This window comes from Callospermophilus lateralis, chromosome 4 (assembly GCF_048772815.1).
Source record: "Callospermophilus lateralis isolate mCalLat2 chromosome 4, mCalLat2.hap1, whole genome shotgun sequence".
NCBI lineage: Eukaryota > Metazoa > Chordata > Mammalia > Rodentia > Sciuridae > Callospermophilus > Callospermophilus lateralis.
In genome coordinates, this window is record NC_135308.1 from 116,486,041 (window position 1) to 116,597,963 (window position 111,923).

The following is a 111,923-nucleotide window of genomic DNA, read 5'->3' on the forward strand; positions in this document are numbered from 1 at the left end:
CTCCAGTTCCACACCTTTGCCATATAACTTTGTAGTATCCTTCTTCATGGGCAAGGTTATTCTTAACTCTAGACTTGGCCTTTTGAGTTGCTTTTGGCATTGGGATATTAGTAGATTTGAGGCAAGCAGAGTTTAGAAATGGACTTGCCTGTTGGGTTTGCTCTTTCATGCTGCCATTTACCATGAGAACAACCTGCCCAAGGCAGCCCACTGGCCCCAGGTGGAGGATAAAAAACAAACAGAACACATCGACCCCCAGTCAAGGTGTCCATCAAGCTCAGGAGAGAATAGAGTCCCTCACTGACCTGCAGATGCCCCCATAAGCCCAGGTAAAACCAGCAAAATGACTGGGCTGATCCTAGCCCAGATCCCTTGATTGCCACATAGGTGTAAGAAATAAATACCTGTTGCTACATGCCACTGGGCTTTGTGGTTCTTTTTTTATCAAACAAAACTTATGAATAAACATGGTCTACAAAAATACCTTTGGCAAATATCAGCTTATGTATGCCTAAAATTAATGGTGAAACTTGAAAAGCTTCCCTCTGAGAATGGAAACTTGCTAAGTCTGGCTGCTATCCCCTCTTCTATTTAACTTTGTATAGACACCCTAATGAATACAATAAAAGATAGAAGGATGAGAATAAAGACATAGCCATAATTTGCAGATGACATGTCTGTGTGCATAAAAAATCCTTAATAATCTTCAGGGCAATTATACTATAATTAATATATAAATTTATACAGATAACTAGATTCAAAGTCAATATAAAAATATCAAGTGTATTTCTGTATGTGAGCAACAAAAAAAGTATAAAATGAACTTTTAAAAATGTAATACCTATAATGGCACCGAAAGGAATCAAGCCAGGCTTGGTGGCATGCACCCGCAATCCCAACAACCTAGGAAACTGAGGCAGGAGGATTGCAAGTTCAAGGCCAGCCTCAGCAACTAATTGAGGTCACAGTAGAATGAATGAAATGAGGACAGTAGAATAAATTGGACATAATTTTCCTGTGTTCATATATGAATGCAAGAACAGTATAACTCCAGTGTTACTGATCCAGTGGATCAATGTACAAACACAAAAATGGGAAGTTATACTCCATGTCTGTATGATATGTCAAAATACATTCTACTGTCATGTGTAACTAAAAAAAAAATTAAAAACAAAACAAAATTGATATTAAAGGTTTGAACATGGTTTCCTTTGGGGAAAGGGAAGACATAGTAATTGAGAAAGGATATGAATGATTTTATTCTGGCCACTTTTTTGTTTGTTTGTTTTTAATCTAGGCATCTACACAGGTGTATTCATTTTGTGATGATTCATTGAGCTGTATGCCTAAAATTAACCACTTTTTTTTTTTTTTTTTTTGGTGGAGGAGCTGGAGAATGAACCCAGGACCTTGCAAATGAAGGACAGTGTGGCATTCTACCACTAAGCTGTGCCTTAAGTCATGCACTTTTATATAAGTTATACTTCAACTAAAAGTCTACAGTTTTACTGGGCATGGTGGCACATACCTATTATCCCAGTGACTTGGGAAGCTGAATTAGGAGGATCACAAGTTCAAGGCCAGCCTCAGAAATTTAGTAAGGCCCTAAGCAACTTAGCAAGACCCTGCCTCAAAATAAATAAATAAATAAATAAAGGACTAGGGGATGTGACTCAGTGGTAAAGTGTCCCCTGGTTTCAATCCCCAGTACCAAAACAACAACAAAGTCTTCAGTTTTGAGTTGGTGGCACTATGTGCCAGGGAATATCAAAATCTGGCTCACTGAAGATCACACACCTCAACCAGTCATGATGGTAAGAGGGGTGAGAAAATCTTTGCAAGTATTATAGACAAGTACTTTTTAATTGGGTTCTGTTGGCATTTTGAGATGATAGAACCTCCACGTGCAGACTGTCCCTCAACATCCCTGGCTCCCAAAGCACTACATGCTAGTAGATACCTTTCCTCACATTTCCTAGTGCCTTTGTTGGAAACAATCCCTTTAGATTAATCAGGACCATAAACATAGCTGGGGCAATACCATGTAAGCCACAAATCTGCTCCAGAGTAAGGGAAGGTGGAATGGCTCTGGGGAGAAAAACCAAAAAAGGCTGAGTGGACCTAGGAAAGATTGGCACCAAAAAAAAAGAGCAATCAATCATTCCTTTTATCTGTGTTCACTGCCTTTCATTAGGAGAAATTCAATCCTCTAAATAATGTAGTATGTTTAGTTAGTGAAAATACTGATTTTAATCACTCTGATTGTGAGAATTGAGTAGATAAGAAATAATTGGTGAGCTGGGCACACTTTGGCACGTGCCTGTAATCCCAGCAACTTGGCAGGCTGAGGCAGGAGGATTGCAAGTTCAAAACCAGCCTCAGCAACTTGGCAAGTCCCCAGGTAATTTGGTGAGATCCTCTGTCAAAGTAAAAAATAGGGCTGGGGATGTGACTCAGGGTTAAGCATCCCTTGATTCAATCCCTGGTTAAAAAATAAAAATAAAAATTGATGAGCTGATAAGCTTTTCCTTTTTTGCAAGTTATTCTGTTGTCTTAAATGTCCTTATAGTTGCTTCTGCCCACACAAAAAAGGAGCTCATATGACATTTCTTTTGTTAAAACACAAAGAACTCCTGGCAACTAATGTAAATGGTAAACAATGGGGCCCACAGTTTAGAAGATGGTAGCCCACTAACATAGTGGTCTAAGATGTAAACATTGCAAATGATTTTTTTTTTCCTTTCTCTTGGTACCAGGGATTGAATCCAGGGACACTCCACCACTGAGGTATATCACCAGCCCTATTTTATTACTGAAGTATATCACCTGCCCTTTTATATTTTCCATTTTGAGATAGATTCTTGCTAAATTGCTGAGGCTGGGCTCGAACTTGCAATCTTCCTGCCTCACCCTCCTAAATCATTGGGATTATAGGTGTGCACCATTATGCCAAATTTAGAAATGATCTTGATGACGACGTGTAGAAATGTGGAAGATCATCTATGATATTATGCAAAGTAAAGGACAGAATGCACAGAGGCATGTACACTATAAGTAACTATGAAAAGTATAAGTGCATCTAAAGACTGAAAGGTGTTTCGCAAAAAAAAAAAAATAGTTGACTGGGTGGTGGTTTTTCTTTTCTCTAATTGATCGCTAAAATTATTACATGATCTTTCCTTGGATGATAAACCAAAAATGAAGTGAAAGGCTTTCTTCCCTTTGAGAAATCCAGCTTCCCCCAGAATTGTAGTATAAATTATTAATCTCTACTCTGATGAGGTTCTTTAAAAGAAACTAGCTCATCCCATAAGAGTTACAATGTCAGGAATTCTAGCTTCTATTTCTAGCCCTGTTGACAGACTAATGATGGACCTCACGTGTGTGCTTTAAGCTTCTCCTCTTTGAAGCTGGGAGGAATCCCACTTGCTGCTGCCATTTAGCCCCATAACATGGTAAAGGCACATTCTGTCCATAATGTTTGTGGGAATTTCAGGTGATCGTTTCTTTGAGAAATCAGTGTTGTTTGTATAGGAGGAAAAAGAGTAGGAGTGTTGTTATATTGCTATAAATTGGGTTCCTTCAACTGACATTCCTTACTGAGTACCTACTGTGCTCAAGGAATGATGTTTACAGTTATGAGTATATGCAAATATGTTCAAATCATGAGTTTTGCCTTTAAGGAACTTACAATCAGATAATGATAAAATATCTAAATTTTACCAGCCAGGTGCGGTGGCGCACACCTGTAATCCATGTGGATTGAGAGGCTAAGGCAGGAGGATCGCTAGTTCAAAACTAGCCTCAGCAATAGCGAGGAGCTAAGCAATTCAGTGAGCCCCTATGTCTAAATAAAAATACAAAATAGGGTTGGGGATGTGGCTCAAGTGGTCGAGTGCCCCTGAGTTTAATCTCCAGTACAAAAAAAAAAGTCTAAATTTTTCCAATAGGCTAAGGCACTAAGTCATGTGCCTCTGTCAGCCCCCTTCGGTCAATACATCTTATAAATTAAAGCCTTTTAAAAAACAATTTTTTATTTGTTCTTTTTAGATATACATGACGGTATTTTGACATATTATACATACATGGAGTATAACTTCCCATTTTTGTGGTGGTGCATGATGTGGAGTTACACTGGTTGTGTTAAGTGCGATTAATTCTACTCTTTCCCATTCCCTGCTTCCCTTCATTCCCCTTTGTCTAATCCAATAAACTTCTATTCTACCCTTCCCACCCTCCCTTGTAAAATAAAGCCTTTTTTGGGAGGAGGGGTATTGGAGATTGAACTTAGGGGTCCTGGACCACTGAGCCACATCCCCAGCCTTATATTGTATTTTATTTAGAGACAGGGTCTCACTGAGTTGCTTAGTACCTTGCTTTTGCTGAGGCTGCCTTTGAACACTTGATCCTCCTGCCTCAGCCTCCTGAGCCACTGGGATGACAGGTGTGCACCACCACGCCCAGCTAAATACTGCTTTTTGATGAGGGACAAATTGAGCTTACCATCCAAAAACCATGTTGGGAAGTTTGTACCTCTATTCAGCCTCCCAAGAGTTTCTACTCAGGCTGGCCTTGTCAGTTAATCTTAATCATTAGCTATAGAAATCACATTTAGGTTATATGTGTTTTAATTCCTCTTTTTTGTGGGGGAAGAAAATACTAACAATAGCCAAATATTTTCCCCCTAGTACTGGAGATTGAGCCACAGGCCTCACTCATGCTAGGCAAGCACTCTACTACTTAGCTGCATTCCCCAACTCTTTTTAAAATTTAATTTTTTATTTTATTTTTTTTAGTTGTAGTTGGACAAAATACCTTTTTTATGTGGTGCTGAGGATCGAACCCAGTGCCTCACCCATGCTAGGGAAGCGCTCTATGGCTGAGCCACAACCCCAGCCCTAAATTTCATTTTTGAGATAGGGTCTTCCTAAGTTGCAAAGGCTGATCTTGAACTTGTGATCCTCCTACCTCAGCCTCCCAAGATAGCTGGGATTACATGTGTGTGCCACCATGTGAGCTGCCAAATGTTTTTAATAAACAATCTTTTCTCATATATATATATGAGAAATATATATATATATATATATTAGTTCTAGGTAGACAAAATATCTTTTATTTTTATGTGGGGCTGAGGATTGAACCCAGCGCCTCACACATGCGAGGCAAGTACTTTCCCTCTAAGCCACGATCCAAGCCCCACAATCTTTTTTTTTTTTTTAATGTTATAACTTTGTGTTGTCTAATATTAAAATATTTGTCTTTTTCCAGAATCTATAAGAGATTATAGAGGATTGTCTATGCTGAAAACAGGGAACAAAACTAAGTTTGATGTGTTCTGGATTTAAAGCCCATAAAGTCATAGACTCTCAAGTTTAGAAAGAACTTTCAAGGATATTTCTGGCTCAGTTTTTTTTTTTTTTTTTTTTTTTTTTTTTTTTTGCTGTGGAGTATAACCCATCTGTTGATTGTGAAATTAATGGACTGAGTTATGACAAGAATTTTTTAATAAAACAAAACAATAAAATTGCACATGGTAAAAAATGTAAGGGTCATTTATCAAAACCTTCATTTTAATTGTCATGTCCATTTCCTAGGGCTGCCATAACAAGGTGCCACAAATAGAGTGATTCAAAACAGCAAAAATTTATTCCCTCACAGTTCTAGAGGCTACAAAAGCCCCAAAGTAAGTGTTAGCAGTCCTTTAATAATAAAAAGGCCAGCCCTGGGCCAGGGTTGTGGCTCAGTGGTAGGGCACTTGCCTAGCATGCATGAACCACTGGGTTCGATCCCCAGCACCACATAAAAATAAATAAAATAAAGATATTGTGTCCATCCAAAAAAAAAAAAAAACTTTTAAAAAAGGCCAGTCCTTTTTTTTTTAATATTTATTTTTTAGTTTTTGGCGGACACAACATCTTTGTTTGTATGTGGTGCTGAGGATCTAACCCCGGCAGCACGCATGCCAGGCGAGCGCGCTACCGCTTGAGCCACGTCGCCAGCCCCAGTCTTTTCTATTATTATTATTATTTTTATTTTGATATAGGGTCTTGCTACATTTCCCAGGCTGGCTTCCAACTTGCGATCCTCTTGCCTCAGCCTCCAGAGTCACCAGGATAACAGGTGGGCACCACTGTGCCAATCTGGAAATGAGGATTAAAAAAAAAAAAAAGTTACAGGCAAAATGTAAGTGTTGGGTATAATAAAGTCCTCATTGCCAAAGTCCAGAGAAGGCTGTATAGTGTCTCTCCCTGTTTCCTTCTTATTTTTTCTCATCTGAAAGTCTTTTAAAAGAAATCAAGGGCTGGGTTTGTGGCTCAGCGATTGAGTGCTCACCTAGTATGTGTGAGGCCCTGGGTTCCATCATCGGCACCACATATAAATAAAGCTATATATAAAAAAAAAAAAAAAAGACATTTTTAATTGTAAAGCACAGGAAGCTAGGTCAAAGGTCCCCCAACCAATAGACCTGGGTAGCCTATAAAATCATGACACCTTGCCTTTGAGGTATCTCAACGTGTGGCCACCACCGCGTCCAGTTCTCTGAAATTTGCCAAGTTTTCCTCCTCTACTCACTTTGCTGCTAGCACCAGCCTGCTCATGGGAGTGAAAAAGTTTCCCCACAAAAGATTAATTAGATTTTTATTTCTTTAGAAATTTTCTAAATAAATCACTGCGCCTATTTTTGCATGGTCAAACTGTACTATTTTCATCATAGAAGATAATTTAGAACCCAACAGACTCTTTGGCTAACTGCATCTTTTCCTATCTCTAAGACATTCAGAGAGGAAACAAAGTCCTGTTAATCCCACCCATTAATCTGCAGAGGTTCTTAGAAGTGGGACTTTGGGGACCAAGGAAGAGATATATCTTACAATGGAAAGAAAGATGTGGAGTTATCAGAAGGTTTCATTCTGAAGCCACCTCCCTCTTGATATCCACACCTTTGAGCTGGCTTGAGAATCGATACCATTAATGTGTCTCTCCAAGAGAGGAATCAGACCTGAAGTCTCACATGGGAAGGTTGAAAGTATAGAAGGAGCTTCAAAATACCACTCATTTTGGTTTTGGGGATTTTGCTTTTTGTTTTTGGTGCTGGGGATTTGAGCCCAGGGTCTTGCTAACCATGTACTTGACTGCTGAGCTACACACCTGGAGCCCCTAGCCCCAGACATCACTAGCCTTGAAGAATTTGATCAATCCTTGTTCATAGCAGCATATATCCTCAGATTCAAAGCACATATCTCAAAAGAGCCCTTTACATTTTGTTTACTTGCAGAACAAGAAGTTCTTTTCCCTGGAGAGATGTCCTATACCCCACCTCAATCCCCCTTTGTACACAAGGCAATGGCAGGAACAAATCTAAAAGGATTAAATATTTGCCCCAAGGTAGGAACAAAAGGATCTCTATCTTTTGATAGAGATCAAAAGGATCTTCTATCTGTCTATCTTTTGACAGAGTTATTTGCCCTTGCTTTATTTGGGTTCTTGTTGAAATTAAAAACAAAACAAACAAAAAAACCCTCTTTTATTATTCACTGTTAATAGGGTGAAAAGCTCAAGTGTTCTGTAGCATGTACAAGAAATTAGATGTGTATTTTATACTAAGATTTCACCCAGAGGTTCAGGAAGCTGAGGTAGGAGAATTGCCAGTTCAAAGCCAGCTTCCGTAACTTAGCAAGGCCCTAAGGAACTTCGTAAGACCCTGTCTCAAAATGAATTTTTAAAAAGTCGGGGGACTGGAGTTGTGGCTTAATGGTAGAGTACTTGCCTGGCATGTGTGAGACCCTGGGTTTGATCCTCAGCACCACATATAAATAAATAAACAAACAAATAAATAATCCATTGACAACTAAAAAAAAAGAAAGAAAATTAAAAAGTCAGGGTTGGGGATGTGGCTCAGTAATTAAGTGCCCCTGGGTTCAGTCCCTGGTTTAAAAAACAAAACCAAAAATCACCAAACACCAAACACCAAGATTTCAAGCAACCAAATGATTTTTGCTGGTCCCAAGCACACACTGCAACCTCTCTATCTTCCTTTATCTCTAGCAAATCCATTCTGCCAACTGTCGCCTTATTAACCTACAAGAAACTAGGGGGGCCTGGCAGTAGAGTTGATTTGACTTTCTGTCACCCAATCACATCCACTTCCTGTTCTTTTAAATCTCACTGGCAGCGTCTTCTTTTACATGACATATGTGGTGAGTTTGGCTATGCTATCAATTTCTGATAAATTTGTGTTTTTATCTCTGATGGTCAGTGTTGCAGGCACTAATGTTATTTAAAAGTAGCCACATAGTTCTAACCCAGAAGTGGTTTTCCAGCTAAGATCATATATTCAGGCAGCTGATTATAGACACTGACCTTGAGCTAGGTTCCTGTGCGGTAATCCAAACCATCTGTACTCGACAACAATTAAAACCTTCAGATCTCTCAGGCATTTCCTTCCTCTGATTATAACTTATGGGTTGCAGCAAAACTCAGAGGAACAGTTAGATGGAGCAGGCTTTGGTGCCAGCTTGATTTCTGCGGGGCATTTCTAAACAGAGAAATCCCATTTATATAACAGCTCTTTCTTCAGCTGAAATGCATGTCCTCAAACAAGGTTCTAACAAACCTTGAACATTTCATTATTCTGATTCCCTCTTTTGTCCAGAGGGGAAAAAGTATCTTTCATCGATGGAGCCAGAGTCGGGCTTTTTACTTCTCCTGCCCAATTTCCGTACCCTCAGACATCTTGCTGCCATCTACTGCAGAGATTCAGAAAAAAGGAAAAGAAAGTCAATGTTCCATTTTTTTCTTCCCCCTCCCCTTCTCCTTTCCCTCTCCCTCTCCTCCCCCTCCCCCTTCCCTCTCTCCTCCTGCTCCTCCCACTCCTCCTTCTGCTGCTGTTGCTTCGTGGATGATTGAATCCAGCACATGCTAGGCGAGTGTTCAGTACCTCCGTGTTTCATTTCTTACTGTCATTCTCCCCTCCTTTATGACCTCACATCCTCACAACTGTGACCCTCCCATGAATTCCAAAGGAAAGGCACAGAATGAATGCATCTAAGTATCTGTTTTAGTCTATTTTCTGTTGCTATAATAAAATATTCGAATTGCAGCAATTTGTGAAGAATAGAAATTTATTTGGCTCATGGTTCTAGAGACTGGGAAGTACAAGAGATGGGAGATCAGCATGTGCTTGACATCTTGTGAGGTTCATCTTGTGTGTGGTGGAGGGCATCACAGGCAAGACAGAGCAAGCATGCTAGCTCAGGTCTCTCTTCCTCTACTTACAAAGCCACAAATGCAGGCCCCGCATCCAATACCATTAACATAAAAATTTTGAAATTTAGTTTCCAACACTGGACTTTTATGGCATACATTCAAACCATAGCAGGGTCCATGGGGGATATAACTGTCACCCTTGAGAGTTGAAGCTGTAAGAGAAAGCCCTTAGAAACAACAAGTTTTTAATGGAAAGCATCAAAGCCTTAGCAAATTCCTAGGGGAGTCTGAACTTTGGTTGGCTGGAGCATGGCAAATCACACTATTCCTATTTCAGTATTATCCTCTAGGAATGCTCTGGAAAAGCATAGAATTATTTGAACCAGGCTCTTCAGCAGGCTGGAGGCTGGTAACCTCAGCTTAGGGACACCAGTGGGGATTTCTTGGGCCACTACGGAAAAATCCAATACTGGCTGGGTATGCAGGGGTGCACATGTAATCCCAGCTACTTGGAAGGCTGAGGCAAGAGCATGGAAAGTTCAAGGCTAGCCTGTGCAACTTAGCGAGAACTTGTCTCCAAATAAAACATTAAAAGATCTGGGGATAAGGCTCAGTGGTAGAGCATCCCTGGATTCCATCCCTGGTACTACCACCACCAACAACAAAACAGAGAGAGAGAGAGAGAGAGAGAGAGGAGAGGAGAGGAGAGGAGAGGAGAGGAGAGGAGAGGAGAGGAGAGGAGAGGAGGAGGAGGAGGAGGAGGAGGAGGAGGAGGAGGAGGAGGAGGAGGAAGGGAAGAGGGAAGAGGGGAGAGCATAAAGAATGAAAGATAAAAGACCATAAAGAGTTCTTTCTCTGACTGGGTACCAGGTTGGGGAGAGAACTTGGGGATATACAGCTTTTTCTTAAGCACTAGATTCAATAGAATGGCTCCTAATTCAGATGCTGAAAAGTGAAGAGGAGGTGGGGGGGAGAGAAGTTTCCTTCTCCAGTGCTTCATCAGCACTCCTGCTCCATCTCACTAGACATGTCTTCAGCAATTGTCATGGTAGAGCAGTGGTGTCTGCAGAATCTTTCACATTCATTGTCTCACTTGATGCTCTTTAGACTTATTATCTAAGCATTTTCATTCTTTAAAAAAAATTAGAAAGTAAAATCCCCTCTAAACTCACTCTTCAGAGAGAACTTATATTATGTCTGATTTATATTATGCATAGAATTATTGTCCTCATTTTGCAGGTGAGAAAGCTAAGATTCAAGAAACGTAAAATACTTTACCCAAGGTCACATAGCTAGTCAGCCAAGTGCTCTATTTCCAAATTCAGAGGCTCTTTTAAGTTTATTTTCCATGTTCCACCCCCTCCCCTGCCACACACAGTTTTTTCTTGTAGAGTGGCAAAGATTTGTGTGTGTGTGGTTTTTACTTTTTTTTTTTTTTCCTTGCTTTTTCCCCAAGGGGGAAATGGGCAATAGTTTGAGAACAACGTAGGGTGGCTGTTTTATCTACAAAATGTCATGCTACCTGGCCAGAGTATTCTCAAATGAAGGGGGCAATACATCATTTGATTTAAGAAATTGGTTTTGATAGTGGGTCACCATCCACAGAATTAATGAGACTGAGCCTAGTGGTGTCATGTCTCCCTCTTGTTTCATTTGCAGAGTAAAGGACAGATGCATCTAGTACAGCAGAGGGGATTTTGTTGATAGGCTGATGAACTTTCCCAGTTGTGGCTTCTATACTAGGACTCTAGGTCCTGGCTCTTGTTTGGGATTCCACCCACTTTTACCAAGTAACTGTTTGAAGAAAATAGAAACAGTAGCAATTTTATTTTTGTTCCAGTTAAAAATACTTCAACATAGACAATGATATCTCAACCCACTATTTATTTCAAGATCATGATACTTAATGGTTTCATGGTATTAACTAAATGAATACCACCCCTGTAGCTTCATTTGTAGGTTTCTATACTTATCAAAATACAATTACTAAATTAATACATCAGGAAAGAGCAAGTTACTCCAAGTTTTGCTCTCATGGTTACTGGGAATAAAGAGAGGGAATAGAGGCATAAATATAATAGGAGAGTATTTTTTTTTTTCAATGCTGAAGCTCAAACCCTATGGTAGGCAAGTGTTCTACCATAGAGCTACATTCCCAGCCCAGTTATAGTATATATTTTTAATGTATACCTTTTAATTCCTAGAAATTTTTACATGACTTCTTTTTCATTTCTTATTTACAAAAAGTTGGTTTGACTCAAATTGTTAGAAAACATGAAGCAATAATAAGAAATCATCACACTGCTTTTTGAAATATAGTAAAACAAAGTATTCAACTAACACCAAGTGTGTTACACAGATAAAGAACAAAAGAACTTAAGTTGAAAGCTAGTTCTCTTTTTCACAATATAAATGCCAGAGTAATCAAATATTTAAAGATGGCATTCTACAATTAAAGACTAAATATAGCATTTCCATGTAAAGGCTTTCCCATCTGCCAGTATTGCTTCAACAAACATAGCTTTAAAACATTTAAGTATGCTATTTAAAAATGATAGCTTCTCCCCTCCCCCACACACACAAAGATAAAGTGTTTAGGTCTTGAGTTGAGGCTGGATGTATAGCTCAGTGGTAGAATGTTTGCCTACCAAAGCCCTGGGTTCAATCCCCAGTACTGTAAAGGAAAAAAAAAAAAAAAAAAAAGATTTGGGCTAGCCTTATAACAAAACACTCTGTGATTATTTGATGAACATTAATATATTAGCTCAGTTCTTCCCTATAGGAAGAAATGAGGCCAAGATGGTACAAACACTATATTTACTTTGTAGACACAAGCCCACAAAACTAGGCTTCAAGAGTAAAGAGATACCCTTTGTTTCATTGACAAGGAAGAAGGTGGCTATGCACATACACACAGATGTTTTTAACTAGTTCTAGACATTCTAGACTATCCATTACATAGGATATTCAGGGTTTTAAGGTTATCTTTCTAATTTGGGTACCACCTAAAATGGAGCAAAACTTGACATGAATTTTAATCTCATCTCTCAATGTTACTTTCCTTTGTAGTCTGTATGCTAACTACCAACTATCAACTACCAAATGCCAGCTAGTGGGCTGTTGGGGAGCCTGAGTCTCAGTATCAGTCCAGCAGTGAACACGGAGATACCACTTAACTTCTCAGATACTCAGTTTCCCATCTGTAAAGAAGCAGTAATTACAGACCCTTTAGGTGAAGCTAAGATAACTACATGAGAAAGTGCTGTGAGCATTTTTAAAAGCATGGCCCGAGACACATCAAGCTGTTATTATTATACTCTGTTATTTAATTTCTTCATGTAGACATGAAGCCATTAACTGAAATACCTCTCAATAACATGGTAAACTCTATCTTTAAGATTTCTAAAGGTCTTTGAAGATGAAAGGATGCTAAGAGGTTTCTTGATATGAGTTCTGGTCTCATGTGCACTAAATGGCCTGAGGGGGGGGTGTGATTGTGTTCTGGTGGAGTTAATAAAAATTTAGAGCTTATGCTTGTTTTAAGAATTTTATTATAAATATTAACACAAGAAAGAAAAGTATAATAAACCCCTAATGCCCATAACTCAGGTTCAACTATTGTCAAGATTTTGCTACACTTTTTTTTTTTTTTTTTTTTGAATTGGGTCTCACTATGTTGCCTAGGCTGGCCTTGAACTCCTGGCTCCAGCAATTCTGCCTTAGCCTCCCCAGTTCCTATGACTACAGGCATGTGTCTCTGCATCCAGTACCATTCTTGTCTTATCCATTCCTTTTTCGTTTTGCTCCAACAAATCCCAGATTTTATGTTGTTTCAATACATAATTGAAGGTGTATTTCTTTTTTAACTCCCCCGGCCCACTTCTACTAGGGATTAAACTCTACCACCGTGCTACAACTCTAACCTAGTTTCCATTATATTGTTGTTACAAATAATGGTACAGTCATAACCTTGACCAGGAGGTACTTTCTATTTTTGCTAGTGTGTTTTCGAGACTGAGGAATGCCTATATAATTTGCCAGATGCTACTGAATTATCCTTTCTGGGAGTTGAACCATTTTACATTCCAAATAATCATATGTGATAATGTCTGTTTCCCTGCAACATCAGTAACAAAGTTGTCAATTTGATGGAAAAGAAATGGTACTTCTCAGTAATTTTACTTTGTATTTTTCATTGTTTGTGAACTTGAGCATCTTTTTGTAGGTTTAAAGGCTATTTTCATTTTCTGTTCTGTGAAATTACAGATCTTTTTTTGCCCATTCTTCTGTTGGGTTACTGCTTTTCTACTTGTTTGGAAATGCTTTATGGATCATGGATATTTGTTCTTTATGACAAAACTTGCAAATATATTTCCTGGTTTGTAAATTACCTTTCCCCCTATTAAAAAATGTATAATTTATATAAATAGAATTTACCCTTTTAAAAGGTATAGTTCAACAAGTTCTGACAAACATACAATTGCATAAACTTCTATGATCACAATTGAGATTTATTTTCTTATTTTGAATACGGGGGATTGAATCCAGGGCCTTGATCATGCTAGGTAAGAACTCTACCACTGATGCAGACCCCCAGCACCACGGCCAACATTTAAAACAGTTCTTGTCATTTACCTTTGTTTTTTTTTTTTTTTTTTTTTCCCTAGTGCTGAGGATTGAATTCTGGGCCTTGCATATGTTAGACAAGTACTGTACCATAGGGCTACATGCCCAGTCCCTTGTCATTTACCTTATGACTCTTTCTATTATGTTCTATTTTGCCATGATGTGCTTTTTTCTCTTTTAAGCTATTACAACAAATTATTTATGTAAACAGATTCTTTAAACAAATAGCTCATAATTCTCTTCAGAGTGTTAAATAGATTATATAGCCTAAATGTACAGTGTACCTGGGGACATGAGGACACATTGTTATAACTAATATAAATGTTTATTTTTTTTTCTACTAAAGCAATTTATAAACTTAAAACTTAAAAATTCCTGTAGTCAATCTGAATATGATTGCTCCTCTTTACTTGAAGGATTGTGGTAGGCTTAGGAAGCAAAAAGAAATGGGCAACTTCTAAAAGAGTTTAGTAGTTTTGCTATTTCCAATATACTCCTGAAAGGAATGAAGTATGCAACTCCAAAATATGCCACTTTGGTATGACAATTATTTTGAGTTGAAAGCAATTGAAGAACAGCACACTCAGGAAAAGCTCTAAAAATAAAAGAGCATAAATATCTCTTTTGTGGGGACTGGGGATGGAGCTTAGTTGTAGAGCACTTGTTTAGCTCCTATAGACTCTGGGGATTGGATTCCAATCCCCAACCCTATTCCCACCCCCATCCCCCCCCAAATTTCCTTTTGTGAAGGAAATTTCCTTTGTAAAGATCTTTCTCTCAGGAAAAAGAAAATGATTCCCCCACCCCACCCCAACCCTGCCTTGTTAGCTGAGGAAATTAACAAATGGGGGGGTAAAGTATTTGCAAATTTTGTCACAAAGTGCAAATATTCATGACCCATAGATAATAAAGCTGATCACCTGAGATGACTGGACTCTGCCTGATACATCTTATTCAACATCTTTTGTTTATCATAGATTTCCTAGTCTCCTTCCCTCAACCTGCCCCCTGCCCAAGCCCAAAACTTCTCCACACTTTGCTAAAATGGTATACAAGCCCTAGGGAATACCTACCTCTGGGCTTTCATTCTTTGTCTGTAAAGCTCCCATATGTATGTGCAATAGTCTTTTTTTTCCTCTTGTCTATCTTTTGTCAGTCAGTGGGGCTCCAGGCACTGCAGCTGAGAGAGGGTGGCTACAAGAAGAAATTTCTTTCCTACCCTGCTCATATCACATGAGCCTTGTGAGTTTAGTGGGAGATTGTTTTGTTTGTTTTTGAGAACAGGCCGTCACTGATTAGCAAAGTTCAAGGACCTGGAGGTATATTTCCCAATGCCCAACAACCTCTGCACTGCAGGAGTCCTTTCTGAACCACAGGAAGTTTCATAAGCCATGGTCAGAGCATTTTGCTCCTCTACATTGGAGTTACAATACAGACCACCACCCACTCTATTTCCCAAACTCTGTTCTTCATATGGTGCCCTGTCTGGCACTTTCCAAATTCACAACAAATAGTCTTATCTCCTTGGTATATCTTTCAAGAATTGGGTCTTCACCTATCTGGTCAGCTTTTCAGATTCTTTTTTTTTTTTTTCTCTCCCTTCTTCTCCTTATCTTTTCTTCCCTCTGTTCCCCTTCTTTCCTACCACTGGAAATTGAATTCAGAGCCTCATGAATACTAAGCATAACCACTACCATTGTGCTGTAACCCCAGCACCCCCAAATCTTCTAATTCCCCTCAATTTTATGTTAATAGTTTGTACCTAAGTTTTAGCAAATGACCTTTCTAATATTCTCTTCCTCTCATCTATCTCCCTCCTTTAAGATTCAAACTAAGTCCCACCTCTTTGAAGACTTCCCAGATGAAATAATGTTCTTCTGATGTTCTGATCACATTCTTCATAGATTTATTGACAGGCTAATCACAGACTCTCATTATTATGTAATTGTTCCATGGAGTACCTTTTCCTCATCAACTGAATTATAAACATTTGGAGGGCAGGAAAGTATTTTAACACTTCTTTTATGTCCTGCCCAGTTTCTAGGGTGCTATGGATCTAGGGAGGGCTCAGTAGTTACATAGTGAAAGAATGGATGTTCCTTGAGCATGGATGCAGCCCAGCGGGGAACAAGAGAGACCAGTGCAGAAAGCCTACGTCAGCAACTCAGGCCTTCTTTGGTATGGATAATGTATGCAGCCTAGTTTACGCTGCCCAGAAGCCTCCTTCACCAATATTTTGCAGCCAATGTAAATTTGTAAAGAAGGACCTTATTTTGTCCTTATTTGTAAAGAAGGACCAGTATAGTCCTGGAATGCCTTTCTTGAAGAAACAAAAAAGCATTTCTGTTTACCTAAAGCTATAAAACAGATTTCAAAGTCAGGTATGGTGGGCTCTGGGTAGAGGTACCATGTATTGGAAAGCAGCCATCAGATCTCTGCTATGTTAGAGATAAACATTCCATATTTAGCCACAGAACATTCCCCATTTCTCCCTCCATCTCTCAGCCCCTTGACATTACATCTCAAGCAAACTTTCCAGAAAATGTCCTTTTATTCTTCCCATGTTACAAAATGAATGTGAATTCAATGAGACCGCCATATGACAAGGGTTGACTCTTCTATTTGTGGACAGCATTAGTCTCCCAGCCATACCTTTGAATTTAAAGGCCCTGACTGAGAGAATGCTGCTGTGGATGGGCCACAGTTTTGGTAAATACTCCATGGCAAAAAGAGTTCAGGGGCTGGGGTTGCGGCTCCGTGGCAGAGCGTTTGCCTCACACTTATGAGGCACTGGGGTTCCATCCTCAGCACGTGTAAAATAAATAAATAAAATAAAGGTACTGTGTCCATCAAAGGTAAAAAAGAAAAAGAAAAAAAAAATTTTTAAAAAGAGTTCAGATTCTCTTTACTTACATACAAAATAAGGAATGGAGAGTTGGCAGATGTCAGTGGAAAAGGTTACAATCAGTTGGAACAACTGATTAAAATAAATATTGGGAAGTTCAATGTCCTGGTCAATTGAATAAAAACAATTGTTTTTTTTTTTTTTTTAAACCTTCAATAGCAAATATCTCTCATACTAATGCAAGCTCCTACAACACATTTCAAATCAATTCACTGAAAATCATTTCTGACAGGCAGAAACCTTCTGGATTTTCTCTAAGGCAGATTGACTGTACTCTTGTCCTCAGCTGGTTGAGCCCCAAAGGCAGTGTCTCAAAGTGTTTGGAAGGGGGAACCTAGGGGCTACCACTGCTTTGCCATTTGTATCTGTAACAGCCACTCTGCGCTGTCCTTTTATTAGGGGTCACTGAGGGGTGTAATGAAGATTAAGTGAACTTCTATTGACAGAACACTCAGAAGAGTGCCTGGTACCCTGTAAGAGCTTAAAAATATTCAAGGAAATTTTCTTTTCTCCTATCAGACAGGCCTTCTTTAGGAATAATATCTAAATTGGAAAACATAACATGTCAACTGCTTCAGGGGTTGTTTTGTTTCTCTCTATAGAATTTCTTTCATTGATGGGGGCTGGGTTTGTGGCTCAGAGGTGAGGCGCTCGCCTAGCACGTGTGAGGCACTAGGTTTGATCCTCAGCACCACATAAAAATAAATAAATAGGGGGGAGGGTTGTGGCTCAGTGGCAGAGCACTTGCCTAGCATGTGTGAGGCACTGGGTTCTATTCTTAGCACCACATATAAATAAATGAATAAAATAAATGTCCATCAATATCTAAAAACATATTAAAAAGAAAGAAAGAAAGAAAATAAAGGTACTGTGTCCAGCTACAACTAAAAAAAAAATTTTTTTTAAAGAATTTCTTTCATTGAAAATGAACTTTTTATTTTCACAATAACTTCATTTTGTTTGTTTATGTGGTGTTGAGGATCGAACCCACTGCCTCACACGTGCTAGGCAAGCATTGTACCACTGATCTACAACCTCAGCCCCTGAACTTAAACTTTAATGAGGACAAACAATTGTTTGTCCCACTATTTGAGGAACAATTAAGTTTTACTTTCAAATGGCCTTTATCTTTGCCAAAAATGACCCAGATGTTAATGCTTTTTTAAATTTTTCCTCATCTCAGGAAAGGTAGAATTCTCTCTTTCTTTTTATTGACCATATAAGCATCCATTCTTTTTAGATTCAATTAAATCATAAGAATTTTCAACAGTGATCTATAGAAATAGTAAGTGGAAATTACCAGCAAACACCTTAGACCCAGTGGTTTTGTGCAATGTTGGACTTTTTTTTTTAATCTCAAAGCTATATATTTTTTATTTTTTGATGCCAATGATTGAACCCAGACTCTCTTAAATGAGTGCCAGGCAGGTACTGTAACAGTGAGTTGCACCACTAGACCCAAACAAAAGTTGGTGTTTTTTTTTCTTTTCCTTCTCTTTTCATGGTGCCAGATATGGAATCCAAACAAAAGTTTTAGAACTATTCTTACTGAAGTTGATTCCCAATCTTTTTTTTTTTTTTTTTTAAGGTGCTTAACTACCCAGCCACATCCCCAGCCCTTTTTTATATTTTATTAGAGAGAGGGTCTTGTTGAGTTGCTCAAGGCCTCACTAAGTTGCTGAAGCTGGGTTTGAACTCATAGTCCTCCTGTCTTTGCCTCCCGACACTCGCTACTGTGCTGGGCTGATTCCTAATCTAACTGGCTTTTGTTCTGGAATATTTTTGCTCCTTTTCTGTTTAGATTTCCATATAATATAAATAAACATATTTATTTATATATATGTATATATATACATGTATACATATATATATATATATATTTTTTTTTCACTACTAGGAATTGAACCCAGTGGCACTTTTTTTTTTTTTTTTTTTTTTTTTAAAGAGAGAATGGAGAGAGAGAGAGAGAGAGAGAGAGAGAGAGAGAGAGAGAATTTTTTAATATTTATTTTTTAGTTTTTCGGCAGACACAACATCTTTGTTTGTATGTGGTGCTGAGGATCGAACCCGGGCCGCACGCATGCCAGGCGAGCGCGCTACCGCTTGAGCCAGTGGCACTTTTTAACTGACTTACATCCTCAGCCCTTTTTATTTTTTTATTTTGAGACAGGGTATTACTAAATTGCAGAAGTTGGCCTCAAAATTGCAGTGGCTGTCCTGGAACCTGTGATCCTCCCACCTCAACCTCCCAAGTAGCTGGATTACAGGTGGAAAGTAAAATTTTAAACATAGAAATGTGAACATTTTTCTTCCCTTCTTCATAATCTTTTCTGCACACCATTACAACTCCTAGATTGCCCAGACCAGGATCATTTTTCATTTTTGATACTAGGGATTAAAACTAGAGATACTCTACCACTGAGCTACATCCCCAGTCCTTTTTATTTTTTATTATAAATCAGAGTCTTACTAAGCTGCTTAGGGCCTCACTAAATTGCTGAGGCTGGCCTCAAATTTGTGATTGTCCTGCCTCAGCCTCCCAAGCCACTGGGATTACAGGCATGCATCACCACACCTGGCTCATTTTTCTTTTTTATTAATCTAGGTCTTATTAAAACAATTCTTATGGTTATTGGCATTTAAAAATATTTTTCACAAAATTGTTAGTCAGAGTCTGCTTCATTATCAGGACTTAAGTTTTCAAAAGTTTTCCATCTGAGATCTCCTACTTAATCTCTAGATCCAGTTAGTTCTTTGTATTATTAAAATGTAATGATGGGCTGGAGATACAGCTCAGTTGGTAGAGTGCTTGCCTCTCATGCACAAGGCGCTGGCTTCAGTCCCAACACCATTAAAAAAAAAAAAAAAAAAAGTAGGGCTAGGGATAGAGTGCTTGCCTTGCATGCATAAGGCCCTGGGTTCAATCCCAACACCACCAAAAAAAAAAAAAAAAGAAAAAGAAAAGTAATGGCTTTTAAAAATTACAATTATAATCTGTCTTTTAGTTTTTTTATTATAAAATTAAAAAATCTTTTAGGAGCTGGGGTTATGGCTCAGTGGTAGAGTGCTTGCCTTGCTCGTGCAAGGCCTTGGGTTCGATCCTCAGCACCACATATAAATAAAATAAAAATAAAGTTATTGTGTCCAACTACAGCTACAAAAATAAATTTTAAAAAATATTCTAGGCATACAAAAAATGTAGACAAAATTACTTAAAAATCTGTGTCCAGTATCCATTTAAGATATACATTAACATTTTGTCATATTGCTTTAGCTTTTTTATTTTTAAATAAATAAAATACCACAACTAAATGAAGACTGCTGGGCTGGGGATGTAGCTCAGTGGTAGAACACATAGCTGATGTGTATGACACCCTGGGTTTAATCCCCAGCACCGCCAAAAAAAAAAAAAAAAAAAAAAAAAAGATTGCTCCCTATTTTTCTTGCTTTCACTCTCCCAATTTTGGAATATAACCCTCCCACCTATCTGTTTTGTCTTCCTCTCTTTTTCTTTCTTGGTCCTAGGAGTTGAACCCAGGGCCTCCTGAATATTAAGGACAAATTCTACCACTGTGGGACACTCCCAACCCCCTGTTTCCTTAACCTCTAAAGGAGACGAGTAATTATCACTTGATATGAGGGTTAATATTAACATCAAGGGCTTAGAGGTCTGAGAAGATAATGTGACAAAATATCATAATGATTGAGGACTTTTTCATCAGATATGTGCTTTCCTTGGCCAGTTCTTATCACAGTAATGAGGAAATATGGAGCCTATGATGAAATCTGCTGGGACACAGACACTCCAAACTGTGGGGTTCATTTGAGAGTGCTTGCACCAGGTAGTACCCTGGCATGAAATACTTCAGCTCATTCTAATAGGCCCAAGGGAGGCAGGATTGGCAAGTCTAGTGATGGAAAAAATCATTTGTTTTCCTCCTTCATCTTGTCCCAGAAACCTGCATCTCCAGGTTCACAAAGAGCATATGACTCTCTGGGACACCAACAACATGCCCAAACAAACACGGAAATGCTTTCCCTCTGTGTAATCATCTTTGCTGGCATTAATTGAACTTTTATTATGCGTCGGGCACTGTGCTTTACATGCTTCATTTTATTTAATCCCCATAGGAATCCTACAAAGCAAGTAATATCATCCCCCCCATGTTGTACACGTAGTACAAGGCGTAGGCAGGTTAGATAAGTTACCATGGGTCACACTATCTCAGCCCACATTTGGACACAGTCAGTCTGACTTCCGAGCCCAGATACTTAGCCACGGAATATATTATCTTTCAAATATATTGTTTATTTTTGTCACTGTCATGAACAAAATGGAAGTTACTATGGTAATAGTCAAAGCCATAGAAACTGACCAAACAGAAGAGAAACTGACTATATCAGTGCAGCTACCCCAGTGCCTATTTTTTTATTTTTTATTATAATTCTTGTTAGCTATACATGACAGTAAATGGATTTTGGTATACATGAGTATACCTTGTCATTCTTGTGGTTGTACACACTATGAAGTCACACTGGTGTGTATTCATATTTAGGAAGGTTATGTCCCCGTTCATTCTACTGTCTTTCCTATTTCCACCCTCCCCCTTCTCTCCATTTCCCATTGTTTAATCCAATGAACTTCTATTCTCCTCCCACCCACTTATTGTGTGTTAGCATCTGCATATCAGAGGGAACATTCCTGCCTATCTTCTTTTAAAAAAGTTTTTTGACACTGGGGATTGAACCCAGGGGCACTTTGCACAGCCCTTTTTATTTATTTATTTATTTTTAAATTAGTTGTTGATAGCATAGCCCTTTTTTATTATTTATTTTTATGTGGTGTTGAGACTCAAACCCAGTGCCTCACACATGCTAGGCAAGTGCTCTACCACTGAGCCATGACCCCAGCTCCCAATCCTTTTTATTTTTATTTTGTGACTGGGTCCTGTTGAGTTGCTGAGGCTGGCCTTGAATTTGTGATTCTCCTGCTTCAGCCTCCATAGTTGCTGGGATTACAGGCCTGCCCGCAGTGACTGGTTTACTAAAGCCTATTTTCTATCAGCCTTGAAGCAACAGACTTCCATTATCTTTAAGTTTGAATGTCATAGAATTTTTGAGAGAAATTTTAGCACTACTTCCTCCCTCCCTTCCTTCCTTTTCTCCCTTCCTTTCCTTTCCCCTACCTTTTTTCCTTCCTCTCCCCTATCTTCTTTTGTGTGTGTGTGTGTGTGTGTGTGTGTGTGTGTGTGTTGTGTGTGTATGAGGAGCACAGGGATTGAATTCAGGGGCACTTGACAACTGAGTCATATCCCCAGCCCTACTTTGTATTTTATTAGAGACACCGTCTCACTGAAGTGCTTAGTGCCTTGCTTTTGCTGAGGCTGGCTTTGAACTCTTGATCCTCCCTCAGCCTCCCGAGCTGCTAGGATTATAGTTGTGTGTCTTTATTTTTGACATGGGGTTTTGACATGTGGTGCTTGGGCTGGCCTCAAGTGATGTTATCTCCTCATTCTCCAGTAGCTGGGACTGTAGGCATGTGCCACCATGCCAGACTAGCAAAATATATTGTTTCACATAACAAGAAGTCCTACTCAGGGGAGCTTCAAAGTTGGTAAATTCAAAGACCAATGAAGGTTCCTTGAATCTACCATCTTTGCCGATGTCAGGGTGTAAATTTCATCCACAGTATGGCTGCAGAATTCCCAGGTGCCACATTCAGGCAGGGGAAATCCTATGGAAGAAGGGATGGGTCTTTTTGAGGTCTTTTTTTCAAGGTGAGAAAACTTTTCTTGAAAACCACTCAGAGGACTTTCCTTCCTGTCTTCAGTATCTCTGAGGTTGGTTATGTGAGACCTGCCCATACCTGAAGCCACCCTGGTACTGGGAAATGTAATCATCACATCCACAAACCACTGGGAACATCAGGCCTTGCCCTGAGCTGGAATTGGGCCTCTTACCAAGGAGAAGATTCTTGAACTAAAGTCTTTATTTAGTTAACAAGGAAGAAATGGATAATGGATGTTGAATGTGCACCAAAATCTAATATTTGGGGTAAGAAAGACCAATATTTATTTGGCCCTATTCTTTGACAAAGGCTTTACATGATTTCTTTCACTTAATCTTTACAATAAACTCAAAAAAGTAAAATGAAGACATTGTTATTTCTGTTTTGCTGATGATAACCTGAGTTACAAAGGAGCTACTTAAATCCCTAGGGCCACATGAGAGCAACAGTGTTATCATTCAAACTGGCTGGTCTGCCTGACCCACAGGGTCAGGCTTTTTCTATGTCGCCTATATATCAAGATAATAGTTGTCTGTTAATGTGGCCTTTATGATAAATCTCCCTGATAATTTAACTTAGTTTTTAGCACATTTTAAGAATATTACCTATACTGGGCTGGGGATGTGGCTCAAGTGGTAGCGCGCTCGCCAGGCATGCGTGCGGCCCGGGTTCGATCCTTAGCACCACATACAAAGATGTTGTGTTCGCCAAAAACTAAAAAATAAATATTAAAAAATTCTCTCTCTCTCTCTCTCTCTCTCTCTCTCTCTCTCTCTCTCTCTTCTCTCTCTATTTTTTTTTTTTTAAAAGAATATTACCCATACTGGGTGCAGTGGCACATGTCTATAATTCCAGCTATTGGGGAGGCTGAGGGAGGAGGATCACAAGTTCGAAACTAGCCTCAGCAATTTAGGGAGATCTTGTCTCAAAAAACAAAACAAAACAAAAAAAAAACATAAAAAGGGCTGGGGATGTAGCTCCATGACAAAGTACCCTGGGCTAAATCCCCAGTACTGAAGGAAAAAAAAAAAAAAAAGGAAACATATAAGATTACCTACAATCTTAGTTAAATAAATATAGTTCTATTATGCTCATTGTTTTATGACCTACTTTAAAAAATATGCTAATATCCTCATCAGTGAAAAATGAAACCCGTTGTTTCATTTGCTTGAGTTTTCATAAGTTTTAACAGTTTATTCTCTGCTTGCAAACCAAGGGGGTTCTTTACAAAGGTGAATCAGGACTGGTGTGGTGGTGCACGCCTGTAATCCCAGTTACTTGGGAGCTTGAGGCAGGAGGATCACAAGTCTGAGCCCAGGCTGGACAACTTAGGGAGACCCTGACTCAAACAAACAAGGCGGGGAATGTAGCTCAGTATTAGAGCACACCTGGGTTCAATTCCCAGTACCGATCAATAAATAAACACGTAAGTAAATAAATAAAATAAAAGGTGAATCAGTGGTTGTGGACAAGGCTCATCGATACAGCACTTGCCTAGCATGTAGGAGGCCTTGAGTTCAAGCTCCAGCACATACATACAAAAAGTGTGTCAAATATTGTCATTCCTCTGTTCAAAATCTCCGGTGATTTTTTATCTTAGAGTAAGAACCCAAAGCAAGGTCTATACTTTTACTTTCAAGGCATTGTCCCTGTTACCTTTAAAAATTCCTACTGCTGGGCTGGAGTTGTGGCTCAGTGGTAGAGCACTCACCTAGCATCTGCGAGGCCCTAGGTTTGATCCTCAGCACCACATAAAAATAAATAAATAAAATAAAGGTATTGTGTCCACCTACAACTGAAAAAAAAAAAAAATTCCTACTACTCCCTCCACTTGCCCACTTAAGAAACACTGGCTTTCTTTCTTTTATTTTGAGTATGCCAAAGCACATTTCTGCCTCAGGACCTTTATACTTTCTGTTTTCTCTGCCTGAAATGCATTTGCTAAAAATAGGAAATGACCAGCTCCCTCCCTTCCTCTTTTCTTGAACTGACCTCCTCAGTGAGACCTTTAGTGTTCAGTCTATGTAAAACATTCATCTACATTCATCTTTTCTTCATGATTTCTATTAAAGTTATACTTCCTAACATACTATATAATTACTTTGTTCTTTGCCTGCCTCTCTCCAACCCCATTAGAACAAGATTTTTTTTTTTTTTGGTAGTGCTGAGGATTGAACCCAAGGTCTTGTACATGTGAGACAAACACTCTACCAACTGAGCGACATCCCCAGCTCCTGAGTGAATGTTTTAATATATAAATGATTGATGAGCTGTTTATGTATGTGCCTATATATTTATTTATGCACTTTTTTAAAAAATTGAGATAGGATCTTGTTATGTTGCTCAAGTAGCTGGGATTATAGATGTGTACCACTACTGGGCTTTATATTTTTCTTTCTTTATATATATATATATAAAGTGTAGAGCACTTGCCTCACGTGTGTGTATATATATATATATGTATTTTAGTTGTAGATGGAAAAAAATACCTTTGTTTATTTATTTTTATGTGGTGCTGAGGATGGAACCCAGTGTCTCACACACGTGAGGCAAGTGCTCTACACTGAGCCACAATCCCAGCCCTATTTTTTCTTTTTATCAACAACTTGTCCTATCCTTTGCTTTATTCATTAAGGATGTTCAATATTTTTATTGCGTTATCTAATTTCTTTATTTATAATTTTTTTTTAGTTGTCAATATACATTTATTTATTTATATGGGGTGCTGAGAATCAAACCTAGTGCCTCACACTAGGTTTAGTGGTAGGCAAGTGCTGTACCACTAAACTACAACCCCAGCCATAAGTTCTTTATTTTTAAAAATATATCACACCTGTTTTTTATGTTACAAACACTTCCTCCAGTTTTTTCCTTACTTTTTAATATTGTATGTATGTGTATGTTAACAATATTTAATTTTTTTGTATCTGTGTGTGTTAACAATATTTAATTTTGGGGAGGGTACCAGGGACTGAACTTGGGCATTCAACCACTGAGACACATTCCCAGCCCTATTTTATATTTTATTTACAGACAGGGTCTCACTGAGTTGCTTAGAGCCTTGCTTTTGCAAGGCTGGCTATGAGCTTGAGATTCTCTTGCCTCAGCCTCCTAAGCCACTGGGATTATAGGTATGTGTCACTGCACCCAGCTGTAATGTTTGACTTTTTTTACATGGTAGAATATAAAAATCCTTTCCTTTATGATGTTGTATTATCTTTATTAGGACAAATTGACAGAAGAAAAATTTTACTTCTAAATATGTGTAGCTAAATGATGAGGTGTTATTAATTTTTTTCTATATTTATCATTTGTGTTCCTTTAAAAATTTGTTTAAAATTGTAGATGGATACAAAATCTTTGTTTTATTTATTTTTATGTGATGCTGAGGATTGAACCCAGTGCTTCACACATGCTAAACAAGCACTCTACCACTGAGCTACAACCCCAGCCCCTTGTGGACTTATATAATAATACTTAAGGAATCTTAATGTGATTGAAGCTTTTTGGTTGATAGCCATATGTATAGAATTATTTTTTTTTTCTCATGATGGTTTAACTGATGAGAAAGAAGGGTCAAAGCTTTTAGCTCAGTGGTCCTATGCTTGCCTAGCCTGTGCTAGGCTCTGCTTTTGATTCTCAGCATGCTACTCCACCCTTCCCCCCTCACCAAAACACCACCACCAACAACAAAACTTTTAGTAAGTCTTCCCTTTTACAATAATTTAAAGGAAATTATTTGATGTGTGGGATAATTAAAATGATAAAACATTTGTGTTTATAATGTTTGTATACATTCAGTAAGCTTTAAATATATTCCCTGATTTTCATAGAAATAAAATATTATGAGGCTATAAATCTAAATCAATAGACTCTTGTATTGCTGGGAAATTTATGGTGATAGAGTCCATTTTCAAATTCAATTCTGTGTCTGACAATAAGTCCTTTCAAAACTGACTTGACTGCATACATTTTATTTATTCCATCCTTTCCCTCAACTTTAAATGTTAAAAATGTCTGGTTGCTTCATATGACATTTTGAATTTTTACAAATATAATTTTCATAAGCCAAAATTTATTTTAAAGAGTATATTCTTTTTACATATATATATATATATATATATATATATATATGTATATATACATTTATTTTGTTTATTTTTATGTGGTGCTGAGGATCAAACCCAGGGCCTCACACATGCAAGGCGAGTGCTCTACCGCTGAGCCACAACCTCAGCCCCTCACAAGCCAAATTTTAAACCATAATTTTATTAAAAAATTCTATCAGAGAAATTTAGAAATATTATTATGCTCCACTTAGGAAACAGCATGCCAATTCTTCCTTCCTTCCTTCCTTTATTTTTTTTTTGCCTTCTGTTGCTTAAATGCAGTGCTTCTGCTTATTCAGTCATACCTCACCATCCAACTCAGTGCCTCATGCCGTCAGGAGCTCTACCACTGAGTTTCATTCCCTGCCCCCAATCATACCTTTTTATTAAAACTGGTTCTAATGGATGCTGACAAATATAAAAATTAATTCAGTCCTTTGGAGCTTAAAAGTAGCATCAAGAAATCGTGTTTGTGATGTGGTGGATCACAAAGCATTTTAAATGAATTTTTCTTCAAAGTATTCAGAGACTTTAAATAATTTGTTCTGGATAAGATTATTTCCCCCTTTGTATCTACAATAAGACAAGTTATTTAACTTCTTTAACCTACACAGTATACTCTTAAATTGGAGTATTTAAGAAGGACTGTGTTGATGTGACATAATATTTGAAAAATGAAATAATGAAGTCAAGTAAGAAAAAATCTTTCATAAATTGTCCTATTCCCTTATAATGGGTTAATGTGCATGGCACACACAGGAACCAGCTGAGTTTCACTCAGTAGCTGTGTGGCTGGGAAAAAGCCTTTAATGCAAGACCTATAAAATGGGTTGTTCCTTCTGGAGTTGTGAATCACTCGGAGTAACAGGAGTGTTTTGCAAGCTGGAGGTGTGAGTAAGCCTCAAGGAAGGCAGAGCAGGTTTGCAAGCCCATTTCTGCCTCGGGGTAGAAGGATGAGCCAATTCTTCTCCCCTTCCGGTCATCTCGGGGCTATCTCTCTCTCACCAGATCACAAAAGAGCATGGCTGACCACGGACCAAGCGCAAAAATCATAAGGGTTATGTTAAAGCCTTCGAAGCAGTAGAAGCCACAGCAGAATGGTCCCAGCCTTGCTACCTCCTGTACAACTGCTGCTGTAGGTGGAAAACTGGCATAAAGTAGTTCTAACTCATTTTCAGTTGTTTTGAAGATTAGGGGAGATCATGCAAAAATGTTTAGTTACAACGGGTGAAAACTTCATCTTTCTAAACCCTTTTCTTCCCCTTTTAAGCGTACCATATAGCAGGGTTGAAGCTTCAAAACAACTTCCTTGCAGTCAAGGTCTCTGCAAGCAAATTACTATGAATTATATCAATCCTGTAACAGCAAGGTGCAAAAGACGGGTCCTCTCAGGTGGCTTGAATAAAAAAATTGACTGGAGGGATCTTAGAAAAATGAAAATTTTAAATTTATTTTAAATTTTTTGCATGTGGGTGTAAAGTTCCCTGTTTGCCTTACCTTCACTATTTCACCCTGCCTTGTGACCTAGGCTGGTTGTGAAAGTGGGTATTCACAAAGTACGTTTAATTATTACTCGATTGTTTAGTAACTATGGAACTATTCATCTTCCTCTACACCAAGTGGCCTCTAAAATCATAACGATTTGGCCACCTTCACTTGTGAAAGAGCCTTCGCTGGGGGTGGGGGGAGGGTAAGATCGAAGTTCAAATTAAAGACCAGAAAGGATGTTTTCCTTCGAATAACCTCAACCCAGCTGCTATCTTCCCACCCATCTCTGCTAACTTTTAACCCTCCAGGAGCGGCGGGCTGCAGGAGGCCGGCGCTCTGGGGCACCCTCCGCTGCCGCTCACAGGACCCCGCGAAGGGGTAAGCCGGGCGGAAAAAGTTCTCCGCTCGGCTCCCGCCCTCTCAAGAGCTCCAGCTAGCGTAGCGGGGGGCGGGCGGATTGATCACAGAGGAATTTGCAATTTCCGGGAGGTTGGGGAAGCGACCCCTAACACAGCCCGGCCGAAGCAGCCCTCGAGCCCGGCTTTCTGGGTTCCGTGAAGCTGCAGGGCGCGCCTGGAAGGGGCGTGCTCCTCGCCCCCACCTGCGGCCGCGGGGTGCGTCCGGGCTCGCCAGGAGGGGCTCGGCCGCAGCAGGCCGGCCGGGGCGGGGCCCGGGAGGCGGGGTCTCCGGCGCACCGGGGCCGGGCGGCGTCTGGAGCAGGCGGGAGGGGCCCAGACGGCCGGTTGAACGGCGGCCGCAGCTGCAGCAGTACGGCCCGCCGGCGGCTCGGGGCCGCGCGCCGGGAACCTCGCGGGGCGGGCGGGCGCCGCACCCCCTGCCTGGCCGCCTGCGCCCCGGGGAGGCCGCCCGTGCGCGACGGGACCAGCAGCATGAGCAGCGGCTACAGCAGCCTGGAGGAGGACGCCGAGGACTTCTTCTTCACCGCCAGGACCTCCTTCTTCAGGAGAGCGCCCCAGGGCAAGCCCCGCGCCGGCCAGCAAGTGAGTGGAGTGCGCGGCGGGCGCTGCTGCTGTTTTCTCTCCGCCCCGGCGTGGCGGGACCCCAACTCCACGTGTCTCTGCGGGGATGCTTGCTGGGGAGGAGCAGGAGGCCGAAGAGTGGCTTCTGACTTTTTTCGGTCCCGGGAACTTGCCTTGAACCTCTGCCGGTTGGCGTGGGGTGCCCTGGGCTAGGGAAGCAGGAGGAAGGGCGGGGAGGCGAAGGGCCCGATCCTGCCTTCCGCGCCAGATGGCCTCTGCGGCCCCGCCTGGGGGCCGCCGGCTGTGGGGGAGCAGTTTTGAGAACGTGGAGGCTTCCCCAGGTCACTCCCGGCGTCTCCCCTTCGCGTCCCTGCCGGGTCAGCCATCGGGTCCCCGAGCCGTCCCTCCTTGTTAGTACGCCCTGTGACCCGTGGCCCCGGCGTGGCTTGGGGGAGTGTGTAATAGCCTTGAGTGACCGCGGTGACCTGTCCCCCGCCCCCGCCGGGCTTCGGGAGCACTGGTGGGGGAGGGGAGCCGAGCGGACCCGACAATAGTAGGCGCTCACTAAATCTGGGTTGCTGGACTTGCAGGACTTAAGGTCAAGTTTATGGGTGCTCCGAATAAGTTTTGCAAGCAAGCTCCGGTGCTAGATAGAAACTAGCCGGCGAGAGCTGAGCTTTAGGCCGGTTTCTTCCTTTTTTGGAGGAAGCATGCCGTGGGAAGCATGGCTTGGGAAAAGATGGGAAGGGAACTTGTGCCAGTTTTGCCGATCGTGACTGTTTTTTAGGGAGGCTTTCCAGACCGGGCGCTTGAACCCGCGGCCTGCTGCCCCTGGGAGCCGGGCCAACCCGGCCACGCTCACATCAGATTAGAGAAGGCTGTAACGGGACAGACTTGTTGCTTTTCAAAAACAACAGGCGCGCTTCGGACCTTTCTTTCAGGCAGTCCTAAAGACTAGAAGCAAGAGAAATCGGTCAGGAACTGGGTGATGGGTGTTTTTTTTTCTTTTTCTTTTTTTTGAGGTGATGGGGTGGCAGGGAGGGAATTTGTTCAAAGTGTCCTTGCCAGGTTCTCTCTTAAATTTATTGAACCCCTTTCTAAGGTCAAGTTTCTTAACAAGATTCGTAAGTTCTAGTCTTTTCAGCCTCTTAACCAAACCAGAAGAAGGGGGAGTGGACGATGAAGGGCCAGAGTGGAGTCAAGTGCCCTTATTCAGTTAACAGCGATTAATCGGGTTAATGGTGAATGAAGTGCCCGGTGATAGTCCGGGTCTTTATTGTTTCACAGGCTTAAGGGCGCACTACTTACCAGGGTGATCTCTTATTTTCAGTAGAGAGTGTGCTAACTGCCTGAATTTGGAAGTCAGAAGTTACTCTTCATCACTTATGAAAAGTGGATTTTTCTTTTTCTTTTTTTAACCTTGCATTTTTCTTTCTTTTCTTGGCCTATCCTTTCTTTACCTTATTCACTTTGTCTTCTTCACTTAACGTTGTTGTTGTTGTCATTTGACACATGGAAACTGCTTGTTGTGCTAGTTTGAAATCTATTCCAGAGGTGGCTAGTAATCTCCAGAAAACTAGTCAGCTCTTGGATTCTCCACGTGTGTGACATTCTCCTTTACAAGGGACAGAATCTCCAGATTGGAATTGAGAATTCTTTGGTGCTTTAACAAGTAAGGAGCATTTCTGTCTAGCTTTATGTCCATATAGTGGTTTTATGTTTTAATGCATTAATTTATGTAATAGTCACCTAGCATGTATATTATGCTCATCTAATATTATTTATTGAGCATCTAGAATTAACCTAACATTAATAGTGTTTTGAAGGATTGTGTTGAATCAGAACAGTAAGGCTTAGTTCCTGCCTTGAAAAGTCTCATATGTATATTCTGAAACTCTATAGCCTGTACATTTCCCCTTCTAGCATAATGCATGCAAGGTGCTGCGTTGTAAGAGGAGTTATTTGCCAGGGAGATAAAGGGTCCTAAATTGAATTTTAGTGGGCATTTTGTTTTACTTAAAGAAGGTACTGTGTTTCAAGTTTCTGCTAATTTTGTAAATAAAGAAGTGAAATAAGGCACTCTTGTGGAACATTTTTTTTTAAGATCAGATAAGTCATCACTTTATTAACTTATGATTATAAAAATAAGTTTTTCTATTATTAAGAGTAGTGATTATTTTTTAGCTGTTGACCATCTAGTGGAAAAGCTGGAAAATTTGGTTTCCAAAGCCCTTGAAAATATCTGGAAAATGCAAGATATCTGTGGTGAATGCATGGTCCGGAGGAAGGGGTGAGGGTAATGTGAAATTTCTTTCTTTTGCCAAGAGAGGGACTGTAACCCAGCTTCTTTTCGTCTCCAACAAGGACAAAATCCTTAAAGACAATGAACATGCCATCATTTTTTTCCCCCTCATTTTCTTTTGTATCCTGTTCTCTTAAAAAATAAAATGAAATAAAAAAGAGGGAAACAAGGGTTAAAAATCTGTCTGAAGGATATAAAGAAAATGCCTTTTTGTGGCATTTCCAATGTCATATATTATAGCTGTATCCTCAGGACCTGAACCAGTACCTGACATAGAGTAGTTCAATGAATACTAGTTGAATGAATGAAAGCTTTCCTGACTTGATAATAATTGGATCTTTTCATTCATTCAACTAGTATTTGAACTAGTATTCAAATGTACTCTATCTTATGATTCTCCCAATAATCCTTTGAAGCATTAACCTAATGGAAGAGAAGTTATTGTACAGAGTTAGGTGGTGCACACCTGTAATCCCAGCTCCTCGAGGCTGAGGCAGGAGGATTGCAAGTTCAAGGCCAGCCTGGGCAACTTAGCAAGACCTTGTCTCAAAATCAAAAATAAGAAGGGATAGGGGATGTAACTCTTGGTAACTCGTCCCTGGATTCAATCCCTAATACCTGAAGGGCAGTGGGGAGGGGCAAGAGGAAGTATTGGTATGAGATTGTCTAAGGGTCCATACTTAGAAGACTGGAATTTGGGTTTTCTAACTCAAATTTCACTTTTCTTTTTGTTACTTTTTAGCACAAAAAAATTAAATTTTCCCTTTGCATATATGGATGTATGCAAATTAGGAGTGTTTTTAAAATTCAGCTTTGTCGTGTACATATTGTCATCACAGTGTTTATAATTCATGTTTGTAGATTCACTTAATTTCTAGGAATCTACCTAATCATAGTTTTAAGCAGATCCCAAAATGTTGATGATTCTGTAGTTTATGATTTGCCTTTTCTGGTTTTGTGACAAAATCAAACTACCTTTAAAAAAACAGGAGACATTCAGATTTCTGAAGAGTAGAGGTGGCCCAAAACTATTAAGATAAACTGTTGAAACGTGTCTTACCTCTGGCTGAGGTGTTTGCCTTTCTTCTTGAGCCTTTGGTAGTGAATAGGAGTAAGAAAATGGGACGCTGTTGTTGCTTTACAAGTAGAATAGTGCAGACATAGTGAGAAACTTGAATTGTCTTTTGACAATTGTAAAAAGCAATACTGAGGAACTTTTGAATAAGTCAAACCTGTGGTTCATAACAAGCCTTAAATTCACTCTTTAGGTTTTCTTATTGTTTCAGTAGTTTCGTGGGTCTTTATTTGGCCATGTCTTATTGTGAGAATCAACAATAATGAGTTGCACTCTCCTCCCATTAATGTTTCCACTGGAAGTTTTGAAGGTAACTCATTGGGGCAAAAGAACAGTAGTTTACAGCATCAAAGGTGTTTTGGTTCTATTTCTTTCTTTTTTCTTTTTTTTTTTTTTTTTTGTGGTTGTGTATGTGTTTGAACCCAGGGGTGCTCTGCCACTGAGCCTCATCCCCAGCCCTTTTTATTTTGAGATAGGGTCTCACTAAGTTGCTGAGGCTGGCTGCCAATTTGTAGTCCTCCTGCCTCAGCCTCCTGAGTTTTGTGCTGCCACGCTTGCCTGGCTATACTAATGTTTAATCCCTGGGCTACTGGATATAAACATTCCTACCAGCCATTTTGCCTTGTGCAAAGTGATTTGCACATTTTGTCTGCATATCTGATCTATTCTGTTCTTACATAGTCTTAATCCATTGGAATTTTGTGTTTGTATGAGCAGGACTCACAAAAGCATATTGCTTTAACTGGATTTCAAAAGAAAATTATTTCCCAATCTTTTATAATTTCACGTATGACCAATTCACTCCTTATTCTGTTTCTTCTTCCGGCTGACTTGCAATATTTGGAATTATTTGGAAAGCAGTGACACAAAACATTTATCAAAGAAAGGCTAAAAATATCTAATAATGTCATTATTCTTTTTAGACTTCCTTTGACAGTCAATGCCTGCTATGCTGTGAACATTCTCTTTATGGGAGAAAAAAATGAGGCTGACCCAATACTTTCTAGTGTGGTCTGATCACCAGCTCTTAGCCCCGAGCCTCAGCACTTGCCTTCCCCCACTTCACTAACATAACTCACTGCTCTTTGATGAAGGCCCTAGATTGAGGCTTGCTTTTGATTCCTAATTTGGCCCTAGGTCATTAGCTAGCCATGACAACCTTCTTCATAAGGGATGGTGAAAAGACTGTAGAGTATATGGTAGCTGCAGGCAAAGGAGCTTCTAAATGAAGTATCTGGGCTAATGTGGCCTGTTTGTACCTTTATCTGAACAAAGAGTTAAATATATTGTATAGTAGGAAGTTTTGATTCTCACAGCTGAACAAGCATTACCTATGTCACAAGACCCAGCTGATTGTTCACCCTCTAATGTTATTTATTTTTGAGACAGTGTCTTGCTATGTTGCCCAGTCTGGCCTCGAACTCCTGGGCTCAACAATCTTCTTGCCTCAGCCTCTTGAGTAGCTGGGATTGCAGGTGTATGTCACTGAGCCTGGCTTGTACTAACTGTTATAGTTGCATATCACTAGAACTGTAATCATGTTAGCTTTCTTTTAGTTCCTTTCAGGATCCAAGTTATTCTCCTTTCAGGAGCTTGGCCTGGTGTTTGCTTCCCCCCATTATCCTTCTTGTGTCAACTTAAATGTCACCTCAGAGAAGTGTTCCTGAACCTCATATCTAAAATAGGCACTGTCCCCTCTGTTACAGTTCTCTTGTCTTTCCCTTCATAGCAATAATATTTTTTTAAAAAATGAAGATGGAGACTAGTATGTTTACTTAGCACATAAAAGAAAGGTTCAGCTGAGAATGAATTAAAATCTGCTTTTTTTTTTTTTTTTTTTTGTAGTACTAGGGGTTGAACCCAGGAGTGGCATTATGAGTTATGAGAGGCATTATCTGAGTTATGCCTGAGCCCTTTTATTTAGAGACAGGGCTTCCCTAAGTTGCCCAGACTGGCCTCAAACTTGTGAGTCTCCTGCCTTAACCTCCTCAGTACCTGTGATTATAGGCATGTATCACCATGTCCAGTAAACCTGCTTATTTTGGATGAATGTTCCAGTATTTGGTACTATTATCTTTTCTTTATATACAAGTGCACATAATTCCCCATGCCTCCTCTCCAAACTAGATCATAAAACGTCACAGTATCTTAAAGGTGGTAGTCATTTAAAATTGAATGATATTGGTGATATGTAATTCCTAGCTATATATTTTCTATTACTAGTTACACTAATAATGTATATTAGTTAAGCTAATAATATATACTAGTTATTACTAATACTATATATTACTAGCTATATATTTCCCCCTTTTTGTAAGAAAGCTTGTCATTCATTCTTTTTTTTTAAAATTTATTTAATATTTATTTTTTTAGTTTTTCGGCAGGCACAACATCTTTGTTTGTATGTGGTGCTGAGGATCGAACCCGGGCCGCACGCATGCCAGGCGAGCGCGCTACCGCTTGAGCCACATCCCCAGCCCTTGTCATTCATTCTTTTAGTGAACAATTTATGAGTGCCTTACTATGTGCTAGGCTCTGGGGATAGAGTGGTGAACAAAACCAAGTCCCTAGCCTCATTTAGTAATATTTTTTAAAAGATATGCCAAATAGACAAAATTCTCTCAAACTTTTCTTTCAAAAGCTTGCTCCTTTAATGTATTCAAGGAAACTTAGAACTTTTTTATAGTTTGCCAGGAACATAACTATTTTATTGTCAAGCTGTATATCCATTTAGATGGAAATGTCAACATGGAGGGGTATCCCTGTCAAACACTCTTTCCATATTTACTTCTGTGCTAAAATGTAGCACATTTAATCATTTAATAGATGCTGTCTTTCAACAGAAACAGTCGTCTTCAAGAATAGAAAATGCATCATGCTTTTTAGTTAATTAGAGTTAATTGAACCTCTGGTTAATTAACCAAAATATGACCAAAATTAACAAAAAAAAAATTAACCAAATTTGGTTTATTTCCAATGTTTGTCTTCATAGTTCTGGTTTGGCTACCACTGACTAGTCAAATGGCTTTTGTTTCCATGTTAATTATTTTTATTTTTTTCTTATGCTGGGGATGGAACCTAGGACCTCACATGTGCACGTACTTTACATCCCCAGCCCTTGACAAATCTTTTTAATGGAGAAGGTGAGCTATGCTCTAGGAAGGATGTCAGAAACCATAATAAATAACATATGAAATACATGTAAAAAATATTGCAGTTGGCTCTGAGTTAGAAGTGAAGATGCTAAAGCTGTGCCGTCCAATACAGTAGTCACTGGCCACATGTAGTTACCAAGTCCTTGAAATGTAACTAGTCGGAATTAAAATGTGCTGTAAGTATAAAATATCAGATTTTAAAGACCTAACTGTGGTAGAAAGAATGTAAACTATATCACAGTAATTTAAAAATACTGATTGCATGTTTAAATGATATTATTTTGGGCAAACTGGCTTAAATAAAATTAATTTTACATGTTTATTTTTTAACATGCTTATTGGAATATTTAAAATATACAGGTGTTTTGAATTATATTTCTTTTGGACAGTGCTGAATGGTGAAGTAGAGCTGATAGCCCTTGCCATAGGTTTGAATCTCCATCATCTGGGTGGCTATCGGTGGATGGGGTACCCTCCCAGTGTGCTGTAAAGATTGCTCTTTGTGAAGGGGGAACTTTCTCCTTACTGTTGGGAATGGTTTCTTCTTGGGACTATCATGGGTCATACATACAGCATTTTGTGGTTGTGAAACTTTTGTGTGGGGAACTTCTTTTTTTTTTTTTTTTTTTTAAATGTGAGCTAATAGGGTAAAACTGTCCTGCTGGCATTCTAAATGCAAATCTGCCTTCAGTTTACAGAGAGAATAGAGCTCATTATTTCATAGAGTATTAAAACAGCAAACTTAATATGCATTTTATGGACTGTAATTGCTAACTGCTGCTACATGATTCATTCAGCTAAGAATAATTTACTAATTATATATTGCAGCATCGGCTCTTTTTCCAGATGTTAAACAAAGTGAGATTATTAGAGGAGGAAAAAGGATAAATTTGGGTATTGGAGACTAGAATAATAGATTTTTTTTTTAGAAGATCTTAAATTTAACAGAGTTGGAATGAATGTAATCAGCAGAGTGTTCCCCTGAAGTTAATGCTGTGTGTGTGTGTGTGTGTGTGTGTGTGTGTGTATGTAAGATTGGTCGGGGTTCTTTTCTAAATTTATTTCCTAGTGTTTATTGAATATTCACAATGTGCTGGATAGGTGCTAGAGATTCAGTAGTGAGCAAAACCATTTGGTAATTATATTTCTTATTTTTTTTGGATTGAACTCAAGGGCATTCGACCACTGAGCCACATCCCCAGCCCTATTTTGTATTTTATTAGAGACAGGGTCTCACTGAGAGTTGCTTATCACCTTGTTTTTGCTGAGACTGACTTTGAACTCACAATCCTCCTGCCTCAACCTTCCAGTTCCTTGGGATTACAGGTGTGTGCCATCCCACCTGGCCTGTTTCTAATTTTTTGATAAACACTGTAGTGACAATTTTGAATCCTACTTTACCACTGAGCTATATCCCCAGTCCTTTCATATTTTTTATTATGAGATTGGGTCTCCCTTTGTTGCCCAGGCTGTTCTTGAATTTGTGAGCTTCCTGCTTTGGCCTTCTGTGTACCTGGGATTATAGGGTCAATATATTATGCCTGGTCAAATTATGAGATATTTTTGTGCCATCACACCTGGTCGAATTATGAGATGTTACTGGATGATTTCAGTTTTCATTTTGATGTCTACATTGTATTTTATTAAATAGGCATTATTCCCAAATATTGGAAAATTTGGTGTTGCTAATTTTTACTACTATAATATTGTTGTGAACATCTTGAGCATGAAACTTTTCCATTATGAATTAATATTGTAGGATAGATATATAAAAATGGAATTTTGCTGAGTATGAGGGTAGTCATTTTTATGGCTGTTGTTATGTATTGTCAGTTTATGGCTGTATTCTTCTTCAGTTACATTACTCTCTTAGCTCTAAAAAAAACTCCAGTGAATAAAGGCACCTTTCATTATTTTTCTGTGTTTCTAAGAGCTCTTCCTTTGTGTGAGCATTGTCATGCATGGCCTTTGGCCACTTGTTTCTTAGGTAGGCGGAAGTCTTGAGAGGGCCCTGTTGAGTCCTGTGCAGAGTTAGCTGGGTAATGTTCCCCTTTTTGTGGTCAGCTGAACTTCAGGTTATTTTTCTGACTTACACTGTTTATACCAAAGGGGCATTACATATTTTGGTATTTGAAATACTTCAGAATGTGTTTCAGGTTGACATAACTGAAACTCGCTCACTGAAACTGAGCGAAATACTTACTACTTGTGTAGTTACCACGCAGGACAGGCATTGTGAAGAAAGCAGTGCTGTGAGTAGAGGGTGGGGAGTTGGCTGGTGTGCCTTCACTAGCCTTGTAAGAAAGGGGAACTGTAAGTCTTGTTTATCTTTGAATTTCAGTACATTCAGGGCTAGTTTACAGCCATTCTAGTGAGATTCAGAGGAATCTAAGTTATAAGTAGTCTAGGTATTGAAAAATAGAATGGAAAACTGAAAATCCCTCCCAGCAAAGAGAACTGTTTACTTATGGGCTTATCGTCTTGTTGAAAAATTGCAAGTAGAAAGGAATCTGGAGTTGCCATCTGGAGTTGCCAGATACTTAAATGCTTGTTGGTGCCTCTGCAGAAAATTGTTGCTTCATCTCATGGTGTAACTTCTTGTTTGCCCTGATTTTTTTTTTTTTTTTTTAAATATAAGTACTAGGTATTCACCCAGAGTCACTTTACCACTAATTTACATCCCAGCTCTATTTATTTATTTATTTTAGTTGTGGTTGGATACAATACCTTTATTTTATTTTTTATTTTTATGTGGTACTGAGGATTGAACCCAGTAGGAGAACCACATCCCCAGCCCTTAAAAAAATTTTTTTAAAATTCTTTTTAGTTACACATATGGACAGTAGAATGTATTTTGACATATACATAAATGAATTATAATGTCCCGTTCTTGTGGTTTTACGTAATGTGGAGTTACACTAGTCATGTATTCATAGACAAACATAGGAAATTTATTTCTGATTCATTCTACTGTCTTTCCTATTCCCATTTTCCTTCCCTTCCCTTCATTCCCCTTTGTCTAATCCAAAGTACTTCTATTCTTCCCTAACCACTTCCTCTGGTATATGTTAGCCTATGTTAGCATCTGCCTTTGGTTTTTGGGATTATCTTATATCCCCAGCCTTTTATCTTTTATTTTGAATCAGGGGCTCCCTGAGTTGCTTAAGGCCTTGTTTAGTTGCTGAGACTGGCCTCAAACATGTGATCCTCCTGCCTTAGCCTCCCGAGTTGCTGGGAGTACAGGCGAGTACCATCACGCCCAGCTAAGATTTTTTTAAAAAATATTTTTATTAGTTGTTGATGGATCTTTATTTTATTTACTTATTTGTATGTGGTGCTGAGAATTGAACCTAGTGCCTCACATATACTAGACAAGCACACTGTCACTAAGCTAGTCACAACCCCAGACCTAGGATTTTTGTTTTTTAATCAAGTGAACTTTTTTGCTTTTTGCAGTGCTGGTGATAAAATCCAGATCTTCATACTCTATCACTGAGCATACCTCCCCACTCTTTCTATCCCCATTTTTCTTAGACAAATTAAACAAGTTTACTTTGAAAACTTCCAACAAATGCTTGCTTTGGGGAATTTTCAAAAATATTTTGCCAGACTGGGCACTGTGGCACACATCTGTAATCGCAGCAACTCAGGAGACTGAGGCAGGAAAATTTTCAAGTTTGAAGACAGCCATGCAACTGAGTGAGACCTAGTCTCAAAATAAAGGCTGGAGCCAGGCACAGTGGTTCCTGGGGAGTCTGAGGCAGGAGGATTGCAAGTTCAAAGCCAGCCTCAGCAACTGGCAAGGGGCTAAGCAACTCAGTGAGACCCTGTCTCTAAATAAAATACAAAATAGGGCTGGGGATGTGGCTCAGTGGGAGTCCCCCTGAGTTCAATCCCCTGTACTAAAACAAAAACAAAAAAAAAAAAAAAAAAAAAGAAAAAGAAATAAGGACTGGAGATGTAGCTCAGTGGTAAAGCACCCCAGGCTCTGGATTCAGTTCTCAATACTAAAAAAAAAAAAAAAAAGGTCAGCATGATCATAGAAATTTTCATGTATATGATGTAGTTCTTAAAATAGCAAAAAATTATGAAATTAGAAAACAACATAGCTAAATGTATTATATAGAAAAATACCAATAAGTGAAATTTAGCATTCTATACCATTTTACAATTAGCAGAGCATCTCAGGAAAATTAAAATTCACTTGATCCTATCACCTTAATTCAGTGGAACTTTTTGACAAATTAACCACAGAAGTTTTAATCAGTCAAACCTTAAACAGATACAGGTTTCATGGCATGCGAGAGGTGAGTTTTTAGGGATACTTGACTACATTGAGTAATTTCCCAGCTATGGGAAAATGTAAATATTATGTAGATGGTTAAAGAAACAATAATATCACTTTTGTCCATTTCAGGTCTTTCTCTGTTTGTTTAAACAGGCTTGTGGGTTGCTTTTTTCTTGCCAGTGTTCCTGTAGGAGGAAGGTACTGCCCTTTCAGATCTTTCTGAAGTTTGAAAATTGCTTTCTTGCTTTTCCTGTGACCATCATAGGTCATGCAGCACAGTCACCACAAAATGCTATGCTTAGTTTGATCCTTGGTGTCCTGTTGGTCTCTGTTAGAGGAAATCTGTTCTGTGAATTATATGCAAATAATTATTCTTGCCACTTGGTGAGAAGACTTTGGAGGTTATGTAGGGGAAAGAAATATTGTTCAAAAAGGCAAACCTAGCACCAATATCAAAAAATCAACTTCAGATCCATTCTGAAGAGGGAGTTCTGTTACAGTTTTGAAGTTGGCATTCCAGTAAGTAGATCTGCACTATTGGAGGTGGGGGCTTAAAACTCAGTATTGAGTCAGGCATAGTGGCACACGCCTGTAATCCCAGCAATTTTGGAGCCTGATTCAAGAGTTTTGCAAGCTTGAGGCCACTTTCATCAACTTAGCGTGACCCTGCCTTAAACTAAAATGTAGCTCAGTGGTAGAGAGCTATTTTAGCATGCTCAAGGCCCTGGGTTCAATGCCTGATGCCATGAAAACCGAAAATGAAAACTCAATATTGGTGAGGGAGGGAACTGGATTTGTTATGGGCTAAAAATACGTGTTCTTAATTGATGAATTGATTGATGGCAAGCAGTGATGTAGGACAGGCAGCCTGAGGTGGAATCGGTGCAGGCTGTGTTGTCTTGGGCCAGTTGTTGTGAAGCCAGATTTTAAAATTAGGCAGTCATTGTAGTTAGGTAAATCGGGTCTAATATTGAGTGAAATCTAAAATGGCCATGTTGAGAATGAATTCACGGAAAAGTTGAGCAACTCTCGAAATGTTAATGAAGTCCAGGAAACAGCCCCCAACAGATTTGAAGATAGCCCATCCCAAAGAAATGTTAATGAACAGGAAATTTGAAGACGCTGACTCGGAAGTGCCCAGATTACTTCTTTGGTCCACCGGTGTCCCACCCCTCGGGCCTTCCCACCTACATTCCATCACTGAAAGAACTATAAAAAGGGGAAACAATTGCACTTCCACGGATTCCACCTCTTGGGGCCCCTTCTTCCTCCGGGAGAAGTCTTTTCTGCTGTCCTTTAATAAACTTCTAATTTCTACTCTGACCTTGCCTCTGTGTGCTTCTCTGGTGTTATTCTTCAACATTGGGGAAGCAAGGACTCGTCACTGGTCAACAGTGGTAACAGTTGTACATCATTAAGCCTCAATTTCTTTCATCTGTAAACTAGGGGCCAATGTGGCAGATAATAAGCACTAATAAATATTGGCAGTTGTATATGATCACTTACAAACTCTTTGACAGTGGTTGAGAGATTTAAAGTAAACTACCTACTTAAGTCAAAGAGCCAGAGAGGGAGGAAACTATAGGTGTCTCTTGGCTTTGTTAACTAAAATGAATTGGAAGTCCCAATGTAATTGATAAGAAGGAGCTTCAGTGTTCCTGGCCGTGGTTATTTTTGTTTTCTAACTGCCTGCCCCATCACGGGTAAGGGAGCTGTTTCCTCCTGACCACCTCAAGTCTTCGCTGACTTCTTTCTCCTTTCAAGTGGGGCCACCCTGACTTGAAAGAGCAAAATGTGGTTCTTTTGCCCAAGCGTTTATATGTGAGTTAACACACATTATATGCACTTTTTAAATTGAAACTTCCTCTTTTCTGCCTCTGACTGTTGGATTCTGACTGCAGAGTCTTGCCTAGGGCTGCTCACTTGACTGAGTGACAAATTCCGCTACATCCTGGGGGCTTTCCTTTTTCCTCCAGTAGGTCTTGTGCTCATTGTTTAGGGACTTAGTCACTGTCCTGTTTCTGTTTTCATGAGATCAAATCAAATGAGGTAATCTATGCAAACTGCATGATGTGCTGCAAAGGGAGCCCACCCACTTCCCCACTGTGGCTGCCTTTCCAGCCCCGGGTCTCCCACCCACAGAGTCCATCTCAGCGCAGGGATTTCAGCTTTGCTGGCTTTCACAGTTTGAAAACAAGCTTGCTTCTGCTTGAATGCAGGTGTTGAAGAAGCTCAGTGAGTCATGTGATCTGTCTGGCCAACTCTTCAGAGTTCATTTATACTCTGAAACTGGATGAGTTGTGGAATTTGGTGGGATCCTTCTGGAATTGGTTGTTTATTCTCTACCCCCCAATATCTCCTTCCTTTGGTTATGTGTTTCTTACAAAAAAATTGGTGTCTGAAACTGCCTTTATATAATTCCAAATACCATTATAAGCATTTTTAATTGCCTTTAAATTTTCAATTTGATTAAGCTATAGTGTAAGTAAATTATTATTAACTAGTTAATTCATATAAAAAGACTGAAAGTAGCTGGCATTTAGGATATATTCAATAAAAGTCAACTTTTTTTTGTAGTGCTATTAGCATTACTAATATAAAACAATTTGGTAGGAGCTTTTACTGAGGCAGTGTTGTTCAATAGGGAGGTCTGTGGACCTAGAATTGGTAGACTCTTTGTTCTGGATCATACGAACATCAGGGTGTACTTACACCAACCTAGAAGGTACAGTTCTAGGAACTTGAGCAAGGTTCTTAATTAGCTTCCTTGAGTATTTTAGAGGGACTAAATAAAATAATGTATGTGGAAATCATTCCTAGAGTATAAATTGTTACACAATTGCCAATATGACAGCATCATAGTGTGTTTAGAGACTACTCTTAAAATTTTTTTTTCTGCTTTTAATCTTGTCTCATGTAAGAGTTCTCAAGCCTACCAGGAGGTGACATTTGATAAATAGTTGTTGAAAATGTCCCCTGTTTCTTCTATGTGTCCGCAAAGTAGTGATTTAAGGAGCTGAACAATTGATATCCAGGTTTAAATTACATTCTAAAGTGATTTTGGTATTTATGAAGCTTTCTGATGCTTTGGAGAAAGATGCCATTCCAGCTCATTGTTGGATCAAGGGAATCGAACAAATTTAGTTTTAATTCTTTCTGATTATCCTATGAGCTTCACAAAGGCAGGTCACATTTCTGGTTCACCACTGCATAGTCACAAGTTGATCAATCATGGGGCTGCTTTTTGAGAAATGAGTTGTTAGGCAGTTTAATCATACGAACATCAGAGTGTACTCACACCAACCTAGAAGGTACAGGTCAGTCACTCAGCATGGCCTCTTGATGCGGACAAGAGGTACAGTAAACACAAGATGTATGAGGCTGCTGCCAGAGTAGCATGGCATTCTGTTTTACAGTACACTTTTTACAAATAAGTAGAAGGTGTACAATCCGAATAATGATTAAAAGTATAGTATGATAAATACATAATCCAGTAACGTAGTAACAGTTGGTTATTATCATTAGCAGGTATTATATAGTGGGCATAACTGAATGTGCTATACTTGAATACTCCTGGCAGTGCAGTAGGTTTGTTTATGCCAACATCACCATAAACTGGAGCACAGAGCTGTGCTACAGTGTTACCAAGCCTGCCACTTTACTAGGCCATAGAAATTTTCCTGCTGAATTAGAGTCATGGGACCACTGTTATAGGTTTCAGTCCATAGTTGACTGAAACATCATCATGCAGTGTTGAACTGGTGCTGTATTTTCAATGTATGCGTGATGTCTGGCACTGGGGACTGAAATGGACCTGTTGGCTTTACTTTTCAGTGCTGGGGATGGAACTTGGGGCCTCATGCATGCTAAGGATGCACTCTGCTGCCAAGCTCTCCACCCCCAGAAACTTGACCATCTGGCTTTCACCCAATCAGACTTGTCAGAACTGTAATCAAGAAAAAAGAAGTTGGAGCTGGGGACATAGCTCAGTTGGTAGAGTGCTTGCCTTGCATGCACAAGGCCCTGGGTTCAATCCCCAGCATCATTAAAAAACAGGGTTGCTTATTTGTTTCAGGGGGAGTAATAAGACAGTGGTAATAGAGTCTGCATTTATGTGCAAGTGAGTGAGACAGACATTCAGGTAAAGTAACTTGGGAAGAGTTACTTAACCATTTGGAGCTACCGTTTCTTCCTCAAAGGTCCTGGCCAGATCTATGATAAGTGGTTAATTTATTCTGGAGTTGAATTATGATGGACCAAAGAGAAGGAAACAATGCGATTTCATTCATGAATGTTTTGAGATGTTAATTAATTAGTTTGGAAACAACTGTCTTAGGCCTTATCTGCTTGGGTGGGGTAAACCTGAGTTGATTCGTCATTGGTGTTTGAGAAATGAGTGGACTATGTAGAATTATTTCTTTTTCATAAAGGGTAATGACTTGGGAATGAGATCCCCAGGGGTTCATGGTGGTGTTTAATTCATTCATCTATAGTGCCAACAAGAGTGAGTTTCATGCAAGATAAAGAGAACACTTAATTGTATACTGCAGCAATTATGAATACAGTGTGGAGAACTATTTAAGAAAGCCCCCCAGCAGGGCCACATTCCTCAGCCCTAGGGCAGGATGAATGTGCCAGCATCCTCTGCTTATCAGAGTGTCTGGACTTGGAGGGTGGGTTAGTCATTATTGTGCTTCCTGAAAGGGTGACACTTGGAGGTAGTGCCTCATTTGGGAGTGAGGAAGTATGTTCATTTCCTTTGGTGGAAGATTTACCATTTTTTTTTTTTTTTTTTTTTTGTGGTCCTGGGGCTGGAACCCTGGGCCTCATACATGTAAGATAACTATATTCCCAGCCCCTGGAAGATTTACTTTTTTCATCTGCTTCTTAAAAAAAAAAAAGACTTTATTTATTTACTTGTTTGTTTATATGTGGTACTGAGGATCAAACCCAGTGCCTCATATGTGCTAGACAAGAGCTCTATCACTGAGCCACAACCCTAGCCCCTTTCATTTGCTTCTAAGATCACTTTTATTCCAACTGGTCTGCACTTACCCTTGCCAGGTAAAATGTCCCTAGAAATCTTTTAGCATATTTAACCCGATTATGAAATGGCAGTGTTCCTTGCCAAGTACAATCTAATACAACTTGTCCAAACATGAGGCTTCCAGAGACTCTTTATCCCTTGCCTACACTGTCTGTAGTGCCCTTTTTAGCTTTTCCACTCACTGTTTCTGGAATACCCAGTTCGAGATTCATTTCTTTCTGTTTTGCAGTTTTGGGTATTGAACACAGGGCCTCACACATGCTGGGCAAGGGCTCTATCACTCAGCTACCTCCTCAGCCCTTGTTATTTTACCTTGAGACAGGTTTTCACTAAGTTTCCCAGGTTGGTCTCAGATTTGTGATCCTCTTGCTTCCTGAGTAGCTGGGATTACTGGCCTGGGCCACCACACCCAGCTCAAGGTCCATTTCTTACAATATCTTGTCCTGATTGCTAAAGTGTATTTAAGGTTTGACATCTTGAAGATTGGAGATCTTTGCCTTATAGGGTATGCCAAGAGAGTGAGTGTGATGATTAACTTGATTCTTTTTCTTTTTTCTTTTAGTGCTGGGGATTGAACCCCAGGCCTCCTGTGCTCTGCAGGTGCCCTACCACTGAACCACACTCCCAGCCCCCACTTGATTCATTCTTGAGATATCACCTTTCAAGAGAAAAATTACATATTTGTCCAAATAATTCTTTTAAAAAACTTTCATTCGGGGCTGGGGATTTGGCTCAAGCGGTAGTGCGCTCGCCTGGCATGTGCACCACATGAAAATAAAATAAAGATGTTGTGTCCACCGAAAATTAAAAAATAAATATTAAAAAATCCCCCCCTCTTTAAAAAAAACTTTCATTCTGTTTTTAACTTGACGTATACTTTAGGGAATATTTCATCAACATCCTATGGGGAAAGGTAATACTTCAGAATTGGGTTTTTAAACATTCAAGAGATCATTGATCATTTGGAATGTCATAATTATAACTCCAAAAGAATGGAGCATATAGACTCATTTCTTTTGACCTGAATAGTCTGAGGTTCCCTGCTGTTCTTCTAGTGAGAATGAATATTCTTTTTTTTTTTTTTTTAAAGAGAGAGTGTGAGAGAGAGAGAATTTTAATATTTATTTTTTAGTTATTGGACACAACATCTTTGTTTTTATGTGGTGCTGAGGATTGAACCCGGGCCGCAGGCATGCCAGGCGAGCGCGCTACCGCTTGAGCCACATCCCCAGCCCCGAGAATGAATATTCTTACATACGTTATCGTATAAAGTTTTGTTTTTAGCCACAAGAGCCATAAGAAATTATTTTTTCTAGCATCTCCTATTCTTTTCATTAAACACATCCTAGTTAGTGCCTCTGAAATTGTGTGGTGCATTTTGGATGACTGATGTGATAATATGAAGAGGTGGCTGACTTAGGGTGGCTGCTCACATTTTGTGTTTCTTTTAATTTGAAAACCTGGCCTATGAAAATGGTTTATTTGTACTAAAATCTTATTAGTGTTTTGTGGCAAGCACAGCACCAAGTTCCCAGACCCTAAATGTTATTGTTATTAAACATTTGAAGTATCTCTGAATTAACATACAAGCATTCCATTCATTTAGGCATTCATCGATTTTAACAATTTTCATGATCAAAGGGAAAATGTGGACTGAACTATAGAAATTATAGATTCCCCCATGTGTATAGTTTATGTTACCAGAAAAGATAGAGATCTAAAGTTAAAAAGCTGCTTGGAAATCCTGAGCTCTTTCTTGCACTCTTGGGACATGTGCACTCCACCTATATGTCTATTTCAAGAGTGAGTTTCACAGTCCTCAGTTGCCCTTTAGTTATTAAGTTGGAATGAAGGCAATGAAAGTAGGGGAAAATGAAGGTAGGGCCAGGCTGGTGGTACTGGAGAATTGGAGGAGTTGGTAACATTGAGTGTGTGTTGGGACATGCTTGCTAAAATGATGGGTATCGAGATATGTTGTATGCATAGAGCTAGGGTTAGAGTGGGCTCAGAGTGGTGGGGAGTGAGGGTTGTGTCATGGGTTCTGGCTTGGGTACAGGCAGTCTTCACCGAGAGAGGGAACAGAGCAGAAAGGACAGATTTCAAAGGGAGGATACATGCAGGCCTTGTGTGGAGCACACCAGGCAGCCAGTACATTCTGAATTAGGAAATCTGGGATGTGCATTTTGAGATATCTGTGGGATATCAAATTTTACTGGGCATCTTGTCTAGAAGGTAGACCTGGTCTGCAGAGCTTTAGGATATGGGCTTGGACACAGTCACCTGACAGGTGTGTGTAAAAGTGAGAAGAGGTCTTTGGACAGAAGTATGGAGGATGCCACAGAAGCATGGGGACATCTATATGTAAGAGCTAGGTAAAGAAGGGTATGTCACGGAGGTACCAGAGGAGCAGTTGGAGAGGCTGGAGGAAAAGTGGCAGAGAGTGGTATCCTGGAGCTGAGATGCGGACTACCTCAAGAACACAAGCTTAGTTATTGGGACAGGTGTTTCAGAAAAGCCCAAGGATGGGGTGGGAGTGTGGGGGGTGGAACCTTTATTTAGGAGGTTGCTGGAGGCCTTGAGGGGAGCGTGCCTTGCTCTTCAGTGAGCTGGAGGGGCGAAGCCCGACTATAGTGGGTAGAGGGGTAAGTAGTGGGAGGACATGAGAACAGGAGTGGAGGCCACTCCTTCATGAGCCTTGGCTGGCAAGGAAAAGACTGTAATTTAAAGGAGGAGGTCCTACAGTCAGTGTAGTTTTGTGCATGGGGTCTTGTCATCATTTCTGTTTCTTTTCAGGTGAGATGACCCCGAGGGGAAAGAAAGGTGAGGAATCAGGGGAGTGAGGGTCCAGGTGATGGGGGAGTGCTGAAGGAGATGTCTGCCTCCTCTGTGCTGAGAAGGAAGATGTTGGGACTCCAGGTGGGAGGGAACTGCTCATCCATGGTCAGCAGGGGGAGAGCCAAATCTGGTCATGGGCATTAGGAATTTGAGTTGGTGGTGGATAGGCCTCGATGTCAGAGGTGGGCTTGTATGTAGAGGGGCCTGGGAAGAAACTCCACAAAGGCACTCAGGCAGAAGAAGGTTGTGCTGGGGTGTGTGGGGAACTAGTTGGTGTTATGGCTGGAGCAAAGGGTATCACCCATGGGTGTGGTAAGAAACTGGGCTGGAAAGGGAGGCTGGCAGGGCCCTCCCTGCCAGTCCAGCCACTTTGGATTTTATTTTCTGAGTAAGGAGGAGCTGTCTATGGAGAAGTGATATGGCCAGACCCATGATTTTGAAACCAACAGCAGTTTATGGCAGTGTAGAGTAAGAGAGGCAGGGATATTGCTTGGGAGGCTACTGTGGTAACACTAAGGAACGAAATTGGGGCTAGAGATAGGGGAGTTGCAATGGGAGAGATGAGGATTCCAGAAGTTGAGTTGGTATATGGCACCTGATGGGCCAGTCTTAGGAGGGGAAGGAGGTTGGAGGGAGGAGGAGGTGTGGAGGAGGAATGTGCTGTCATGGAAATAAAACAGGAGGAAGAGAAGCAGGTTTAGTGAGGTGTTGGCAGTTCAGTATTTGGCCATGCATAGAACATTTGTGTAGTATTAGTTGCAACCAGAATTAGGAATCTGAAGCTCAGGACAGAGGTTGTACTAGAGGCAAAGATAGGAGCATGAGATCATTATTTCTTTTCTTTTCTTTTCTTTTCTTTTTCTTTTCTTTTCTTTCTCTCTCTTCCCTCCCCCCTCTCTCTTCCTCCCTCCGTCCCTCCCTCTCTCTCCCCCTCTCCCCCTCTCCCCCTCTCCCTCTCTCCCTCTCTCTGTCTCCCTCCCTCCCTCTCAAGGGTGTTCTACCACTGAGCTACATTCCCAGTCCTTTTTCTAAAATTTGAGTCAAAATCTTGTGAGTTCATCCTAGGCTGGCCTCAAACTTGTGATCCTCTTGCCTTGGCTTCCTGAGGCTCTGGGATTACAGACATGTGCCCCCATGCCTGGCAAGATCATCTTTCTTACATTGGAAGTGTTTGAGGTTTCTTTGAAAGAGCAAGAGGGAAATAAGTATCAATGTGGATATGAACTGCGAGAGTAGACTTTATATAACATTTGAGTATATTTTAAATTTTCTAAGGGGCTGGGATTGTGGCTCAGCGGTAGAGTGCTTGCCTAGCATCAGCGGGACCCGGGTTCGATCCTCAGCACCACATAAAAATAAAGGCATTGTGTTGAGTCCATCTACACCTAAGAAATAAATATTAAAAATTTTTTTTTTCTTAGAAAAAGATCATTAATGTAATCTACCAATTACATTATAAATCTACCCCCTACCTCCAAATAGCTCAAAATAAGTTTGAAAAATTTCAATAAAAATGCTGTTATTGTACTAGGGCTGTTTTTTTTTTTTTTTCCTATCAGATTATAATCTATTTCTTAAATCCATTTGTTTCATTTTGGGAAGAGTCTTCAGAATGCTGGTAGGGAGTAGTTGGTTGTAGTTTTTGAGAACTCTTCGAATGTGGGGAGAAAAAAAAAAACCCACCCCCCAGCACTGGAGATTGAACCCAGGGCTTGGCCCGTGTTAGCCAAGTGCTCTGTCATTGAGCTACAGTCTCAGCCTATGAAATTTTGAGTGTGGTATCATTGTATTTTATTCTTTTTTTGGTGCTGGGGATGTTACCCAGGACCTTGTGCTGATAGACAAACAGTGGACCACTGATCTACACCCCCTGACTCGTACTCAGCAGGTTTTTGAGACCAATGGGTACTTACTAGTATTCTAAAGCAGTTTTTCAGAAGGATTAAAAATATAACTAAACTGGTTTTCTCTCTTTTGGGGGGAAATAAGCTGGCTATAATTTATATTTAGCCAATTTTGTGAGGCATTTCTTTTAATCAACTACAAAATCTGCTTTTCTTTTCAAAATGTATAGGTAATAACTGTACATAACTGTTCTGTCAAAATGTTAATTAAACAAAGTAAATTATTTAAATTCTCTGGAACTTCTAGCAAATGGGTTGGACATTCTGGAATTTGTGTACCGATGCAAGTGATTTGGTTTTTTTCTCCCCAACTCTTGCTGCTGTCTGTACAACTTCCACTTGGATTGAATGCTGTGGAAGAGAGATTATTACTCCTGCTTTTATGGTATCAACAAACATTTATTGAGTGCCTGCTTTATATCCTGCATTGAGCTTGACTGAGGATTCCAGGAGGAATACTCATGTGTCCTTGCCTCAGGAGTGTGCACCTAGTAGAAAGTCATGAAGAGCCACAAGGAGCTGCTGTCAGTGGCGGTAGAAGAGCAGCAGAGTACACTGGCTCCTGATGACAAGGATGGCTCACTGCACACATTTTGTACCTGTTACCTGTACTGATTGATTTCTTTGTACACCAGTTCAGTGGAATGGAAAGGTGTCCTCTTGGCATAGAAGAGGCTGAGAGGTTAAGTAGTAGCTGGTAAATAGAGGAATTGGGATTGGAAATTGGGCAGTGTGGGGCAGAGTAGGTGAGGCAACAGTCTGGTCAGGGAGACTCTCGTGAACTGAGATGGCAATGAGCCCTCAATGCTGTGTGCATGGAGCTTGGGTGGGATGGAGGGGCAAGGGCAGGAAAAAATCGGGTAATGATTACATTAAGTTTGGATGGACTAATCTGAAGTCCAGTGGTAGAGGGTGAGGATGGAGGGAAGGGGGGATGGTCAGAGATTGGAAATAGGCAGATTGTCTCCTGTTTTATCAAAGGTAACAATGAAAATTTTAAAGTTATATTCATAGTTTTGTATATATTGCACATGTACTGTGGACACTCAGTGGAAGCCCAAGATCTTTCCTTCACCCTCCCCACTTCGCTTCTCAGTACTGGGGACTGGGTGCCTGTGCATGCTAGACAAGTGCTGTATCACCGAGCTACATCTCCAGTCCTTTTCATTTTAATTTTTTGTTTTGAGAAAGGATCTTGCTTACATTTTGAGGCTGGCTTTGAACTTGTGATCCTCTTGCCTCAGACTCCTGAGTAGCTGGTATTACAGATTCGCGACATCAGGTCTGGATGACTGAGACCCTTTGAGTTTTTGGCATTCTTATTCCCATAATGATTACATTCATTGTCATCCAGAAAATATACATGTAAAACGTGGGTGAAAATTATAATGATTATAATGAGAGTCACAACTCTAAAGAAGTTGGGGAGCTCAGTGTACTTTATTGTAATTTAAAGAGCAGTCTATAATTAGCAGACCGGAAATTTGTTTCAAATTTGTTCAGTTTGGAAATGAAGGCATTCTAGAGACTAGTTGTATATTGTATATTGCTGTACATTTCTATTCCTCTCAGATTGGAAAGGGAATTCAAAGGACCTGGGTGTATTCCAAAAATTAAAGTAAGTCACACACACCCTTATTGGCACACTGGGATTGCTCAAATGTTTGCATTATTACTAAGCATGGACAATGCACTGAGCTTTGTTATACAACTGCGTTGTTACAGGATTCCTGCTTCCTCCTTGTAAGGAGCTCTCAAGTTTACATGAGGAGACCAACACACTATGATGTAGCTTGCCAGTGGTAGCAACTTGTGTATAAATGAACAAAGAGCAAGCCAGAGGAAGTAAAATAAATACATTTAAGGAGATCATAGTATTCTCTTGATTTATTCATTTTTGCAGTTGGTTTTGAGTGGTAGGCACCTGGGGGTGGAGTGAATAGACAAGGCCTGCCCTAAATAGGAATACCCTAAATAAGAGAAGCTTGGATTTGGGTTTTGGAAGGATAAAGACTCAGTGACTGAAAAGGTATTGATTATTTTTTCTGTGAACTCAGGGGCGCTTTACCACTAAGCTATATCCCCAGTCTTTCTTAGTTTTTAAGAGAGGGCCCTGCTGAGTTGCTGAGTCTGTCCTGGAATTTGCGATTCTTCTGCCTCAGCCTTCTAAGTTGCTAGGATTATAGGCGTATGCACGACATTTTTTTCTGTTGAAAAAGTATGATATGTTTTGAATCAGATTGGCTCAGAAGCATAATAAGTTTTGTAAAGACTTAATAAATTCAGAAATGCCATGTGTCTCTCTGGTAGGAATACCTTCAGGGACTAGAATTGCTATGAATAGTTACTCTCTAAAAACACTGCAAAGCATCACAGTAAAATTTTAGAGACAGATAACTCTAAAATTAGGATGTCCCTCCCTAATTACTCATTTTCTGTATTAACAAATCTCATATTTCTATTAGAGAATTCATGGTTGTAATAAAAATGAAATTATTTTTGGACTATTATATTTTCAAGGTAAATATTTCTTAGAGAAGATCAAAAATGCTAAGAAAGAGGGTTTTTTTCATTTTTCTATTATAGAGTAATTCAGGCATAAATTAATCATATAAAAGTAGCATGACAAATATTTCAGGACAGGAAGAGATCCAACATGGCGGGGGGCACGGAGACATCAAGTCTCTGACCTCTTCAGCTGTGCGGGCATAGGGAGTCGTAAACTGTCTAAATGCTGTTTGCTCAGGATCACTAGGCAATGCTGAGCTGACGTGGATCTGGGGCGAACAGTCTGGGCCTCTCATAACACACACCGAGCCCGGATCGGCTGAATTCAAGCTCCCATTCGCCTGCGTATTGCAGACAAACTGCTGTGACTCAGCACTAAACGATCCCACTGAAACAACTGGTCGGCCCTTCTGAACCTGGGGAGGTTAATACCAACCGAGCCTTCATAGGCAGTGGCCACAGGATTGAGACGGGGCTTGGGAGAGCCAGTCAGGACCCACCCGTTGCATCAGTCCACCCAGCAAAGGGAACGAACTGTTGCCATTTGCATGGGATACCACCATGGCAGAGAACTGACGTCACCAGAATGCGGCGGAGAAGATAACTTCATTGAAACTGGTGGCGGCAGGTGTGTTACTCCCTAGCCCTCCCTTTCCACACAGCGGGGAAACCTTAAGGGCCCCTCCCAGCTCTCCCGTGAGCACGATAGTCAGACCGAGGGAATCAGGAGTGGCCCGGGACCCGCGGTGCAGAACCCCCAGCTACCGCTCCCACCAGTGCTGACAACTGAGGTCTCTTGCGCCGGCTACCGGGGGCGTGGCTACCGGAGGGCAAGCAAAATTTGCTGAGGGTTCTCAGCCCCAAGCTCCACAAACTTAGGGTCTGAGGGAATGGCAAACAGGGAGAGTGTGCCCAGTCGTTCAAGAAAATAGGGCTCCCGGGAGCAGCAGACCTGGCGTGTAGCCAGTATTGTGGTGAGCGTCACCGATGAGTGGGGCCTGGCTTGAGGAAAAGTGGGGAAGTGACTAGACACAAGAGAAGGCCCTAGGTACTCAGGATTGGAGACCCGTTCAGTCTGGGAGGAGGAGCTGCTGCACAGTGATTGGTTCCCGCGTATTGAGAGGAGAAGCTTGGCCCGGTGGGCACAGCTCCACCTACTGGAAGAGAAGTTAATCAAACTCTAAGACTGCATTTATTAATTTTTTTTTATTATTTGTTTTTTTTTATTTTCAAATTTTTAAAAAATATTTATTATTTTTTAATTTTAATTTTAATTTTTTAAAAAAATTTTTTTCTTTTTTTCTTTTCTATTTTTTTCTTTTGTCTTTTCATTTCTTTTCAATGTCCTTATTCCCCCTTCCTTAAATTTTACCTGCTTACTTTCATTCTCTTTAGTGACTTCTTCCCTTCCCTTCTAATACCTTTCCTCCCAAGCATCAAATAAACAGTAACTCAGCAGTCAAACAGAACAAGAAGTAACATGAGCAGCATGAAAAAGCAAGGAAGAAAAGGAGTACAAACAATGCAGGACAGCCTAAATATTCAGGAGGACCTAGAGGCATCAGAAAAATGGTCAAATAAAGAACTCAAGGAATACCTTAGACAGATGGAATGGAACCTTAAAGAGGATATGAGACATCAAATTCAAACAGTGAAAGAACACATTGAAAATGAATTACATAAACAGATAAAAGAAGCAAATAAGCATCTTTATCAGGAGATAGAGATTATAAAAAAAATCAAACAATAATTATAGAAATGAAGGAAACTATAAACCAAATTAAAAACTCAAATGAGAGTATCACTAACAGAGTGGAGCAAGTAGAAGCCAGAACGTCAGATAATGAAGACAAAATATATCATCTTGAAAAGAGTCTAGCCAACTCAGAAAGGCTGGTAAAAAAATCACGAGGAAAACATCCAAGAGATATGGGATAACATAAAAAAGCCAAACTTAAGAGTCATCGGGATAGAGGAAGGTATAGAGGTTCAAACCAAGGGAATGAGCAACCTGCTGAATGAAATAATTATAGAAAAGTTTCCAGAAATAAAAAAGGAAACGGATATACAAATTGTCGATGCATACAGGACACCGAGCATACAAAATCATAGTAGACTAACGCCAAGACACATTATTGTGAAGATATCCAACATACAGAACAAAGAGAAAATTTTAAAAGCTACAAGAGAAAGGAGGCAGATTACATTCAGGGGTAAACCAATAAGGTTAACAACGGATTTTTCATCACAGACACTGAAAGTGAGAAGATCCTGGAACAACGTATTTCAAACACTGAAAGACAATGGATGCCAAACAAGAATTCTGTATCCAGCAAAATTAAGCTTCAGGTACGACAACGAAATAAAAATCTTTCATGATAAACAAAAGTTAAAAGAATTTGCAGCCAGAAAACCAGCATTACAAAGCATCTTGAGCAAAACACTACACGAGGAAGAAATGAAAAACAATAACCAAAACCAAAAGTGGGAAGTGCCTCAGTAAAGACAGAGGGCGGGGGAAAAGCTAATCATGGAGAAACAAACTAAATTAAAAAAAAAAAAAGAAATGAAGGAAAAGAAATTAATCAAACATGGCTGGAAGTACAAATCATATATCAATAGTAACTCTAAACGTTAATGGCTTAAACTCTCCAATAAAGCAACATAGGATGGTAACATGGATTAAAAAAAACAAATCCAACAATATGCTGCCTCCAGGAGACACATCTGATTGGAAAAGACATACACAGGCTGAAGGTGAAAGGTTGGGAAAAAATATACCATGCACATGGTCCTCGTAAGCAAGCAGGGATGGCCATCCTCATATCGAATAAAATCGACTTCAAGACTAAATTAATCAAAAGGGATAAGGAAGGACATTATATACTGTTAAAAGGAACCATTCACCAACAAGACAAAACAATTATCAATATTTATGCACCAAATAATGGTGCTGTGACGTTCATAAAACAAACTCTCCTCAAGTTCAAGAATCAAATAGACCACAACACAATAATTATGGGTGACTTCAACACACCTCTCTCACCATTGGACAGATCCTCCAAACAAAAGTTGGATAAAGAAACTATAGAACTCAATATCACAATCAATAACCTAGACTTAACTGACATATATAGAATATATCAACCATCATCAAGTTGATAGACTTTTTTCTCAGCAGCACATGGATCCTTCTCAAAAATAGTCCATATATTATGCCATAGGGCAACCCTCAGTAAATATAAAGGGGTGGAGATAATACCATGCATTTTATCTGATCATAATGGAATGAAACTGGAAATCAATGATAAAAGAAGGAAGGAAAAATCCTACATCACATGGAAAACGAACAATATGTTACTGAATGATCAATGGGTTACAGAAGACATAAAGGAGGAAATCAAAAAATTCTTAGAGATAAATGAAAATACAGACACAACATATCGGAATCTATGGGACACAATGAAAGCAGTTTTAAGAGGGAAATTCATCGCCTGGAGGTCATTCCTCAAAAAAAGAAAAAAACCAACAAATAAATGAGCTCACACTTCATCTCAACGCCCTAGAAAAGGAAGAGCAAAACAACAGCAAATGTAGCAGAAGGCAAGAAATAATTAAAATCAGAGCGGAAATCAACGAAATTGAAACAAAAGAAACTATTGAAAAAATTGACAAAACTAAAAGTTGGTTCTTTGAAAAAATAAATAAGATTGACAGACCCTTAGCCATGCTAATGAAGAGAAGAAGAGAGAGAACTCAAATTACTAACATACGGGATGAAAAAGGCAACATCACAACAGATACTACAGAAATACAGAAGATAATTAGGAATTATTTTGAAAACCTATATTCCAATAAAATAGAAGATAGTGAAGACATCGATAAATTTCTTAAGTCATATGATTTGCCCAGACTGAGTCAGGAGGATACACACAATTTGAACAGACCAATATCAATGGATGAAATAGAAGAAGCAATCAAAAGACTACCAACCAAGAAAAGCCCAGGACCAGGTGGGTATACAGCGGAGTTTTACAAAACCTTCAAAGAAGAATTAATACTAATACTTTTCAAGTTATTTCAGGAAATAGAAAAAGAAAAAGAGGGAGCTCTTCCAAATTCATTCTATGAGGCCAACATCACCCTGATTCCGAAACCAGACAAAGACACCTCAAAGAAAGAAAACTACAGACCAATATCCCTAATGAACCTAGATGCAAAAATCCTCAATAAAATTCTGGCAAATCGGATACAAAAACACATCAAAAAAATTGTGCACCATGATCAAGTAGGATTCATCCCTGGGATGCAAGGATGGAAAAGGTTAACATTAAACAGAGACATGAGGTGGGAGGGAAGGGGAGAGAAAAGGGAAATTGCATGGAAATGGAAGGAGACCTCATTGTTATACAAAATTACATATAAGAGGTTGTGAGGGGAATGGGAAAAAAAACAAGGAGAGAAATGAATTACAGTAGATGGGGTAGAGAGAGAAGATGGGAGGGGAGGGGAGGGGGGATAGTAGGGGATAGGAAAGGTAGCAGAATACAGCAGTTACTAATATGGCATCATGTAAAAATGTGGATGTGTAACTGATGTGATTCTGCAATCTGTATTTGGGGTAAAAATGGGAGTTCATAACCCACTTGAATCTAACGTATGAAATATGATATGTCAAGAGCTTTGTAATGTTTTGAACAACCAATAGAAAAAAAAAGTAGCATGAATACCAGCTACTGTCGAGCTTAGAAGATAAAACATTGCAGATTGTTGAAGTCCTGGGTTTTGCTTCCTGGTTCCACTTCCTCTTTTCCTCTCCTTTCCTCAGTTGGTGTTCCCCATTGACATCCATGTGTTTTATACTTTGTGTGTGTTTTCAAAGTGTTCAATTCAGTGTTTCTTCCTTTTTTTTTTTTTAGTTATACATGGGCACAATATTTTTATTTTGTTTGTTTATTTTTATGTGGTGCTGAGGATCGAACCCAGGGTTTCACACGTGAGAGGCAAATGCTCTACTGCTGAGCCACAACCCCAGTCCCTTTTTTAAAAAAATTTTTTTGTAGTTGTAGATGGACAGAGTGCCTTTATTTTATTTATTTTTATGTGGTGCTAAGGATTGAACCCAGTGCCTCACAAATGCTAGGCAAGTGCTCTGCCGCTGAGCTGCAGCTCCAGCCCCATCATTCAGTGTTTCTATGCTTTTAAAACTTATGGACATGGTGTTGTACTGCCTGCATCAGTCTGTAGGTTGCTTTTATTGTTCTACTTTGTTTTCCAGACTAGTTCTTGTTGTTCTAGCTAATTCTTTTGGGCTGCTAAACATACCACGGTATATTCATTTTTCCTGTTGATGACTTCTTAATTTTTACTTCCTCCCATTTTCTCTATTATAAATGGTAATGCACTATATTTCTGTAAATATCTTTTCTTGCCTTTTTAGCGTCTCTTTCTGTGTGTGTGTGAGACTTTATAATCTAAGGAGTGGGATTGCTTCATCATAAGGAAGGGAATGTATCCTCATGTTCTGGGCTAATTGTTTTAGGTAGGTTCTTCAGTTCTGGCTTTGACATAGGAAGTTTGGGGGTTAAGATATTACTTCTTTTTAACTTGAATTTTTTTGAAGCTGTAATAGAACTATGAATGTTGGTGTTTATTGTGTCTGTGGGGGAACCTATATAGAGTAGGTAATGTTGTGTTAATTGTTGTGATGTGTAAAGTTCCTTTTAATTTAAATAATATATGGTTCATTTAAAAAAAATTTTTTTTTAGTTGTAGTTGGACACAACACCTTTATTTTATTTATTTATTTTTATGTGTGGTGCTGAGGATCTAACCCTGTGCCTTGCACATGCTAGGCGAGTGTTCTACTGCTGAGCCACGACCCCAGCCCCATATTTTCTAATAGGAACCTCAGTAAGAGACTTTAAAGAGGAAATTCCTAAACTTTTTCTTTTGTATCTTAGTGCCCACTTGAAATTTGACTGAACAATGAGTGTGGCAACGGGTGTGATGTTGTACACCTGTAATCCCAGCAGCTCAAGAGGCTGAGGCAGGAGGATCATGAGTTCAAAGCCAGCCTCAACAATTTAGCAAGGTTCTCAGCAACTTACTGAGGCTCTTTGCTCAAAATAAAACATAAAAAGAGCTGTTTTTAAATATTTTTTTAGTTGTATAAAATAAATGCCTTTATTTTTATTTATTTAATGAATATTTAATTTTTAGTTTTAGGTGGACACAATATCTTTATTTTACATTTATGTACTACTGAGGATCGAACCCAGTGTCTCATGCATAGTAGGCGAGCATTCTACCACTGAGCCACAATCCTAGCCTCTTTATTTATTTTTATGTGGTGCTGAGGATCGAACCCAGTGCCTCACCTGTGCTAGGTGAGCTCTCTGCCACTGAGCCACAACCCCAGCCCCGGTCTTCCAAGTTTTCTCAAATTTATTTTAAAATCTCTTTCTGAATTCCTGTCTTAAAGTGCTCAAATACAGGGAACGTGTACCTGAATTATGAGGAGTGGTATAAATCACGAGAGGGCCTTTTTGAAGTCACCTGGCAGGATCCCTTTGGGTGAAAGAAGGATCTGTTTTCTTAGTGAGTTCTTCCTGCTCAGGTTGCCCAGGTGTAGCTTGTGGTTTCCAAGTACCTGCTGGACTGGCTTTAAGCTGATGTATCAGTTCCTTCATATTTTCTCCACTGTTTCCAGATAAGGCCCTAAAACAATTTTGCTATTATGGTGTAGTTGCTTCTCCAAGTGTTTATTACCTACTGGTAGAATCAGCTTGAGGCACTTCTGTAGGTCTTGGCTACAGCTTCTGTGATGTGCCATTACTGGCAGAGATGAGGGACTTCTCCTTGAAAGATCTGCTTGCCATCCTGTGATGAAAAGATGGAGGGGTAAATATTTGTGCTATCAAAGCTATGCAATTTATGTAGGTAGATCACTGACCGTTTGGTTCACCTCAGGCTTCTGATGATCTTTTGATTTCCTCTACTTTCTAGTTTGACTAAGAACACTTCTTTTTAAAATAAGTATATTTTTTACAGCTTTATTGAGATGTAATTGATGTACAAAAACCTGGACATACTTAGACTATACAATTTGATGAGTTTGGACCCGTAGATGGACCTGTGGTGCTATCACCATCAGCAAGATGCCAAACATTTCCATCACCTCTGAAAGTTTCCTGTCACTCTTGTGTGTGGTAAGAACACTTAACATGACCTCTATCCTCTTATCAGATTTTCACTGTACAATACCCTATTGTTAACGCCCCGTATTATATAGTTGTCCTGTAGAAATGTAACTCCATACCCATTGATCAACTCTCTGTTTTCCCCTCCACCATATTCCTTAGATTTACTTTTCTTTTTTCTGCTTCTATAAAGTTGGCTGTTTTAGATACTACCTTGTATTAGTGGAATCATGCACTATTTGTTTCCTGTGACTCATTTTGCTTAGCACAATGTCCTAAGGTTTGACCATGCTGCTGCAAGTGGTAGGCTCCCCCCACCAACCCCCACCCCCACTCCTGGGAATTGAATGGTGGGGGGGTTACCACTGAACTACGTCCTCAGCACCTCCCTTTTTTAAAAATTATTTTTTATTTTGAGACAGGGTCTTGTTTTTTGTTTTTTTTTTTTTAAAGAGAGAGAATTTTTTCTAATATTTATTTTTCAGTTTTCGGCAGACACAGCATCTTTGTTTGTATGTGGTGCTGAGGATCGAACCCGGGCCTCATGCATGCCAGGCGAGCGCGCTACCGCTTGAGCCACATCCCCAGCCCTGAGACAGGGTCTTGTGAAGTTGCTTAAGGCCTCCGTAAATTGCAGAGGCTGGCCTCAAACTTGGGATCCTCCTGCTTTGGCCTCCCGAGTCTTTGGAATTACAGGGATATGCCACTGTACCCAGAAAGGCTTTCCTTTTCAAAGGCCAAACAATATTCCATTGTGTGTTTATACAACATTTTCATTTTTGGTACCAGCGATTGAACCTATCGGTGGTTAATCATTGAGCCAGTCACATCCCCGCACCTTTTATTCTTTTTATAAATTTTTGAGACAGGGTCTCACTAGGTTGCTGACTCTGGCTTTGAACTTGTGATCCTTCTATCTTAGCCTCTCAAGCCACTGGGATTACAGGCATGCCTGACTGTAGCTCAATTATAAACTGATTAAAATGTGCTCTTAGTTGAGGGATTATCTGGTTGAGTTACAGCTTTGCTTTATCTTCTGGCCTAGCCATTCTACTTCTAAACATTCCTCCTTGGGGAAAAAAAGGTCAAGGATATATGAAAAGATCTCTTTCAAGAAAGTTCATTGATTCTTGTTTTGTTTTGCGTACTAGACCCAAACACTGCTTTTAAGAGTGGAAGATGGAAATTTTGGAAATAAGTTAAAAACCCAACCTCAAGAGGCTGGGGCTGGCCTAGCACGTGTGAGGCACTGGTTTCGATCCTCAGCACCATATAAAAATAAATGAAATAAAGGTATTGTGTCCATCTATAACTAAAACAAACAAAAACCCAACCTCACACCTGTTAGATATGTAGACATTTAACCATTTAAAATTATTTGTAGGGGCTGGGAATGTGGATAGCACTTGCCAGTATGCGTGAGACCCTGGGTTCCTTGGCACCACAGACAAAACAAAACAAAATTGTATAGTGCTGTGGTTTAAAAGTGTGGGTTCTGGATTCAGACTATGTGAATTTATAATTCTGGTTCTATCACTTATAGCTTGGCGATCTAGGGTAAATTTCTTAAGGTAATTGATAGTTGTAACTGCAGTTAACACCTCTCCTTGGGTTATTTTGAATATCAAAGAAGTTATAATTGATGTAACATGCTTAGAACACATGTGGTTCATAGCAAATGCTCATTAGCATTGGCTGTTGTTATTGTTAAAAGTATCCAATTCATAGATATTTACAAAATTTCTAAATGGAAAAGATTTATAAACAACATGTATAGTTATCATTAAATATAAGACTAAACTTTATCCACAGCTGGGTACAGTGATGTACTCCTCTAATCCAGCAACTCTGGAGGCCGAGACAGGAGGATCTCAAGTTCTAGGTCACCTTGGGCAACATAGGGAGACTCTTGTCTCTTATAAACAATTTTAAAAATAAAACAAAGAATAGAAGTTAAACGGTAAACCCTGTAAGAAGCTACATCTCTGGGTACAATCTCTGTTTTTTTTTTTTTTTTTTTTGCTTCTCTGTGTTTTTTTCTTTCCGACAACTGCCTTGTTTTGCTTCTTTATTAGATTTTTTTTTTTTAAACATCAATTTTATTTTTGGGTCTTTGGGTAAAAACATGTAGTAGTTACTGGCAGATTAATCCTTAAAGAACAATTTGATTTTATTCTTTATCACAGAGTTTCATTTGTTTCCTAGTAATTGACTACTTATTTAAAAATTCATTGTGGCATATGTACAGTTGTGTCGAAAATACACTTTCAAACAAAGGCAACTTCCTAAGGGTAGCCATAAAATCGTATATAGTTTGTTAAACTTATTGTGGTATTTTGTTTTTCCTAAATACTGTTTCCTGTTCTTTTGCTTTTACATGTTAACATTGCTGAAAATAAATATTTCAGAAAGCCAGATGGGTGTTTATAATTCAAGGAAATAGCTTAAACTGTCATCAGTTAAAATTGCATTAAAAGACCTGGAGAACTTTCGTTAGAATTTTGTAAGGTAGCAAGCCAGGAATATTCTAAGTAACCTATGATCATGATGGTAAAACTGAAATAAAGTTGGAGGGAAACTGGGTGCAGTGGCGTGTCTCTATAATCCTAGCTACTTGGGAGGCTGAGGCAGGAAGATGACAAGTTCAGGGCCACGTTGGGCAGTTCAGCAAGACCCTGTCTCAAAATAAAAAGGATTCATGGGGATGTAGCCAGGAGGTACAGTGCTTGCCTACCATGATGGAGGCCCTGTGTTCAATCCCATTAGGCGGGGAGGGGAGGGGGGCAGGGGGAGGAGGTGGAGGGAAGGAAGGGTAGGTGAGGCTGCAGGTGAGAGTCGGAGACCCAGCACAGCCGGAAGTGACCAGCAGCTGAAAGCTCCAGATTTCTTAGGAGCATCTTGTGTTATTTTAGCCAAGTTTGTAGTTTTCTTATTAATGTCTGTTTATATAATGAATGTTTCCCTGTAAATTTTCGTTAAGTTGGCTGGCTTCAGAAATATAGATGGTGTATTTGTCCTGTGACTTCAGTATACCAAGGAAGATCCCAAGGTTTATATATAGCTAGTGTGAGAAGCAAGACCTAAACAGGGTGAAAAGTTTTTACAAATTAAACTGGGAATTGTTTATAGTTTGCATGCTTTCAGAGAGCTTCTCTGAATTTATTCAACAAGTCCAGTGTCCCCACTGCTCTGCTGCTTGGGATGGCACCCAGGGCCTTCTGCTGCTAGGCCAGCACACCACTCTAACCCTAGTCATTAAGACTTCAGCACCTGTGTTTTTTTTGTGGGGTGGAATAAAAGGGAGTGAAGGAAATGGACAAATAATTGTGTCACACCATTGCTAAGTGGTGGATATGTGCCAGGTGCTGTGTTAAGTGATTGTTATCCTAGTTAATTATCCTCACAGCAGTTCTCTGGGATAGGTGTCAATGTCACCCCAATTTAGAGGAAGGGGAAAGTACAAGAGAGACAAATTTATTCTTTCTCAAAAATATTTACATTGGGCTGGGGATGTGGCTCAAGCGGTAGCGCGCTCGCCTGGCATGTGCGGCCTGGGTTCGATCCTCAGCACCACATACAAACAAAGATGTTGTGTCTGCCGAAAACTAAAAAAAAAAAATAAATATTAAAATTCTCTCTCTCTCTCTCCTCTCTCTTTCTTTAAAAAAAAAAAATTTACATTTGGAAAGTTTTTTGTGTTGTACATACTGTTTCATTAAAGCCAAAATCTTTATTACTAGCCTTCTATCCTGCCTGCCCATCTTTTATTAAAAAAAAAAAAAAAAAAAGAAAAAGTTTTATTCCAAAGTGAATGATGGGGCATGTTGTGTCTTCATCTTTATTTATGTAGATATTTGAGTTTTTAACTTTGAGGTATAACATACATAATGAAAAACAAATCATAACTATATAGCTTACTTTGACAAGTCTTTCTGCGTCATGTTTAGCTACTAGTCAAATAAAAATATATGGTATAATTTGGTAACTCCATAAGGTTCCTGTGTATCCATTCCCAGTCAGCAGTCTCCCCAGCTCTTGGTTAGAACCACTATTCTGACTTTCATCATCATAAATCCATTTTGTGAACTAAGGGTTGTGTCTCAGTGGTACAGCGCTTGCCTTGCATGCGTGAGGCACTGGGTTCGATCCCCAGCACTACATAAATAAATAAAATAAAGGTATTGTGACCATCTACAACTAAACATTTAAAACAAATTAGTTTTGCCTTGTCTTCAATTTCATTTAGGGGAAATCATGCAGTGTGTACTGGTTGGCAGCTAGCATCTTTTGTCAATCCATATCATTGATTCACCCATGTTGCAGCACATATCAGTAATTATTGATATTTGGCATTCCATTGTATGAATATTCCATTCTTTGTTTATTCATTTTCTTGATGAGACTAAGAATCATTAGCTGCTTCAAGCATTCTCATTGTACTTGCCTTGTGGTGGACATATGCCCTCATTTCTCTTTGATTATATACCTTAGAGTGGAATAGCTGTGTTGTAGTATGTTTGGTTTTTGTACATATCATCAGTTTTCCAGTGTAGTTAGACCAGTGTACATGTCCACAAGCAATACATGAGAGTATCAACTTTTATTTGTTTATGTTTTCTGTGTGGGCATCAACCAGGGCTTTGTACATGCTAGACAAGCACTCCACCACTGAGTCATACCTCCAGCCCTGTGTTTGATTTTTAATTGTGTCACACAGTATGGGATGCGGGAGAAGGTTGATGAGGAGTGCGACCTGGATGGGATGAAGATAAATTACCAGCACATAGCTTAAAGCTTTGCTCAGCTGCTAACTCAGGCCTGTCAGTTGTCTCAGTCACTCTAGCAACAAATTGTTCGGAACCTGTCTGCCCACTTTTTCTTTAGGCCAACCTTATCAAAATTCTACTACAGTTATGCTTATGTTCTCTTCTTAGGATAAGTCGTTATTTCTCTGTTTACATTCATGTTGAAATAGCAAAAAAATTCCTGTATTTCAAATTTCTTTAGGGAATCTCGTATTTCAGAAGAGATAAGTATTTGATTTCTCTCCTCTCCATTTCTCTGTTGAAGTGATGTGAAAGACCTAGGAAAAATCAGCCTTTTTGTACATTTTGGAGCTCCAATGACAATAACAACAGCTATTGTTGCTCCTCATCTCATTTACTTTCCATCACAACCTAGTGATAAAAAGGTATGGTTAGGATTGGGGTTGTGGCTCAGTGGTAGAGCTCTTGTCTAGCATGTGTGAGGCCCTGGGTTCAGTTCTCAGCACCACATATAAATAAATAAAAGTCCATTAACTACTTGAAACTGGCTGTAGGAGCAGTGGTAGTAGACAGAGGCTCCTGGCTAGAGCTGTAGGGCAGTGGGTTAAGCAGATGGGTTTCAAGGTGTCTTGAAAATATATTGGCCTGTTCTGACCTTAAGGATTCTGATGGGTGGTCCTGGGATCACAGCAGGGTCTGAATTTTAAAAGTACTTCAGGGAACTGAAGGTATAGCTCAGTAATAGAGAGTGTACTTAGCATGAACAGGCCCTGGGTTCAATTCTCAGCAAACACCCCCCTCTCAAAACAAAAAACAAAAACAAAAACCCAACTAAATAAAAGCACCTTGATTTCTTGTATTGCATTTTCTTTCTGTACCCTGAAGGTCAGACTGGGTGAGGAAAATGGGTCTTCAGTGCCTCTCTAGGAGGTCACACTCACAGGACAAATCTTGCTATCTTGATAGCTGAGGGAGCAGCATTAAATGTCTTGAAAAAGTCTTGTTTCCCAAGTGGTCATGCTGTCCTTGCTTAATTAACCATTTCCAGAACAAAGAGCTTACCAATTTCCAGAGCAGCCATTTTGGAACAATTTTGAGGATCAGAAAAGCTTTTGGGTGAGATAAGCTGAGGTGTCTCCTGGAAGAGCCTTTGTAGAGTAGGGCCTACAGGGAGCACAAGACCTAGCTCCTATGTGTGGGACTCTTTATAGTTTTCACACACCTCAGCTGTCCTTTTCCCCTCACTAAACATCCCCAGTGTACTCCTGTGCCATATTCAGGCCTAGGATCTCTCTAGACGATTCCTTTTTGCTTCTACTACTTTTCAAATGGGCACCCTGAAAATTTGGGCATTTTGACTAGCGTTGAATGGAGTGGGACCATTTATTCCTCTCGTTACGTAGGAATACACTTCTGCATTTGCGGGGAGTGTGGGGCAAATCCCAGATATAGACCTTAAAGTACCTTTAATTTCAAGGAGGATTCATCCTATCATTTGAGCCTGTCATCTGGCTCACCAGGGTGCCATTTGCCAATTTGATGAGGAAACTTGCTTGCCTCTGTGCAGAGGAACAAGCACCACTTCAGGGGAGGCTGCCCTGCCATGACTTGGCTCAGTGACTAGCGCACTAACAGGCCACATTCACATATTTAGTCAAGATCTTGACTAGTGAGTTGTCCTCAGCTTATTAAAGTAAACATTGCTTGTTGTTTTTAACCTCATGAGATACTCGACTCTTGCAGAGCCTTTTCTTATACCTTGAAGAATAGTTTCACTGAAGTGGTTGCCTGTTTAAGGTATTTCATCGGTTCTTACATATTTTTTCTCAAGAATTTATCATGCCACTAATTGGGTAGTCCCTGCATTGAGTGCTTACTTCTGGTTACACTGTCCTGGGAGCATTATGAATTGTATCAGTGACATTGTTTGTATCTACTAAGCATGTGCTCTATCACTGAGGTACAACCTCAGCCCTTCCCAATGCTTAGTTTCCAAGAGGTGTTTGCTATATGTACTTGATGTGTTTAATATAAATAGAATTGAGGTTGCTGTTTGAAAGTGCCATATGACCATAAACTTAGCTAACTTGTTAAAGATATGTTACTGCATTTTAGACACTGAATCTACTAATAGAAAAAGCGGTGTCTTGTTAGGTGACACATGCTGTAGTCCCAGCAACTTGGGAGGCTGAGGCAAGATCGCAAGTTTGAGACCAGCCTCAGCAACTTAGTGAGACCTTGTCTCAAAGTAAATAAAAAGGTGCTGATTGAACTCAGCACCTCTGAGTTCAATTCCATGCCAAGGGGGAAAGAAAAAAGGAAAGAAAAAAAAAAGCATAACAGGCTGTGTGCCTCTTTCTTGTGGTCCCTCTTTCTTTCTTTCTTTCTTTTTTAAACATTGATAATTAAATGTCCAGAACTTTTGTGGCTTACCTATTTTAAGATCCAGGGGGCTGGAGATTTAGCTTAGTTGGTAGAGTGCTTGCCTTTCATGCAGAAGGACATGGGTTCAATCTCCAGCACCACACACACATACACAGATCAAAGATATTTGGAGAGGCAATAAAGGTGATAATAGCTAGGGTGCCTGGAGATGAGTATGTTGAGCAGTTATTTCATGTTTAACTGTAGACTTGGTAATTGATAGGTATGAGGTGCTAGACATTCTTTGTGAATTATTGGAAGACCTAAGGCAGTAATTTTGAAATTTACACAGACTAATTGGTATTTAGATATTGAATTACCATATTAGGTTACCTGCTGAAATGGTTGATTGCCATAAAGACGCTTATATTCTAGGGTGCTGGGGTTAGAGCCTTAGTATAAGAATTTGGGTGGTGAGGAGCACAAATAAATCCAAAATGGCATCTGGAACAACCAACCAGTGGCACATCTCCTGAGCACTGTGCTTGATAGTGACCACAGGTCTCAGCTCAGCAGTTGGGTTACCTAATCCAGTATGACTTCGTCTCTATAAGAAAGGGAATCCGGGCACAGACACAGAGAAGACAGAGGCCGAGAACAGACCCTTCCTCACAGCCCTTAGAAGGAAGCAACCTTGATGACTTTCTGATCTCAGATTTTAGCTCAGTATTTGGCCCTCCAGGATCACTAGCTTGGTGGAAACAGGTTATTAGTGGGACCCTTCTCCATGACATGAGCAAGTCCATTTGGGGAAATGATGATGTCACTCTGGTTTTAGTTTGCCAGTTCTCTCCACTCTGATTTTGGTTAAAATCAGCATGCAAATACTGAGAGCAGTAATTTCTACTTGGGCATCATAATCTTGTCAATAGTCTCATTTATTTGACTGTCACTGTATTTATTTATTGACCATCACTGTTCCTTCCTTCGTTTTTGCTGGGGATCAAACCCAGGGCCTTGCACTAGGTCAGCTCTCTACCAGTGAGCACAGTCTGACTTAATTTTTCATTAAATCCTGTGTTTTTCTTTGAACTGATTTGCTGACAAGGTTGCCTTCTGTCCTCTCCACATGTATGATTCATATTCATTTTCCCTTTTTGTTGTTTGTACTAACTTCTGTGAATACTATAGAAGAACAGTTTACATGGTATGATTTACTAACTATCAAGAACTAATCATGGGGCCTGGGGATGTGGATCAAGCGGTAGCGCGCTCCCCTGGCATGCGTGCGGCCCGGGTTCGATCCTCAGCACCACATACAAAACAAAGATGTTGTGTCCGTCAAATACTAAAAAATAAATGTTAAAATTCTCTCTCTCAAAAAAAAAAAAAAAAAAAAAAAAAAAAAAAGAACTAATCATGGGCTGGGGGTGCAGCTTGGAGGTAGAGCACATCCTGGGTTCCATCTCCAGCACAAAAACAACCAGAAACTAATCACCCCAATACCTGTCCCAAGTGTGGTGAGAGCAAGGGGAGATCTTTAATTCAAAACTAGTTTCTGGCCAGGTGTGGTGGTGCTCGCCTGTAATCCCAGTGGCTTGGGAGGTTGAGGAAGGTGAATTATGAGTTCAAAGCCAGCCTCAACAACGGCGAGGTACTAAGCAACTCAGTAAGACCCTGCCTCTAAATAAAATAATAAGCAAACAAACAAATAAATAAATAAATAAATAAATAAGGCTGGGGAAGTGGCTCAGTGGTTGAGTGCCCCTGAGTTCAATCTCTTGTACCCCACCTCCAAAAAACAAACAAACAAAAATACCTGGTTTCTGTACAAAACATGGGTGTAGATCGGTAGAGATTTTCACCTCTACATAATGCTCAGGAGTTTTCTATAAGCATTTAGCTCTTAGTGATTATAAGTAGTTTACCTTTTTTTAACAGTTTGTTGATATCCCATTTCTCTGATATTGCTTTATTAAGAGGCTGTAACATCACAATTTTTAAAAATACATATTGCCAAATGAAGGATAATGGCCAGCATGTGTGTTTGTGACAGCAGAGAGACAGGAATGTCCACAGAGCAGGGAGGAGAGCTAGCCTGCCCTCGGACACAGAGGGCAAAGCCCTGAAGGGGAGCCCCCCTTCATGCTTATTTAATTACTGTTCTTCTTTTAAATTGAAAAGATCAAAAACCAAAAACTGTTACAATTTGAGGAACATCTAATTTTTTAAAAATGTGTGTTTTTTGTTTTGTTTTGGCTAACAGAACCTCAAGTTATTGGGATGTGTCTGCAAACACAGTTTCCAAAAATGATGTTTACTGGAAAGAATTGTTTAAGGTTATTTGTGGTATATGTATGCACGCATTTGATGGTAGTGGATGTGTGTTTGTTGGACTTCAAAGTGCTTGCTGAGTACTGTGGGAAATGTGGAAGGGGTGTAAGAGTACTTATCACCTGGGTTATAAAGTTAAGGTCATGTTAATGGGAAAGAGTGGGTGGTGACCACTTATGGGTTTAGGGTTTCTTTGTGGATTGATGGAAATGTTGTAAACTGAGATCATGGTGATGGTTACAAAAATTTGTGAATATATTAAAACTATTCAGTTGTACTCTTATGTGGGCAAACTTAATGCTTTCTGAATTATATATCAGTCTGACGATGCTTTTAAAAGACTTTGTTAATAAGCAGTGATAAATTAGTAGTGCCTAAAAGATTTCAAAAGTGATTGTGATTTCTGCTTTCCTTTTTCATTCTTCTGATCTCCCAAAGCAGTTGTAATGAAAGACAAAGAACAGCAAACACTCTTATCTTCTGGTGGTGGGGAAATGCTGAGTGGCCCCAGATTTGCGCAGTGAAAGTTGTTTACACAGCCTGAATCTGTAAGCTCAGAGATAAGGGAAATCCCTACTGGTTGAACCCCCACTCAGGCAAACCTTGCCAGAGAAATGGGCCCTTCTGCTTGCTTGAAGGAAAATCCAGGATTTCCTGGCTGGGTTCTTAGTTGTGAACCCTTTAGGCTGTCAGTAAAGTAAGAGTAAAGTTCTGTCACATGCAAGAAGAAAATGACCTTGAGAACATTATTCTGCATAATTAAGGCAGGCAAAAAAGGACAGATATTGTGTGGTTTCAAATATGAGGGACCAAAAATAAATTTATAGAGACAGAGCAGAATGGGGCTCTGGAAAATGCAGAGTTAGTGTTGAACCAGTGTATGGAGTCTCAGTTGGAGGAGATGAAGAAGTTCTGGAATGGTGGTAAAGGTGCCACACTCCTGTGTGCACTTAATGCCACACACCATACGCTTAAAAATGGCTGATACGATAACATTTATGTCATTATGTTTAGCACAATATATTTTTAAAAGTAAGGAAAGAGAGGATTTACCAGGGTGTGGGGGTTTCCTACCCTGGGGATCCTTTCTGATGGTCTTGCTTCTATTGCAGCCTTTGAGTTTGTGTGTGGGGTGCTGAGGGTGCTCCATGAGCCCTCACCTACACCACCTTTATTCTTGTCACCCAAGGAGCATCTTCTGTGTTCCAAAAAAAGAGCCTTGGCACTGGGGCAGGATGCCCAAACTTTGGATTGGGCAAAGGGGAGGGGGAGAGGAGAGGAGGAATGGGGGTAGGAAAGATGGTGGAATGAGATGGACATCATTACCCTAAGTACAGGTATGATTGCATAAATGGTGCGACTCTACATCGTGTACAACCAGAAAAATGAAAAATTGTGCTCCATTTGTGTACAACGAAACAAAATGCATTCTACTGTCATGTATAACTAATTAAAAAAAAAGTGTGACCTTCAAGGTCCTCATCAGTCTGAAGGGAGTTATGAAAGAAACATTTGCTTTAAAAAACTGTCCTGTTGCATTGTGATTTTCTGTGCTGGAAGCATGGGTGGCATTATTTAGGTGGTATTTGAGTAGTGACCCTGAGATACCTGAAAACCTAATTTAAAGTTGGAAAATAAAAATGTTGATGAAACTTGGTACCTGCAGACATATTCTTATAAAAGACAAGAAGGGTTTTAGAAGAACAAAAGGTGTTTAGGCCCTAGAACCTTCCCGAAGCAGAGATCCACCTGTGTGCTAGAGGAGCCTAGGCTTTGGTGGGCAGCCCCTAGGGTGAGGTGAGCTATCTGATGACATCTGATTCCTGGAGTGATGCCAGGAAGACAGCCAGATCCATAGGGAGTTGAAGGGCTAGTTGGAGGGAACCAAAGCAAAAGTGTTTACAGGGCACTCACTGCAGACAGGTTAGCAGGTTATGGAGAGGAACGTGTCCTAGCTCAGGAGCCAGTGAGAAAGAGCCTGGAGATGGTTTTCAGCACATTCCATAGTCCTGTTAATGTTTTTTGGAGAGACGGGTTTTCAGAGGCAGTGTCTTCATCTGTTAAATTCTTTACCAGTGAGAGGTGGAGTAAGAGGTGAATCGGGGTCAGGAAATGATATTTTTGGAACATTTTGAGATACAGAGTAATTTCCTGATAAGATTAGTTTTCTCCTGAGTGAAACTTGGACTGTGGTCATTCTCTTACTAATGAAAAAGTCAGAGCAAACTGAACAACCTTAGAAGACTTGGGTTCTTGGCTCTTATGCTGAATTCTGAGGCTATGTCCTGAGGTGACTTTAAGGATAAGGGGGATTAGTTTTTGTGGACTATCTTATTTTAGTTTGAGGTTTGTTTGTGAATTAATTTTTTTGTTTGTTCCTTAATTTTTCTGTCACTTTCCCACTTGGTTGGAGGTTGGTTGCTACAATTTAGAATACAGCAAAATTTGAAAGGAAATTTAGAAAAATCACACACTAAGAATTATTAGCCTAGTCAGGCATACACCTGTAATACTACTTGGGAGGCCGAGACAGGAGGACTACAAGTTTGAGGCTAGACTGCTAGACTCACACTTAGTGAGACTGTCTCAAAATTTAATGAGGGCTGGGGATGTTACTCAGTGGTAGAGCGCTCTGGGGTTCAACCCCCAGAATCAAAAAATAACAACAAAAGCCCCTGACAGATTCTTTGTTTTTTTAAGAAAAGGGAAAATAGAGATTAATTACACTAAATGTGAGAATTTTTTTCTTTTCACTTGCTTATAATTTGTGATCATTGACCAGTAATATTCATGAGCCAATGTTATGGATACTTTAAAGTAAAAGGGGCCTCATGGTGTTTAAGATGTGTGTAGTGAGTAGTTTATATTGGCCAGTATTGTGAGAAAACTGCTTCTGGAACCTGTTTTGGTGCTATTGGAGACAAATACAACTTCATGTTTCATAAGGAAGGTCAGTATTTTGTCATGAATCCAATTTCTGGACCTTTAAGGAGAAGGTCACAAAAATCTAAAAAAAAAAAGTGATTCATTTGCTTTTTCCCTTTAAAAGTAGGGAAATTTCTTTTTAAGGTAAAAATTTCCCTAATGACTAAAACAATATGCACTCAATACAGAAAACTTGTAAATTAGGGAAGAAAAAAATGGAGAAGTTTGTGAAAAATCTCTTCTTTCAGGATGAGGGCTGGTTGTGCTTTCCCTCCAGGTGACAACCAGCAAAGCACCTGTAGCCCTCGAATTTGGAGGATTAGGAGGATTCCTGTGCCCTTCTCTCCCCATCAGCTTCCAGTCTTTTCCACAGAAGCACAAAGAGCTTTCCTTTTTAATTTGTTAACCACTTAGCTCTGTATTTCTGGTTCTAGGAATACCTTACCCTTTGCTCCCAAGGCTTTTTTGTACTGAATCTGGAGCTTGACAGCAGAAAGTGGTTGTGGAGGGTGGTGTGGCCCTTGCTCAGAGGCATTGGGCCAGATTATGGCTTCAGTCAAATGGCGGCTTAGGGGCAAATTGAAATTGCTTTGCTCATGTAAGTGCTAATAATGATTCTTAGTTAAAACTTTTGGATTTACCTATGTGTGGCAGACTCTCAGGAAGAGTTCTCTGCAGGGATCTGAGAACTCTTCCGTTCATTCAGATGTGTTTATTGAGTGCCAACTATATGCTGGGCCTTACTTTTGGTGTTGGATTCCAAAAGAGAAAATGAAATCTCTGCCATTGTGGAGCTCTGAGGCTTGTGGGAGAAGCCAGTAATAAACAAGATAAATGCCTGAAATACAGGATTTACTAAATAGTGTAAGTGCCAAGGAGAAGAAAGTCAAGTTTCCATTTGGAGGATCAGGGTGTGTGTGTTGGAAGGGAAGGAATGTTGAAGGGTTATAGCTGTGACTTAGTCACCACTGTTAAACTGAGATACAAATACTCTATAGAGAACTGAGATAATGAGCAGCAACATTTGGTAAGTGGTTATAGTTGAAGGTTGTTCTCCTGTGAAGTATATTTAATTCCCAGCTGAGGACAAGACCCCACCCTAGTGTTGAAACGGAACTTCCTGGCTGTCCTGGCTTAGTGGGCTCTGTGTCTTGCCTGGTTGGGAGTGAGGGCCCCAGCAATAGGCTTATGGTTTGTGGGGGGAAGTTTGCATGTGGCCTCTGGATATACATGAAGAGTGCTTAGAATAGTGCCAGGCAGTCAATAAATTCTGGCTATTATATGTGTTAACTCTGAATTATGTCTTCGGTTAAAAGAAGACTCGGAGCTTTAAACAGAAACTGGAGAGGCCACTTTTTTGGATAAAGTGCCTAGTGCTAGAAGCAGTTATTATATAAGTACCAAATTTGGAGCATACACATGGTGTTGATCCTCCCCATCTTTCTCACACTGGCACTTCTCTTCAGATTTCTGTCTCTGGGCCCCCCCCCCCTTTCATCCCCTGGGGGAATTTTGGAGATGGTTTTAAGGCCGGAGCCTCAGTGTGTAGCAGAGCCCTTCTTCTGTTATTACCTAGTGAATCATTAGTCAACAGGAAGTAACATTCTGAGTACAGCCAGGTTTCTAGAAATGTGCTTGAACAAAGGGAGGAGGATGAGAAATCCAGTAAAGGTGTGTTGCATGCTGATTGATGGGAAAAAAATAAATACATGCGGTGTTTTCCTAAGCTCTAGCCATCTCTTGTTTTCTGACTAAATTTGGGTTTTGGAAGATCCAAATCATTTCAGGGATGTAAATTTATTCAGTGGCTTACAACTTTAGTTTCTGATTACTTCTGGGTGGTGCTTTTTAGTTTAAGAAATATGATTCTGTAATGGATGTTAAAAATGATACTTTAAAACACCAAATGCTGCTGCTCATTATCTCAGTTCTCTATAGAGTATTTGTATCTCAGTTTAACAGTGGTGACTAAGTCACTTTAATGATAGGTCTCCATTGAAAACACACCCCCCACCGCATTCCCCATAGCCCTTAAAAGGCAGAGGTCCAGAATTAAAAGGTGTGAAGTCGGGCTGGTGATGTGGCTCAAGTGGTAGCGCGCTCGCCTGGCATGTGTGCGGCCCAGGTTCGATCCTCAGCACCACATACAAACAAAGATGTTGTGTCCGCCAAGTACTAAAAAATAAATATTAAAAAAAAAAGTTCTCTGTCTCTCTCTCACTCTTTCTTAAAAAAAAAAGGTGTGAAGTCTTCTGTTGATTATGGTATTTTGTGGGCTAAATCATCTTCTTATATCAGAAAAGTAGCGTAGTGGCAAGTTTTAGGAGCTACATGGGTCTTGGTTAGAATCTGAGTCCCTTTTGATACCAGTTGTGTATAGTTTGGGCAGATTAATTGCTTGTCAGTTTTCTCATGTTCAAAGTAATTATTATTATCAATTCACCAGGTTCTTATGAAGGCTCAGATAGATGAATATTATGTGCATCTAGCTCAAAGTAGTAGTAAAATTCATTCCAACTAGTTTCACGTCTGTCAGAAATAGTTTATTCATTGTTCACTTTTAATATAGATTTTGAGAGCCTCCAGTCAGATATTCCAGTTGATTTTACTGTTAGATTTTAAAACTAACATTATTGTTAAATACCAACCTCAGTAATGAACACTAATACTAGTAGCAATGATACGATGCTGATGGTAGCCAGCAAACATTCCAGTGTTCCCCATGTGTTATCTGGTTACTCTGAACAAGGGCCTTCCGAGGGCAGGTATGTTTATTAGGTTCATTTTGCTGAATAGAAATGAGGTTTAAAGATTTAGGACGTCATGAAAGACAAAAGCTGTGTTAAAAGATGACTTTTTTTCTTGGTCAAGATAATGTGAGTTGCAGAGTCCTTGGAAATTGCTGGAAGGTAATGACATTAGGAACTTTTTGAAGAGATTCACATTTTTGGGCAGAAGTCAAACCTGTTCCCCTGTTGCTACATCACCCCAGGGCCCTCTGAGTACTGACTGAATGGAATCCCAAAGGTCTAGTCTTCCTGGAAATTCTTGGGATGTCTCTAAATTTGCTTTCTTCTAAGTAGATCTGTTTACCTAGGAAATAACTGGATTACTGCTGTTCTGAGTTCCCACAGGAATGAGGGTCCAGCCTATAAGCTATGTTTTTTTTTTTTGCAAAGAAAGAAATAAACTGAAAACTACATGAGATGGTTCTCCCAATGGATTCCTGATGTTGAGGCTGTCCTGGCAGCAGTGAACCGCTTAATAATTTAAACCTTTTGATACACCCAGTTATCTGCAAGTAAAAAAAATCGAAATTTAGAATACAACATTGCTTTTTTCCCTTTACATTTGTTCTTTTTGTTTCACTCTTTGAGAGTTGACATGTTAGTGAAACACAGAGAAAAGTTACATCGATTTCACAATGTTTTAAAGTAAGACAAAGAAGACAACCTTGATTGGATCAACAAATATCCATGAAAGATTTTGGGGAGCACAGTGGGAACTCTGAATGTGAGGTGGATATTGGATGATATTAAAGAATTACAATCCATTTTCTTAGGTATGGTAAGCGTGGTTTGATTATGTAAGAATATGGCCTTATTCTTTTATTTGTGTTTTGATACTGGGATGCTTTGGCAATGAGCTACGTCCCCAGCTCTTTTTATTTTTTATTTTGAGACAGGGTCTCACTAAGCTGCTGAGGCTGGTCTTGCGCCTGTGATCCTCTTACCTCAGCCTCCTGAGTCACTGTGATTACAGATGTGTGTCACTGCATCCAGCTTGAAAATGGCTTTATTCTTGAGATTCATGCTTTAAGGGTGGAGGGGTATGAGAGAGTTCTGGAGCAGGGGTCTATATACAATTGAATACACAGCCTGTTTGAATCCAGCATCATCCAGTCACAGCAATTATACACAGCTTAACTTAATTATCATCATCTTTTTTTTTTTTTTTTAAATTCTGGAAATAGAGGGAAATCGTCTACATTAACATCTCTGAGAAAGCATGTACCTTGATATAGAAAAAGATTTCAGAGCTAAATAAACATAAAAAAATTAAGGATGAAAAACACCTCCATTCAAAACTAAAATCTTATCATCATCTTAATGGCTCGCCTCTCAACCATTACTTCTGGCAAAATGCCAGGGGCATTCCGACTCTGAGAACTGTGGCTCTCAGCAGGGGTAGAGGGACATCACATCTATGAGTTGGAAATGGATGTGCAAAAATGAAGCTCCCTCCTTCCACAGGGTTTGGAGTAAACCCCTTGCAGGGCTGCCTCTGCCCTCACACAGCAACACACACAGTTTGTTTGAGGGAGGAGGGACTATTCCAAAGAAACCAGCCTTCACTGTCACCCCGTCTTTCCCCCAAGGATGAGCTCCTTGGGGGCAGGGTCTGCCTCAGACCTGCCCAAAGTACAATGCAGGCTACCCAGTAATCACTGTGGAATAAATGGGCGAACAATGTGACCAGCACAACTAGTGTAATGGCAGCAACCCTTTGTCCTTGTAGACTTGCCAGCTGGTGGGAACCCAAGGACGAGGGGCAGTCTGGTTCCTCCTGGGCATTTTCAGGAAAACGAAGTTGAATAGTAATATATCTGAAAAGAGTAGCAGGTTGCTGGCAGCACAGTCTCAGTCTCCAAGACTGATGTGTTTTTGCAGAAAATAGCAGGTGCCACTGCCTAGTGAAAGCCGAACTCTGTGGAACACCCCATTCTAAGCCCTGGAATTTGGTTCCTTCTCAGGCTGGGCCAGTTGGAGAAGTTTTAAGAGGCTGGGTTGGGCTTGGGGCTGCTCTCCAGATATGAAATGTGGTTTAAGCCTATTCTTGGTCAGTATGGTGAAGGGACAGAAAACATACTGTTCCAAGCTGAATTTATGGCCTTTTGTTCATGTGTGTTTTGCATTGTTTAGTGTTTTTTTCCTCAAGATCTGCAGTGAGAGAAAGCAGCTGTAGTCAATGTTGTTTCTCTAGCATGAGGCAGATACTTATGGTGTAAGCTATGGAATGGAATTAGGTATGGAATGCTGATGTTTATTTTCTGTTTTAGGATGAAAGTAGTAAGGCATAAAGAATAAAAATCATTGCTAATTTAGACTTGAAATCCTTTTTTCTGTCTTGTCTTTCACTTGTTTTCTTTTGAAGTACTGAGGAGTTCAGAGTGGTTAACTGAAACACACTCTAAAAATACCCTTCAGCAGCATGCTAAGTATTTTCTCTTTGTCTAAAATTAGCCACTTTGAGCTGTGTACTTTGTTTTTACCCCGACGGCTCCATTAGGTGCTCCAGCCGCTTCTTTCTGCGTTTCTGTGTGCTCTGGATAACCTGTCTTTTGCAGGAGAAGCCACAGAGCAGTTTGCAGGTTAGACGCCTCCTCCTCCAGGGATGTCTCAGTGTGACCTTACTGTGTCTTCTAGATCACCTGCCTCTTTGTCCCCCCTTAGTGCCACTTCCCAAGTCTCCATGCCTGTGCTGTGTTCACTGTGGCATCCCAGTACCTCACACAACGGTTTGCTAAGTAGTTAGGTGCTTAACAGGTAATTTGTCAAAAGCCAAAATGGGTCCATTTACTAAGCAGAAGGAAAGGAAAATATTATGTCTACAAAGAGATTTGTCTTTTCCCATGAAAATGAAGAAGGAAGTGGGGGCAGAAAAGCAAGAAAGTGAGAGCAAAGTAGTTGAGAGCACAGTGGCTCAGAAGTGTTATAGGGACGGGTGTGGAAGGAGGGTCAGGTGAGGAGGCTGCACAGATGGCCAGCCAGAGGGGGAGAGAAGAGCCAACCAAGACTTGCCTTTCTTCTGCATTGGACATTGCCAAGTCTTGTCTTTGTTTCAGAAACTGATCGGTGCTTTCAAAAAATGTTTACCCCATGGATGTAGTGACGCACATCTGTGGTCCCAGCTGCTTCTTCAATTTAGTGAAACTCTGTCTCAAAAATTAAAAGGTTTGGGGATGAGCTCAGCGGTAGAGCGCCCCTGTGTTCAATCTTCAGTACTGCAAAAAAAGGGGAAAAAATGCCTCGCTGTAGGTAACACAGGAACACATTTATTTTTTGCAAGTAGTTAACGGTTTTCATTTGTTAATTTCTGGGGCAGTTTTTAGTCTGGTATGTGCATACATGTTTTCTTTCTATTTTAATAGAATTTCTATACTAGCTGTTTTCCCTTTTTTTCTTAGTGTTGAGGTATTCAAGGAGGATCAAATTTCATCCCGCTTTGCTGCCTGTGTTCTCTCATTTAGTGGAGAAGGAGACAGGAGTAAGGCAGATGGAGACCAAAATTTACCTTTTAACTCCCATAACAGATAAAGCCAATGTGGAGAATGTGGCTGTTCCTGAGGCCCAGCTGCAGAAGTGCAGAGGACACCCCCATCTCCAGAGTCAGAGCAGACTGTTGGCCCCTAAAAGGTCAGAGGGAGGGGGTGGCTGTGACAGGAGCCAACTTTCTCCTTCAGACTCTGGATTCTTTTAGTTCTGCATTTCCATGGAGAGGTAAGAACTCAGTGAGGTTCTATACTTTCTTAAAGTAACACACCGGCTGGCAACAGATTTTTCTTGGGCTCTGGAGGCCATTTGGTGTGAGTAGAATAGGGCATAGTTTCGGAGTTGGCCAGGCCTAGATTCATATTCTTCTTCTATGGCCTTGCCCTTGATTTATGCATCTATACAGTGGGGTTAAGTTTTCCCCCTGAGGTTCTGGGAGCTTTACATAAGGTATAGTGTGAATGGTGCACTTCCTTAGAACCAGTGATGCAGATGTCACCCAGCCTGCCCAGGGTGCTTTCCTCTACTTCAGTCCTTTTGTTCTCAGCTCCCTGGTTTGGTGCGTCAGGTGATTGGGGACTAGTTGTCAGTAGAGTGGGGTGTCGATGGTGACTTTTCAATTTGAATTTTTGGGAGGAAAAAAAATTGTTCTTAAGGAAGTAAATAAATCAGAAAAAATGAATGTATTATATCTTAGGACAACTTGGGTCATACCTGAAATTGATTTTGTAGTCAGGGTTGAACAGTGTGGCCTGTTTAACCTTGAAAAGAACATCCTTTCAGGGTCTTTTTATTTTTTTAGTTCTGTTATTTTTATTTATTTATTGTGGGTATTGGGGATTGAACTCAGGGGTGCATTACATGGTACCTATGTGGTAACTTTTTGGAATTTGTTTTGAGACAGGGTCTTGATAAGTTGCTGAAGCTGGCTTCAAACTTGGGATCCTCCTGCATCAGCCTCCTAAATTGCAGAGATTACACCCATGCCCAGCTAAAGTTTAGTTTTGTTGTGCATGTTAGAGGACTCTATGAATGAATTCCTGGGGGAGGAAATTGGTGGCTTAAGTGAATAAACATAAAGACAAAACTTTCACATATATGTATAAGGGATCTGGTCCAGAACATGTAAAATCCTACCTTCTTTCTTGGTGTTTCCTTAGATGTCCTGGATAAAATAGTCTCTGTGTCCTCAGGGACACTTGCTGCAGGCAGTGGCACACGTGGGGAGAAGGATGTAGTGCTAAGCAGCGCTTTCCTGTGTTTAATTCTGTGCTGACCCTCCTCTTGGTGTCTGCGACTTGCTTCCTGTCCAGAGTTTTAGCTTGGAGTGAGGTCCAGCTGTGAAGCTGAGTTCTACATGTGCTACACGATTTAATTCAGCTTCTCTTTTTTTTCCTTCTGCTGCACATCAGCCTTTTGAGCAGGTTTGCAGTCCAGACCTGTCCAGCCCTTCTCTGGGGTGGCTGCCTGGGCCTCCGACCCCTGCATGAGGAAAGGTGGAGCAGGCTTCCTCTCAGCCTTGGACTTCCTGTGATTGCCACTGTGGAGGAAAAGGATCTGGAGCCTTGTGAACCTTCAGGTTATACAAGTAACACTCTTGCACCAACAGAGACAATGTAAATTGTTTAGTTCAGTTTCCAGGGCAGTTGGAGGGTAGCGTTCATTTATAAATTGGTCAGCTGATCCAGTGATGTTAAAAACCTGCCTTTCCTCTTGGCAACCCTCGTTAACAGTATTCTTATTAACCTTTTAATGGCCAGAGAAATCTGTTTTATTTCACAGATCACAGTGGCAGCCTCTCTTACCTAAGGGATCTCTGTTTTGCTCTTTCTGGCATCTTCTGTGTGTCAGTCTCTAAGGGCAGTTGGCTGTCAGTGTGGAGAATGCCCAGCCTTGCCCTGGTGGTGCCTCTGTTTATTTGGGGGTGGTAGTCGGCACATGAAAGTGGTCTGCTGGCAAAGCACTCAGTGGCTTTGTGTTTATTTTTGTTTCCAAGGCTGCTTATTTTATTTTTTTTATACATGAAAGCCTTCCTGCCTTTCCCAGATTTTATTTTTCGATCCCTGATTAACTAAGTCATACAGACTCCAGAGACGTTCTTTTGAATTTAGCAAAAATTTAGAAATTTAATTTAGAAAGAGGAGGGGGCACCCTCAGTCTCATCAACCAGACACAAAACACTGTCAGTGTTCAGCCTATTTCCTTTCAGTTTTTCGGCTCCTCTCTTCTTCTTCTTTTTTAAACATTCTTTGTCCTACAGGGTATATAGTTTCTTCCCTGATTTCTTTTTTCATTTCATTTAAAAACTCTTCTGTAGGCTTCGTGTTAACAGCTCCTATATGGCCCTTCTTAGGAGATGGCAGTATTTAGCCATTTCCTTAATGGTGGAAATATAGTCTTCTAAGTTTTAAATTAATTGTCTTTGGCTTTGGCCATGTTAGTAATTCCCTAATAAGTTGACAGGTATGTTACTACCCCACTCTACAAAATTCACATGGCTACTGTGTCTAAAGGACCAAGCCTCCACAAGCTGAGTGGATGGTGGGGAGGGCTAGACATCCCTGAATGCTGTGTTGTGGCCCATGGGCCACTCCTCCTCTTACTTGCTTGTCCTTACTGTCTTTGAATCCAACAGACCTAGGTACGAACCTCACTTGGCCCCCACTCACTGCATGTTCTCAGGCAAATTCATATTCCAAAGCTTGTTTTCCTTCTAGCAAAATAAGAGTAATCGTAGTACCCAGTTCTAGGGTCTTTTTTTTTTTTTTAAGTTGTAGGACCCAATATCTTTATTTAATTTATTTATATCTATGTGGTGCTGAGGATTGAACCCAGTGCTTCATGTGTGTGAGACAAGCACTTTACCACTGAGCTACAAACCCAGCCCAGTTGTAGGGTCTTTATGGGAATTTTTTATAGGAATTTGGTTGGGTCATGGAGGGTGTGGGATGGTGTCTAGAGTATGGTGGTGACAAGTTCACCACAGGGACCTGATACTGTCCCCATCCTACTTTGTGTCCCCTCCCAGGGATTTGGGTTGGTTGATCCCCCTCCCCCATCCATTTGTGGAATAGGGATCAGATAGGAAAGGGAGGCAGAATAAGAGGAGGTGGAGTTGAGAAGACTTTTCTTTCCTTCTGAATGTAGAGAATTTCATGTTTCAGGTTGTGCCTGAGCCCTCAAAAGTCGGTGTGGGCTGGCATTAGGCCACCTGGCTGGGGTTTGTGATGTGGCCAGGAACACCAGGCCTGGACATTCTCCCTGCAGAGGACCAGTCCAGCCCCGCTTCTTTCCACTTAGTTCTCTCTGTGAGCATTGCCTATCCTCACTCTGTCCAGCTGGAGTTCCTGACATGCCCCCGATGGCTTGCATGTTTCTCTGCCCACCCACACCAGAGCAGGAGGCCAGGAGGGGGTCTCTGGGAAATGTGCAGCTCTTGAAGGCACTCATCCTCCTGGGTTTTATTTGAGTAGCTCTACTGTATGTTTTGATTATTTGACAGTATTTTTGCAACCTTGGTAGGAAGGAGGAAGGTGATTCCCTAGAGCTGCACTTTGGGAAGAAAGTGGTTCTAAAGTAGAGGTGGCTGTGTGGGTGTTCTCCGTGGGGGGAGTTTTGTGCATGTGTCATTATCCTGATGATGGAGGGCAGTAGAGGGGCTTCTTTCTTGTTCTTTGCTTGTTGCCTATGGCAGAAGGAGTCCTGTGCACTTTGTACTTAGGACATGCTTTTGAAGAACTAGAAACAGAGGCATCTTGAGAGGAGCACAGGGTGCTAGGGAGGGAATGGACCCTCTTCTGACTTTCAGATTTGTCTGTTTAAAAAAAAAAAATGCTTGGCTACGTGTGATAGTCCACACCTGTAATCCTAGCTACTCAGGAGGCTGAGGCTCGAGGGTCACATGTTTGAGGCCAGCAACTTAGTGAGACCCCCTTGTGAAACCCTCCCTCAAAATAAGAAGTAAAAAGGGCTCAGTGGTTGAGCTCCCTGGATTCAATCCCCAGTACTGGGAGTAGGGAAAAGCTGGTAGGTTTGAGGGTGTAGCTCAGCACTTGCTTAGCAGGACTGTTGACTATCTCTCTGTTCTTTGTGGTGCTGCAGACTTCAGATAGTACTAGTGCCTGATATGTAAACATGCTGGGCTGGTGTATTTATAAATCCAGGCCCTGGAGGAGTTAAATGGGACTCTCTTTGGGGGCATGGTTATCCCATACAAGTTGCTGTCTCTACATTTTAACTCCTTTGCCTGAAAATAGTTTAAGTTGATATAAACCTTAAGTTGATATAAACCTTTCTTCATGTGGTGGCAACTTAGACTCACAATTGGCAAGGAGGAAGACACCAAATCCTCTGTGGAACCTTTGAACCCTGGTGATAAGGGGTTGTCTTTTAGTTAAGCTTGCTTCCGATTATTTCCCTTGGGGTGATGGTCTACAGAAATTTCTGATTTTCTTAATACTGTTCTCAATTAAGTTTCTGTTGGCAAAGTGTCCACTTTTTGTTTGCAAACCTCTGTCCTTGAACTTCAGATTCCTGCTGTTGGTGGAGCTGGAATGACCTGGAACCTGCAGCACTTCCCAGACTGCCCCACCTGCCTTCTTGGTTGTTGCAGCATTTCTCTCTGCTTCCTGTTGGGCTCACCTCAGAGGAGTCTTTTAGTGCCTTTCTCTGAACCTTCCCTTATCACTAGGGTTCAAAGATTACGTAGAGGATTTGGCAGTCAGGAGACCTGACCTTAAATTCTGACATGACTAAAAGCCCCTGTGCCCCTGGACTTCGAGCCTCTGGAGCCTCAGGGCCTCTACCAGAGAGAAGTTCTAATCTAGAATTTGAGGTGGTGTTATGTTGGGACTTGGCATTGTCTTGTTAGTCTCACTTCCTTCCTGGCCTCCTTAGTAACTTACTTTATAGTATTTGCCTAGGGTAGTATGGAAGATGGAATAGAATATTAGAAAACTGACACCGAAAGGGACCGTAGTCCAGTGCTGTCTTTTAATAACAGGGAAACTGAGCTCTTGAGGCCACGCCTTTCCTTGAAAACCTGAGAATCCACTGCTGCTTCCATTGACTGAGCTCACAGAGGAGGGCCTTGGTGAGAGTGCTGACTCACTGGTGGCCACGTGCCTCATCTAATTATCCAGGCTGATTCACTGGTTGTGGATGATGGCCCTGAGGCCTCTAATCGTCTTTCCTCTCTTACCTAGATCACCTAGATTTTGAAGAAAGTTAAGCCAGTTGTGAAATGTGTTACCTTTTAGAAATTAAAAGCTTCTTAATTGACTTCCTTTTAAAACATGTCAAGATGGGATTCCTAAGTCTGAGTGTAATCTGGTATGCCTTGAGGTTGGGACCTCAAGCTGGGGCACTCTGGGGAGTCGGGTCCACCTCCAAGTTTGTTTTCTGGCTCTAAACAAACGAGTGGCTGTTTGACTATTGGCACACGACCCAGTTTTAAAAGTACAACCATATAGGGTATTGGTGGAGTGGTAACCCGGGGGTTTAAAAAGTGAGGTCATGGAAGGCTCAGATGAAGCTCTTTTAATGTGTATCACAACTGCAATTAATCTTATTAACATGCTGGGCCTGTGCCTGCTTTCACAGCCCTGGGTGAGCGAGGGTATTTAAGGGGCAAGCTCTGAAGGACTCTTGTTCTTTGATGATACAGATGGATAGCAGAGGCATATAAAATGTTGTATCTGATATTGTAAAGGCATTTTGTGTGCCTCTGAAGATTTACTCAGTTTTGATTTGCGAGCAAAAAACCTCCTCGGATTGATAAGGCACACAGAAGAGGGTGGCTGGCAGATGCAGGCTTGTGGCTGGGCTCCGTGACCAGATCAGAATCAGTTGATGGATGACGCCCACCTCTCTGTCCAGCACCGGTCTAGTTTTAACAGAGTACTCTGGTTATAAAAGATTGAAAAAAAAACATGGTAGGGTAGTTGATAAGTAAAAGTAAACACAGGAGCCACAAGTTCTAGAGGGTGCCTGGAGCCAAACTGATGGTAGAATGGATGTTCCAACTGAGGGCTGCTGTGGTTAGGGTGGCTTCCTGGGTGGGTCGGATCTTGAACACAGAAGACCACAAGGAGAGCAGCAGGAGTTGTTCAGCGTGTTCACTGGTGGGGCGGTGCGGTGGTGGGAGGGCAGGCAGGCAGTCCCTGGCACACTTTTTGAGTGTGCTCTTGCTCTTGTCTTTCTTTCTTGCTGGTGCACATAGGAGAAGGCTAGTGCAGACCTCCATCCTTATAAGGTTGCTGCTTAGTTCTATTCTTGCAGCCTATTTTTTAGAAGTCTTCTAAAATACCCATTTAATCTCCCCTGGGTGTCCTCTAAGGTGTTGTTTAATAAGCAGGCTTGGGGACAAAGAAGTTCCTTAAAATTGCCAAGTTCAACCGCTATGGTTTAGGTGTGTTAGTAACCCCCTAATGAATACAGCATCCATTCACTAAGTGAATAGCTAATAAGATCCAAAAAATAATGTGTCATTTGCTTGTAATTAATGAGCATCGCATCTATACTATTATAATGAAGTTCATTTTCTTAGGGTTTCCTTGCTGTGTGTGCTTTTACTGGTTTCTTTTTCTTACTTTTTTTGGAGGGGGGTACTGGGCATTGAACCCAGGGGTGCTTAACCACTGAGCCACATCCCCAGCCCCCCCCCCCCCTTTTTTGAGAGAGAGAGAGAGAGGGTTTCACTAAGTTGCTGAGGCTGGCTTTGAACTTGTGATCCTCCTGCCTCAGTCTCCCAAGCTGTTGGGATCATTGATGTGCATCCAGCTGCTTTTACTGGTTTCTTAACTGCAGAACTTCTTAGAGACTTTAGTATTTTGAGGAGTATTGGGAGTCTTGGGGGAGGCAAGCAAGAGGTTCAGCAGTGCCCTTGCTGTCCACAGAACATCTTGGAGGATCAGTGTCCGTGGAACACTGGAAAATGGGGCTTCCCGTTGTTCTGCAGTGCTGTGCACATTGCCCTTGTCCTTTCTAGTTGCCCTGTTTTCCACTCATTTTTCCCACCCTGAAACAACAGGGAGGTCAGGGATAGGAGGCAGCTGTGAGATCCCTCTTGTTTTTGGCAATTGGAAGCATGAATATCATCCAGTATGCCTACATGGTGGCCTAGTAAGAGTTGCCTGCCTGTAAGCTGAATGCAGGCAATGTGAGCTCCTGCAACCTCACAGAAATGGACATAAAGTACCAGCTCTATATTTTACCATCTTTTTTTAAAAAAAATATTTATTTATTTTTTTTTAGTTTTCGGCAGACACAACATCTTTGTTTGTATGTGGTGCTGAGGATCAAACCCAGGCTGCACACATGCCAGGCGAGTGCACTACCGCTTGAGCCACATCCCCAGCTCCTATTTTACCATCTTACAAAAAAAAAAAAAGGAGGAAAAAACCAAAACCAAAACCAACTCCCATCTGGCAGGGGAACAATCCCAGTGTAGAGTGGCCAGGATGAATCAGCATGCTGGGGTTGCACTAGATAAGCACTGGGTATCCAGACATGGCGCCCCTATGGATTTTAAGATCGGTGCCATGAGAACACAATAGTGGGCAACATACTGTATTTTTAAGGCCACCACCAGCATCTCTGAGCACCCCAAAACGGCTGTTTTCATTTTTTCCTTCAGGAATAGAATTGGATTTGTGCTCTAGAACAGGTGTCTTTTCTCCTTAACATCCTGTTGTACGTTGTTTTCTGGTTGCTTTACTCTCTTTGTTCTTCATTTGCCTGTGTCCATTGTCGTCTAGAGTTACACTGTCTAGTGTAGTAATGAGGTTTAAAATTCAGTTCTTCATTTCAAAGGCTCAGAAGCCACACATGTGGCTGCTGGCACAGATACAGGACGTTGCTGTTGTTGGGCAGCCTTGGTGTTTGTCGAGAACTTGATCCCTCCTTGAGAAAAACTTTCTGGGCCCCGTAGTGTTCTGCCTGCTTTGAGAATTTTTTGGAGAGTATGATTCTGAAAGTGAAGAACGCTGGACAGTGAGGGTAGATACTAGGCTGTCCCCTATGGCCTTTCTCATCCATATTTTCATTAGCGTTGAGCAAGACATGATTCTGGCCTGAAGGACCATGGGGCACTTGACTACTGAGCCACATTTCCAGCACACACACAACGCCCCCACCCCTGCTTTTTAGAACCAGGGATTGAACTCAGGGGCACTCAACCACTGAGCCTCATCCCCAGCCCTGTTTTTTATTTTATCTAGAGGCAGGGTCTCACTGAGTTGCTTAGCGCCTTTTTTTTTTTTTTGCTAAGGTTGGCTTTGAACTCTCAATCCTCCTGTCTCAGCCTTCTGAGCCACTGGAATTACAGGTGTGTGCCACTGCACCTGCCTCCAGTCCTTTTTATTTTTTATTTTGAGACAGGGTTTCACTAAGTTGCTTAGGCCCTTGCTAAATTGCAGAGGCTGGCATTGAACTTGGCAGCCCTCCTGCTTGAGCCTCCTGAGTCGCCAGGATCACAGGCACACCCCCCCCCCCCACACCCAGCCCCCTTTTGTAGTCATCATATGGTCTCCTTGGAAGAACTTTTTTTTTTTTTTTTCTTTTTTTCCTCATCCTGCAGATCATACTTTAAAATCTAGTTCAGGAGCATTTAACTTAAAGAAACACTTAGAAGTAGTTAACATGTCAACCCCCTGCAGACTGCTTGCACTTTGGCTCCTGGAGTTACTGAACACCGTAAAGGCCTCATTGCAGGCCTGCATGGGGTTTGAGTGTAGGTCCCTCCCTGATTGCGGTAGAAAGATATTGCTGCCAGAGAATTTTTTTTTTTTTTTTGGTTGGGTCCACGGTACCTTATTGGGCTTCCTTGTTAGAATAGGACCTGGCAGGATGATGTCTAGTGGAGTCAGTACCTAGATTCATTTCAGTTATTCAGTTCAGTTGGAGCTGGCCTTGAACTCCATCTGCAGGAGAGGCCCACTTGATGTTTAATCTGTGCGTTTACAAGACTGGAACTATTCTTTTTGTATCACACTGGGTACCCTAGTCTCTTGGAACATCAGTAGGCAACTGCTTGTTTCCAAAACTGGAGATGAGATTAAAAGTAGGAATTCATGATTTCTGAGTCTAGCCTGGAAAAAACAGCCATGGGTGTGGAAAGTTCATCCTTCTTTGCGGGCACAGGCTGAACCCCAAATTCAGCTGTCCAAGCAGATGCAACCTGGAGCAGTGGGACCTAAGGGCCAGGTGATGGCAGCACCTGCTGAGCATCTATTATGCCCCTGGCATCAGGTACTGTGCAGATAGTGTTCCTCACTTGGTTGAGCAAATCTGTTTGGTCCCCCACCCCAACCCCTTCTTGTGAGACCTGTCAATAGCTTGCTGTTTCCTTCCTTCCTTCCTTCCTTCCATTGTTGATTATGGGACAGTGGGCCTTTTGTATCGTAAGCAAACATTCCACCACGAAGATACATCCCCAGTCCTGCTTTATTTCTTGAAGAGTTCTGTGATGCAAAATAAAAAACCCCAAACATACACAAGGGGGGTAGGGTGGGGAGTAAGGCAAACTTTACCAGGCTGTCAGCCAAGAAGAGGCAGAAAGGCAGGAACTACAACTGTCTCTCTGAGCATGAAGTGCTTGGCACAGAGCCTGGCCCCAGTAGGCACTCAGTAAATAGTTGTTGAATATGAGCTTATGTTATATCTTCTTACAGTTGTATAATTGTTTTGCATATTTTACAGAGATAAGAAGACAGGTTCAGAGAGGTTAAATAACTTGCCTTTGGTCGCACAGCTAAAACATGAGGGCCTTTTTGCACTTTGATCATAGAGCTAGAATGTGAGAACTGCGATTTTATTTTCTGTAGTGCTGGGCATGCCAGGCAAGCACTGTACCACCGAGCCACATCCAGCCCTGTTGTTTCATATTTGTAATTGTAGAGTTACAGAAGAGTGCAAGTAATTCTTAGGCCCTTTACCCAGGCTTGTTGGGTATATTCTTGGAAAGCCTGATTTGCCACCCTGTGGGAGCAGGCCATGCCTGTGCATTTATGAGGTACAGGGTGTGTCCCTTCTGAGAAAGTTTACTGGTTAAAAAAAAAACAAAACAAAAACAAACTGTAATGTGACCCCACCCAGGAACTAAAGCTAACCCAAGAGCAGCTCTTGAGCATTCACTAGCTGAAAATACAAGGAAAGAGTCTAGAGGTTGTAATTTTTGTAATTTTGCATGGAAGAACTCCCTCCCTGAGGAACTGAAGGTCGGGGAATATAAAACAAAACTGACTGAAACAAAGATGACTTGCAACCTGCCAAATAGACACTCAGGCATGGCGTCAGACCCTCCCTGGCTGCCAAGAACAATAACCAATGCATTATTCACGGACTGCTGCTCACTGTGCCATTTCCTCTCTAGCCTTGTAATGAAAGATTCATGCTCACTCTGAGTGTTTCATCTGTGCCACGCCTTCAGTACCACCTTTTAACCCTCCCCTCGTCTTGCATTCCCCCCTTTACCTCCTTTGCCCTGCTGGGTTAAAATCACCCCCCCCCCCAATCTTCCTACCCATAACGACTGTATTCCAGAGAATTTCAGTTCTTACAAATGCTCAGTGTATTTGGAGAAAGGAGGATTCTTGCCCAGATTAACTAAAAAGAGAGGTTTTTTTTGTTGTTGTTGTTGTTTTTAAGTTCGAACAATTTGGAGATTTTCCAAGTTAGAGGTCTTTCTTTAGTTTGGAGGCTAACTGAAACCAGTGTCTTTGGCCCCAGGGCCCGAGCTGGCTTTTTCCTGCTGCCCAGACCTCCAAGGGCAGTTTGCTTGATTATCACTTTGGAAGCATTCTCTTTTTGGCTTCCCTTGATGGTACTCAGCCTGTGCTGGGCGTAGACAGTAAGCAGTGTGAGGTGGGGTGGCATCTCCTTGCAAGGTCCCCTGCACTTAGGCAGGTGCCTGGCACGCAGCAGATGCCCAGCAAACATTTGCTGAAGGAGCCGCATACAGTTGCTGCATGAGTTGGCCTGCCAGCACGGCTTCACAGCCCTCTGGGCTCTAGCTGCTTTCCTGGGATTTACTTTCTGGACCATCTTTTAATGATGAGATGTTTAGCCTGGAGAGGGTCCTGGAGATGCTTGGGGCCAGCTCTTTTCTGTTTCTGCTCCCTGCAGTTTGCTTGGTTTTGATTCTGACAAGAAGAGAGACTTGTTAGAAAAGAGTATCTCAGTTATCTACATATGAGTGATCCAGGGGAAGTTGCTCTTTCCAGACTGACTGGCTCTTCTAATTTTCCTCAAGCTTCTAAAACTGTTGACTGTGGCCTGCTGATGTGGAGGGGGGTGGGGCTTTAAGGATGGATGCTAAGTTCAGTATTATCAGCAAAACCTGTAAAGAAGAATTAACAAGCATTACTTAACTCTTTCTTTGCTCTTAATACACAGCCTTCACCCCTTTTCCTTCTCTTCATTCTTAAGAGTTCTCACTTAGGTGAAGCCCTTAGGATGTGTGTTTGCTATGGTATACATGCAGTTAACTATTTGGTGTGTGTGGGTGTGGGTGTGTGTTGGGAGGGGACCCTGGCCTTGCCTACCTCTAGTCCCAGTCCTCACGTGGAAGTTTTGCCTCTTTAATCATCGCAGTGAAAGCAGCATCAGATCTTTGCAGATGGATTCTTTATTAGACCAGGAAGTGCTGCGGAAGTGACTTACTGTAGTCTTTTCATTGGAAGGAAGTGAGAGAACCAGCTCAGAAAGGTTGGTAACCCCAGAGCCCTGTATGCTGGTGACAGACCAGGGGCTGGATCCTGGGTCTTGCTGGAGCAGTGTGCTTTCCACCCCGCCTTCTCATGTCACATCAGTGACTGCACAAGTCCCTTATTGTTTTCTTTTAAGTACTCTGTCCTTTGTATTTGTGGAAATGTATCTGTGGATTCAACCAGCCAGTTGCATCATTAATAAAACATGTATAGACTTTTTTTTGCCTTTATTTCCTAAACAATACATTATAATTGTTGACATAACATTTATATTGTGTTAGGTATTATAAGTTATCAAGTAACCTAGTGTCACATATCTGTAATCCCAGCGACTTGGAAGGCTAAGGCAGGAGGAGTGCAAGTTCAGAGCCAGCCTCAGCAACCTAGTGAGGGCCTAAGCAATTTAGCGAGACTCTATTTCAAAGGAAAAAATAAAAAGGATGGGCGATGTGGCTCGGTGGTTAAGCACCCCTGGGTTTAGTCCCCAGTACCAAAACAAAACAAAACCAACAACAAAACCCACAGTACATTGTAACTGTTGACATAACATTTATATTGTATTCAGTATTGTAAGTGATCTGGTGATGATTTCAGGTATGTAGCAGGATAAGCAAAAGGGTATATGCAAATACTATTCCATTTTGTATAAGGGACTTGAGCTTCTGAGGACTTTGGTATGAAGCGGGGAAGCATCCTGGAACCAATATGCTGCTGATCCTGAGGAACAATTGTTATGTGTTGAAAGTCTTTGAATAATTTTTAATACTTAAGAGACAAAGGCTACCTCATTTTCTTCTTCAGCGGTGGTCAGTAGGTGGCTAATTGTGGACTGGAAAGAGCAGAGCAAGCCAAGATGGGATACATGTTTTAAATTTCCTTGGAAATAGTCACTGAAGCTTTTGAAAAGTTAAACCACAGCTTTCTTCTCCCCCCTAACCAGTGACACCAAAAATAAGATTTGTGCTGGGGTTTTCCATGAGCAAACAGAATGCTCCTGAGGGGCTTACAGTGATTCTCCAGTATTACCAGGCACATTGAACCCCCCAGACTTGCCAGGACAGTGCTGAAATGGAAAATGCTGAGATAATGTATAGTTAGGCACCCTCTTAGGGTCTAAAATCAAACAACTTGAGACTCAGTGGCGCACAATTTCTTTTATACTCTATTCTCCATTCCTGCCCGCTGTGGAGTGGCCATTCCTGCTGTATTTATGACTTTAGCTCTCAGTGAGTAGATGGGAGCATGTCCTGCCTGGAGAATATCCAGTCTGGCTGAGCAGGCATATTTTCAAAATTCCTATTTTTTTGCGGGGGGAGCATGTTTGGGGAATGTGAATTATCAGATTTTAATTGCTCTTCTCTTGGTCTTCAAGATTTTTAGGCCCCCCTGTCTTTCAAAGTTGCTATTTAGGTTTGAATCTGATTGTGCAGCTTTTCTTTGAGTTTTCAAATGTTAACCTACACCAGAATCTTGGAGACCAGTTTAGTGGAAACAACAGAGGACCTGGATTAAAATGCAGCTTGGTCTGGTACTAGTGGGGTTGTCCTTGGATAAGCCACTTGACTGTAAATCTTCTCTTCTTATCTGCAACATGTGGATGCTGATTAGCTCATTCGGGAGAGGATTAAATGAGAAAACCCATGTGGAGGTTCTTAGAGGTCTCAGTGGTTGGAGTTAGTGAGGGTTGGTGAGCCTGAGGTCAGGCTTCAGGCAAGTTCTGCCTTCCACTGAACAGTTTCTTTCTTTTAGCAGGTTAATTTACTTCCTAGAACTTGATCTCATCTGGAAACTGGAGTAATAATGCCTACTTTGTTTGGGGGGGGGTTGGGGGGTTGGGGGGGTGGGGGGTGGGTGGGGTGGTAGTGGTGGTGAGGGGGGCTGGGGTTGTGGCTCAGTGATGGAGTGCCCATCTGGCATGCATGAGGCACTGGGTTCGATCCTCAGCACCACATTAAAACAAAATAATGTGTCCACCTAAAATTAAAGATACATAAATAAATAAATATTTTTTAAAAATAATGCCTACTTTGTTGGGTTGTTGGGAGAATTAAATGTAATACAAGTTCAGTGCCTGGTATACGTGTCTTTGTGGGGGTCACAAAATACTACAGTTTGACCATTCGTGACCACATATTAGCTACTGCAAAATGTCATGCACTGGTTGAGCTTTTTAGACAATGAATTATTAATGAATTCTTCACAGTATTAATGAATTCTTCAAGGTGTGGGAAGGTGAGGGTAGATGAGATTGGAGTGGAGGTAGGAGTGGGTAGGTGGAGGGAGTCATGCTCCTCGTTCTTGGCATAGGGATTTGTTTGGAAGACAAATTACCTTCTGTTAGTTGTATATAGTTTGACGGGTCAGTGATTAGTGCTGATTAATTAATACCTACTAACTACTGTACTTTTTGTGGATACCTTAGAGCTCTTAAGATCCTAATGTTCACAGAATTTGCTAAATAGAAGCTTTTGGTGTATGTCTTTAAATATCGTTTAAAATAGAAATGGCCAGATTAGGAGACTCTCTGGGAAGGATCTTTTTGTAGAAGGGAAATTTACAAAAACAGTTCTGCAAAATAATATTTAATGAAGTGTTGCTCTTAGCTGCTGACAGATTTGTTTTACTTGCTATATGCCTTTGGAAGACTATAGTCTGAGGAATAAGGACCATATTAGTGGATGAGACTGGAGAGTTAGGAAGAGAGAGAGAAAAGAGAGAGAGAGAGAGAGTGAGAGAGAGAGAGAGAGAGAGAGAGAGAGTGTGTGTGTGTGTGTGTGTGTGTGTGTTTGAGATAAGGAGGGTAAAGTGCTCCCAGGTGCTCTTATGTGGAATATAAAAACAATCCTGGCTTATCTGCATTTTTTTCTGTGATCATTAATGTGTGACATGGCTCTTGATTTTCTTTCTAGGATGTGGAGAAAGAGAAGGAAATTCACAATTACCTCAGCAAAGAGGAAATCAAAGAGAAAGTTCATAAATATAATTTAGCTGTCACAGACAAGTTGAAGATGACCTTGGTAAGTACCCCAATACTATTTAGGCTGTCACCTGTCCAAAACCAAATAGAAGTTGTTGGTAGTATAATCTATGTATTTTAAAATATTCAAATAGTATTTCGTATGCAGAATAGAAAGATAAGACTATTTCTGCAGCTTTCAAATTAAATCTGTATTTTGAAATAGCTTTGTCTCAAAATCAGTGGTTAGGTTAACCTTAAAAAAGTGAAATTTGGGGGCTGGGGTAGCGGTAGAACACTTGCTCACCTAGTGAGTGCGAGGTCCTGGGTTTAATCCTCAGCACCATATAAAAATAAATAAATAAAATAAAGGTATTGACAACTACAACTAAAAAGTAAATATTAAAAAAAGGTAAAATTTTATTTTAAAAGATATTGTGACCCCTTTCTTTTCCCCAAAGGATTTTCTAGATTATCTAATATAGAGATGGTAACCAGATTCTAATAAGACCTCAGGTATATTCTGTCTTGTGTAAAATAAGCATGAAAGTGTCAGGAAGATTTTGTTCCCATGGATTGAGTACGTTGAGCTAAGATGTTTTTCCCCTGGCTGTCAGTGTAAGATAAGTACATAATATTCAGCTTCCTATGTTGTTGTTACAAGCATCTACAAGGTTGTACCACACTGTTTGATGCACTGTGGGGAGTGGGGATGTAGGAGGAAGGAGGTCAGGGCTTGGGGGTGATGAAACGGATCGACAGCAGAGCTACAGTATTCATGTTCCTCTAAAATGAACTGGCCTCTGTCCTCACTCACTGATTGCCCTGCCATTTGGTGACCTCCCATGCAGCTCCTGCCATCCGTTGGGGGCACTTTCCAGGGCCCCTGAACCCTTGCCTCACTCTATTGCTTGCGAAGTGAGTTCATTAAAAGATGGCCTGTTTTAAGCAAATGAATTCAGGAACCCTTGGGAGGAGGAGCTTTTAACTGTGAAACTTTATGATAAAGGATCCCATCCTGGTGGCAGTGTGCCCAAAAGTGGGGAGAGGAACAGATAATCCCAAGATTATTCTTCATTATTTCAATAATGATAGTTCTTTTTCAAACATTTTTCATCAAAGGAGAAAAGTTCCGCCTGCCATGGTTTTTATTTCTTCCCCCATGGAGATTAAAGCAGATGCAAATTTCCATATTCTTTCCAGGATAAAAAATTTCAAGTGTCGTACAATGTACGAACAAGGGAATTAGTTTTGCAGATTCATCTTCTGTAAAGGAAGAAAAATAAGGGGCCACGAAGGAGGTCTTGAACATTCTCCTTGAACTGTGGTATTTGTATGTGACGCCTGATGACTTGTTTTAGTAAAACACAACTGTCGTTTTTTTTTTGAAGACAAGCCATTATTACTGTTTTGGCAACTGAGACATAGTACTTCTACTATAAATTAGGATGAATATTTGTAATATCTTTAGGTCACATAGTAGGTTGAAGTTTAGAAAAAAAATATGTTACTTAGCATGTGGTCTAGTATGTACCTAGTAGCCACTAGGAGCAAAATAGCCTGTTTTCTTGTCAGCTCATCATTCTTAGGTATTGCAGAGTCCTAACTGTGAGCTATTTTGGGGGGTCATAGCTAGTCATCAGTTGGGGATGCCGTTTCCTATAAGCATTGAGTCTAGGCATATCCTTCGATCTTTCATTCATTTGGGTTTGGCTAGCATCTGTTCCACTGGCTATAAGCTCACAAATGGCCACTGACCTTTCACCTGCAGTTTGGAGGCCCTGGTTCCGGGGCTGGTGGCTGAGCAGGGGAGGGCATCTTCGGTCGGCACATCTGCTGAGCAGACTTTGCTTCTGCAGGCGCTTCGCTGCGGTGTGTTAACCTTCCTCCGAGGTCATTCCCTTGGGGGAAGTTTTCAGTGAAGTCGCGCTGCAAAGCTTCAAGTGAAAAGAGCAAGAGGAAGAGCTTCCTGTTGGGCTTTGATACACTCCTGTCCTAAAATGTGCTGACCACATAGCTAAGAGTGGCTTTTCTTCTTCCCTCTTCAGAACTCAAATGGGATTTACACTGGTTTCATTAAAGTGCAGATGGAACTCTGCAGACCTCCACAGACTCCTCCCAGCGCCGGGACAGTCACCCCCAGCAGCATTGGCTGTGTGAACACACTTCACATCAGCAGCACCAACACTGTCGGCGAAGTCATCGAGGCCCTGCTCAAAAAGTTTCTTGTGACTGAGAGCCCGGCCAAGTTTGCACTTTATAAGCGTTGTCATAGGGAAGACCAAGGTATGCTGCCTCACCTAAAAACGAAGATGGTCTCTGCTTCTCTTTCTGTCCTTTGTCCCCATGAGCCGGAAGGCCTATTTTTTACCTGTGTCAAACTGCCCCCACCTGGGGGCAAGTTCTGGAAGCTTTGGTGATCATGGCAGACACTTAATGTTTCCTGGCTGTTCATGGTTTTGAGTTGAACATTTGCAGGTCTGAGGAGCTTAGAATCATCTGCATGTGTTGGGTGTTTCTGTAGGAGTTGTTGATATGCACAGAGGAGCTTTGATTAGTGGGAGCATAGTGGCTTTGATTTTAATGCCCTTTAAGACACAAAAGAATATTTCTATGCTTGAAGTTTTCAGTAGCATGATTTACATTTGATGCTCATCTGCACACTCAGTGGCTTGCTGGACCTGTATTCTCGAAGACCTTGAGGATGGGGAGGCCCATATCAGCACATTTCAACTCACTGATCAAAGTGGCCCAACCCTGCATGCTTCTGTTTCCTTAGCTGGTTGTTACATGGGGACATTTTGGCACTCTGCCTCTAGAGGCACATAAAATGAGTGAATAGCATTTTGATCTGGGGTCTGTCTGAGCTTCATATCCATGTTCAGTGGGTAGAAGGAATTTTTGATTACTTCATGAAACTGAATAAGATATTCTAGGTCAGACAGTCTAGCAGAAATTGATACCTGTGGTGACAACAGCAATTTATGCTAATTTGGAAACAGTATGTGTAAGTCATGAACTCTTTGAGCTTGCTCTAGTTTTTCTCAGTAAAGCCTAAATTCGCCATGAAAGAAAATATATTGACCTTACTTGATAGTAGTGTTCTTTAGTTACACAGCATGAAACATAGCTAGTTGCTGAATATGAGTACATTTGTTTAACACATACCATGGGGATAAGCCCTGCAGAATACAAAGGTAAAGAGGTCAAAGGTCCCATCAGAGAACACAGGCTCAGCAGCCTGGGAGACGTGTGCATCTACAGGGAAATTGGCACCTACAAAGCAGTTGCACCTGGAAGTACCCAAATATTGTAGTTCTGCTCCAGTGGCATTTTTATCTTGCTAGCTTCGGTGTTAGCTCATCTGGACTTCAGCTGTGCAGCCTGAAAGTGAAAGCATCTTGTTGAAATGACTGACAAATCTTTCAACAGCACAGGCAATACCAGTACCGCGCGCGTGAGTGTGTGTGTGTGTGTGTGTGTGTGTGTGTGTGTGTGTGTGTGTCGGAGAGAGAGAGAGAAGGGAGACACTGTTGTAAAGCCACCAGAGCTTCTGTTTTGATGCTTCATTCATTTGCGGTTGCCAATTTACGTATCTGTGTAGAGATTTGTTCTAAGAGTTTTGAATTCATATTCTTTGGACAATATATTTTCATTGTCAAAAGGGCTGAAGAACCTTTTTAAAAGTTTCTTACTGCCAGGTGGAGTGGCGCATGCCTATAATCTCAGCAAGGCCCTAGTTACCTTAGACCCCATTTCAAAATTTAAAAAGGGCTGGGGGTGTGGCTCAGTGGTTAAGTACCTCTGGGTTCAGTCCCAAGTACCAAAAAATTAAAAAATGCTTCTTATCTTGCTTTAAAGGAACATAACTAATTAAAAGCATATTTGGGGACTAGTAGCTGTTTAAATTTATTCTTGGAAATTATTTCCTCCTTAATCAAGGTACAGTTTATATTGGGCCAAGAGAATGGAAATGGAATCCATTTGGCTCCCCTGTGGTCTGCTGGTACCAAGCTGAGGGGAGGATGGGTAGACACAGACACATTGAATTGGAAGGAGAGGGTGGCAAGGGGCATGGGGCCGAGGAGTGCTGAAAAAAACGTAATTGTGACATGGTGCTGCTTGTTTCTTTGCCTAGTCTATGCCTGCAAGCTCTCAGACCGGGAACATCCACTCTACCTGCGTTTGGTAGCAGGGCCCAGAACCGACACACTTAGTTTTGTTCTTCGGGAACATGAAATTGGAGAGGTAAGTGATTGTGTGATGTGACTTTAAACTACACAGAACAGCTGGCCCTGTTTTATTGCTCTAGTCTAGTGACTTGACGGAGGAGGAGGAAGCCGAGTGGGGTGGGGGACATGCAAGAGGGAGATATTTTGAATCATCAGAAATAAACCCAAAATTAATCCATAGTGTAATTTCCTCGAAGCACTGTATTGGTCTGCGCTTCTCCTGGGTGGGAGGAAATGCGACTTTTTACTTGTTGGTATCCAGAGAGGCATTTTCAGCCCTTCCCACCTCCACAGGGCTCTGAACCAGCTAAACTTTGAAAGTTGACACTCCCAGTGTCTGCTACTAAGAAAAGTCTCCAGGCTAATTTCATTCTAAAGGGAAATAAAAGGAAACGTGATCTCTTTGCCACAGAAGACATTTAACTTTCTAAAATATTTTTCCCCCTTGCCCAAATGATTAAGAAATGATGTTTTACATACGTCTACATCATTTGACATTTTCTCTCTTGGGAGGATTGTATTTAGACCATTAAAAACAAAAACAAAACAAAACAAAAAAACACTTTGGACTGTCCTTTACATCAGTTGTCAACTTTAAATGACACTTGAGCAAACTTCCTGAACTCTGGGTCTCAGTATTCTGCTAAGAACAGGAAATGGTGTGAAATGTTGCATGGGACAGCAAAAACAGGGTTTCCAGCTTAAAAGTTAGGAAACAGGACTCTGTTTCCTTTTGTTTGCTGTATTTGGAAAATGACCTAGTTTTTCCTGCCCTCCGTTTTAAAATCTGTAAAGAGGAACTAAACCCTTTAAAAGGCGAGGCCCTAGGTAACTTAGTTTTGAGTCACAAATTGGAGAATATATAAATGTGATATATAGTATATTTACATATAAGTGTAAATTAGAATTACTCAGGGAGTTTTAGGAAGATTGTTTTGCTTCTATCATCTTGAAGCTTTTTAAGAAATTCAGTCATTCTAGGGAGAAAACTGGGTGCAGAAGCTTTGCAAGGTGGGCAGCGTTCCTCCAGACCTACTCTGGACACAAGTGTAGTTTCATCCACATTTTACACCTCTTGTTATTGGATTTTTTTTTCTTTCAGCATTTCACATAGTTTAGTGCAGCTAGAGCAACACTGGGGAGGAATTGTGTTTTGAAATTAGAATTGTGCTTTAATGTTCTGGACTACTTTATTGAACCTTTGTTCAGTGTTTGCTTTTCACTTATTGAAGGAAGCTAAACTGGGGGAGGAAACTTTGTATAAGCTGTCAGGGGTGGGAGAGAGAAAAGATTTTATAATGTCTCTATTTTTAAAAATGAAATGTTAAAATTTTTCCATATTAACAGAGTGTTCTAATGTAGAAAGTTGTGCTCTCCTACTCCTTGTTTCTCATTTTCTTTTTTTGCTACTAGGGATTGATCCTGGGGGCACTTAACCACTGAGCCATATCCCTAGCCCTTTTTAATTTTATATTTAGAGACAGGATCTCACTGAGTTCCTTAGGGCCTCACTAAGTTGCTGAGGCTGGCTTTGAACTTGCAATCTTCCTGCATCAGCCTTCCAAGCCACTGGGATAATAGGTGGGCGCCATCGGGCCCATTTTCTTTACTAACCAGCTTTAGTTTACCTCCGGGAAGCCTTCTTATCATTTAACCTCTTTGGTGTTTTTTTTTTCATGCTCTTTGGTTCTTTTCATGCTCTTCTCTGTGCATTTATATTGGGTTATCTAACTAATTCTACCTCATTAGACAGCATTTCTATCTTTGGCAGTGATTCTCAGCCAGGACCTAGGGTCCTCTTTGGGTTAGGAGGGCGTCTTTGAAAAAAACTCGCCAGATGATGCCAAATACTGTCCTTGATATTCACTGCTTGAGTTTAAAAAAAAAAAAAAAGTGTATTTTGTGCGTACTAAGTGTACTAAGTACTTTTAGGGAAACAGAAGTCAGCCTCAGGGGCAAGAGACAAACCCCAAATAGTGAGAAGTATGAATTTGCAATGTAGGTGAGGTGTAGGTGAGATAGATACTAAGCAAATAATTATTAATAATTCCAAAGTCTTGGTTGTGATCAGGGCCACCAGTGCCTAGTGAGAACTTCTAAACTTAGATGGGCAGGGAGGAGTTGTGGAAAGGCCTCATGGAATCAGTGGCATTTAAGATGAGCCTTGAAGAGTGGGTAGGAGTTTGGCAGGTACCGTGGAGCAGGGAGACTATGTGCCAAAACCCTGGGTAGTGAATGAGGCACAGTGTGAGAGAGACGGGGTTGGAGAGGTTTTGGGGTCTTTCGCGACTTAACCTAAACAACCCAGGGAGCCTGTTGATTGCATCCAAGCAGGGAGAGTCATGACCAAATTTGCATTTTATAAAGGGTTGGCTGTTGGGGGAGCAGATTGGTGGGCTCAAGTGTGCAGTGAGGAGGCCAGGTAGGCTGTCCCAGGGTGCCATAATGATGGCAGCCACACTAGGGATGAGCAGAGTTGGAGAGAAAGGGTGTTGGAGAGGTGTTTGGGAGGTGATGAGATTGATTGTGGGAGGTGAGAAAGCAGGCAGTGAAGATGGTGATCAAGGTAAGATGCAGAGAGATGTTTCTGAGGCCTTGGGGGGGATCAGATCAGGTGAGGAATGAGGCAGGTATCTAATGGAGGTAGGGATGTGGAAGTCTTTGTCCTCAGCCATTTTGAAGAAAGAAGCAGGTAGGGGAGCTAGGGGCTGTTGGGAGTGAGCTGAGTGGGAGTGAAGAGTAAGAAAACCAGGGTTCTGAGGAGCTGGGCCAAGAAGGGAGGGCAGCCACAATGCCACTTGCTCAGGACAGCTTTCCCTCTGGACTCTTGAGTTAAATACCTGGCACTTTTTTGTATTCTCACAGTGGGAAGCTTTCAGCCTTCCAGAACTGCAGAATTTCTTGCGCATCTTGGACAAGGAGGAAGATGAGCAGCTGCAGAACCTGAAGAGGCGCTATGCGGCCTACAGACTCAAGCTGGAAGAAGCCCTTGGCGAGGTGTGGAAGCCTGGCTAACGCCGCGGGCATCTGCCAGGAAGGCCCCAGTTGGGACCCATGTTCAAAGAGCAGCAAGTGCCTCTCTTCAGAGAGCTGTTTTCTTGCCCCATGATGCTAGGGTATTCCCCTTTTATCTCTAGACTTAGTTCCCAAAGCCTGGTCACGCAGCATGCCACACCTCATGCATCCTGCGTAAGGGACTCTGCGAGCTTGTTCTGTTACGGCATGGCGGTGTTACCTCTTGCAAGCTGCGAACCTGTAGGCATCAGGATCGTTCTAGAGTGCTTGAAAGCATGAACTCTGGGTTTTTTTTTTTTTTTCCTTACTCTATTCTAGTTGTTTTAATTATGTGATGATGTTAAGCTTTAGGATGTGCAAATGAGTTTTTAAAAGCTTAACAAGGAATCTCTGAATACTTGTCCTATGTTGAAACTACCTGTCTGTATTTTTGTTTTCTAACAGTAAAGGAATCTACCCATGTGAACTGAAGGCACAGGAATCTAGGAACTCTGGGGAATTTGGGAAGGATTTTGTAGGAGTTTGACAAAGAAAGTAAAAGCAAGTTTGGAAAAAGGATTGTGTAGAGGTGAGGGCTCTGAGGGCTGAGGAAGGTGGCAGGGGTAAGTTGGTGGTAGAAAAGAAAGGCCTTGTTATTTGCTTGTAAATGAGTTAGATGAGAAGCATTCAGTGTTGAGATGTTAAATGCGTTTTAGGATTACTTGATTTCCCAGTGAGAAAAATGTGGGGCAGAGCCAAAGAAGTAGGAGCTAACCCCAAGAAAGGACCCAGCAACTCTGGAGAATTAGGCAGGTGGACGGAGGTGAGCCCAAGGTGGGTCTCATGCAGCTGGATCTGACCCCTCCGTGCCTGGACACCCAGATTCTCCCCTCTTCAAGTGAAAGGTCCTACTGGTGTGCCTGGTCTGTGTAGGTGGGGCCTGGTCAGTTAAATTCATATAATATAGTTGTGTCTACCCCCCACCCCGCTGTTGTTTTCAAAGTTGAAAAGAAGTTTGGGTAAGGGCAGGTGTTTTCTCCTCGATTATCAGCCAGGAGGTTTATCAAGTACAGGACTCACATCCAACTTGTGACAACCATTCCTTCTCTTTTATTCCATCCTTCCTTCCTTTTCCTCTTCATTACTTCCTCCCTCTCCCTCTCCCCCCTCTCCTCCCTCCTTTTCCCTCTCCCTTTCTTCTGTTCTCACATGCTATAGAACAGGGATGTTGAGTAAAGACCCAGCACTACCACATCATCCTCAGTTCTGAAGGACTTGACTGCAAGGAGGAGGGCCCTCAGGATCGAGGGAAATCCACACTCAGCTGACCACACACCGGGTGTTCATAGTGGAACTATTGAACAAAAGTGCATGTTCAACCAAAGAAATGCATGTGCAATAGAAGCCTTCCTTAATACAGGCAAAATAACCTCATCTTCTGCAGTGACTTACAGATCTGAGAACAGCGGGGAAGGTGTGCTGTGGTTCCAGTGGGGCCTTACAGTCACTATTTATAATCTAGATTTGTTTGTTTATAAATTCCCAAGGAATTGTTAACACGTTGGTGACACCTAATGGATTCTTTTTGAAATTCCAAGGTGCTTCAGTTCTTTGCCTCGTTAGTGAACTGTGCCTTTTACTGCATTATCTGTTCCCTCTTGGTGGCTCTTCTGACTTTTCAGAGAATACCCATCTTGTTGGAGGCAGATGTACATGTTGGTTACACTGTGCCACATAAAGTTACTTAGACAATCAGATCTTCCTAAGCTTTTAAGGAAAGTTGTGGGGGGAAAAAGTAGAACTAGCTATAAATTATGCATGGCACACCTTGTTTAATTTTGCATGTAACTTCTTTTTAGTGCATCAATGAGGTTTTAGTGACATTGTCATCCAACACTTGGCCTTTGTTGTTCAGGGAATGCCTTCATGATTTTAATACTGGTTTTCCTATTCAGACTGTGGATTGGGTTTGAATATACTGTTATCAACCACCTGGTCTTTTAATTACTCATCCCAGTAAACTTATAGTTTGTGAAGCATTTATTTCTCAGATTCATGACACTGTTAGAACCTGAAGTAGTAGCTGATGGGTATCTGTGAATTTTTTTTTTTTTTTACTTGAAGTAGATTGTCTGAAATAGGCATATTTTCCTCTGTGTTTATCCAAACCTCCCTGTCATGTGCACTACAAATTACAATTTGGAAGTTACTGTATTAAAATTCTGCCTGTTCATGGTTCTAGAAGAGTGATGTTCTCTCCCAAACACTGGTTACTGCAGCAGCATTTTTAATGTTGTAAAATAAAGAATAAAGGCTCTGAAGGCCAAAGATTTTAAAAGTCATTTTACAAATGTTATGTTAAATTAAAACTGAGCTTTGCTGTAATACTGTTTTCTCTTCAAAATGTGATGGTACAGGAAAGGTGTTATATGAAGGGGTGGTATTGCAGGGGAGCATTTTAAATTGCAGAAGTAAAAAAGTTATAATATTTATAATTTTGATGAATTTATTTTTATAGGGAAGATTTTTCTCCCCTGAAATTTTTTCTCAAATGGCAAAATGTCTTCATTATTAAAAATTGAAATTGTTAGTTGATGTTTGTGTGTTTTTATTTATAATATGCTGGATTTAAGAGAAAAAGTCACAGGAGTAGAATCGACTATAAAGAATTACTATACAATGAACACCCTGTGATCACTACCAAAATAGAACCTTGCCCAGTTCTTTGGAAATCCTCTCCCTCCACCCCCATTCTTGACCTGAGGTCTTCTACCCCTGAAACAGAACATTTTCAACATACAGTGGTATTTGCATTTTGGGCCAATGTGACTCTCTCTATATACAGAGGAAGAAGGGCATTTGGGGACAGCAGTGTGGGCTGGGTCTACCCATTCTGCCTCCATGCCTGCTTGCAGGGCCCTTTTCACGACTACACTGCCCCCTAGAGGGGTTGGCAAAATAGAAGCCAGCTTGCTAGGGAGAAGCATTTCAAGTACCAGAGCTGCTTCATAATGAAGATATGATAGAGAATTATGGCTCTCAATAGTTTTCCTTTTTCACTGAAATATCCAGAGGATTAGGATTCTAGATTGGGAGTTCAACCTGTATTGCAACCCAAGGTACTGTGGGGTTGGGGGGTGTCTTTTGGAATTTCATCCCTTAAAAGGAATTAGTTTCCTGCCCTAGGTTTCTTTTCAGAATTTGTTGCCAATTGAAAACTTTTTTTTTAATATATTTTTTTAGTTGTAGGTGGACACAATACCTTTATTTTATTTTTATGTGGTACTGAGGATTGAACCCAGTGCCTCACACGTGCTAGGAAAGTTGTCTACCATTGAGCCACAACCCGAGCCCCCAGTTGAGAACTTCTAAATAAATATTCTTACGTTGCAAAAATATAGAATTTTCACGGTGGCACGCACCTGAAATCCCAGCAGTTCAGGTGGCTGAGGCAGGAGGATTGTGAGTTCAAAGCCAGCCTCATCAAAAGTGAGGTGCTAAGCAACTGAGTGAGATCCTGCCAGTAAATAAAATACAAAATAGCCTGGCTCAGTGGTCAAGTGCCCCTGAGTAAAATACCCAGTACACCCCTCAAAAAAAAAAAAAAAAATATATATATATATATATGTATAAAATTTGTGTTTCCCATGCCGCTTGGCTTATAACTCCCTCTTCAAGGCAGGCCATAGAAACTATAATCTTCCCCTCCCTTTCTGTCTTGGAGTTGGCTATAATGGAATTACCTTGGACTGGGGTATAGCTCAGTGGTGGAGTGCTTGCCTAGCATGTACCAGGCCATGGGTTTGGTCCCCAGCCCGCATGTGCACACACAAGAAGAAAAAGATCATGTCTGATGTAGATCATTAAGATCCCAATTACAGAAGGTGTCCTGCCCCACACCTGGAAAAAGGAATACTGTACAGAGGCCAAGGAAAATCTGACAGGCCTTTCTGGGAAATGCAAGTGAAGGGAGGTTTCAGACAAGCAGGAATAAAAAGGTACTGGCAGTAAGATTTCGGAAGTAGCATTAGATCATACCCTTTTTGTCGTATCATTTGTCTACACTGTTCTCCAGGCTTCAATCATGCTTGCATAATGAAGTCTCCTTAAAAACCTTTCAGAAAGGTCAGGCTGAACAGATGGAGGTTGCCGGAAGGTGGTGTGCCCGCGGAGCATGGAAGCTGTGGCCCTTCCCACAGGTGAACCTCTGCATCTCTTCATCAGCAGCTTTTGTAATATCCTTTTAAAAAGCTAATAAGCATAAGACATGTTTCCCTGAGTTCTGTGAGCCTTTCAAAAAAAAGATAATTAAATCTAAGGAAGGGGTTTTGGAAACCCTGATTAATAGCCAGCATCAGAAACACAGGTGAAAGAACCTGGGCTTTTCGATGAGCATCTGGTGTGTGGGGCAGTGGTGGGGTCTGAGCCCTTACCTGGCATCTCCTGGTAGAGTGTCAGAACTGAATTGGATTTGAGGGCACCCAGGTGGTGCTACAGAATTGTTTGCTTACTATTTGTGTTGTCAGTGTGTAGTAGGAAAGACTAAGTTGAGCTGGTTCCTTAAATATCATTGGTAGCTGGGCACTGTGGCCGCATGCCAGTGATCCCAGTGAGTCAGGAATCTAAGGCAAAAAGATTGCAAGTTTGAGGCCAGCCTCAGCAATTTAGCTGAGGTCCCAAGCAACTTAGTGAGGCCTTCTCAAAAAATAAAAAGTGCTGGGTAAGCATCCTGGAACAAAATAATTAATAACAACAAAATAAAAATAAAATATTGTTTAGTTGTATACATACATTTGGAACACTGTCAGATGATCTTAATTAGGAGTTTTGTGCTATTGAAAGGATGAGTTTATTATAATACCCAGTGCCAACCAAGGGCTGACCACGTGTCAGGCATTCTGAAACACTTGGTATGTATGTACCCACATGTTCCCTTACTAGGTAGGTAATGTTATTATCCTCATTTTACAGATGAGAAAACACATTGTCGTCCAGCAGCTTCGTCTTTGACTACTGTGTGTGAGAGTGGCAGAACCAGGAACTGTCCAGGAACTTCCCAGTTTCTCCATTTTTCTCTGGAAGCTCTCTCCAGCTTTTCAGTGAAACTGCCTACTCAAAGAGCAAAGCCGCCACACTACCTTTAACGTTCAGGCCAAAGCTGGCCTGTTTTGGTGCAGATAGACTTCATTGATGTCAGTGTGCTTTCTGATCCTTCTTTATTTTTTGTTCACATCTTCTGTTTAGGTGATTTTATTATCTACCTGCTGTGTTTTCTTTTAGGGAGGAACTGACAGGGCAGGTAATGAAACCCCAGGTTCTCCCTGCAATTGGTAAGATAATTCCCTGAAGCCTCCTGGAGAACAGCTTCAGGGAGAGGGGAGAGGAGCCAGCAGACCTGCCAAGGTTTGACTCACAGACTTAGGCTCCCACAATCAAGGATCCTTCTCTCTAAAGGAACCAAGTGTGCCACTTTCTGGAGTGAACCATTACTTGCTTAATTAAGTCTGCAAAAAAGAAGGTTTGCATAGGGATAAAAGGGGCAAGGAGGAAGGCCTGGCGCAGGCCAGAGGGGCGGGATGGGAGCGGCAGGTCATGTTACAACTTCCGGGTTAAATGTCTTACTTCCATCTGCAGGGTCAGGTTTAGGGTTGGACTTGTTTGTTGGTTTCAGTTTCATTCTTGGATTTTTGGCAGATCTTTTCTGGTGTTGACACCTCTGAGAACAACTCCTTCCTGTTTCCTGGAAAGGTGAGCATGATGATGATGATGATGGTGGTGGTGGTGGTGATGCACTATGAGCAGCTTGTGGGTTTTCATTGTTGTTGTTCTTTTACAACCAAGATAATTGAGCAGAGGCACAGTAGGGCCTTGTGGAAAGTTTTTGCTATGAAGCTGGGAGATGGGGGAAAAGGCAGCATGGTTAGGTTCTGCTGGAAGAGATTTTAAGACAAAATGGGGTTGCCACATTATTTCCCCACAAACTGCCTTTAGAAATACAGTGCTGGGATTTTTTAAAGGCAGATTTTTCTGCACCCCACCCTGAACTGAATCTCCTCTATTGGACCCTGAGAATGCCATTTTCCTGCATTTTTCACACAGTAGCTACAAATCCTAGAGTCCTACAAAGTGTTACCAAGGCAGAAGGGATACAACGTTTGACAGCCTGTTTTATCAGGTTCCCTCTTGCTGTTTTGTTCTGTTATTATGAAAAAACTTTAGGGCTAAATAATTTTTCCAAGGTTAAGAATTTGACCTTTGGCAAGGGTGGAGTTAAAGTTTATAAGGGCAATTATTCTGAATCAAGCCCAGCTTTTTCCTTGTAAAATGAAGAAGGCAGCACCTGAATAGTTACCTAACGGCTGTTGTGAGAACTAAGATAGCAAACTTGAAGGCATCTTAGGGTACCATCAGTCCTGGTGTAGCATATAGTGGGATTGTTTTACAAATTCTTATTTCTGCAGTAGGCCAAGATGTTCACCTTTTGACACTCAAACTCATCCAGAAGCATCCCACGGGTTCATTACAAGAGGGACCTTTTTCCAAGCAGAAAGCCTTTTGTTTTTATTTTTTCAGGATTTAAAACTTTCTATTTGCATATTTAAAATTGTCCATTCCAATTATTAAAATCATTTGAACAAAAGTTACTCAGATTAAGCTGCATTTTATAGCCTGTGAGACATCTTGAACCAGCTTGGAATTTACTCTAGATTTCCCTGTCCTCTCACCCGGCTTTTTCCTTAACAACATGAGAATTCGTTTCCTTCCCTGCCAGCTAAGGGAGAGGCAGGCACAGCCTTTGTTTGTCAGTGGTTCTGAATTTGACATGAAAGAGGCAGCATAGTTTTTTTTGCAGTGTTGGCAATGGAACCCAGGGCCTCACACAGGCTAAGCTTCAACTACACCCCAACCACAGCAGTCATTTAAACTTGACCCAACCTCTTTACTTCTTACAGAGTTTAATAGCTAAAATAAGTAAAATAAAAAGGCAATGCTTGTGGAATATACGGTCCATTTTGGTGGTGTACACCTCTTTATGATCTGCCTGCTTGCTTCTCCTGTTTTGTTATGGGAAACAGACTGGTGGAGAAGAGCAAGCAACACTTGGAGAACTCCAAACTTTATTTTATGCCAGTGGGCCCAGAGGAAAACAAAAACTCCAAATTTTGAGCCCTCGTCCACAGTTTCTTACAATATTTATAGGTAATTTGAGGTCATCTTAGACCCATCCTATCATTGACGCTTTTCCCTCTTTTTAAAAAAACTTCTTAAGATTATTTGGCTGATGGCCTTGGGAGGGGGGTGGTCTCAAACATGTTCACAGAAATAGTTGAGAAGATGTTAGTCAGTTACATCTCAGGCCTCTGTTAACATTTCAACAGTCAGACTCCTGGGGCAGTTATTTACAATCCAAAAGGCAGGGACCTGTGGTTAATTGGGCTTCCTGGAGAAAGGCTGAGAGAGGGGAGCAGAACTGACTTCTTCCCCAGGCATCGGTTTTTTTTTTTTTTTTAACTTTAACGTTTTTTGTTTTGTAGTTGTAGATCCACAGCATGCCTTTATTTTATTTATTTTTACGTGGTGCTGAGGATCGAATTCAGCGCCTCATGCGTGCAAGGCAAGCACTCTGCCACTGAGCTACAACCCCAGCCTTACCATAATGTTTTGTATTTCATTTCACAACCAGGTCTGGTTTTGTCATCAGTTTGATCATTGCTTTTGAAGACTCTGAATTTTTCTCTTTACATTTCTGCCTTCTGAAATTTTGATTTACCATTTTTTAAAAAAATCTCATTCATATGGAATTTGTCAGACATGGTTGTGGAGGAAACAGATCAGGGTGTATAAGCAAGTGGCGTCTGTGCACAGTGGCCATTGCCAAGTTGTTATTGTTTTAAAAATTCATGCTGGGATGAGAATGTGGCTCAGTGGTAGAGCACTTGCCTAGCACAGTGAGGCCCTGGGTTTGATCTTCGGTAAACACACCAAAAAATTATAAATAAAAAATTATGGTTAGGGAAGGAAATTGAGTTAAAAACAGAATATTCAAAATTCTAGGGCAGTTTGTAGACCAAGGAATCATATAGGGCCTTCCCTTTTGCTCCACATAAATGCATTCACAAAGTGGTGTCTTTCTTCCCTGACAAGCTAGAACCAAAGCGCCCAAAGCAGCTGGGTCTGGGGGTGCCCCAGCTGTCAGGTCAGCATATGGCAGAGAATGATGCTGAATGATCCAGACCAGGGGGCGGTGGGCAGCCTGCAGGCCTCAACCTGTTTCTAGTGTTTGCATGCCCTTAAATTCTCCCTCCAGATGGTCATCTCCTGGAGATCTATTCAGCTCACTTTGCATCTCTTCTAGCTGCAGGGCACAAAGTTTGTGGGAGTCAAGTTTCACAGACTGGTCTGGAAACGGCCACTTTGACAACTTGGAGCCAGGAAAGGACTCCTCTCCAGACAAACCCTAGGCTGCAGCTCCCTGCCTCTCCTGCAGTGCTCGCCTTTGGCTGAACTCAGGCAGGGCCTTGCATGGTAATATAGGAAGGAAAAGGGCCAGGAGACCGGGGACCAGAGTTTTTGTTTCCCCCGCTAGATGGAGAACCAGTTTGGGCACAGTGAGCTTCATTCTCTGTGGGGGCATCCAGGAGAGTTGTCAAAGCTGAAGGCTTTCCTTGGAACTAGTAATCACTCATTCCAGACCAATAGAAAGCATCCCAGTTGTCTTTTGATTTCAGGCGTCATAAGGTGGCTAATTACCTTATCTGGAAGATGCTGGGAGACCAGGGCTGGGGAGCAAAGTAGCTACTTGGCTTTTGCATCTGAGCTGCCTTCCCTGTGTTGGGAGGAGGCATGAGGATAGTGACAACAGGTGGCTTGGAAATCAAGGAAGAATCCTGGTATGCTGCAGCTGCTAAGGGGCTGCTGCTCTCCCCTGCACTGGCTCTTGGGAGTTCTAGAGACCCACTGGAGATGCGTGTTTGTGACTGGAGCCTGCCAGCCATTAAAATATTTTCCAACATCTGCTGAGGACATTTTAGCAACCATTCCAACAAAGATGCTTCTGCTTGGTTTTAGTAACAATAGCTGGAATGAGTGATTATTTATAGTCTTTGGGTATGTAGTAGTGCACATAAGACTTTTGCCCCTTCTTTGTCTTCTTTGTCTGCCCCAGGTACCTGTAATTGGATGGGCTCTGGCAAAAGCCCTGATCCAGTTTCTCTCTTGATAAACAGCTTTGGTCACTGTAGTAGGCATACATTCCTGTGTAATAAACCAGCCAAATCAACTTAAAACAACAGTAAATATTTATTATATTATTATAATCTGTAGGGTAAGAGTTTGGGAGAAGTTTACCTGGATGGTCCTTGCTTGGGGGTTTCTCCTAAAATTGCAGTTAAGATGTTGCCTAGGGCTAGAAAACCTGCTTCTGGGCTGTGGATATAGCTCAGTTGGTAGAATGATTGCCTCACAAGCACAAGGCCCTGGGTTCAATCCCCAGCACCACAAAACAAAACAAAACAAAATCTGCTTCCAAGATGGCTCACTCACTCAGGAGGCTGGCAAATTGGGCTTTTGCAGACAGCTTCAGTTCCTCACCAGGTGGTGTTCCTAATATGGTGGTGTTTTTTCCCCCAAAGTAATAGGAGAGATAGCAAGGCAGAAGTGGCCACATCTTTTATGACCTATTCTCAGAAATCACATACTATCACGTGCCCTATTCTATTGGTGATATGACCAACCTTCATGCATTGTGGGACCACAGAGGATCATTAGGAGCTGTCCTGGAAGCTGGCTACTGCAGCCATGCTGGAAATAAATGGGGTGTGAAGAACCCTCTGTATTTCTTTTCCACCAGCAATGCTGTGAAGTGGGACAGGAAGCCACTTGAATGGTTGGGGCACTTCTTAGTCTGATAGTGTCATTTCCCTTAAGGACAGGCATTAATGTAATGGAGGAATAAAAAAATTCCCTTACATAATGAAGCTCACTACTAGGCAAAGTAGCTCTCATATATGATGAGGAAGGGATGGATAATTCTTTCATAGACAATGGAGAAACTGGATTTTAAGAGAAAGATGGACTTGGGGCCGGAGGTGTAGCTCTGTCGTACAGTGTATGCACAGCACGTGCGAGATTCTGGATTCAATCTTCAGCACCAGAAACAAATCGGAAGCCAGATCTTGAAATCCTTATGCTTTCTAAGCTTGGATATATTAAGCTGAGGAGAAAAACCCCATTCCCTGGATGTTTTAATTACCAAAAGATGGTAATTAGAAGCACCTTTTATACCTCCGTCCTCTGAGGACCTTTCATCAGCAGAGCTGCAAGCCAAGAGGACATATGTGGACTTCAGGTTTCACAGGCAGGTGGTCACGAATCTTCCACTTAAAAACTAAGATTGAAAACTGTCCTCTACCTACTCTGTGGTACTCCAGGATTCAGCTCCCATATCCCACAGCTGAATCTCATTTTATGTAGTGATTGCTAGGCCAGCAGTAGAGGTCTTGGACAGTGCTTACGTCCTTTGGGTTCTGCTTGTTGGCTGTTGCTTCAACAGATTTCAGTGTATGCACATGACGAGCCCTTTAAATCCACAGGTGGCAGAGAGATGTAACCAAGTCTGTAGGGAGCTTGGTGCTATGGGGCAGGTACAGTGTCAGTGTGAATAGGTGGGTTAGGAAGATGGTCTGGTAGTCTGTGCTTGTCCTCATTTTAATGTGTGAACATTCTCCTTGCTGATGGCTTTACATTAAGATGTTAACTAAATTTCCTGTTTTTATGGTGGTAATTTAGCAATTTTATGAGTGCCTTATGCCAACTTGTTTTACTACTTGGTTACTGATTAAAGGTTCTTCACCTTTTCTCCAGTATTTAGACAAAGGTCAGAGTGGGTAGCTCTCAAAAACAAGTCTGATCTGGCCGTTCAACCTTATGTTTTTCTTCTTAGTTGCTTTAAGTTTTAATATCTCCTGTCCTGGAATCTAATAGGTCAGTGCTCATTCTTCATTAGATTTTCTTAGCCTTAAGGCTAAGACTTAAGTCCAGGGTGGGGGGAAAAATCACATCTAAGTATTTATATCTTAGAGCTACTGTTAGCTTGATTTGTAGACAGGGAAGGGGCAACATCCAGCTAGGTGAGCCCCTGCTATTAACAGCTGGGAGTTGTTGGGAGAGATGATTTACTGTGGGGACCAAGTACTGTTGCTGGGGGTATGCAAAAGATCGTAAGGTCAGAATTGCGATCGTAGTGAGCAGCTTTGAGGATGAAGTGGTGGTGGTCTTTTGGGGCAAAGAACAGGCATGTTGGAGAACAGGTTCTCCAAGCTCAGTGTTCCTTTCCTGTAACACAACCCAGTGCTGTGCAGGTATTCCAAGGTGGGCCCTTTGCATCACACCCATGGGCTTAGGGACAGAGTGAACTGACAGGCTCATGCTGATGAGTCCTTTGTCTCTATGAGACAGCTAGGTTGACTTCCAACACCAGCATCCATGAAACAACAGACTAACTGGTTAGCTTGTAAGGATCAAAATCAAATCATAGGGGCTGGGGTTGTGGCCCAGTGGTAGAGTGCTCACCTAGCACCTGTGAGGCACTCACTGGGTTAGAGCCTCAGCACATTTAAAAAATCAAATCCCAGATCCTTCTAACTCTGACATTGTGATATGCTCAAGTCACCTGTTTTTCTGGTAATCTAACAACTCTCTGGGTGTGCTCTAACATTGTATTTTCTACTTGGTCTTTAGAATTGCTGGGATGAGGCAACCTGCTGGTTCTGGGGTTGGCATATTATTCCCTACTTGTTTCTACAGTTTTATTGGAACACACACATTTATGTATCGTCTAGGGCTACATCTGTGCTATAAGAGCAGAGTGTGACGCCACACATGGCCCACAAGCCTAAAGTATCACCTGTCTCTCCCTTTAAGATAAAGGTTGTTGATCCCTTGAAGTCATTCA

At 41.0% G+C, this 111,923-nt stretch overlaps 1 protein-coding gene across 1 annotated transcript; it reads left to right on the top strand.

The window, feature by feature from the left end:
* The first annotated feature begins 28,858 nt into the window (after positions 1-28,858).
* Rassf3 (Ras association domain family member 3) lies at positions 28,859-102,565 on the top strand. The gene is made up of 5 exons (XM_076854823.1): positions 28,859-29,124; positions 92,698-92,805; positions 94,793-95,030; positions 96,883-96,992; positions 99,842-102,565. The coding sequence occupies exons 1-5, from the start codon at positions 29,014-29,016 to the stop codon at positions 99,989-99,991; spliced, it is 717 nt and encodes a 238-aa protein (XP_076710938.1). The 5' UTR covers positions 28,859-29,013; the 3' UTR covers positions 99,992-102,565.
* The last annotated feature ends 9,358 nt before the right edge of the window (positions 102,566-111,923 follow it).

What these genes read in the sequence shown, in the direction of transcription:
- Rassf3 (XM_076854823.1), top strand. Translation starts at nt 29,014, where the DNA reads ATGAGCAGCGGCTACAGCAGCCTGGAGGAGGACGCCGAGGACTTCTTC. An exon ending in AGCCCCGCGCCGGCCAGCAA is followed by an intron (nt 29,125 to 92,697) that starts GTGAGTGGAGTG and finishes TTTTCTTTCTAG; the next exon opens with GATGTGGAGAAAGAGAAGGA. An exon ending in ACAAGTTGAAGATGACCTTG is followed by an intron (nt 92,806 to 94,792) that starts GTAAGTACCCCA and finishes TTCCCTCTTCAG; the next exon opens with AACTCAAATGGGATTTACAC.